The 132,812-nt window shown below is 43.9% G+C and overlaps 5 protein-coding genes, 1 long non-coding RNA gene and 1 other non-coding gene across 10 annotated transcripts; 4 read left to right on the plus strand and 3 right to left on the minus strand.

Annotated features, from left to right (window-relative positions):
- Positions 1-16,805: 16,805 nt before the first annotated feature.
- On the plus strand, positions 16,806-20,573 carry LOC139392062 (E3 ubiquitin-protein ligase PPP1R11-like). The gene is made up of 3 exons (XM_071139727.1): positions 16,806-17,100; positions 17,857-17,965; positions 18,097-20,573. The coding sequence occupies exons 1-3, from the start codon at positions 17,023-17,025 to the stop codon at positions 18,261-18,263; spliced, it is 354 nt and encodes a 117-aa protein (XP_070995828.1). The 5' UTR covers positions 16,806-17,022; the 3' UTR covers positions 18,264-20,573.
- Positions 20,574-21,594: 1,021 nt separating this feature from the next.
- On the minus strand, positions 21,595-27,281 carry LOC139392063 (uncharacterized protein C6orf47 homolog). 2 transcript variants are annotated; one of them, XM_071139728.1, is made up of 3 exons: positions 26,917-27,281; positions 25,166-26,729; positions 21,595-23,457 (listed from the first exon to the last, which is right to left on the minus strand). In XM_071139728.1, the coding sequence occupies exon 2, from the start codon at positions 26,129-26,131 to the stop codon at positions 25,208-25,210; it is 924 nt and encodes a 307-aa protein (XP_070995829.1). In that variant the 5' UTR covers positions 26,132-26,729; positions 26,917-27,281; the 3' UTR covers positions 21,595-23,457; positions 25,166-25,207. The 2 variants fall into 2 exon arrangements, with proteins under 2 accessions (XP_070995829.1, XP_070995831.1); XM_071139730.1 differs by lacking the exon at positions 21,595-23,457 and adding an exon at positions 24,916-24,939 and having other exon boundaries at positions 26,917-27,222.
- A 651-nt stretch (positions 27,282-27,932) lies between these two features.
- Positions 27,933-31,414, minus strand: LOC139392009 (uncharacterized). The gene is made up of 7 exons (XR_011629630.1): positions 31,246-31,414; positions 30,943-30,981; positions 29,677-29,768; positions 29,167-29,240; positions 28,844-28,887; positions 28,407-28,471; positions 27,933-28,230 (listed from the first exon to the last, which is right to left on the minus strand). It is a non-coding gene; the product is annotated as an uncharacterized lncRNA (long non-coding RNA).
- LOC139392480 (small nucleolar RNA Z195/SNORD33/SNORD32 family) lies at positions 29,316-29,398 on the minus strand. Its single transcript, XR_011629691.1, has one exon. It is a non-coding gene; the product is annotated as a small nucleolar RNA Z195/SNORD33/SNORD32 family (small nucleolar RNA).
- Positions 31,415-33,289: 1,875 nt separating the features above from the next.
- LOC139392091 (phosphatidylinositol-3-phosphatase SAC1-A-like) lies at positions 33,290-54,109 on the plus strand. Its single transcript, XM_071139810.1, has 20 exons — positions 33,290-33,829; positions 35,439-35,536; positions 36,342-36,416; positions 36,798-36,925; positions 40,549-40,698; positions 42,419-42,478; positions 42,749-42,782; positions 44,143-44,244; positions 44,457-44,542; positions 46,363-46,449; positions 46,606-46,674; positions 47,116-47,195; positions 47,341-47,439; positions 47,886-48,024; positions 48,337-48,406; positions 49,662-49,734; positions 50,095-50,188; positions 50,406-50,498; positions 50,667-50,724; positions 50,934-54,109. Exons 1-20 carry the CDS (start codon positions 33,801-33,803, stop codon positions 51,068-51,070), a joined length of 1,761 nt encoding a protein of 586 aa, XP_070995911.1. The 5' UTR covers positions 33,290-33,800; the 3' UTR covers positions 51,071-54,109.
- Positions 54,110-54,213: 104 nt separating this feature from the next.
- LOC139391692 (tRNA selenocysteine 1-associated protein 1-like) lies at positions 54,214-62,622 on the plus strand. 3 transcript variants are annotated; one of them, XM_071139161.1, is made up of 9 exons: positions 54,214-54,370; positions 54,681-54,778; positions 56,751-56,850; positions 57,136-57,188; positions 57,304-57,435; positions 57,699-57,815; positions 58,138-58,324; positions 61,933-61,966; positions 62,250-62,622. In XM_071139161.1, the coding sequence occupies exons 1-9, from the start codon at positions 54,347-54,349 to the stop codon at positions 62,408-62,410; spliced, it is 906 nt and encodes a 301-aa protein (XP_070995262.1). In that variant the 5' UTR covers positions 54,214-54,346; the 3' UTR covers positions 62,411-62,622. The 3 variants fall into 3 exon arrangements, 2 of the variants coding, with proteins under 2 accessions (XP_070995262.1, XP_070995261.1); XM_071139160.1 differs by having other exon boundaries at positions 54,231-54,370; positions 56,748-56,850; XR_011629599.1 differs by having other exon boundaries at positions 54,245-54,370; positions 56,748-56,850; positions 58,138-59,188; positions 61,143-61,966.
- Positions 62,623-63,590: 968 nt separating this feature from the next.
- Positions 63,591-76,686, plus strand: LOC139391693 (syntaxin 12). Its single transcript, XM_071139162.1, has 11 exons — positions 63,591-63,720; positions 67,303-67,480; positions 68,612-68,681; positions 69,678-69,777; positions 70,278-70,415; positions 70,525-70,568; positions 70,705-70,810; positions 71,135-71,207; positions 72,762-72,844; positions 74,436-74,941; positions 75,011-76,686. The coding sequence occupies exons 2-10, from the start codon at positions 67,381-67,383 to the stop codon at positions 74,526-74,528; spliced, it is 807 nt and encodes a 268-aa protein (XP_070995263.1). The 5' UTR covers positions 63,591-63,720; positions 67,303-67,380; the 3' UTR covers positions 74,529-74,941; positions 75,011-76,686.
- The last annotated feature ends 56,126 nt before the right edge of the window (positions 76,687-132,812 follow it).

Consider the following 132,812-nt stretch of genomic DNA (forward strand, 5'->3'; position numbering starts at 1 on the left):
CTATTATCGTTAATATCAGAAACTGTTGTCTTTAATATCAAAACCTGTTGTCGCTGGTGCAGTTAGTCTAGACTGGGTGTTATGGGGTATTACATACCTGCTGTCGCTGGTGCAGTTAGTCTAGACTGGGTGTTATGGGGTATTACATACCTTTTGTCGCTGGTGCAGTTAGTCTAGACTGGGTGTTATGGGGTATTACATACCTGTTGTCGCTGGTGCAGTTAGTCTAGACTGGATGTTATATCTATCTACCTGTTTGAAAGGCAGCTGCCTAGTCAGTTCTGTGCCAAGCATCATGACCCTGTTTCCACGATAATGTTGGGGGTATAAACTGCCTCTGTTGGGGCATATTTATAGGGTAGACAACTTGGCAAGGTAGCCTAGTGGTTAGAGCGTTGGGCCAGTAAGTGATTCAGACCTTGTTGTCTTTAATATCAGAACCTATTATCGTTAATATCAGAAACTGTTGTCTTTAATATCAAAACCTGTTGTCGCTGGTGCAGTTAGTCTAGACTGGGTGTTATGGGGTATTACATACCTGTTGTTGCTGGTGCAGTTAGTCTAGACTGGATGTTATATCTACCTGTTTGAAAGGCAGCTGCCTAGTCAGTTCTGTGCCAAGCATCATGACCCTGTTTCCACGATAATGTTGGGGGTATAAACTGCCTCTGTTGGGGCATATTTATAGGGTAGACAATTTGGCAAGGTAGCCTAGTGGTTAGAGCGTTGGGCCAGTAACCCGAAAGGTTGCTAAATCGAATCCCCGAGTTGACAAGGTCAAAATCTGTCGTTCTGCCCCTGAGCAAAGCAGTTAACCCACTGTTCCTAGGCCGTCATTGTAAATAACAGTTTGTTCTTGACTGACTTGCTTAGTTAAATTAATAACGGTAAAATACAAAGTAAGAGCGAGGAACTGTGGGCACTTTATGGGACATATTCTAGTGAGACAGGGAGAGAAAACAAACAGCAATGCTCTCACAACACAACAGGCATCAAGTGTGTATTCCTCTGAAAGACATATGAGCACCAGAAGGACTCTGAGTCATTGTTGTGTTGTAAACAATTCAATGGGTTTTGACTTATTAAGGTGAGTCCCCCTAGGTCAGTGTAATTGTGTCAGTCACCCTTTGTCAGTGTAATTGTGTCAGTCACCCTGAGTCAGTGTAATTGTGTCAGTCACCCTGAGTCAGTGTAATGTTGTCAACTGATGACACTCAGGGTCACTGCTGACACCATTACACTGACTCAGGCTGACTGTTGACATCATTACACTGACTCGGGGTAACTGATGACACCATTACACTGACTCATAGTGACGGACACCATCAGTATAATGGTGTCCATCACCCTGAGTCTTTGTAATGGTGTCATCAGTCGCCCTGAGTCTGTGTAATGTTGTCCATCACCCGGAGTCTTTGTAATGATGTCAACAGTCAGCCTGAGTCAGTGTAATGGTGTCAGCAGTCGCCCTGAGTCTGTGTAATGTTGTCCATCACCCGGAGTCTTTGTAATGATGTCAACAGTCAGCCTGAGTCAGTGTAAGGGTGTCAGTCTCTCTGAGTCAGTGTAATGGTGTCAGCAGTGACCCTGAGTCAGTGTAATGGTGTCAACAGTCAGCCTGAGTCAATGTAATGGTGTCAACAGTCACCCTGAGTCAGTGTAATGGTGTCAGTCACTATGGGTCATTGTAATGGTGTCAACAGTCAGCCTGAGTCAATGTAATGGTGTCAGCAGTCAACCTGGGTCAGTGTAACGGTGTCAGCAGTCACCCTGAGTCATTGTAATGGTGTCAGTCACTATGGGTCATTGTAATGGTGTCAGCAGTCACCCTGAGTCATTGTAATGGTGTCAGTCACCCTGAGTCTGTGTAATGTTGTCCATCACCCGGAGTCTTTGTAATGATGTCAACAGTCAGCCTGAGTCAGTGTAATGGTGTCAGCAGTCACCCTGAGTCAGTGTAAGGGTGTCAGTCTCTCTGAGTCAGTGTAATGGTGTCAGCAGTGACCCTGAGTCAGTGTAATGGTGTCAACAGTCAGCCTGAGTCAATGTAATGGTGTCAACAGTCACCCTGAGTCAGTGTAATGGTGTCAGTCACTATGGGTCATTGTAATGGTGTCAACAGTCAGCCTGAGTCAATGTAATGGTGTCAGCAGTCAACCTGGGTCAGTGTAACGGTGTCAGCAGTCACCCTGAGTCATTGTAATGGTGTCAGTCACTATGGGTCATTGTAATGGTGTCAGCAGTCACCCTGAGTCATTGTAATGGTGTCAGTCACCCTGAGTCATTGTAATGGTGTCAGTCACTATGGGTCATTGTAATGGTGTCAACAGTCAGCCTGAGTCAATGTAATGGTGTCAGCAGTCAACCTGGGTCAGTGTAATGGTGTCAGCAGTCACTCTGAGTCATTGTAATGGTGTCAGTCACTATGGGTCATTGTAATGATGTCAGCAGTCACCCTGGGTCATTGTAATGGTGTCAGTCACCCTGAGTCATTGTAATGGTGTCAGTCACTATGGGTCATTGTAATGGTGTCTGTCACCCTGAGTCATTGTAATGGTGTCTGTCACCTTGAGTCATTGTAATGGTGTCAGTCACCCTGAGTCATTGTAATGGTGTCAGTCACTATGGGTCATTGTAATGGTGTCTGTCACCCTGAGTCATTGTAATGGTGTCCGTCACCCTGAGTCATTGTAATGGCGTCATCAGTCTGTCTGAGTCCGTGTAATGGTGTCATCAGTCTCTCTGAGTCAGTGTAATGGTGTCAGCAGTCACCCTGAGTCAGTGTAATGGTGTCTGTAGTCACCCTAAGTCAGTGTAATGGTGTCAGCAGGGTCCCTTTGTCAGTGCAATGGTGTCAGCAGTCACCCTGGGTCAGTGTAATGGTGTCAGCAGTCACCCTGAGTCAGTGTAATAGTGTCAACAGTCACCCTGAATCAGTTTAATGGTGTAAGCAGGCACCCTGAGTCAGTGTAATAGTGTCAACAGTCACCCTGAGTCAGTGATATGGTGTCAGCAGGCACCTCGAATCAGTAAAATGGTGTCAGTCTCTCTGAGTCTGTGTAATTGTGTAATAAGTCACCCTGAGTCAGAGCAATGGTGTCAGCAGTCACCCCGAGTCAGTGTAATAGTGTCAGCATTCACCCCGAGTCAGTGTAATAGTGTCAGCAGTCACCCTGGGTCAGTGTAATGGTGTCAGCAGTCACCCTGAGTCAGTGTAATAGTGTCAACAGTCACCCTGAATCAGTTTAATGGTGTAAGCAGGCACCCTGAGTCAGTGTAATAGTGTCAACAGTCACCCTGAGTCAGAGCAATGGTGTCAGCAGTCACCCCGAGTCAGTGTAATAGTGTCAGCATTCACCCCGAGTCAGTGTAATAGTGTCAACTGTCAACCCGAGTTAGTGTAATAGTGTCAGCAGTCACCCTGAGTCAGAGCAATGGTGTCAGCATTCATCCCGAGTCAGTGTAATAGTGTCAACAGTCACCCTGAGTCAGAGCAATGGTGTCATCAGCATCTCTGAGTTTGTGTAATGGTGTAATCAGTCTCTCTGAGTCTGTGTAATGGTGTAATCGGTCTCTCTGAGTCTGTGTAATGTTGTCGGCAGTCACCCTGAGTCAGCGCAATGGTGTCATCAGCATCTCTGAGTTTGTGTAATGGTGTAATCAGTCTCTCTGAGTCTGTGTAATGGTGTAATCGGTCTCTCTGAGTCTGTGTAATGGTGTCAGTATTCACCCCGAGTCAGTGTAATGTTGTCAGCAGTCACCCTGAGTCAGTGTAATGGTGTCAGCAGTCACCCCGAGTCAGTATAATGGTGTCAACTGTCACCCCGAGTCAGTGTAATGGTGTCAGCAGTCACCCCGAGTCAGTGTAATGGTGTCAACTGTCACCCCAAGTCAGTATAATGGTGTCAACAGTCACCCTGAGTCAGTGCAATGGTGTCAGCAGTCACCCTGAGTCAGAGCAATGGTGTCATCAGCATCTCTGAGTTTGTGTAATGGTGTCAACTGTCACCCAGAGTCAGTATAATGGTGTCAGCAGTCACCCTGAGTCAGTGTAATGGTGTCAGCAGTCACCCCGAGTCAGTGTAATGGTGTCAGCAGTCACCCCGAGTTAGTGTAATGGTGTCAGCAGTCACCCCGAGTCAGTGCAATGGTGTCAGCAGTCACCCCGAGTCAGCGCAATGGTGTCAGTTGTCACCCCGAGTCAGCGTAATGGTGTCAGCAGTCACCCCGAGTCAGTGCAATGGTGTCAGCAGTCACCCTGAGTCAGCACAATGGTGTCATCAGCATCTCTGAGTCTGTGTAATGGTGTCAGCAGTCACCCGAGTCAGCGTAATGGTGTCAGCAGTAACCATTACACAGTCACTCAATGGGCTGGAATCTGATGACCTCACCAAAAATCTGCCTGGAAACGCACCGATCACTGACGTGAAGAACACAAACAGACAGCTTGTTGTTAAAACCACATAAGTCATAACAAGGACTTGTTTATGACATCAGTGTCATAGAGCCAGGGGACAGCGGGCAACAATAAAGATGTCAGGGCCTGGTGTAGCTTAGCACGGACAACGTCAGCCAGTCCAGCAGCAAAACAAACAGACCTGTTGTTGCTTCTATCACACGTCACACTATTGTTCACTGATCACAGTTCAGTTTGGAATGTACATTTAAAAAAAAAACAGGCTGACTGACGTCCTGAAATCCTAGTTGGAAGATTCCAGATGTTCTATTCCCGGGAATATTCCAACCAGGTTTTTTGGGGGAAAACAGGGAATTTTACAACCTGATACTAACCTGATAGAAAGGGGAGGAAGGGAAGCGCTACTAAGGTACACAATAGTACATTTTGGTAGACAGAAGATGCTCTTTGGTAAAAGGGATGAATTGGTCATCAAAAAGAAAGAAGGACCAAGGCACTCTTAATATAAAATTCATTAAAATGCCTTTATTTGTATGGCCTGTTCAATAGAAACAATGTTGAAAAAATCTGACCCGTTTCGGCTGCATGGCCTTCGTCAGGGAGTACAAAGAAATAATACAATGTCCTCTTTTGAACAGCTTTTCCAATTGGCCCTAATTGGAAGAAGGAGTGGTTACACAATTGATTGGACACACCTAGTAAACAATACTATACCAATTAAAAAGTGAAAATACTGTAACTATGTTATAATAAAAATGCAACTCCAAGCCAATAGTATTAGAACAGTTAGAAAGGTAGTTCTAACCTTAAATATGACTGAGAGAAGTGTCAAGAGTAAGAAAGCAATATATCCCATAGTACACACAGCAAAACATGAACAACAACAGTCTAAACATAGCTGAGGGCAATAGAGCAAAATGGCCACTGGATGACAACAAATGGACCTAAGACGACCCTACAGGAAAGGTGATAAATCCATATCTTCATTTAAACCAGGGTACTTAGTGGCCTGTAGTTTGTAAATCCAGGGTACTTAGTGGCCTGTAGTTTGTAAATCCAGGGTACTTAGTGGCCTGTAGTTTGTAAATCCATATCTTCATTTAAACCAGGGTACTTAGTGGCCTGTAGTTTGTAAATCCATATCTTTATTTAAACCAGGGTACTTAGTGGCCTGTAGTTTGTAAATCCATATCTTTATTTAAACCAGGGTACTTAGTGGCCTGTAGTTTGTAAATCCATATCTTCATTTAAACCAGGGTACTTAGTGGCCTGTAGTTTGTAAATCCAGGGTACTTAGTGGCCTGTAGTTTGTAAATCCATATCTTTATTTAAACCAGGGTACTTAGTGGCCTGTAGTTTGTAAATCCATATCTTTATTTAAACCAGGGTACTTAGTGGCCTGTAGTTTGTAAATCCAGGGTACTTAGTGGCCTGTAGTTTGTAAATCCATATCTTTATTTAAACCAGGGTACTTAGTGGCATGTAGTTTGTAAATCCAAAATCGTTCCCTTTGGTTTAACTGTTCAAGACGGTCCCCTTTTCTAATTGAGGCCAGAACATAATCAATACCCATAGCTTGTAGGTAGGCAGGGTTGCCATGGTGTAAGGACTTGTAGTGTCTTGCCATGCGGTAGTCTTCGTTGCCTACCCGTATGGCGTACTTGTGTTCCACTAAGCGGTCTTGAAGGTGTCTCTTTGTCCGTCCAATGTAGAACACCTTGCACTGTGGACATTCCAATGTAGAACACCTTGCACTGTGGACATTCCAATGTAGAACACCTTGCACTGTGGACATTCCAATGTAGAACACCTTGCACTGTGGACATTCCAATGTAGAACACCTTGCACTGTGGACATTCCAATGTAGAACACCTTGCACTGTGGACATTCCAATGTAGAACACCTTGCACTGTGGACATTCCAATGTAGAACACCTTGCACTGTGGACATTCCAATGTAGAACACCTTGCACTGTGGACATTCCAATGTAGAACACCTTGCACTGTGGACATTCCAATGTAGAACACCTTGCACTGTGGACATTCCAATGTAGAACACCTTGCACTGTGGACATTCCAATGTAGAACACCTTGCACTGTGGACATTTCAATGTAGAACACCTTGCACTGTGGACATTCCAATGTAGAACACCTTGCACTGTGGACATTTCAATGTAGAACACCTTGCACTGTGGACATTCCAATGTAGAACACCTTGCACTGTGGACATTCCAATGTAGAACACCTTGCACTGTGGACATTCCAATGTAGAACACCTTGCACTGTGGACATTCCAATGTAGAACACCTTGCACTGTGGACATTCCAATTTAGAACACCTTGCACTGTGGACATTTCAATGTAGAACACCTTGCACTGTGGACATTCCAATGTAGAACACCTTGCACTGTGGACATTCCAATGTAGAACACCTTGCACTGTGGACATTCCAATGTAGAACACCTTGCACTGTGGACATTCCAATCTGTAGATGACGAGTGGTTTTGCAGTTAATGAAATGCTTGACGTAATACTCCATTATAGAAGCTGTGTCAACAAAATACTTATTCTGCAATTGTTACATTTAAAAGAGCCCTTGGGTTTGTGGTCAAGCCACGTTTTTTGAGAGTCACCCAGAAGATAACTGTGGACTAATTTGTTATTTAGGGTCGGACATCTCTTAAAGCTTATGACTGGTGGCTCAGGAAAGACTTGGCGTAGAAGCGTATCACTTTGGATGATTCCCCAATTATTTTTAATTATTCTTTTAATGTTCTCTGCTTCAGTGCTGTATTTTGTAACAAAATACAATCTCTCTGATGTATCACGAGGCGCTCCCCTTCGCAACAAGTTCTCTCTGACAAGTAATCCAGCCCTTATACAGTACCTGCATCTTTCAGGACATGAACGCTGTAGCCCCGATTCAAGAAGCGATTCTCCAATTCAGCAGATTTGACACTGTAGTCTGTTTCCTGATCGCAAATTCTGCGGACTCTTTGGAATTGGCCATATGGGATATTCTCTTTTAGCCTTTTGGGGTGAAAGCTGTCTGCCCTCAGAATGGTATTCCCATCTGTAGGCTTCCTAAAGATTGATGTGTGCAAACAACCTTTGTCATTTTTAATGATGTCGAGGTCCAAAAAATGAACGTTATCCTTCCTGTACTCCATAGTTAGTTTGATGTTAGGGTTAATGAATGTTATCCTTGCTGTACTCCATAGTTAGTTAGGGTTAATGAATGGTATCCTTCCTGTACTCCATAGTTAGTTTGATGTTAGGGTTAATGAATGTTATCCTTGCTGTACTCCATAGTTAGTTAGGGTTAATGAATGTTATCCTTGCTGTACTCCATAGTTAGTTTGATGTTAGGGTTAATGAATGTTATCCTTGCTGTACTCCATAGTTAGTTTGATGTTAGGGTTAATGAATGTTATCCTTGCTGTACTCCATAGTTAGTTAGGGTTAATGAATGGTATCCTTGCTGTACTCCATAGTTAGTTTGATGTTAGGGTTAATGAATGTTATCCTTGCTGTACTCCATAGTTAGTTTGATGTTAGGGTTAATGAATGTTATCCTTGCTGTACTCCATAGTTAGTTAGGGTTAATGAATGTTGTCCTTGCTGTACTCCATAGTTAGTTTGATGTTAGGGTTAATGAATGTTTTCCTTGCTGTACTCCATAGTTAGTTAGGGTTAATGAATGTTATCCTTGCTGTACTCCATAGTTAGTTAGGGTTAATGAATGTTGTCCTTGCTGTACTCCATAGTTAGTTAGAGTTAATGAATGTTATCCTTGCTATACTCCATAGTTAGTTTGATGTTAGGGCTAATGAATGTTTTCCTTGCTGTACTCCATAGTTAGTTTGATGTTAGGGTTAATGAATGGTATCCTTGCTGTACTCCATAGTTAGTTTGATGTTAGGGTTAATGAATGTTATCCTTGCTGTACTCCATAGTTAGTTTGATGTTAGGGTTAATGAATGTTATCCTTGCTGTACTCCATAGTTAGTTTGATGTTAGGGTTAATGAATGTTTTCCTTGCTGTACTCCATAGTTAGTTAGGGTTAATGAATGTTATCCTTGCTGTACTCCATAGTTAGTTAGGGTTAATGAATGTTGTCCTTGCTGTACTCCATAGTTAGTTTGATGTTAGGGTTAATGAATGTTTTCCTTGCTGTACTCCATAGTTAGTTAGGGTTAATGAATGTTATCCTTGCTGTACTCCATAGTTAGTTTGATGTTAGGGTTAATGAATGTTATCCTTGCTGTACTCCATAGTTAGTTTGATGTTGGGGTTAATGAATGTTATCCTTGCTGTACTCCATAGTTAGTTAGGGTTAATGAATGTTATCCTTGCTGTACTCCATAGTTAGTTTGATGTTAGGGTTAATGAATGTTTTCCTTGCTGTACTCCATAGTTAGTTTGATGTTAGGGTTAATGAATGTTATCCTTGCTGTACTCCATAGTTAGTTAGGGTTAATGAATGGTATCCTTGCTGTACTCCATAGTTAGTTTGATGTTAGGGTTAATGAATGTTTTCCTTGCTGTACTCCATAGTTAGTTTGATGTTGGGGTTAATGAATGTTATCCTTGCTGTACTCCATAGTTAGTTTGATGTTGGGGTTAATGAATGTTATCCTTGCTGTACTCCATAGTTAGTTTGATGTTGGGGTTAATGAATGTTATCCTTGCTGTACTCCATAGTTAGTTTGATGTTGGGGTTAATGAATGTTATCCTTGCTGTACTCCATAGTTAGTTTGATGTTGGGGTTAATGAATGTTATCCTTTCTGTACTCCATAGTTAGTTTGATGTTGGGGTTAATGAATGTTTTCCTTGCTGTACTCCATAGTTAGTTTGATGTTGGGGTTAATGAATGTTATCCTTGCTGTACTCCATAGTTAGTTTGATGTTGGGGTTAATGCTGTTAAGGTATTGGAAGGAAATAAGTTCATCTTCTGAGCCGGACCAAAACAAGGCAAACATCATCAATATAGCATCCCCACCATATAATCTGGTCAAAGAAATGGTTATTAGAAGGATCCAAAATGAAGTCATTTTCCCATCTACCCAAGTACAAACCAGCGTAGGAAGGGCTGTAGCTCCCATGGCACACCCTTTGACCTGTTTAAAAATACGGTCCTGAAAGATAAAGATGTATTGATTAAGAGTCCATTCAGTCAGTGAGACAAAGAATTCTGCAGGAGGCATCTCAGTCTCAGTCCCGGGTACTCGAGAAATGGTGCATAGCTGCCAAACCTTGTTCATGCTCACTGGTGGTCTATAGAGACTCCACATCCATGGTGACTAAAAAGGAAGCTGTACCTATATTGTTCAATTCCTTCATTTTGTTCAACACGTCTGTGGTATCTTGAAGACGGGCAGGAAGTGACGTCACAAAAGGCTCAAGAAAGTAATCAATGTACTTAGAGATAGGTTCTGTCAGACTTTCATTACCACTAATGACTGGTCTGCCTGCTAACGACTGGTCTGCCTGCTAACGACTGGTCTGCCTGCTAACGACTGGTCTGCCTGCTAACGACTGGTCTGCCTGGGGGGTTTCAAGATTCTTGTGGACTTTTGGAAGAAGATTTTAAAAAAGCCATACGCAGGCTGCTATTGAAAATACATTTGAACTTATTGTCTGTGAAATGTAGCCCTTCTCCTTAGCTTCTGTGAGGATCCCTTTCAATTCAGTTTTTAGGTCCTCTGTAGGGTTAAAGGTAAGAGATTGGTAGAATTCATCATCGTCTAATTGACGGTAGGCTTCTGTCACATATTTGTCTTTACTCCACACTACTGTAGCGCCACCTTGGTCTGCTTTTTTTTAACCACAATCTGTTCATTTTTGGACAATGATTCAACTGCATCCCTCTTTGTCTTAGAAAGATTACGTCGTGTTTGGTTGGAGTCAATTTTACCCTTAAAAAAGATTCTCCACATCAAAATTCACCTTATTGGCAAATGTATTTAGTGTGGCATTCTGGACGATGGGACAAAAGGTGGACTTGGGCTTAAAACGTGTTTTTGAGGGAACAGAAACTGCCTGACCTGAGACACTGGTGTCTGTAGTTAGAGAGATGTTTTGTTTGTACCAGGCCATCAGATGTAGATTCCTGTAGAAACGAAATAGGTCAGTCTTTGTATTGAATTCATTAGTTGAGTATGAGGGGGCAAAGGACAGTCCTTTAGACAATACCCTTAAACTATCATCAGGAAAGGGCTTCTCCAGAAATGTTGATTACTGCCTTGTTCTGGTCCTGCTCCGTGTGGTTGGATAGTCTTGATTTCTTCCTCCCCCTCCGCGTTGGCCTCTTCCGCGTCCTCTCCCTCTCTTGTTGAGGAACCTGCGTGACTCCTCTTCCTGATCTAAAACATGTTGGAGAGCTACTTACTCTCGCTTCTCAATTCAATTCCCTCCCTCCCTCAACTCTCTCTCACCGCCTGAGAGAAAGAAGAGAGAGGAGAGGGAGGGACACAGAGAAGAGAGAGGATAGGGAGGAGAGGGAGGGAAACAGAGAAGAGAGAGGAGAGAGAGGAGAGGGAGGGAAACAGAGAAGAGAGAGGAGAGAGAGGAGAGGGAGGGACACAGAGAAGAGAGAGGAGAGAGAGGAGAGGGAGGGACACAGAGAAGAGAGAGGAGAGAGAGGAGAGGGAGGGACACAGAGAAGAGAGAGGAGAGAGAGGAGAGGGAGGGACACAGAGAAGAGAGAGGAGAGAGAGGAGAGGGAGGGACACAGAGAAGAGAGAGGAGAGAGAGGAGTGGAAGGGACACAGAGAAGAGAGAGGAGAGAGAGGAGAGGGAGGGACACAGAGAAGAGAGAGGAGAGAGAGGAGAGGGAGGGACACAGAGAAGAGAGAGGAGAGAGAGGAGAGGGAGGGACACAGAGAAGAGAGAGGAGAGAGAGGAGAGGGAGGGACACAGAGAAGAGAGAGGAGAGAGAGGAGAGGGAGGGACACAGAGAAGAGAGAGGAGAGAGAGGAGAGGGAGGGACACAGAGAAGAGAGAGGAGAGAGAGGAGAGGGAGGGACACAGAGAAGAGAGAGGAGAGAGAGGAGAGGGAGGGACACAGAGAAGAGAGAGGAGAGAGAGGAGAGGGAGGGACACAGAGAAGAGAGAGGAGAGAGAGGAGAGGGAGGGACACAGAGAAGAGAGAGGAGAGAGAGGAGAGGGAGGGACACAGAGAAGAGAGAGAGTCAGTGCCATGCTTTACATCCTTTTCCTTGACATGCTCAAATGATCGAAAGACCCTCTGACCTACATAGAGCTCTGGTCTAAAGTAGTGTACTATATAGGGAACAGGGCTCTGGTCTAAAGTAGTGCACTATGCTGAGAATAGGGCTCTGGTCTAAAGTAGTGCACTATGCTGAGAATAGGGCTCTGGTCTAAAGTAGTGTACTATATAGGGAACAGGGCTCTGGTCTAAAGTAGTGCACTATGCTGAGATTGGGCTCTGGTCTAAAGTAGTGCACTATGCTGAGAATAGGGCTCTGGTCTAAAGTAGTGCACTATGCTGAGAATAGGGCTCTGGTCTAAAGTAGTGCACTATGCTGAGAATAGGGCTCTGGTCTAAAGTAGTGCACTATGCTGAGAATAGGGGGCCATTTGAGATGCAGTCATAGCCAGTGATCAACATGTAAATACTACAACACAAAGAGAAAGTCAAATGCCCTGTGTGTCTCTCTGGGCCATCTCTTCACGATGCAAAAAAAACACTGCTTCTTCAACAAAGGTTCTGCAGAGCGGCTGAGAGACAGGAGGGGGGAAAGAGGGCAAGAGGAAGAGAGAAATATTTAGCATATAGAACAAGATAAGAGATTTACCATGGCAACTGGGTGTGGCCTTTACTGTATGGTGTCAAAAGAACATTATAAATGACTTAATGTAGTTCCATAATAATGTAGTGCCCTAATAATCTAGTGCCCTAATAATGTAGTGCCCTAATCATGTAGTGCCCTAATAATGTAGTGCCCTAATAATGTAGTGCCCTAATCATGTAGTGCCCTAATAATGTAGTGCCCTAATAATGTAGTGCCCTAATCATGTAGTGCCCTAATAATGAAGTGCCCTAATCATGTAGTGCCCTAATCATGTAGTGCCCTAATAATGTAGTGCCCTAATCATGTAGTGTCTTAATAATGTAGTGCCCTAATAATGTAGTGCCCTAATAATGTAGTGCCCTAATAATGTAGTGCCCTAATACTGTAGTGCCTTAATAACGTAGTGCCTCAATAACGTAGTGCCTTAATCGCGTAGTGCCTTAATAACGTAGTGCCTTAATAACGTAGTGCCTTAATGTAAAGATTCTGGGATAAGTCGAAAACATTATTATTTTTTGTACTGAAAGAAAATGTGTTTTCAAGTGAAATGCAGTAGTGATTAATTTTCTTCCCCGCAGTGGAAAGTGAAGGATTCTCCACTAAAGAAGATCCTGATATGATCTTTTTTTGCAGATTCAGTTCATATAGGTAACTGATCCAATTTCTATGTGACATTACAGGAGATGTGCCCTGTGGGCATTCTTGATGAATAGCAGGTAACCTACATCTCATGTGTACACATTCGATTATTGGCTTGACTAAATCAAACCAGGTTCTGGGATAACTGACAAATATGATTCCTTTTGGCCAGAAAATATGAACGTGGAGATTAATTCACTTTCCACTGTGCAAATCAAACATTTCTACCGTATTTCATTTGAAAACACATCTTCTTTCAGTACAAAAATAATAACGTTTTTGACTTATCCCAGAATCTGGGTATGTTTGTTTAGGGCAATGCATTATTAGGGCACTACATTATTAGGGCACTATATTATTAAAGTATTATATTATTAAAGTACCACATTATTAGGACACTACATTATTAAAGTATTACATTATTAGGGCACTACATTATTAAGGCTCTACATTATTAAGGCACTACATTATTAGGACACTACATTATTAAGGCTCTACATTATTAAGGTACTACGTTATTATGGCACTACATTATTAAGGCACTACATTATTAGGACACTACATTATTAAGGCTCTACATTATTAGAGCATTACCTTACATGATTCTTACACCCTTTCTATCTCAAGAGTGAGGGAACAGACACGTATAGTTGTAGAGATACAGTGACTGTGGCTCCCTCTACATACAGATACAGTGACTGTGGCTCCTTCTACAAACATATACAGTGACTGTGGCTCTCTCTACATACAGATACACTGACTGTGGCTCCCTCTACATACAGATACAGTGACTGTGGCTCTCTCTACATACATATACAGTGACTGTGGCTCCCTCTACATACAGATACAGTGACTGTGGCTCCCTCTACATACAGACACAGTGAATGTGGCTCCCTCTACATACAGACACAGTGAATGTGGCTCCCTCTACATACAGACACAGTGAATGTGGCTCCCTCTACATACAGATACAGTGACTGTGGCTCCCTCTACATACAGACACAGTGACTGTGGCTCCCTCTACATACAGACACAGTGACTGTGGCTCCCTCTACATACAGATACAGTGAATGTGGTTCCCTCTACATACAGATGGATCAATACATGACTTTATCCCTTTTTCCTCTGAACATTATCTCTATTAATGCACTTGTTCTCAGGCATCAAAACGTTTCACTCCGTGAGAAGAGGAGATAGACAGAAGAGAAAGATTAGATATGTCTAAGACATCTAAGCTATTAGATAACTGCCAGACAGACAACAACCACGTCTAGATGAGATTGTGTACCCAGCTCCATATCCACCATAGTGTCAGTGAAGGGGTTTCTGTTGAGAGAACTAGTAATCATACATATCACAGTGGTACTAAAGGGGTACAATAAATATAGATTTTCTATGTTTGAGTTTGACTACAACATCTATAGCCAAACGTGTATGGATAAGTCATTTTAATAGTATACTAGTTTGACTACAACTTGTAAAGCCAAACGTGTATGGATGAGTCATTTTAATAGTATACCAGTCGACACCTCCCCATCTAATAGAGAGAAAGAAAAGCATGATCAAATCAAAAGAGTGAATGAAACAACAGGAACTATGGAAGAAACAACAGGAACTATGGAAGAAACAACAGGAACTATGGAAGAAACAACAGGAACTATGGAAGAAACAACAGGAACTATGGAAGAAACAACAGGAACTATGGAAGAAACAACAGGAACTATGGATCCATACACTCTAACCACTAGGCTACCTGCCACCCCAATTTATTGATATGCCACACCTGTCAAGTGGATGGATTATCTTGGCAAGGGAGAAAAGATCACTAACAGGGATGTAAACAAATTTGTGCACAACATTTGAGAGAAATAAGCTTTGTGTGCGTATGGAACATTTCGGGGATCTTTTAATTCAGCTCATGAAACATGGGACCAACACTTTACATGTTGCGTTTATATTTTTGTTCAGTGTTGTTGTAAAACAAAGTAAAGCATGAAAGCAACTGTTCACCTTCAATCAATGAATCATTGTAACAATAAATGTAAAAAATCCAATCCATTTAATGTTACCCCTTTAAAACAAAACATAGTTCTAGGCATTTGCTGTTTTTATTCTGCCTTGATCGCGAAGAACATGAAAGCTGTGGGAGTAAATACAGACAATATCTGCACCTTTTCAAAGACCTTTTCGCTCTGTCACATAATTATGCAGAATAGTCATACATACAAAAAACCTATGGTGATTGAGTGCTACAAATTCCAGTGTAGACCCCCTTTCTGTGTTTACAAACATTACCGCACGAGGGCGATGCACGCAAGTGGTGGTGGTTAACTTTGATACTTAAAAAAAAAACGCTGTAATTTCAACCAGAAAAATGTCTCTTTGGCTAACGCTAGCTGTTGCTACAGCCTATTTTTTTCAATGAGCGTGCGTTAGCATTCTAGCTAACAACTGCTGCATCCAAAATAGTTATTCTGCACAGATCACAACCAAATAGAATCTTAGCGACTGTTCAATCAAGATTTAAAACATCATTGTACGTGTTTGAGAACCCCCAAAAAGTGATTTTGTTTCTAAGTAATAAAAACGTTAAACTAAGCTATGTTGAATGGGCGCAGATGACTTTCACCAAGAGTCGCGCGCATCTGTACTTAGTACGTGTGACCCTTCAACTACACCAATATCACATTGGGGGTACAAAATCACATTACACAAGGACCTTAACAAGGGACATAGAGACACTTACAATTCTAACAGCTTTTTTGTTAGTCGGGTATTTCATTGTCTTAAAATACATTTCAATTTATTTTTGTAAGGTAAGAAAAAGTGGTGTTTTTTGTTTGTAAATTTTATTTTGTGAATATGAAATTTGGCTAAAATAATAATGAAATTAATTACATAAAATTGTTTCAGCTTATTTCTATCGTAGGATAAGAATCCAAACAGTACATCTCTCCACAATAGTGTAAAATCTTCATAAATGTGTTCAATTATAAACCTACTGATGTCTTGCCACAGTTTTCTTACATGAAAAGAATGCCAAAAAAAGAGGCAACACTGTTTCTGGGTGGTCATTACAAAAGGAGCAATTTGAGTTGATGTTTTCCTTAAACTTCTTCATATAGTGGTTGGCAGGATAATATTTATGAATAATTTTTTCCTTCATGTTGGTTTGCAATTATAATGTTGACAAAGTTCCAGTGAAACTTTCTGCTTTTCATCGGCAGGTTTTCTTGTCATGGTCCTTAATTTATAAACATGTTTTTTTTCCCCACACAGATAATAATCGGGATATATTGTATAAAAATACTTATTTGTTTTTAGAATATTGGTTCCGAAATAATATCCTATTGGTGAGCCAACTGGTAAATGCAGAGGCTCTTTCACTTAATTATAAGGAATTCTTATCACGTTACAAGGTCCCTGTAACACCTAAAGATTTTGCAGTTATTTTAGATGCCATTCCCTCAGGTGTTACTTTATTTTTCAGGAACGTGTCAAGACCTGACCCTCAGAACCTACCTTCCATTAACCCTGTTGACTCATCAGTAGAAAATAATTGTTCCTCTTTTGGTCCATTCAACAACAGAGAGATACAAACCTTGTTTCAGCAGGATATTGTATACCTTTTTGGGCCTTATTGGGCCTGATTTATTGATAATATCTGTTGGAAAAAAGTTTGGATGTTGCCACTCACATACCTACTTGTTAACAAAATGAAGACATGGGATCAAAGTGTTCATTTTTTTTGGTATATTCTAATTATCTTCAGTTCATATTTGTTTGCTTTGTAAATACATTTGGATTAATAAGAGAATAAAAATAAACCGTTTTTAAACTGTTTTCCCGTGATAATTATGTTCGTGTCATTTAACTAGCTAGCTGCAGCAACCATACAACAATCAATGTTTCCGGCGAATACGTTTGCGTACGGAACTGCCGGAAGTGGTCCGTCTAGGAATTACTTCCTCCATATAGCCGATTCTTTTTTTTGTTTTTGTAATTCTGATACAGCTTATTGAAGAACATCTAACGACAACGAGTCTGTTTAGTGTTGCAGAAACAGGGTGGTTGTTGTTCCCAAAACAACGTTGACGTTTGTTGACGGCTGGCGCGACCTCAATACCGCAAAACTAACATCATCGGGATGGCGGAGGCGCCAGGGACTTCTAACGAGACGATAACGGAGACCATTCAAGTAGAAACACCGCCACCGCCCCAGCAGGTAAACTAGCTATAGAAACCCAAATCATTTGCCAAGTAGTAGATACAGGAAGATAACGAATAAACTGTTTGGAATCGAGTCCAATATGCATGCAGAGGCCGCAGTAGATCAGTTATCTAGTTACAATAGCTAAAGTAATCCATTATTACCTAAAGCCAGCAATTCCATGGTAACGCGGCATTTATGCAGAGGCACAGATTTTTCACTTTAAAACCTATGCCAAACAAAATTAATTGATTTCGAAGTTTAACAAGCCATACAAATGTTTGCACAATGACTACTTTGAACAATTTACTACACAGTAAATAAATAAAACATTTACTGGTAAAAAACTGTGCAAATGCAACGTTTGGTAATTTACAGAAGAAATACGTTCAAATCTTCGCTCTGTTTTTATTGTGTTGTCAAACTTCTGCACAGTTCTTCCTATAAATGCTTTTGTAAAAAATGCTGTGCAAATTGTTCACAATAGTAATTGGGCATAGAGATCTATGGTTTGTTCAACTTTGAAATAAAAAAAATCTGAGTCTTGGCGTAATTCCGTTACCATATAATTGCCCCTTACTAATTAGCTCATACAATCATGGTGAAACGATTTGATCCTAGCTGTCAAGTGTAGCACATTGCCAGTTGTACCAGCCCATCAACTAACTAGCAAATGTGATGTTGACTGACTACATGACCTTGTTGACAAGAGAAACACCAAATGCCTGTATGAAGGTGAAGCTTTAACAGTCTCCTGTTTGTGTCTCTCAGGAGGGGCGTAGCCTGACCATCAAGCTGAGGAAGAGAAAGACTGACAAGAAGGTGGGGTGGTCCAGTGACACAGTGGACAACGAGCATATGGGAAGGAGGTCCTCCAAGTGTGAGTATTTATTTCACACCTCCCTCTGTTTCTAGCTGTTTAGATGCACTTCTCTGTTATCTCGTGCTCTAAAATATATGCATGCAATTGTAGGCATTATTGATGACTGAGTATTTCTGACACCTTCACAGGTTGCTGCGTCTACGAGAAACCCAAACAGTTCGGAGAGTCCTCCTCTGAAAGCGAGGGAGATGACGAAGGCTGTGGAAGTGCACACTGCATTCTAGGACATGGGAAAGACATGCATGGACACAGTGGAGGGGGTGGCGGGAACTCTGGAGGATCACATGCCCATTAATGATTAAGAGTGGAGACTGGGGGTTACGACACATACTGCTACACACACAGTCTCATTTAATTCAGTCACTGCAGTACTGGGAGGAAAAGGGATAAAGATTAGAAGAGACGGAAAGAAAGGAAAGAAAACAACCTGTTTGATAAGAAAACGGGGTGCTGTTGAGAGTTCATTGTATATATTACAATCATTTTTCTTTTTTTGTAAAGAGTACTTTTCCTTATTTGTCTAAATACTTGATTTTACTTATGTTGCAGTATCTTAGCCTGTGTGCCAGACAGTCTGTTCCTGCTTGTCAAACAGGGATTTGGAAAGATGATGATGTAACATTGTAGAGAGCTGAAATAGTCTGGTACCCAGACTACTACTAGGGAGCGAGTTCCAAACAACAGCCTATCCAGGGCTCTCCAACCCTGTTCCTGGAGAGCTACCATCCTGTAGGTTTTTGTAGCTGGTCGATGAGCTGAATCAGGTTAGTTACAACTGTGGTTGGAATTAAAACCTACAGGAGGGTAGCTCTCCAGGAACAGGGTGGGAGAGCCCTGCCCTATTCCCTATATAGGGCCCTGGTCGAATGTATTGCACTTTAAAGGGAAGAGGCTGCCATTTGGGTCGTAACATCTTTTATCTCTACTTCAAAGTAATGAGTACTCCATGAATACTTAAGTAGCAAACAGTCTTATTTTATGGACACAATGTTGTACAGACAAACAGTTGTCTATCTGTCTACATTAAAGAAGTTTAGGGGAGTATTTAGGACACTATTTTAAGGAAAAGCGAGTCTTGTTTTTCTTATTTTCATGTAACATTGCTGACATTACCTTTTAGTTGAGTGCAGTGAAAATGTGTTGATGCACAATCCTCTCCCTGCCCTTTTACAATCCTCAGAAGTGTTGAGTAAATTAGTTTCAGCACTTCAAATAAGAATAGAATTCATGTCAGATTGCCTTAAATTCTGAGAAGATGTAAAGATATGTCCTTTTGTATTGATGAGGTGAGAGAATGTCAACATACCAATAATTAGAAAAATCTTAGAAACCATGCATATGCAACTAATTATATACAGATTATATACACTGAGCTACAAAAGTATTGGGACAGTGACATTTTTGTTGTTTTGGCTCTACTCCATGGCTCTACTCAAATGACACAATGACTATGAGGTGAAATTGCAGACTTCCAGCTTTAATTAGAAAGTGTTTTTATTCATATTGTAAACCGTTTAGAAATTACAACACTTTTTTGTACATAGTCCTGCCATTTTAGGGGATCAACCGTATTGGGATAGATTCACTTAAGTGTATTAAAGGAGTACAAAGTTAAGTATTTGGTCCCATATTCATAGCACGCAATGACTACATCAAGCTTGTGACTACAAATTTGTTGGATTCATTTTCTGTTTGGTTGTTTCAGATTATTTTGTGCCCAATAGAAATGAATGGTAAATAATGTAATTGTCATTTTGGAGTCAAATAATATATGTTTCTGAACACTTCTACATTAATGTGGATGCTACCATAATTCTGGATAATCCTGAATGAATCGTGAATAATAATACGTGAGAAAGTTAGACGAACATATCACATCCCCCGCTCCTCCTAAAAATGCTAACCTCCCTTATTGTAATAGTGAGAGGTTAGCATGTCTTGGGGGGTATGACATAAAATGCTAACCTCCCGTTATTGTAATAGTGAGAGGTTAGCATGTCTTGGGGGGTATGACATAAAATGCTAACCTCCCGTTATTGTGATAGATTAGCATGTCTTGGGGATATGACATTTGTGTGTCTAACCCTCAAGTTAAAGCTGACCGTCTGCACTTTAACCTCACAGTCTATGCATAATTTTACACCCCCAAGTGCTGGAGTACAGAGCCAAAACAACAGTTGTGTCACTGTCCCAATACTTTTGTAGTTCACTGTATATCCTTTCATTCATTATCCCCATCAGTGAGGTTATCCCCTCTGAGAATGAATGCACCAGGGCAACATTGGCAGTAGCTGCATGCTGGTTGGTTATGAAGGGAAAAAAAGTTGCCATTTTAAATCAGTCTTATATTTGCATCATACTTATTGCACTGTGATCTGCTGTGATCGGGCAGAGAAGATAACGTTTGTTTCAGTGAGAGGAGATAAATGCCATTTATTTAGTGCTGCTGTGTACTTTCCGTACTAGACTGAACATAAAGTGGGACAAAATGTAGTATTACCGCAGTCCAGATCATGCAGTTCAACTGAAGACATGGGAGAAAGAGAGTTTTTGAATGGATAGGGAGAAGGTGCATGATGAATTGAATGGATAGGGAGAAGGTGCATGATGAATTGAATGGATAGGGAGAAGGTGCATGATGAATTGAATGGATAGGGAGAAGGTGCATGATGAATTGAATGGATAGGGAGAAGGTGCATGATGCATTGAATGGATAGGGAGAAGGTGCATGATGAATTGAATGGATAGGGAGAAAGTGCATGATGAATTGAATGGATAGGGAGAAGGTGCATGATGAATTGAATGGATAGGGAGAAGGTGCATGATGAATTGAATGGATAGGGAGAAGGTGCATGATGAATTGAATGGATAGGGAGAAGGTGCATGATGAATTGAATGGATAGGGAGAAAGTGCATGATGAATTGAATGGATAGGGAGAAGGTGCATGATGAATTGAATGGATAGGGAGAAGGTGCATGATGAATTGCTGGCCCAAGCTGTGTTCACCAGTGTCTCAACTGACCAAATGTCACTGGCCATTTCCCCATTGTATACTCCTCGCATCCTCTCTCCTCGTCTCCTTCTCAAAACCCAGTCGAAGGAGACGGTTAGAGGGGTGGGACCTCTGGCTTTCTCATCCAATGGATTTTCAGGAGAGAGGACGTGAGGAGTATGCAATTGAGAAAAGGCCAGTGTCTCGGGCTTCATCCTCTGTGATTCCAAACACCGTATTACTACTTAAACTGTACTTGATCTGTGACAACATACACTATGTATATAGTGTATAGTATATATATGGACTACATCCAATTTCACCATACGTCACCATTTTCTATTACAGATACACAAATACAATGTTCCTGTACTGGTAAAGCACCTTTCTGTACATAAAATACATCATATGAGATCAGATTTAATGTGAATAAAAGAATTAAATCACTTTGTCCAAGTGTGTTACATGAGTTGAACTTGAGATGTATGTGTTTATCATAGCACAAATAAAGATTATTCAAGGAAATTAGAATATTGGTTTATTATTATATTAGTTCTGGACCTCCCATCTCCCAACAATCTCTCCTACAACACTGATAGTTCAGGCCAGGGGTGTATTCACTAGGAACCAAATGTAAGCAAACAGGCCAAAAGGGGGAAGACTACCAGAACTAATTTCCGTTGCACAATGTTTTTCTACGGTGTGCACTAATGAATAAACCCCTGGGTCTCCCATCAACCCCACCTACAAGACCGTTCAGGTTTCCAGGACTGTACCGTAGTTACCTCATCTCACTAAAGGTCAACACAGAGGGATACTGAATTAGTGGTTTGTGGCCATGGAGACAAGTAGAAATAAGTAAAATGACCAGGTCACATCCAGGGACCTCATCAGTGAGGTTATTCTGGTCTTTGTCCTGGCTGCCAAAAGTATGAATCCTATTGACGGAGAGCTCCCAATACCTGACACATGGCCTTGGATGCATCCCAAATGGCACCCTATTCCCCACATAGTGCACTACTTTTGACCAGGACCCATAGGGCTATATAGAAAATAGGGTGCCTTCTAGGGATAAACACACCATATGAGATATTATGTCACTCGTTTCATGGCATTTTTACATCTGCAACATTGATCAATGTTTGGCTACTGAACATGGTGGATTTTCATGTGATGGTTTTGCTACCTTATTATTTTTTGAGAATCAGATTCTCGAGTCATTTTGACAGTGATCCAGCACTTGTCTGGGGACATTGCACATTCTCGTTACAAAACAACATCTTTCTTTATAATCGACACATGGAGTAACAAGTCAAAAATGCAACAAAAACACACGAGATAAAAGGCAGAGAGGAATTGCAGATATGGTATCACTGTTCAAAGTTCTCATTATCAGTACGCAGCGAGGGTATCGTATAACGTTCTGCATCACTGTGAAGTTTTGATAGCTGTATCTGTTTTGCTACTATACAAAAAAAACTATCTGAAAAAGGCCATTGTAGAAACTAGAACATTCTTTCAAAGCTTTCATGATACAGGGGCACTGTGGGTAAAAAAACCCTCTTCCGCATGCAATACTGTAGATTGTGGCTCATGCTGAGGAAGAAGAAAACCTTGCAGGTAGAATTTAGTGTTCCTGAGCTTGACTGTTGGTTTCTATGGGATTGTGCAAAACTTGCTACTGGATAACTGCACAACCAAGTTTCATATAAACACATTTTCTTAAAAATAAAAAAAAAAGTCTTATCATTGAATGTTTCTGGTCTGTAAGTTACCTTTCAAATCAGGAACCATATGTGTGATAAGACAGATACATATATAAATGTGTTCAATTTGTAGTGTACTATTAAGAATATGATTATCATGGAGAAAGACAGGGATAATATACAAAGGCATACTTGTAAAGTTAAAACTACCTACACATGCAGTATTATGGCACAGGAAATAAACAGAAAAGGCTAATAATAATATGTCCAAAAAAACAAACATTAAGCTTTGAAAGAAAACTATGGAGAAAAAAAAGGTGCTGGTATCTGTCGAGTAGATATTCAAAAGTTAATCTGAACAAAACAAAAGAATCCCTCTTGCCATGTCTAATTAAACATAATTGTATGAATTTGAGTATCAAATAAAAGTACTTTAGGGGGAGGGAAACTCATACGAAAAGGCAGAAGAATAGAACTGAGAGATGACAACAGTGTTATCACTGGGGCCTATTTGACCAAGATTGTAGTGGATGTGCTTTGCCCTCAGCTCCAATGAATATCACAGTAGTGAGGTGAAATGTAGCTTCAAAGTCCTTCAGCCTCTCCCTCTCCTCATTGAACACAGTGTCAGCTGGGCTCAGCTCTTTTCACGTGACTGTCTTTGCATTGATAGGCTGTCGAAACGTAACTTCTCAGTCCCTCCACGTCAGGGTCTCGAAACAACCCCCCCCCCCCCCCCCCCCACAAACATCCCTCTTCCCTCCAACTTTCCTCCGTGTCAATGGATTTCCTGTGGGGAGAAAAAAATCTAATGATCAGTAAACAGTAAACAGTTAGTGGTTCAGATGCTTTAAAATAGCCTCAAGCTAACCATAACAAAATCACATGGGAAGGTCATTAGGATGACAACAGCAAGAGAAAATCAGGAGATGAAAACAACTTGAAAACTGTCAGCTCTAAAAGTCTGGGTTGTATCCACTAGGCAGAAAACGGAAGAAAACGTACTGAGGCAGGGACAACCTGACCTTGCCCAAAAATAAACGCTTTTTGTCATTTTCTGTAGCAAACGTGCACTTTGACCCTATTACATGAACAAAAACCCTCACTTTATTCCCGTGGGGCTGCTGTTTGTGGCTATTATAGCAGCACCCCTTCAGGCAAATAAAATCCCATCCTTCCTTCATACATAACCGCTCTCTATGTAAACTGTAATGACATGTCTTTCCCCAAAGCCATAGATATATCATTAGTTCAAGCTGGTTTCACACAACTTGGAGAATGTCACAGTTCCTTTTCTCTGGTTGCAAGATTAAAATAGCTGAAAGCAGAGCAGTTTGTGGCAGGCTGTAGATTAAAATAGCTGAAAGCAGAGCAGTTTGTGGCAGGCTGTAGATTAAAATAGCTGAAAGCAGAGCAGTTTGTGGCAGGCTGTAGATTAAAATAGCTGAAAGCAGAGCAGTTTGTGGCAGGCTGTAGATTAAAATAGCTGAAAGCAGAGCAGTTTGTGGCAGGCTGTAGATTAAAATAGCTCAAAGCAGAGCAGTTTGTGGCAGGCTGTAGATTAAAATAGCTGAAAGCAGAGCAGTTTGTGGCAGGCTGTAGATTAAAATAGCTGAAAGCAGAGCAGTTTGTGGCAGGCTGTAGATTAAAATAGCTGAAAGCAGAGCAGTTTGTGGCAGGCTGTAGATTAAAATAGCTGAAAGCAGAGCAGTTTGTGGCAGGCTGTAGATTAAAATAGCTGAAAGCAGAGCAGTTTGTGGCAGGCTGTAGATTAAAATAGCTGAAAGCAGAGCAGTTTGTGGCAGGCTGTAGATTAAAATAGCTGAAAGCAGAGCAGTTTGTGGCAGGCTGTAGATTAAAATAGCTGAAAGCAGAGCAGTTTGTGGCAGGCTGTAGATTAAAATAGATGAAAGCAGAGCAGTTTGTGGCAGGCTGTAGATTAAAATAGCTGAAAGCAGAGCAGTTTGTGGCAGGCTGTAGATTAAAATAGCTGAAAGCAGAGCAGTTTGTGGCAGGCTGTAGATTAAAATAGCTCAAAGCAGAGCAGTTTGTGGCAGGCTGTAGATTAAAATAGCTGAAAGCAGAGCAGTTTGTGGCAGGCTGTAGATTAAAATAGCTGAAAGCAGAGCAGTTTGTGGCGGGCTGTAACCTAGCGGTTAAAAGCTTTGGGCCAGTAACCGAAAGGTCGCTGGTTCGAATCCTCGAGCAGACTAGGTGATATGTGGCCTTGAGCAAGGCAAATAACCCTAATTGCTCTGGATAAGAGTGTCTGCTAAATGACCCCCCAAAAAAAACAAACAAACAAAAAAAATTGTAGAAGGTGCAAAGATTGCCAAACTAGACAAGAATAGTCTCCATAGTTTGAGTTTACACTAAGTTTGCACAATATTTTTTCTGCAATTCGTTAACATGAAAACTCACACTTTACATCCCAAGGCTGTAGTACAGTTTGAAAACACAGAAAATCAAACAGAGAGAAAGAGACAGAAACAACTTACCAAAACAAACTTTCTTTCAGGGATCATCTTTCCTTTGATGTATTATTTTGTAGTCAGGTACATTTCTGTAACTTCCCCATCGTCTCCCACTTCCTCCTCCTCCTCATCATCATCTTCCACCTCCTTTTCTCCTTTCTCTTCCTCCACCTCATCGCCCTCTCCTAAGATCACACACTGCCGGACGCTGACAGAGATGACTAGTGCTTGCACGATGCCGTACACCAGAGCAAAATGTGGAAGATACTCCTGGACCAACCAGAGCAGTCCTGCCATTCCAACAGTGGAGACAAAAAACATTGCCATTCCATGGAGCCACAACTTCAGTCCTCCTTGGACCCCTAGCATCTCCAGGACCAACTTGGTAGGGGGGGACACAGTCCACAGGAAGCCCACCACGAGCAGGTCAAACAGGTGGCGAAGGAGGTTGAAGCAGATCTCATAGTGTTCCGGAACTATCTCCCCATTCCAGGCACGTGCAAAGAACCGGAAGGCTGATGAGGAGCTAGGTGTGGGAGAAGGTGGAGGAGTTCCATAGTCAGAATACTCCCCATCGTTGTCAGAGTCCCATCCTCCAACGATACATTTCCTCTGCTTGAGCCCACCAGGTTCAGCTGCTCTTGGCCAGAAGAAGTCGCGGGACGGCAGAACCTTAGTCCACCATCTGGAGCCACCATGTTCTGCTTTCCCCTCAGCCACCTGCTTGCCCTCGCCCAGATCTTCAATTTCCAGGGACTGGATTTTCTCCTCACTTGCTTCCCAGTACTCGTCAATCAATGTTGTTTGGTCACTTGCTTGCCTTTTCTGTCCGGTTCCCCAAAACCATGTTGTTAACCCTCCCAAGCCCCAGCTGCCTCTTGTCTGCCTCTCGTCTTTTATGGTTTTGTCAGGTGCTACTTTGCTGCCCCAGGGCCGGTAGGAGACAGCTGGACGCACCCACCCCCAGACTCTTCCTACTACATCTGTCATGTCAGCTCCCTTAGTTTAGTTCCCTTAATTCTGTCTGGATTTTAGACTAAAGGACTTATGAAGAATGTACTAACGGGTTAAACTGTATGTCTATCAGCTCAAAGGTTTTGTTAGAGTATAGTACATTAGATGAATGAGTCAAATTAACAATTAGAGGGTGTGCACCTCAGGACATGAAAGACCTGTAGGTGTTCAATGTTATATCGAAACCAACAATACGGTCCCTACACAGCACAACACCTACACCCAAGGGAAAATTCCAATGTGAGGTACTAGCTACATGTCTTCCCCAAATAGACTTTCACCTTGCTTTAGCCAATTTTGCTTTTATAACAGTGAGTGCCATACAAACAAACCATACCAAAATACAACTTTGAGTAAATCAAATAGCCAGTTTTACGTCTACAGTGTAAAGATTAGGGATTAAATTGTAAGATATTTTAGTCTATACATATATGTACTTAGCTACAATATTTTCAGGTACTTTCTGAAGAACATGTCCAACTTTACAGGGTAAAGACGTTTAGTGGAGGAATGTAGCAGGCCAATCTTAAATCTCCGACAATGTGTTTCTCTCGAGTCTCTTCCACTTCTTGATCTGGGGGGGTTAAAATAGGAGTCAACTCATTGCTACATCATAACAAAAATAGTAACTAGTAAGATGGTTAACATTAGCCAGCTAAGCGCTAGATAATCTTACAAAAAAAAAGTTAGATATTGATAGCTAGATCAATTTAACGGTAGTCTAGTTAAAGTTAGTTGTCACTCGCTAAAGCAAAACTCACCTTGTCCCCTATAACAGTTCGCTAATCAAGATCCGAAAACGTCCACGTAGCTAGCTATCAACTTATTGGCAAAGTAGGTTAATTTTGAGTGCCAAACGTACTGAACTGTTATCTAAACGTCGTGGATGTATCCACTTAAACGACTGGCATCTTTTACAATTACGTCCATACGATATCAGCTAGACGTTTATTCCGAAAACTGCGAAACTCGCCGATTATCTGCAGTAATTGAAGCTGCTAACTAGTTAGCATACAATAGAACGCACCTGGAACCGGAAATAGCTGGCATACTTCCGAGCCGAGTGAAACGAGTTCTGTACCAAAGATTATATAACCCTAGATAGGCTACGGTCAGTCTTTCCACTGTAGAAATTAACCATAGCAGGCAGAGTCAAGCACAAGCTAGTGAGCTCCGATTGGTGCGTCCTAGCATTTATTTGCATATTACATTTTAGGAACGCCTGATCTGTGATGCGTGTGAGAAATAACTCAATTAGGCCATGCATGCCTTCAACGCATTTTATTATTTTTTAAACTTTTAAAGGTTAAGGTCTACAATTCCTCCAGTCCGATTAGATTCTAGTTTCGGAAAGAAACCCGTACGAGGAGTAAATGTCACCGATGAGAAAAGTAGCATAATGTTCGCCAAAAATCCACCTTCTCCCATCACCAAATTTGGTGGTGAGTGGAAACGCTAACCGGATGCTTCACATTAACACACCCGGTTATGCGCCATTGTTCTGCGTGTACCCGTGGATGACATGGCCATTGTTGGCTGCTATCGGTTATTATTTGTAGCGGCTTAGTCCGACTGCTGGATAGAATTGAGACACTAGCCAAACCTGACTAAATTAAACAGTAGAAAGTATTTACTAGTCATGTGAAACTTCTGCATTGAATGCTTGTGTTGGTTAGTAACCTCTTTCTTACAGGGGCAACCTTATAAGAGGTATGGGGTAGTGTTAGATCACAAACAATTTGCAAGCCCATACCCCCAGTCAAAAACAGTACACGGATGACTCCTCATTTTTTTTATTCAAACACTGCAAGCACAAATTGCATAAGTGGCAATTAACATCCAATTACATCAGCAGTTGTCAGAGTGTTAACCTTTAGTAGGAGGGTGTCAGATATCGCAAACGAAAATCCTTGATCGTCGTCTTGCCAACTTCAGGGAATCAAAGCCAAGATAAATTGTTCATACGCACAGTATACAGCAAAGTCCCCCAATCAACTAAATGCTTACGTTAAGCATTTCATTTCACAACTGAAGCTCTTGAAGAATCTCCCATCTATTTCAAGATCCTCCAAGTCCTAAAAAGACAAATGTGTCAGTTACAAACATAACATGATTAGGAAGTTAAAGGCAAACAAATTGCAGTGTCAGTGCATTGAAAGAGCTTAATGGTAATCAGACACCGTCAACTAGTATCTTCAAAGAGACAACATGGCACCAACACAGCAAGGAAACAACCACCTTCTGTACTGACCTGTCAACATATACAAGTAATCCTGGAGTCCGCGGTCTGGGCAGGGCAAAGGAGCAACACTCAACCTCAAGAAAGGAAAAAGCAGCAATTACTACCTCCATTACAAATGTACATATGAAAACATCTAACCCAAATCGGATTTCTCAGCTACTCAAGCTGAAACAATAAGGTCACATCACTTGCAAATCAAGTGACTAGGGAAACCAACCGATAGAATCTTATCAGTGCAAGTGATCATGTATTGAATGGCAGATTCAAGACTAATTCATTCACATGCTCTTGATATTTGGCATTTGTGTCTCAGTGCGCTGCGAGAAAGCATCAGTTTAATTCAGGAACCGAAATCGCAATCATCATAGACGCTACAGGCATTATCCCATAACACAAGTACACATAAAACACGAATGTCACAAAAATACAAAGTGTCAATTACTTACATTTGTTCCAAAGATGTTGACACCCTCAACAACCACCTTGTGGCCTGAATGCAGAGAAATCATGATTACATTTTGAAACATGGACAAGTACACAGGACCACTAGAATATCCACTGTCTCAGATGGTAATGTGAGTTATCATAGTAGTTACTCAAGCAATGTATGTTAAGCAGAATCATTGACAGCTGTAGTAAGTCATATATTAACATAGCTAGGTCATCATGGTGTAAGTACACATGTCAAGTGACATGAAATCCTCGGACTGGATAATGATTAGTCATTAGATGGTACTAATGGATCAAAATAACTGATTTCACAACTCACTCAGCAGAACTTATGTTGCCACAATGGCAACAAGTAGACAAATTAAAATGGCCCCTGCCATCGAGCAGCAGAACCTGGGAAAGTAACACAGCAAGACTTAAGCTTTTTTGCTACAACATGAGGTTCAAATGATTCAACAAGGTTGCTTTTATGTCTCAGATGGTAGTGCATGTAAAGTATTCTCATGGTCGTTAAACTCAAATACATTACTGTGGTAAACATCACTGACAAGCAAAAATATGTACTCTGAGCCACGAAGAGACCTCAATGAAAACTACTTTAATGCATAACAAATCTCACTAAGGGTAAGAGCCTTGCATGAAAGTATTCTCAATCGGTCTAGAAGGTAATGAAATACATTAGAATCCAAAGGTACTTGATGGCATGATACCCGGTATGCATTTCCAGAGCACAGTGACCTGACCTTCATGATGTACTCAGAGGCTAGTCTAGGAAATCATTAAGGCATACACTGATGGAGCCAACAGGGCTTCTGTGCATTAATCTCACCGATTGGCTGAACACTTGCAGGAGTTGGCATTCATTGTGATCCAGCTATTTCCTCACACAGAACAGAATACTGGAGACAAACGTCATGGAATCTGAGAATGCAGCGTTAGAGAAAGGAGAAAGAGTTAAAACACATGACATTATGTAACTAGTGTGAATATTGGTTAATCAGAACCAAAAGCATGTCAAATTTCAGCAGTTTGCAAAACCAATCAATGATTCATTATAGTTAACCAATAACTCAGTTGATAGTAAGCCATTCTGATGGCCACCTAGGATGTAAATTATATTTTTTATCTAGGCAAGTCAGTTAAGAACAAATTCTTATTTACAATGATAGCCTACCCCTGCCAAACCCTAACGATACTGGGCCAATTGTGCACCGCCCCATGGGACTCCCAATCACGACCGGTTAAACAGCCAAGGATCGAACCAGGATCTGTAGTGACTCCTCTAGGACTGAGATGCAGGGGTAGGTACAATTTGTTACGTTCCAAAAAACAACGCCAACAAAAGTAGCATTTGCAAATAACCTAGCTAACGAAAAGGTATCAACTCACAACGTAACTTATTCCTAATATGACAGACATTTTTGGGAATAAACATGGCGTGTGAAAAACGTTACATAATTGCCCACTCCCTGCCCGGTATCTTATTCTGCCACGATACGTCGTATGCGTTCGTTGCCAACCTTGTTATTTACGACGTTTTTGGAACGTTCACCAAATTATACCGACCCAGATGCAGTGCCGTAAAAAGCTGCACCACTCAGGAGTCAGTCATCAGTACTGTCCCGACAAAATGACAAGGTTAACTAAAGGTTTGTTGGGCAAGCTTGGAACATCGTGCTGCACATAAAAACTTCAGGCCCCAAGACGAGAACAGACTAGGGGAGGCGCACAGTACTACAACGATCTCTATTCCACATCAAGTAACTGATGCAAGCAGTAAAATTTAACTTATACAACACAGGCACATATGTAATGCACATGGATTTTGTATTGTAGATCTGGTAGTGGCTTGAGGGCACACTTGTGAAATCTGAACCTAGATTACTGTTTTATTAAATTGTAATAACTGGCGTAATTTTGCTGGACAGGAAGGGGATCCATAATACAAAAAAACACGTGTTTTAGCACGCAAAATGTAGAGTTCGAAATTAATTGCAGAATAAAATATACAACATTTACGGGCGGAAAGCAAACAATGGATCTTACTTCAATAACTTGAATTATTTGTCAACCTCCAGGTGCCCCAGAAACTCACCATCAAATGATACACTGCTTGAGACGCCCGTCCACTTCCCTGAGACAACCAAACATGTTGCATTAATTAAATTATTTCAACTATATAGGTGACGTTAGTGAATGATACATAATTGAGGGAAGTGTCTCAGTGCACTGTGAAAGAACATCACTGTAAATCAGAGACTCTAGTCTAGTAAATCATCATAAACACTCCAAACGCAAGACAAATTTCATTATTAGGGTCAGCGGTGCACGTCTTTCGTGCATGCGCACATGGTGTTACTGGCTAGCTAAAGTAGGTATATAAACTAGTTAGATTTACCTTGCAAACTTCTGGTGACTTGGGCAACCTCTCAGCCACACTCGCCGTCTTTATAACAAGCATTACCAACCCATTTGGGATGCATTTTTCCCGACATAAATGTAACGCGTGTGTTCATCTTTTTCTCATCTGCCTACACCACTCATTCAAGCGTCTTGACTGGAGAGAGGCCTAATGAACGGGGGTGCGTTCTATTTATACGGCTGGGTCCTTACAGCTATACGGCTAGCACATATACTGCCTGTTTTTATATTGTCATTCATACATATCCCATAATGATGTTTAGATACAATATTGTAACATCTATATTTCCACGTTTGTTTTCAGGTAAATATTTACAAGGTAATAAACTGGAAAATATCGACAATTTCTGAGATTTCGAAACCTTCGACAAATACTTATTATGCGCAATAGGTGGCGTATTTCACACTAAATATCCATGACAGCCCTACAAACCACACCCTCTGGCACGCCCACTTTTATAGATATCCTGACAAAATACACTTCTCTCCGCCATGACAATTTTTTATTTTATTTCACCTTTATTTAACCAGCTAGGCTAGGCTGGTTAAAGTTCCCATTTGCAACTGCGAACTGGCCGAGATAAAGCAAAGCAGGTAGACACATACAACAACACAGAATTACACATGGAATAAACAAACATGCAATCAATAATACAATAAAAAAATCTATAAATCTATAAATAAATAGGCCATGGTGGTGAAATAATTACAATATAGCAATTAAACACTGGAATGGTAGATGTGCAGCAGGTGAATGTGCAAGTAGAGATACTGGGGTGCAAAGGAGCAAGATAAATAAATACATTATGGTATCTACCTACCTCATCCCCATGCAGTATTTATTTATTTATCTTTATTTAAAGGTGAAATATATATACATATATATATATATTAAAAGGTAGATTGGATGGGATATTTACAGATGAGCTATGTACAGGTGCAGTGATCTGTGAGCTGCTCTGACAGCTGGTGCTTAAAGCTGAGGAAGGTAAGAGTCTCCAGCTTTAGTGATTTTTGCAGTTCGTTCCAGTCATTGGCAGCAGAGAACTGGAAGGAAAGGCAGCCAAAGGAAGAATTTGCTTTGGGTGTGACCAGAGACATACCTGCTGGAGCGTGTGCTACAGGTAGGTGCTGCTATGGTGACCAGTGAGCTGAGATAAGGCGGAGCTTTACCTAGCAGAGACTTGTCGATGACCTGGAGCCAGTGGGTTTGGCGACGAGTATGAAGTGAGGGCCAACCAACGAGGGCGTACAGGTCGCAGTGGTGGGTGGCGTATGGGGCTTTGATGACAAAACGGATGGCACTGTGATAGACTGCATCCAATGGAAGTCTTTGTCCACAAAGCGGCACTCATCATGGAATCATGATGTCATCAGTGATCTTCAGATAGTAGCTCTAGAAAGAGGCGGCAGGTAGCCTAGTGGTTAGAGTGTTGGGCCAGTAACCGAAAGGCTCGAATCCCCAAGGTATAAATCTGTCGTTCTGTCCCTGAACAAGGCAGTTAACCCACTGTTCCTAGGCCGTCATTGTGAATAAGAATTGTCTTAAAACTCTCTGGGATAGGCGTCCTACTAGAGGGACAAATTCAAATAAATAATCATAAAAATGATGGATATTAAACATTTAGGTACATACAAGTGTCTTATATTGGTTAAAAACTTAAATTCTTGTTAATCTAACTGCACTGTCCGATATACAGTAGCTATTACAGCTGGGGCCCACATCAAAATATTTTTCCACCGGCACAGGTTTCATTGAGCTAGGCTGAAACACCTGCATTTTGGAGCTGCCTTACTCAAGAAAACAAAAAAGAGACCATGTTTGTATGTGGCTTTATTAACTCAATGATATATATATATATATATACATCGTTTTCAAACTGATATGTGACACCTATTAATGCCAAAATGACATGCAAAACAGGAAAGCCTCCATTTTATTAAAAAAAAAAATGTGGTTCTCAAAACAGGCCCTGCCCCGAATGACGGGTCGCCACTGCATTATTGTAATCCTTTTCTGAATATTCGATGAGGGTTATTGACGTCAATCGCCTGTATTCAACTAGCCTCATGTCATGAATATGCATAAATATCTCGAGACAACTTTGATATGAACTGTTTTTTTCTCAAATTTTCCGGGATGTCACGTGTCCTACTTACATCGTACCAACTTAAGCCTTACGAAACTTATATTCGATCAAATAAACCTCAAGTAGCAAATAAGTCATTTTTTTTGTTTACCAAATTCGACACTCATTGACCGACAAAACAAAAACTCCTATGCTTGGAGGGCTTAACAACGAAAAACCGCCACCCGCTGGAGGGAGACTGATTTTCCTCGGAGTTGGGCTTCTCTCTTCCTCTTCCTCTCTAATACCTCAGTGCACTGAGTTAAAAACACTTTTTTTTAACGTTTTTTAGTCATTTCCCGCAACCAGTAGTGGGTGGCAATACACCATTTCCGGTGTTGTCCGCCGTAAAACACCACCACCGAAGAAGATTATTAAGGTCAGATTGATACAAGAAGTGAAGATGCCGACTGCCTACGAGAGGTTCAATTTGTAAGTATTGTGCTTCACTTTTAAATGTAGTTAAACGACACCGATCAAGTATACTCAATATCAGGTTCACGGTTTCACCCAAAGAGACGTACAGTGGACATGTGTCAATATCTTGTCATGAATTTCAAAATTCGGGTTGACATCAGCTAGTTAGCTTGATTGCCTGCTGTGTGCTAGCTAAGCTAACAATCAATGGCAATCCCGTCTAGAACTCGCTTAAATACCTAGTTAACAAGCTAACTATCTATTTGTCTAGATTAATGGAAACGACGAAATGCCATTAATGTTGTATAAGCAGTTGCCTGTCATTTCAGGTCAGCTTATTAGCTTGTGTAGTTGCAAAAAATATAAAGAATAATAACATAATTGTCTTATTGTTTGCTAGTAGATGTGGATAAGCAGCAGGGGATAACACTGACCAGAGATCTGACCTTTCAGCTATATGATATACAATACATGGAGTAGCCTACAGGGTGGGCAATCAGACCAATCGTATATCAGTCCAAGTTTTGCATAATTTGTTTATTTTTATGTGCCGTCTTTGTAGTGGGTGTGACAGTTTGCAGGACATATTGGGCAACATTGGGGTGGGGTGCTGAATAGCTGACTGAGTGGCTCAAAACGACAAGTAAATGGGCCAAGTCAGTAGTAGATGTATTACCACAACAATGGTGCTCATGAAGTATTGATGCTGTATCAGAGTTGGCACCGTTAGCTCGTTGAGTATAGGTATCTGCCCATACAATGGCCATGAACAGGTTCTAGCCTACTTTTTCATGTTAAGTCATGCGAGCAGCTAATTGAAATATGGAGTGGTTGTTATGCCAGCAGTATATCTGGTTGTCCCAGGCTTTCCTGTGGCATGAGAATGTGTTGAAAAACCCCTAACAATAAGGCTTTTGTCTGGCAGCCACTTCTCCTCAGTCCTCACTTATAGCTCAGGGTAGTGCATGATGGCACTCCATTCTACAGACTTTATTGTCGCCCAGAAATGAGGTCACATGTTTCTGGTGCTTGATTTTCAAGCTCTTAAAAAACCTGCAAGCAGGTTAAGTTGTACCGCCTGTTTATGCTGCTATAGGAAATCACTCATAGCCAGAGAGAGAGAGAGAGAGAGAGAAACACCTTTGTTACACGGTACATTGTTCTTTGCTGTTCCTTTTAGGCCAAAATGTTCTTTGTTTGCACAGGCGTGGATGAGCTGTTGTAGGCTAGGCTTACTTGGCTTTGTGTCATACAAGGCCTCGGCTAAGACAAGTGTTGTGCAATCTTTCTTTCAGTCTCTCGCTGAATGCACCATTTTAAGCCTAATCATTGAAGAGATTCATGCACTACAATACTCACTGACAGGCAGTGGTGTAGAAGAGAGTTGCCTTTAATGCAGACAGACAGTTGCAATGCTCAGTCCTCTTGAGCGAACCTGTTTAAATGATCTGACGATGCAGATCTGTTGTGATGTTAAGCTCACATCATTACATGCCATGCTCTCTTGACCCAACATGTCACTGGATGTTCTCTGTAAACCTTCTCCGGGGTGAAGTATTCCCTAGGTACTTCAGCCTAGTCCGCAACATACTTGAACCTCATTATTCCCCCTCCCTTCCCACAGGCACACCAGCCCAGAGAAGTTCTACATTGAGGCCTGTGATGACGGGGTGGATGCAGTTCTGGCCATCGACAGGGTGTCCAATGAGATGACCCTGACTGGTAAGACATAGTGCCCACTGTAGCAAAACGCTTTGCAACAGAAAACAAAAATAAGCTTTTCTTATTGGTTGAAATCAGTTTGGTTCCTCCCAGTTTCGGCTTCCATTTGGATTCTAGTGAATACGACGCTGGTGGCTTCAATGGGAAGATTGTCAACACAAAACAGAACTACGTTGCCATTGATTGGCGTGAGTCAACAGAGTTCAGGGTCAATACCATTAGAATTCCTGTCAGTTGATATGGACATGAAGATGCTCTGAGTTGCTATGTAAATAGTGGGCCCCTGCTCATGGTTCTAACCATGCCTTGACCCTTTAATGGCTCTGTACAAGTGCCTTGCCTCATTGCCGAGAGGGTTTTTCTAGGTATCCAATGGAGTTCCTGAAGTGAGGAAGTTATGAATAGTGACCAACGGTGCTGTTTCTGACCGACGTTTTATAGACCGTCCTCTGGGCCACAGAGACATTTAGCTGTTTTTAAAGCTAGTTTTCTGCAGTTCTGCGCGTGTGTCCGTGGCTTACGCTGTGTTCTTATGCTATCTGAGTGACTCAAACATTTATTTCAAAATCAATTCCATTACCTTTTTGGGATATGTTGATTCTCCCGGTCTGTCTGTTTTTTTTTATTTTGGTGATTTGTTAGTTCTCAAAGATTATATTTCAAGATGTATAGATCCATTATCTTTTCTTCGTATGTTACGGTATGTCTGGTTTGAGTTGTTTCATGTTTTTATACTGAAAGGTTTTACCATCTCGAAAACTAAATGATTAAAGGTGAACCACTGATTTTAGTCTCGTTTCTTTAGGGAAGAAGGATGTTCCGTCGTCAGCCAACACCAGGCCCATCTGTGGCATCATGGGAACTGTCCGCCTGGTGGCAGGTAGGTCCACAGCCTGACAACACTGGGCTGGTCCTGTATATGTTGTCACACAAGATGTAGGACTACCACTTGGTGCGCCCCAACAATATCTCCTTCATTCTGAAGTGTGTACTCGTTCACTACTTGCCACAAATCTAAAAACATTGGATTGGTGGAGGCGTGGCCTAGCCACTAGCGAGTGTTTCCACCATATTCCTTAGAGCAGTAATTTACTTTCAAATGAGTTGGAAGTGAACCAAGTGCACACTTTGGAAGAACGGCGAGATCATTTGTACGTAACTTCCATCTTGTCCCACAAGATGTACCCCTGTAACACTGCTACTGTTTAGATATGGGGCTGACCAGGCTGCCAGGTTAACCCATGGATTTCCCCTCTCACAGGGATGTACCTGATTGTCATCACCAAGAAGAGGAATGTGGGCAGCCTCTTGGGTCACGCTGTGTGGAAGGCAGTGGATTTTGACATAATTTCCTACAAAAAGACTGTGCTTCACCTCACTGAAAACCAGGTGACAAACACGCTCTGGCACATTTTTGGGGATATTATTTTTTTGTTATTTAAATTTGTTTAATTTTAGACTATATTTAGAAACAAAGGGGGAGACAGGCAAGTGAGAGAACAGGAAGAGTGGTCGTGTTTATTCAACACCAGTCTCTGGTGGTAAATAATGTATATGTGACTAGCCAGGGTTGTTACCAATTCCAATATGCACCACTGTCAGCTGATTCTGTTTCAGCCTCTTTCTAGATACTGTATGTGTGTGTATTCATTGATAGTTGGTGCATGTTATCACTCAATCAGTACACAGGGAGAATTTGGTTAGAATTGATGCTAGTGTTTGCCAAGCAGTAGGGAAAGCACATTCTCATGGAAACAGTCCACAGCCCTGAGGAAATGGCCTATATACCGTGTCTTTGAACTAGAGGGGACCTAGCTACAGTAGCGTTAGCATGGCTAACAGGCAGTAGCTTTTGAACTAGAGGGTACCTAGCTAGAGTAGCGTTAGGACGCCTAACAGACAGTAGCTTTTGAACTAGAGGGCACCTAGCTACAGTAGCGTTAGGACGGCTAACAGACAGTAGCTTTTGAACTAGAGGGGACCGAGCTAGAGTAGCGTTAGGACGGCTAATAGACAGTAGCTTTTGAACTAGAGGGGACCTAGCTACAGTAGCGTTAGGACGGCTAACAGACAGTAGCTTTTGAACTAGAGGGGACCTAGCTACAGTAGCGTTAGGACGGCTAACAGACAGTAGCTTTTGAACTAGAGGGGACCTAGCTACAGTAGCGTTAGGACGGCTAACAGACAGTAGCTTTTGAACTAGAGGGGACCGAGCTACAGTAGCGTTAGGACGGCTAACAGACAGTAGCTTTTGAACTAGAGGGGACCTAGCTACAGTAGCGTTAGCACGGCTAATAGACAGTAGCTTTTGAACTAGAGGGGACCGAGCTACAGTAGCGTTAGGACGGCTAACAGACAGTAGCTTTTGAACTAGAGGGGACCTCCTGTTTCAACAACAAGCTCATTTGCCTTTATTCCCTACTGTTGGAATCACACAATGACAAAGTTAGTATGTCATTTCAGTGACGCAGGCCATGTACATTATTCATCAAGGCTGGCTATTCCTGTACTGCTAATTGAAAGAGCAGCCTTGGCTTGAGACTGTAAGGTTACATCCCAAATGGTATCCTTATCCCTATACTACTTTTGTAGTGCACTAGAGTCCCATCAAAGGGACTAGGGTGCCGTTTGGGACAACTTAAGTCACTGTAACTGCCACTGGGGATGTTTATAGACGCACCACAGCACAGTCAAAACAACGCTGGCTAACGGCACGGCTGACTAAGTTTACACTGTATTGCCTTTATTATGGAAAATGGAAGTTGTGTCACTGTTTAAAATATATATCTATATATTTATATACACGTTTTTGGCCCATACACCACAGCCCTTCAGAGGACAGAAATAAATAAAATACAATTTACACTTTTTTTTTTCTTTTGTTGTTACACGTAAACTACACGGATTTGATATGCACTACATGTATGTGGACACCTCCTCGTCGAACATCTCATTCCAAAATCATGGACATTAATATTGTGTTGGCCCCCCCCCCCCCCCACTTTGCTGCTACAACAACCTCCACTCTTCTGGGAAGGCGTTCCACTAGATGTTGGAACATTGATGCAGGGACTTGCTTCCATTCAGCCACAAGAGCATTAGTGAGGTCAGACTCTGATGTTGAGCGATTAGGCCTGGCTCGCAGTCGGCGTTCCAATTCATACCAAAGGTGTTAGATGGGGTTGAGGTCAGGGCTCTGTGCATGCCAGTCAAGTTCTTCCATACCGCTCTGTAGCCATTTTATGTATGGACCTCGCTTTGTGCACGGGGGCATTGTCATGCTGAAACAGGAATGGGCCTTCCCCAAACTGTTGCCACAAAGTTGAAAGTCAAATAATCATCTAGAATGTCCTTGTATGCTGTAGGTTTCCCTTCACTGGAACTAAGGGGCCCGAACCATTATTCCTCATCCACCAAACTTTACAGTTGGCACTGTGCTTTGGCATTGCGCATGGTGATTTTAGGCTTGTAATCCGGCTGCTCGGCCTTGGAAAACCATTTTAATGAAGCTCCAGAAGAACAGTTATTGTGCTGATGTTGCTTCCAGAGGCAGTTTGGAACTCGGTCGTGAGTGTTGCGACAGAGGATATACGTGTTTTTTTTACGCGCTTCAGCGGTCCCGTTCTGTGAGCTTGTGTGGCCTACCACTTTGTGGCTGAGCCGTTGTTTCTCCTAGACGTTTCCACTTTACAATAATAGCACTTACAGTTGACCGGGGGCAGCTCTAGCAGGGTAGAAATTTGACGAACTGACTTGTTGGAAAGGTGGCATCCTATGATGGTGCCACGTTGAAATTCACTGAGCTCTTCAATACGGGCCCAGCCTACTGCCAATGTTTGTCTTGTTCTATTTTTATACACCTGTCAGCAACGGGTGTGTCCACATACTACTAGTACATGGTTGTCACACTGTTTACTTGCCATGTAAAGAAAGACCTATATCTTATTAGAAAGGTCAGTGAAAGTTAAGTTTGGACCTAAAATGCTTCAAGCGTTTTAATACTTTTCATATTTCCATGAGTGCCGTAGTGGAAACTGGGGCTGGAGATTAGTTTGGAGGTGTTAAGAAACATGTATGATTCCAAATGTCACCCTATTTCCCCATGCAGTGCCCTACATTTGACCAGAGCACCCGGGGCGCGGGGAGAGGAGACAGACTGCACTCACTGGCAAAAACAGGATATTAAAGTGTTGACATATAATGCAGGGAAGCAGCCTTGTAGTGGGTGAGGAGGTAATAGGACGATTCTCGTTTGTATTTCCTTGCATCCTCTCTCCTTGCCGCTTCTCTTCAGACCGCATTGGAGAAGACCTGAGGAGGAACCTCTTCTCCAATACTGTTGAGAAGGACACAAGCAGATGGGATGTGAGGGATCGCGTAAAGACACTTGGGGAGAAATCCTTGTGGGCGTAGTCGTAGAGTCATTCATGTCCGTCTTCTCTCCCTGGGCTAACTGGCTTAGCATTCAGAATACAGATCCTATTAGACATGTGGAGGGAGGGGCCTTAATGCCTGGGGTTGCTCGGTAGCTGAAGTAAGACACCTGCACCATATAGGGAATAGGCTGCTGTCATTTGGGATGCAGAGATCATTAGCGGTTATGCATCCTAACCTCCACGTGCAGTAAAGCCCTGGGAGGGAGGTGAAGTGGACAAGGTTTAGATGGAAATCTATCAACGGAGGGGCTATTGTAATATGTCAATGATGTCATCATCCATGCAATAAGGCCCCTTTTTTTTTTTTTACCCACTGGAGTCAATTGAGGCTGTGATACTGCTAATATTGTCAATCTGATTCAAATGTATTTAAAAAAAAAATTGGTCACCAAGTAAGATTTTATTTCCATGTTTCTAAAGCATGCTGTTTCATTTCATTAATGAAAACATCCCTAGCTTAACAGCCTCTCTTCTCACACGTCACACTCCTACAAACTGCACTGTCATGAGTTGTGCCCAGCCAGCTAATCTATTTTCTCCCCTCCTCTCTTCCTCTCTCTCTCTCTCTCTCTCCAGACGCAAGACAACAAGACATTCCTGTCCATGATTAACAACGCGCTGACTACAGATGGATTCTACTTCTGCACTGACTATGACCTGACCCACACCCTCCAGAGACTGGCTGACGTCAGCCACGACTTCCAGGAGATGAGCCTGCTGGAGAGGGTAGGAGAGGAGGGGAGACCTTATATAATCTTCGAGGCTCTTTTGTAGACCTGGAAAGATTGGATATTAGCAATATGGCAAACTATCTACCTCTATCAGAGGGCAGACATTTTTTTTTTTTTTGTGTGTGACATTGCGTCCAGCTATTTTTACTCAACACAAGATAGTTAAATGGAAATGCATCCTAGCAGGAAATTGTGTCATCTATTTAATATGCAAAAAAATGTTTTATAAATCACAGGACAAACTAACAGAACACAGCTAGAGGCTGCAGTCTTCTCTATATATAGTGCCTTACTTTGAAACATGGTCCATAGGGTGACAGTATGGGGGCAGACGGGGTACGGTATGGGGGCAGACGGGGTACGGTATGGGGGCAGACGGGGTACGGTATGGGGGCAGACGGGGTACGGTATGGGGGCAGACGGGGTACGGTATGGGGGCAGACGGGGTACGGTATGGGGGCGGAGGGGGATAGATAGTGACTCCTGTTCCATGTCTAAACTAGGGGCACACGTTCTACTCGCCATCAAACCAGTTGAACAAGGTTTCATTGGAGAAGAAAGTGAAAATCCTGTACACAATGTACACATTCTGCACATGAGAGTAATGCCTCAGCTGAGACTGAGGGGGGGGGTTGAAAAAGTCAATCTGTGTGTACACATGAGGGCAAGGTGACTAGTGTGGTTTACATGCATGGCAGGAGCCCAAACACCGCAGTTTGCAGTGGCAGTGACACTCCTCCAATATGGATGAGCCATGGATATCATCTAATGGGACAATACCACAGATAAATGACAGACCACATCCTGTGAAATATCTATTTTAGACAAACATCTTTTGATGATACACTCTGACCTCAGCCTTCGTGATTGACTAGCTTTGTACGCAGTAGGAGAACTCTGGCCGTGCCCCTCCCCCCCCCCCAAAAAAAATACTCTTATGCTCCTAAAATAAGCACTTAATCTAGATTTGAAAGAATAGGTTAGTTATAAGCAATAGGGTGGTAGCTTCACCTCGCCCTCGTCTAATCAAAGTAGTGGTTGAAGCTCTTAGGAGAATTGTGCACTAATACATTGGAGAAAGCCTGTATTCCCTTCCCACATGTCTCAGGATAATAGCCTGCGAAAGTTAGCATGTATAGAATGCAATAATTAACTAATATTTGCCATATTTTAACAATTCTCTTGTGCCAGCGTATCGCCACAGCAAACTTTAATAATTGGATGGTGAAACTTGTCAGCCAATTAGAAAAGCGAAGCAATTCAGGCATAATTGAAAGTCAATAAAAAAATAAAAAATTATATAGTTAAAAAAAATGATTTTAGCGAGCAGTGGGCATTTAGAATTAGATGTGGAGTTTTGTAGTTACGGAGAAATCACGTGCCCTGAATTATTTGTCAATCAGAATTTTTTTTTTGGGGGGGGGGGGGGGGGGAACAGTTTCCATCATTTGTCGTCATAAGGAAAGCTCGACAAAATGTAAAAATCCACCCGTCAAACAGATGTTGTACGATCTTCAGAAAAGGTTTCCTATATCTGCCTTTTCCATTAGACGTCGCAGTGATTTATTTATTTTCTTTAATAAATGGAACTCTCAGTCAATGGAAACCTGGCCGTTGTCTGCTAAAACTCAGCGAGTGGAAATAATTTACTGCAGATTGGACAGATTGAAGGAATTGATTGACTCTGACTGACTGATTGGTTCTCGTGTTTCTAGGCAGATCAGAGGTTTGTGTGGAATGGAAGCCTCCTGAGAGAGTTCCTTACCCAGCCGGAGGTGAGTGATATGAAGAGGACATCACAACACCTCCACCTGTTCGCATTATAATACATTACACATGTCCACAGTCTTCATTCGGTTGTTTTCTTATTCTGACGTACCAGAGGTAATAGTATTAGAATATGGACAAGATAACATCAACCTTACCCCTCTGAAATGGTATGTTTTAACAAGAACACACTATAGATGACCAGTATTTTATTCTTTGTTCTAATGTATCTAGTGACAAAGTTAAAAAATATATATTATCTTTGTTTCCCTTTTCAGCTGCACAAGTTTGCGATCCCTGTTGTCCATGGCTGTATCCTTTTCACAGTCTTGCTTTGCTCCCACTGATCTTTCTTGTAGTAATAATCAGTGGAACCACATCCGAACATAAGACTTTGAATGGGTCTCTTGAGTGTTTTCAAGAACCAATTTCAACTCAGTGGAACTTAAATCATTCCCATCGGGAACTTTAGAAATCCATTGCAAGGTCACAAATAATAGCGTCCTCCACTTAGCGTACCAAGTACAATGGCGTCCTCCACTTAGCGTACCAAGTACAATGGCGTCCTCCACTTAGCGTACCAAGTACAATGGCGTCCTCCACTTAGCGTACCCAGTACCATGGCGTCCTCCACTTAGCGTACCCAGTACCATGGCGTCCTCCACTTAGCGTACCCAGTACCATGGCGTCCTCCACTTAGCGTACCCAGTACCATGGCGTCCTCCACTTAGCGTACCCAGTACCATGGCGTCCTCCACTTAGCGTACCCAGTACCATGGCGTCCTCCACTTAGCGTACCCAGTACCATGGCGTCCTCCACTTAGCGTACCCAGTACCATGGCGTCCTCCACTTAGCGTACCCAGTACCATGGCGTCCTCCACTTAGCGTACCCAGTACCATGGCGTCCTCCACTTAGCGTACCCAGTACCATGGCGTCCTCCACTTAGCGTACCCAGTACCATGGCGTCCTCCACTTAGCGTACCCAGTACCATGGCGTCCTCCACTTAGCGTACCCAGTACCATGGCGTCCTCCACTTAGCGTACCCAGTACCATGGCGTCCTCCACTTAGCGTACCCAGTACCATGGCGTCCTCCACTTGGCGTACCCAGTACCATGGCGGCCTCCACTTGGCGTACCCAGTACCATGGCGGCCTCCACTTGGCGTACCAAGTACAATAGCATCCCCCACTTAGCTTACCAAGTACAATAGCATCCCCCACTTAGCTTACCAAGTACAATAGCATCCCCCACTTAGCGTACCAAGTACAATGGCATCCTCCACTTAGCGTACCAAGTACCATGGCGTCCTCCACTTAGCGTACCCAGTACCATGGCGTCCTCCACTTAGCGTACCAAGTACCATGGCGTCCTCCACTTAGCGTACCAAGTACAATACCATCCCCCACTTAGCTTACCAAGTACCATGGCATCCTCCACTTAGCGTACCAAGTACCATGGCATCCTCCACTTAGCGTACCAAGTACAATGGCGTCCTCCACTTGGGATAAGTCTCAAATGGCACCCTATTCCCTATATAGGGCACTTCTTTTGCCCTGATCAGTAGTGGTGCACTATATAGGGAATAGTGTGCCATTTTGGACGTGATCTTGGTACAATTTGGCCTGATGATGTAGCAGTGTGTTCTGTGAGGTCCTTGACCCTGATCCAGTCATCGTGATGAAACCGTGTCGTGTCAACGGGAAGATCTTTGAATGGATCCTCATCTCCAGGAGGAGCTGCTTCAGGGCTGGGGTCAGGTACTACGTCAGAGGTAAGACACGGGGTCACGTCCCGATTGGCACCTTGTTCCCTATGTAGCGCACTACTTTTGACCAGGGTTCATTGGGCTCTGGTCAAAAGTAGTGCACTATATAGGGAATAGGGTGCCAATTGGGATGGAACCATGGTACTGAGCAGCACTACTGGCATGTTGAATAGGTAATAATCATTATCTCATTATTTTTATTTTTTTTCCCCCCGCAGGTATCGATTCTGAGGGCCACGCTGCTAACTTTGTGGAGACTGAGCAAATAGTCCTGTACAATGGAGGAAGGGCTTCATTCGTACAGGTGAGTAGTTGTGGTGCTCGCAGCAATGGTAGTGTTAGCAGTAGCAGCGCCGGCAGTAGCAGCGCCGGCAGTAGCAGCGCCGGCAGTAGCAGCGCCGGCAGTAGCAGGGGAAGAGGTGGTAGTGTTAGATGGCGGTTTAGGAATAGTCTGGGAGAGAACGTATAGCCCTAGGCGATGCTGTTGGTTCATTGATTGTGCAGGGCGGCAGGGTAGCCTAGTGGTTAGAGCGTTGGACTAGTAACCGGAAGGTTGCAAGTTCAAATCCCTGAGCTGACAAGGTGCAAATCTGTCGTTCTGCCCCTGAACAGGCAGTTAACCCACTGTTCCTAGGCTGTCATTGAAAATAAGAATTTGTTCTTAACTGACTTGCCTAGTTAAATAAAGATAAAATAAAAAACACTAAGCCTACAATTATAGTGAATTTGTATTTTATTTTGAAAAGCCTACTTACTATAGGGAATTTTTTTACATTTTAATAATTAATTGGGTGACCCATTACCTTTCAGCTATATAGAATATCTCACCATGTGTTCCCATCTCCTCCTCTCTCCTTTATTCATTTCTGCAGTATGCAGTGGGGCTATCAACAGTTTAATGAAATATGTTTTGTTGTGAAAACAACATGTTACTCTCAATGTTCCCGAACAGATTTCACTTGGTTTCCCAAAATGTAAGCACTGGGTAGCTGGTTGGAGAGCATGGTTGGAGAGATCATGGCACACAGAATATCACCTGTCACGCAGCGAGAGCATGAACCTCAAACAGTGGTTTACACACAGAGTGAACGAAGTGGCGTTAGATTTATTTCTCAACTGCTCATATTCCGTACAGCTCCGCTATAAAACCGAGGTAGCCTACCCGGCGTCATGGTAAACAGATACGCGGGAAAACGTGCTACCTCATTCGGCTATTGGAGTGTATTCAGATAACATGTATTTCATCTCTTGTTCCTGTTCCTGTTCGTTGCTGCCCACTTAATAACGGGGCATTCTAAATCAAAACCAGTTGTATGTATTAGTAAAGACTAGATTAAATTGAGAATAGTCTGATGGGTGACAATATGATCATCTGTGCAGCCTGAGGCAAAGAGAAGATCACAAGCTTTTGTAACTTTCTCAAATCATCAACAGCCTATAGTAGCATCATGCAGCCCATAAATATGTTTTGATATGTAAGACGTGAAGGTTTATTATTTACAGGACCTGTTTTCAAATGATCACTTTTACGCTCATCGTAGCCACTTTGTGTACTGGTCCCGGAATGGGGGAAAAATAGCCATTATATTTTATTCAGTTCAAATCTATTCTTCTTGCTATAAAATAATGGTGCTGGACTTATAAGGATATCTAGTCTGCTAAATGAACCAGCCTACAGCCTATGGCCATATAACATACAGCAGACCAATTCATGTTCTGTTTTAAGTAAATACTTTTTTTTTTTTTTTGTGCTGCTTTTTATGCTTCTTTAGACCGGACTAAAGTAAATAATGGATTTATTTTGATGGTGTATATTAAATGGATCTATTAGACTTTCTTTTTTTATGTATATTTTCCAAAAGTGTGCATCAGCTGCTTGTATTCATTCAGCTTATATGCATGGAGGCCTTAAATGCATGGAGGCCTTAAATGCATGGAGGCCTTAAATGCATGGAGGCCTGGAGATGCTCAACGTGTTTATGTTAATTACTGTGAGACCGGCAGTCTTTTGCATGACAGTAACCGGCTGGCAAAATTGAAAGACCTCCACAACCCTACTCTGAACCAATACAGAGAAATAAGAGTTTTTTTTATTTTATTTTTTAATATGTTTTCTGTCCACAGACACGAGGCTCCATGCCCTTCTTCTGGTCTCAGAGACCCAACCTGAAATACAAGCCCAAACCACTGATCAGCAAGAACACCAATCACGTAAGGGCTTTCATATGTTCTGGCAGCTTTCCCCTCTTATCTATTGCACTATTTGTCTTGTCAGTATAACAGGTCAAAGGTTAGGTAAACCCACTCTGTGGATCTCCTGTCGACCAAATCCTCAATTAACTAATTCTCCCCCAACTGTCTTCCTAGATGGATGGTTTCCAGAGGCATTTTGACTCCCAGGTCCTCATCTATGGAAAGCAAACCATTCTGAACCTGGTAGGACCCTCTTTTTATTTTTTTTAAGCCTCACGATGGCTAAAACAAATCCCTGTCAAAGCATTGTGAAAGAGAAGCATTAGAAAGATTTATATACACTAAACAAAAGTATAAACCCAACATGCAACAAGGTGCATTACAGGTGCACCTGTAATGATCATGCTGTTTAATCAGCATCTTGATATGCCACACCTGTCAGGTGGATGGGGTTATCTTGGCAAAGGAGAAATGTTCACTGACAGGGATGTATAAACCATTTTGGTAACATTTGAGAGAAATAAGCTTTTTGTGCAGTATGGAACAGTTCTGGGATCATTTATTTCAGCTCATGAAACATGGGACAAACAATTAACATGTTGCTTTTTTAAAATATATATATATATTTTTTTTTACCATTTTTGTTCAGAGAAAGAAGGTGTTTTTTCCCCCTCCTTCCTCCAGATCAACCAGAAGGGTTCAGAGAAGCCACTGGAGCAAGCCTTTGCCAAGATGGTGTCTGGCATGGAGAACGGCATGATTAAGTAAGACCCAAACACCGCACTCCTGAACACCCTCTCACCCATCGTCTTATCATTTCTATGATTTTTTTATACAATTTTTTTTAGGTGAATGGGTTCATTGATGGACGGATCTAACACATCCACTCGTTGTTTCTTATGACTGCAGGTACGTAGCATTTGACTTCCACAAGGAGTGCAGTGGGATGAGATGGGATCGTCTGAATATCCTGGTGGACAATGTGGCTGAGACACAAGATGAATACAGGTATTACTCTCCTATATTGACAATAAGCTGCTAGTCTACACCCACAACCATACAAGACTCGGGTTAATGTTCTTTAGCAAGACGATGGGCATATGAACACAGACGAGGCTAATTGTCTTCTCCTCTGCCCTTTATCTCTGGTCTGTCTTCAGGGAACAATGCCAGTGATTACATTAGTCAGTGACTTCTGAAATTCCTCTGGGCATATGAGTTTTCCCAGGCTGCATCCCAAGTGGCAGCCTATTCCCTTCCATTGGGGCTCAAGTAGATGGTTCACTATATAGGGAATAGGGTGCCATTTGGGACTCCTCTAGCCTTCTGTAGCCCGTCTGTTGTCTCCCTGCAGAGGGAGCGGTAGGTGTTCCAACTTTACAGTGCTGTCACTGGCTCCGTGGATTTGTGTTCTCCTAGCCTTGTCTCCTGACTCCTCTGTTGTCTGTCTGCAGCTACTTCATGGTCGACGCGGCGGGGAAGGTGTTGTCCCAGCAGAAGGGGACGTTCCGCAGTAACTGCATGGACTGTCTGGACCGTACCAATGTCATCCAGAGCATGCTGGCCCGCCGTTCCATACAGTCCCAGCTTCAGGTAGGAAGTCCTCCCGAGCCGGCCTTCCATACAGTCCCAGCTTCAGGTAGGAGCTAGGAGGGTTGCACTCGTTATTACTTGAAACCCCCTTTGTTTCACACACTGGGGCGTGATCCTTCTGACCGTTAGATGAGAGAGTTAGAGATGAGAGGCAAAGGTTTGAACAAAGACAACCAGTGGCTACTGTTTCCCACAGTATCATTGCCAGTTTATTTTCGAGAACAAGCTGAATTTACTGAGACCTGTCCCCAGTTCCCAAACCTATCACCTTCTAAATGGACTTATGTATGCTTGTTTGGTGGTTGTCCACAGAGGATGGGTGTCCTGCATGTGGCCCAGCGGATTGAGGAACAGGCCGATTTTGAGAAGATCTACAAGAATGGTAAGTGGGCCCCGCCCCTCTACAACCTATGAATGGCAGCTTCTTTAGGCCTTTTCACACTGCATTCTCTTAGCCCAGGACTTCTCCTAACCCTTCGTTAAAATCAGCCCTGGGCTAAGGAGAGGCTGTCAGCCCTGGGCTAAGGAGAGGCTGTCAGCCCTGGGCTAAGGAGAGGCTGTCAGCCCTGGGCTAAGGAGAGGCTGTCAGCCCTGGGCTAAGGAGAGGCTGTCAGCCCTGGGCTAAGGAGAGGCTGTCAGCCCTGGGCTAAGGAGAGGCTGTCAGCCCTGGGCTAAGGAGAGGCTGTCAGCCCTGGGCTAAGGAGAGGCTGTCAGCCCTGGGATAAGTGGTGTGTGTGAACGCAGCTTTTGAGTGTCATGAGGCAGCAGGTAGCCTAGTGGTTTGAGCGTTGGTTAGTCACCGAACGGTTGCAAGATCGAATCCCTGAGCTGACAAGGTAAAAATCTGTCGTTCGTTAACCCACTGTTCCTAGGCCGTCATTGTAAATAAGAATTTGTTCTTGACTGACTTGCCGAGTTAAATAAAATATGAAGTTGATCTGTGTGGTCCCTCACACTATTCTCAGGTGACCACATGTCCCGAATTGTGTGGGACAGTCCTGCATTTTGTCCTGTAACCAAACAATAATGTCCAGAATAACTACAAAAAGTGTGCTTCTGAGGAAGAGCTTCATATATCTGGTAATTTCCTCAAACGTATGTTCTCCATGTTCATTAGTTTCTCATTCAACAGATTTTCTGCTACTTCACTGCTGTTTTTTAAAAGCCTCCCTAACTGTTTTCCATTCCCAGAGAAAAACCAGAAATGTTTCCTTGGCCAAATATTCCCAGCTCCACGTGGTCTCGTTTCTGCATCGCCACATTTTGCGCGAGGCAAAAAGAGTAGGCTACACGCGCAACAATTAGCTCGTTACGAATTATACCCAACTTGGTGTTTGAGTTGGTTAAATGTACACTTTTCTTGATACAATGTGTGTGTGGGCATAGGCAGACGTTGCAAATGGAGGATGCATTTGATGTGTATTCTGTAATGATATTTAATGGGACTACTCTGTCGGTACAAACTTTGAGGAAATGATGACGTCATTTACAGGGGGATGGGGGTGCTGCCAACACTTTGTATTCGTGCAGGCTACACAGTCCCGCAAAAGCATTCTCTTGTCCCGCATGTTTGGGTATTTCTCTGCTCACTAATAATGTCTGTCCGTGTTGTTTATATTCTTGTTTCTCTGCGCTAGCTTGGGCTGACAATGCCAACGCATGCGCCAAGCAGTACGCCGGTACGGGAGCCCTGAAGACTGACTTCACAAGGTACTGAACGTCCGTGTGCTGCTGACCTACATGTCTTCAGACACTATGCTTGCGACTGTTGAAGGTCAACTGTTTCGTTGCGCGGCTTCAATTTGAGGTCCCTTGTGCTTTAATTTATATGTGGACTTTCTAGGTACTAGCTAGTTGGCGTGTACAAGTAGTACAAGTTGACCATGAGATGTAGTGTGTTGATGGTTGTTATTTCTCCAACACCAGATTGATGCCATTCAATTAGTATTGCTATGTGGACAAAATGGCAGACTATCTCTGTCTTTCTGGTTATTTGTGACGTGTGTCACTCGTCCTTGTTGTGGAGAGTTTGATATGTGTTGACGGTGTCTGTTTCTTGTCCTTCATCAGGACAGGGAAGAGGACCCAGATGGGTCTGGTGATGGACGGCGTGAACTCTGCCATCCGTTACTACAAGAATAACTTCTCTGACGGTTTCAGACAAGTACGTCTGGTTTTTAAGGTCTAGAAAAAGGACATTAAATAATTTAGTGAACTACTACTACATAAGGTAGTCGGTAATAAATTATTATATCAGATATCTACTGTATAGTTGAGAAGTCTTTCCATAGACCAATATTGCTTTCTTCGTTTCTGTTTTTGCTTTGTTAGTTGTCGGCTCGTTTGTTGCTCAAAAGGGTACGTGTGTTTCTTGTCTCCAGGATTCCATTGATTTGTTCCTTGGAAACTATGCTGTTGACGAAACGGACGGCCCCACTCCACTCCGTATCCAGAAGGACTGGAAGTTCCTCACGGTCAGTTGCATCCCCATTACGGCTGAGAGATGGAGACCGGTATCATCATAGGAGTCAGGAGATGCCCAGACTGATCAGTCGTGTAAAGTGAATGACAAAACATAACTACATCTCTGGTCCTCTCCTCCCATTCTAATATGGAGTTCTGTATTTTATCTTTGCTTGCAGCTGCCCATCATCATGGTGGTCGCGTTCTCCATGTGTATCATCTGTCTCCTCATGGCTGGTAAGAAAACCACTGTTCATCTGACAAGTCAATTTTAGCCTTTTAACGCTAGCTCTACTAACCTCAGGACGCTAGGGCATGCTAGCTTGTTCTGGTTATGTCTATATCCATCAAATGTGTTCATATCTGGTCACAAAAAAATCACTGTTTCTTTCTGTATATCTTTTGTGTACTTTATTGGTTGTTCTCATGTCCCCCCTCTTTCCCAGGTGACACGTGGACTGAGACCCTGGCCTATGTGTTGTTCTGGGGCGCTGCTGCCGCCGTCACCGCTGCTGTCATCGTCTTCAACGGCCGCGACTTTGTGGACGCCCCCAAACTGGTGCAGAAAGAGAAGATGGACTGAACCTGTGTGTATGTGGAAAGCAGCTCGGCTCATCAGACTCCTATACCTCTTCATTCAACTCTTCTTCCTCTTCCTCCCGGCTGCTCGAGGCTCGGACTCTGCACATAACTGCTCTCTACGCTGTCGTCCTAGGGGGCGGCATCCCAAATGGCACCCTATTCCCTATATAGTGCACTTTAATGGGGTGCCATTTGGGAGGTAGCCTTATAGTTTCTATTGGGGCTTCTATTCTAACCCTGAACTCCTGTTTATCAGGCAGCAAACCCGTTGAGCTGAACTGTAGTCTCCTATCAGATTCTCTCACCTCCTTCACTTTCCAGGCGATCATCCTATTCCACATTCCTTAGATCATGGAGTTTAATTTATTTTGTTGTCTGGTGTTGGAGAGGGTTGGTGTAGTCGGCCAACCGTGGTGACGGTTTAACCAACTTAAGGCACACAGGGTTATTAGAGTTCTCTGAAAACACGTCATAACTTCAGTGAATTGCAGGAGAATTCTTCATTTTCCACGAAGGCAACTTAAAAACAAGAATATTCATGTAATACATTAATGAATGGTTTCTTTGGTTTAACTTTTGTTTACTGTAATTTAATAAAATGCAATTATGTATTTTAAACTAGAAATCCACAGAGAAACGGTTGGCATTTTCACAGGCACTAGAATGACTGGGGTACATTGTTCAGAAAGATAACATGTTTTGGTTGTCCTATTGAACGTGATAAGCCTTACTAAACTCATTTTAAAAAGCGCTATACAACTAAACTAGCTAGTTATCCTAGAGAAGAATGACTACTATGAACATAATCATGTATAGTATTTATGATTCTATTTATAACTAAGGGTTTTGTGCTTGTCTTACCATCTTATTTTTACACTTTGGGTTAACATAGTATTTGATCTGAGAGGTGTGAAATCTTTCAATGTTCATTCATTGTTGGTTGTAGTGGTCATTATACCAGTGTTCTCCAACCCTGTTCCCGGAGAGCTACAGTCCTGTAAGTTCATTCCGACCCTTACCTAACTCACCTGATTCTAATAATTAGCTGGCTGATCAGCTGAATCAGGTTCGTTACAACTGGGGTTGGCGCAAAAACCTGCAGGAGGGTAGCTCTCCGGGAACAGGGTTGGAGAGCCCAGCGCTAATACCGTAGTTGTCATGTGGTGGCCATTTTCCAGCTGTTTATAATAACCTTGTCTTGTCCGTGTGTTCTAGTTGACGTCTCGCACGTTTTTGAAGTGTTATGGTCTTGCTGAGGGTTTCCCCTAGCACTACTAAAACCCTCAGTGGATTGAGTTTCACACTCCTGCTCTAGATCGGTGTTTTCCAAACCTGGTCCTCCAGTACCCCCAACAGTAAACACTATTGAAACCCTTTACAAGCACACTTGATTCAACTAATCGTCAAGCCCATCAATGAGTTGAACGAGGTGTGTTTGTAGCCCTTGACAAACTGTACTGTTGGTGGACCAGGGTTGGAAAACACTGATTTAGATACTGCCTTAACAAGCTCGCCCCACAATGGATGACGGGGTGGACTTCAGAGAATCGTTCCTTGTTCTCATGAATATGATTGCGTATGATTAATGGTTTTCAGGGTGTTTCCAGATATACTGTATTCATTAGAGATTGTATTGTAGACTGTTTATGTTGCTATGCCTTTCTGTGCCTGCTTTCCAGCTTGGATTTCGATCTTGCATTCATAATACAGAAGTAGTTGTCATGGTGTAAATATTCTAGAACAGAATTGCAATTCCATTGCTCATTTAGAATGTGTTTGTAGTAAATCACTGGCAGATTACAATAAGCAGTTTTAGATCTTTAGCTAAGTTAGAATCATGTTTATATGCTAGAACTGTTTTATTCAAGCTGGGCAGTGGTAACACCAGAGGGGAGGACCAACTGAAGCTTGTCTACTGTGCTACCGTTATGTGTTTCCATGAACATATCCTTGTAATTATATATACTGTATATTTTACATTAAGATTGTATGCTGAGCACTTAGTTGCAGATACTAAATGTAAAGATCAAGCAGTGATTCTTTGTTTTTCTTCTTTCTGGATGAGTCTTTAGAAGAAGTGTTTCGTGTGAGTCAACAAGAGCATTTATTTGAAGGTGTATGATTTTGCCTGGTGAATATTTCTGTTTTTATATGGGGATTGGAAACTATCTTGGGCTTATGTTTTGAATGTCTTTATTTTGGAATATGGTTGTTGTATTCATGATGTGGTAGTGGATAATATATATTTTTTAAATTATCCTCTTTCCTCATCACCATTCCTTGGTTGTTTATTCAAAACCCTGAACATTCATTTCCTATGACCATAATACATTTTAACTGGACTGTGATGTAGCCTGGTCCCAGATCTGTTTTTGCCATAATGCCAGTCCTTGTCATGACAATGGGTGACCATGGAATTTGCATGATAGCACAAACAGACTGGAACCCAGGCTAGCTTTGAAGATTCTGGCTAGTAAATCAATTGAGGTCAGTTGTACACATACCTAAATATGGTCAATTCTCATTATTTTTTTTATTTTTTTTATTTTTCATTTTGCAAATGTAAGTGGCAGGCTGTTACTATGAAACTAGTGATTTATCGTCACGTGCTGTGACATTGGTTTGCTAGAAAGACCATATTCCCAGTTGGTGCCGTGTAACGTCAGAATGTAAAAAGAAAATGACATCCTTCAAAAATTGTTACTGAGTGGTTCAGCGATATGACAGGATCAGTAGCTTACTACAGTTTAAAAAACTTAACATCACATGGTTATACTTTTGCAATCTGATTGGCTATAACCTAAACAAAGTTAGATATTTAACTCGCAATGTAATTTAGAGGGTAGTCGTAGATGTCCTATTTTCATAATGAATGGTCAAATACCTGAAGATAGGATAGCCTATCCTCTTGTCCGAGAACTAGGCGATGACCTTGCTGTGAATGCAATTATGTAAACTGTCAATTGACACATTATTCCCCACTTTGTAATTCCATGTGAGGTTTGTGGATGATTTATCAATAAACGACTATTTAAAAAAACGTTTCGTGTTCAATTTATATATTTTTAAAAAACATTTTGGGCGTGAGTGGTATGATGGCACAAACAGATCTGGGACCAGGCTAGAGAGCAGTCAGTTGGACTTGTTTTCAAGGCGCCTGCGCAGAAACGTCCCTGTTGCCTCTTCCGACACGACACTTACAAGGGGCTGCATGTGTTATTTCGGGGATTAACAACTGTAAATGTAAAAACAATTAAATAACTACAGGTCTTAAAACATGAGCACGCTATGGATGGGAAACGTGAGTATCTCAAACCAGTTCAGTCGATATTTTTAACGCTTCAGGTTGCAGGTAAATTAGCTAGTTGAAGCTAAGTAGCTAGCTTCAACTTAAGTTGTTTGCTAGCATGCTAGCTAGTAGTAACATAACTAGCCACGTTAACTTAGTGTAGTGCTAAATCGGATAACTTGCTGCAGATGGAACATTTTGACACATTACTAGCTAAACGTAGCATTCTATAATATTTGCAAGGGACATGTGGTAGCTAACTCTTAGCTAAATTAACGTTAGCTAACCTTACCATGTTATGATAATGAAGTCTGTTTGTTAGTTGGAGCCCTACATGGACGAAAACTTCATAACCCGAGCCTTCGGCACTATGGGGGAGTTGGTGGTGAGTGTACGGATTATACGCAACAAGATGACCGGGTGAGTATTTTATCCATGATGTTTGACCCGAGTTAACTACACTAGCTCTCTATCCTCTTTCTCCATTAGGGGTTTTCGGCGATTATATTCGCCCACATTTGGCTCCATATGAACTACAAGTCCAACGTTGTTATAAACATTTGGGAAAGTTAACCATAGCTTTCAAACCGGTTTGCGAAACATTATGATATAACCTGTATCTTTCACATCAGAAATAACTATTTCAAATAAAGATACTTACTGTAGCAGTTTTGCACATATCCACAAGCTGTGTGTGCCTCCAGTTGACAACCACACTTACTCCCCACTTACACACAGGTGGTCGGAGCATGCTAGATAGCTAATTAGCACAGGTAGCTAGCTACCTATGTCTTCTGTCTGGCATCCGTAAACAAGCAATGAGATATGGCCTTCGGGGAACCCTAATCCTATAAAAGTGTGTACTGTGTAGTAATTAGCGTTCTTATTTTTGGGAAATGTATTTGGGAGCATGGTCTGTAGACCTTTTATAATAGGCATTTTGACTGTTGTATTAGTGAATTCCACTCTGTATGTAGGCTTGTTATAGCCATTTGCGTTGTACAACTTCATCACACAGAGGTTATATCCATATTGATAAATGAGACAAAACAAAACATGTCTTAGGTGAAATCGTTACGGGGTCACAAATGTTCAAGACTACCTAAACAAATTTTTATTGGCAGATATGTTTTCCCTATCAGCCACTGCATGTGCTGCTGCAACAATTGTTTCTAATTTATTTAGAGTGTGATCAAGGGTCTCTTTTTTGGGGGGGGGTCTGCGGGTAGCCTTCTGGTTAGAGCAGGGGTGGGGAACTCCAGTTCTCGAGGGTCTGATTGGTGTCACACTCTTTCTCCAATCCCTAGCAAACACACCTGATTAATCAAATTTAGGTGATTATTGGAGTCAGATGTGTTGGCTGGGGAAAAACTGTGACACCAATCAGGCCCTAGAGGACTGGAATTGCCCAGACCTGGGTTAGAGCATTGGGCCAGTAACCGTAAGGTTCCTAGATTGAATCCCTGAGCTGACAAGGTAAAAATCTGTCATTCTGCCCTTGAACAAGGCAGTTAACCCACTGTTCCAAGGCTGTCACAATGAGGTAATGAGGGTGGAAGAGAGGACAGGAGGGTGGAATGAGGGTGAGGGTGGAAGTGAGGAGAGGAGCAGGATGGTGGAGAGGAGGAGGATGGTGAGGGTAGAGGAGAGGAGGAGGAGGATGGTGAGGGAGGAGGATGGTGAGGGAGGAGGATGGTGAGGGTAGAGGAGAGGAGGAGTATGGTGGAGAGGAGGATGGTGATGCGGGTGGAAGAGAGGAGGAGGGTGGTGAGGGTAGAGGAAATGAGACTGACTTGCCTAGTTAAATAAAGGTTAAGTAAAAAAAATTAAGGGGAGCCTTATAATAAAATCAGTTATAAAATTATTCTGCAAGACACCAGTGCCCAAAGTGATTGCCTACAAGTTGAAGTCCTAGGGTGCTCGGCCCTCAGTTTCCTTTAGTCCACGATCAGCACCTTTTCTCTTGCTGACCTGGAGGGAGAGGTTGTTGTCCTGGCACCACCACCATTTCCTCCCTATAGGCTGTCACGTCGTCGGTGTTCAGGCCTACCACTGCTGTGTTGTCGGCAAACTTAATAATGAATAATGATGTTTGAGTAAACGCCCCGGGGGACTTAGCTCACACCCCTGTGGGGCCCCATGTTGAAGGTCTGTGTGGCGTACGTGTTGTTGCCTACCCTCACCACCTGGGGGCGACCCGGTTGCAGAGAGAGTCCTGAGCTTAGTGAGCTTTTGTGCCTTTGACATGACAAGGAGTGGCACGAGGGCACAAACAGGCTGGTACCCAGGCTAGCACCATTGTATTATAGCTACACACCATACACAGTTTAAAAATCCATCCTTTGAATGCAACATTGGACTGATATCCCTTCTCTGTGTTGCTCTTCAGTAGGGGTGCAGCAGGCTACTGCTTCGTGGAGCTGACGGATGAAGCCACAGCTGAGAGGTGTCTTCGTAAAGTCAATGGAAAAGCACTGCCAGGAGCCACACCGGTAAATATACCGTTTTAACAAGGCTGCTTGGATGTTATGGATTCCATTTTGCATCCCAAATGGCACCCTATTTATCCCCATAATATAGTACACTACTTTTGACCCGGGCCCCAGTGGAAATGCAGACCTAGATTGTATCAGTTTATACATAATGCTTTTTGGTAGCCTGAGACAAAACAAGATATTTATGCGATTTTCCTCATTAGCGCTTGTTGTATAAATGAATGCATATTGTCATGAAATTGTAAATTAGCATTTCTAAGGAAGCCTTTTTGTACTTCACAGCCCAGAAGATTTAAATTAAACCGGGCCACTTTTGGGAAGCAAGGAGAAAGCAGGTATATCAACCAGCTTGATTGTAAAGTCAAACTAAATGTCATGAGATGCCATATAGAAACATTGGAAATGAACACACAACTCCCCCCCCCCCCCCCCCCCTTCTCTTTGCTACAGTCCACTCTATTCTCTGTTTGTTGGGGATCTCACACCTGAAGTGGATGACGGGATGCTGTACGAGTTCTTCTACAACCGCTATCCATCCTGTCGTGGGGGGAAGGTGGTGCTGGATGGCACGGGGAACTCCAAGTGAGTCCAGTAGGATGTTATAATCCCTAATAGAAGGGTTTCAATATATCAAGGTTGATGTGATCTAATAGGATGTGAATACAATTTATACGGCCATTTCCAAAACATCAACTGTTACTCTTCCACGACTATTTATAAGAGTCACTACTTCTACACTAACAATTTTAAATGTCTTAACTTCTTCCACTACCCCAAAAAAAATATTCACAGACGAAGCTAGTTATTTACTTGTATACTTGTCTGAACGTTTCTCTTGTTTCCAGGGGTTGTGGGTTTGTCCAGTTCCCAGACCAGAGGCTTCAAAAGCTGGCCCTGGAGGAGTGTCAGGGAGCGGTGGGGCTTGGGAGCAAGCCCCTACGACTGAGCCTAGCTGCTAACAAGTCAGTTTTACTTCAGTTCTTACTGTTACTGTGTTATAAGCCATCTCCAGACATGGTGTGTATATGCCATTCGAAAAACCAGGGTTGTAGCATAACCCATTCAGTTTCCAAACCACCTTTTTTATAGCCTTTAAAACTGTAGCTATATTTCCAACATAATATTTGACTATTCCCCTTGTTAGTCAGATTTTGCAACGCGCTCTTGAAGACCTGAGCAGAGAGTATCTTTCCCCAAAATAATAGTTTTCAACTCATGAAGATATGGGTTTTTAATAATCACTGTCAGATGCCTCGGTTACCAATAATTCTCTCTCACTCACAGAACTAGGCATAATCAATCAGACAACAGGGGGTGGGGGTCACATGGAGGAGGCTACAGACACAACCAGCAACAATACAATCAACAGTCATATGGTGGTGGATGGGGCTCTTGGGGCTACGACCAGAATGGAGGCAACTATGGCGGCTACAACTACAACCAGTATGATTACACACAGAATTTTGCACAGGTAAGATTGCTGCCCTGCTTTCCCTTCACTGGTGATATGTTTACATAGCTCAACGTCACCTTTACTGGTGATATGTTTACGTAGCTCAACGTCACCTTTACTGGTGATATGTTTACGTAGCTCAACGTCACCTTTACTGGTGATATGTTTACGTAGCTCAACTTCACCTTTACTGGTGATGGCAAGATTACTCTGACAGACATGGCAGCTCTGCTTCTAGCTCCTTAGCAACTTTGCAGTATTTTGTTTTTTGGTGTGTCATTTCTTACATTATTAGCCCAGAAAGTTTTTTGTGTTAGTACATACAGCTGGAAATACTTTTTGATATCAGAGCGGGGGTAACTCACCAGCATTACGGCCTGGAATACGACATTACGGAATTGAATCCTTTGTTCGTAACCCCCGGGGCTATTGAACTTATTACAGAGGCTGCTCCAAAACATACCTGGCGAAGAAGCGGTATTCGGAGTGGACTTCTGCACACCATCCACCGCTAATGTTCACTCTCTGGACAAGTTGATGAGCTCAGGGCGAGGATATCCTTTCAGAGAGACATCAGGGTCTGTAACAAATTTTACGGAATCATGGCTCTCTGGATATACTGTCCCTGTCCATACAGCCAGCTGGGTTCTCGGTACATTGCGCAGAAAGGAATAAAGAACTCTCCGGGATGAAGGAGGGCAGGGGTGTATGTTTCATGATTAACTACTCAAATGCCGACTGTATTACCTCCCAAGATAATTATCTTTGGTTATAGTCACAGTCGTGTATATTCCCCCTTGTGCCGATTCCATGGCGGCCCTCATGGAACTACACTGGACTTTGTGCAAACTGGAAACCACATATCCTGAGGCCACATTTATTGTAGCTGGGGATTTTAGCAAAGCACATTAGAAGAAAACACAACCAAAGATTTATCAACACATTGACTGTAGTACTCGCGCTGCTAAAACACTTGACCACTGCTACTCCAACTTCCGGGATGCCTACAAGGCCCTCCCCTGCTCTCCCTTCGGCAAATCAGATCATGACTCGATTTTGCTCATCCCTTCCTATAGGCAGAAACTCAAACAGGAAGTACCTGTGCTAAGGTCTGTTCAACGCTGGTCTGGCCAATCGGAATCCATGCTTCACGATTGTTTTGATCACGCGGACTGGGATATGTTCCTGGGAGCCTCTGAGAAGAACATTGACATATACACTGACTGGGTTCACCCAAATCAGAAACCGTGGATAGATGGAGGCATTCGCGTGAACCACTGCATTTAACCATGGCAAGGTGACTGGGAATATGTTTGAATACAAGCAGTGTAGTTATTCCCTCCGTAAGGCAATCAAACAAGCAAAACGTCAGTATAGAAACAAAGTGGAGTCGCAATTCAACGGCTCAGACACGAGACGTATATGGGTCTACAGACGATCACGGATTACAAAGGGAAACCCGGCCACGTCGCGGACACTGGCGTCTTGCTTCCGGACTAGCTAAACACCTTCTCTCGCTTTGAGGATAACACAGTGCCACCGACGTGGCGTGCTCCAGAGGACTGTGGGCTCTCGTTCTCTGTGGCCGAAGTGAGTAAGATATTTAAACATGTTAACCCTTGCAAGGCTCCCGGCCCAGACAACATCCCTAGCCACGTCCTAAGAGCATGCACAGACCAGACCACTATAGTTTTGGCAAGTCAGTTAGGACATCTACTTTGTGCATGACACAAGTAATATTTCCAACAATTGTTTACAGACAAGATTATTTCACTTATAATTCACTGTATCCCAATTCCAGTGGGTCAGAAGTTTACATACACTATGTTGACTGTCTGTAAACAGCTTGGAAAATTACAGAAAATGATGTCATGGCTTTAGACTCAAATGACGTCAATTAGCCTATTGGAGGTTTACCTGTGGATGTATTTCAAGGCCTACCTTCAAACTCAGTGCCTCTTTGCCTGATATCATGGGAAAATCAAAAGAAATCAGCCAAGACCTCAGAAAAAAGACTGTAGACCTCCACAAGTCTGGTTCATCCTTGGGAGCAATTTCCAAACACCTGAAGGTACTACGTTCATCTTTACAAACAATAGTACGCAAGTATAAACACCATGGGACCACACAGCCGTCATACCGCTCAGGAAGGAGACGCGTTCTGTGTCCTAGAGATGAATGTACTTTGGTGTGAAAAGTGCATATCAATCCCAGAATAACAGTGAAGGACCTTATGAAGATGCTGGAGGAAACGGGTACAAAAGTATCTATATCCACAGTAAAACGAGTCCTTTATCGACATAACCTGAAAGACCGCTCAGCAACGAAGAAACCACTGCTCCAAAACCGCCATTTTTAAAAAGCCAGACTACAGTTTGCAACTACACATGGGGACAAAGATTGTACTTTTTGGAGAAATGTCCTCTGGTCTGATGAAACAAAAATAAAATTGTTTGGCAATAATGACCATCGTTGTGTTTGGAGGAAAAAGGGGGGGGCTTGCAAGCTGAAGAACACCATTCCAACTGTGAAGCACAGGGGTGGCAGCATCATGTTGTGGGGATGCTTTGCTGCAGGTAGGACTGGTGCACTTCACAAAATAGATAGCATCATGTGGTTGGAAAATTACGTGGAGACATTGAAGCAACATCTCAAGACATCAGTCAGGAAGATAAAGCTTGGACGCAAATGGGCCTTCCAAATGGACAATGACCCCAAGCATACTTCTGAAGTTGTGGCAAAATGGCTTAAGGACAATAAAGTCAAGGTACTGGAGTGGCCATCACAAAGCCCTGACCTCAATCCCATACAAAATGTGTGGGCAGAACTGAAAAAGCGTGTGTGGGCAAGGAGGCCGACAAACCTGACTCGGTTACACAAGCTCTGTCAGGAGGAATGGCCCAAAATTCCCCCAACTTATTGTGGGAAGCTTGTGGAAGGCTACCCTAAACGTTTGACCCAAGTTAAACAATTTTAAAGGCAATGCTACCAAATACTAATTGAGTGTATGTAAACTTCTGACCCACTGGGAGTGTGATGAAAGAAATAAAAGCTGAAATAAATCATTTTCTCCTATTATTCTGACATTTCACATTTTAAGTTAAGTGGTGATTCTAACTGACCTAAGACAAGGAATTTCTACTAGGATTGATTGTCAGAAATTGTGAAACTGAGTTTAAATGTATTTGGCTACTGTGTATGTAATCTTCCGACTTCAACTGTACGTACACATGGAATCACTGTTCACTTTAATAATGAAACACTAGTCACTTTAATGTTTACATACTGCTTTACTCATTTCATATGTAGTCTACTGTATTTTAGTCAATGTCACTCCGACATTGCTCGTTCTTATATATATATTAATTTTCCATTATTTTACTTTAGATTTGTGTATTGTTGTGAATTTTTAGATATTACTGCACTGTTGGAGCACAAGCGTTTTGCTACACCCGCAATAACATCTGCAAAATATGTGTATGTGACCAATACAATTTGATTTGGTTTGTTACGTAGCTCAACGTCACTACAACTTCTTAGACAATATTGACACCTGAATGCATTGTCATTTCCTTCGTGTTTTCAATATACTCTATTTTATTAACCAATTCATTTAACATTTTCAGGAAAATGAAGCTGTTGAAGAGGATGGTCTGGAAGGTAGGTGTTATTTTTTTGTTGTTCCTACTTGTTTTTCTCCAGACTTTTGTGGCCTATTATCTAAAAGTCTCTTGATGACATTGACTTGCTGACATTGAGGTGTTTCATAATGAACATAATATCCTGCATGTTCCGAGGGTTTACCAGTGTATATGGAATGTAGCGGAGTCAGACTTGTGCTCCTCTTGGTCTAATGGTTAAGGCGTTCGTTTCACGAGCAGGAGACTGGGGTTGTTGACATCAGTCAACAAATAATCACAGCCAGCCTTTTCCTCCATTGTAGATCCTAACCCAGAGCTGGATGTGTTGGAAGCCAACAGGAAGTTTATGGAACACAGTGAGGAACTGTATGATGCCCTTATCCAGTGCCACTGGCAACCCTTGGAATCCTCGGAACAAGCATTTGGAACCACAAGTAGCCTTCCAGAACCTGTCTACTGTTGAGGCGTACAATGGAATGGCAATATCCTCTTTTGCCATGTTCTTTGGTCTTTCATATTATATTCTGTAAATGTTTGATCATGGAAAGGTTAAAGACATATCCCCAGTCCTTGGCCATAACTGCCATTTGCTTTACAATACTTTTTTTTTTTTTTTTTAATTGACAAGTGTTTTATTTTGTGTATCTTTATTAAAAGTCATGCTGTGCCTAAGAATAAGCTTCCTGTTTCCATTTGTTATGCTTCGCTAAACTGCACAGAAGAATGTATTCCAAATTCTATTTAGTGCAGCACTACTTTTAGCTAGGGCCTAAAAGTGCTTAGGTCAAAAGTATTGCACTATATAAGGAATAGAGTGCCATTTGGGACATCATTTTTCTCAATTGAGTGATTGTGTAATCTGCTATGTTAAACTGCCTTCTGTCTGTTTCCATATGCGTTTGTAAAGATGGAGTAAACGTGTATGTATCATGTTGCCAGGTAGAGATGTCTTATAAAATGACCCAACCAAAATTACAGGAGGAGTAGCCGCTAGGCTACCCTGGGGCAGCAGTAACCGAAAGGTTTCATGTTCAAATCCCCGAGCTGACAAGGTACAAATCTGTCGTTTTGCCCCTGAACTGGCAGTTAACCCACTGTTCCAAGGCCGTCATTGAAAATAAGAATTTGTTCTTAACTGACTTGCCTAGTTAAATAAAGGTCAAATAAATTAAACATTTAAAGTCTCATAGACTGGGGAGAGTTTAGCCAGGTACAACGTTATGGAACGCTGCGGATAGAAATGGCATGAATAGAGTGGACATGATTCCTTATTCTACATGTCAGGCATGGTTGTTTTATTTTTCTATCTGCGTGTTCTCTAACGTTGTGTACTGCTAAATGTGCCCCAGTCTCTGTTGAGCAAAGTGAGAGCGCTGATCAGCAGAAAACCACGAGTCACAAGGTTTCCCAGTGACTGAAAGGGAGGGACGGGATGCCCATTGAATGAATCCCACGCTGGACAGGATTTGAGATCATATAATGCATGACTAAGCCTACTCTGAGTTTGTTTAGTTTCTGAATACCATTTTGTAGGGAATCGTCTTCTGCCCCCGATTGAAAGTTGTAAAACGCGTCAATTGTTTTTAACAATATGTACGTTAATGTTTTTATTTTATTTCAATTACTCTTATTTATTACTGTTGGCGCCACCCAAAGGTTGTTTTTTTAATGTACGCAATGACGTCATTTGACAGTTTTGGGAGGCTAGCTTCTTGACGGAGGAACAAAGTGAAAGCATAGCGGATGTTTTATGTGCAACAGCCTACTAAACAAGTAAGATTGGGTTATTTTTTTCAGTTTAAACCTGCGTTAATGTTTAACTCGCTGTTTGAAATAAAAAAAAGTCACATTTTGTTGACCAGCGTCTACAATTTGCTGGGAGCCGAGTAACGCATCTGACGTCTTTGTGCTAACGATTAGCATTGAAGCTAGCTAGCTAGCGCGGCTATTTTCAACGTCATCAGAGCAGGCCTGTGTAAGCAATACAACTCCCAATTAAATTATACAATTTGGAAACATTCATTAACTTTGTATTAAACAGCCGTTTTGTGGAAAGCCAGTTAGCTTGCAAGCAAGCTACATAACTTTAGCTGTAAATCATCTAGCAAGCCAACTAGCTAGCAGCCATAACATAACTAGTTAAATTCGGAAGAAAAACCCGACTGCAACAAGGGCTAAATCTCGCTTGTGGTCTATTTAATAGCTTACCTACTCAATATCTGGCTAGGTAGTTATGTGGCAGTCTGATGTTTTGCGAGTGAGAAACTGCTATTTCAAAATAGTGTGTCACTCAATACACTGTCTGATTTGCTACTGTGTGACCACTTTGTTCCCTGGAACTCTCCTGTCAAAGCTTGTGGAAGAGAAAATCGATTGTCCTAAATGGCTAGATAGTGTTTGCTACTATGTGTATTTGAGCTGCTCCGGATGGATCGTGAAATAAGTGTGTGGAGTCATTACCTTTTAAATCATACTTAACACTAAAATAAAATATATTTATAAAGCCCCTTTTACATACATTTGTGACAGCACTTCTCTCCAGTTATGACTAGGCATTTAGCTGTTAATATGTAACTTGTGACACTTTGTAATAGGCCTATCTTAGGACAAACCTGACTGATACGTTTGATAATAGTTCTTACACTACTTGGACAAAAGTGTGTGGACACCTGCTTGTCGAACATCTCATTTAAAAAACATGGGCATTAATATGGAGTTGGTCTCCTCTTTGCTGCTATAACAGACTCCACTTTTCAGGGAAGGCTTTCCACTGGATGTTGGAACATTGCTGCAGGGACTTGCTTCCATTCAGCCACGAGCATTAGAGAGGTCGGGTACTGATGGGCGATTAGACCTGGCTCGCAGTTGGCGTTCCAATATGTCCTGATGGTCTTGAGGTCAGGGCTCTGTGCAGTCCAGTAAAATTCTTCCATACCGATCTGTAACAATTTCTATGCAAGGGGGCACTGTCATGCTAAAACATGAAAGGGACTTCCCCAAACTGTTGCCACAAAGTTGGAAGCCCAGAATCATCTAGAATGTCATTGTTTGCTGTAGATTTCCTTTCACATGAACTAAGGAGCCTAGCCCGAACCATGAAAAACAGCTCCAGACCATTATCCCTCCACCAAACTTTACAGTTGGTACTATGCATTGGTGCAGGTAGCGTTCTCCTGGCATCCGCCAAACCCAGATTTGTCCTTCGGACTGCCAGATAGTGAAGCGTGATTCATCACTCCAGAGAACGCCTTTCCACTGCTCCAGAGTCCAATGGCGGCGAGCTTTACACCACTCCAGCCGATGCTTGGTGAACTTTGGTCTGTGTGCAGATGCTCGGCTATTGAAACTAATTTCATGAAGCTCCCTATGTGGGCTGACTCTGCTTCCAGAGTCAGTTTGGAACTCGGTAGTAAGTGTTGCAACCGAAGACAGACGGTTTGTACATGCTTCAGCACTCAGCGGTCCTGTTGTGTGAGCTTGAGTGGCCTACCACTTCGCAGCTAAGCTGTTGTTGCTCCAACTTACAGTTGACCGGGGCAGCTATAGCAGGGCAGAAATTTGACGAACTGACTTGTTGGACGGTGCCATGTTGAAAATCACTGAGCTCTACAGTAAGGCCATTCTACAGCCAATGTTTGTTTATGGAGATTGCATGGCGGTGTGCTCGATTTTATACATCTGTCAGCAAAGGGTGTTGCTGAAATAGCCAAATCCACTAATTTGAAGGGGTGTCCATATACCTTTGTGTATATATAGTGCATTTGGAAAGTATTCCTTTTTCCACATTTTGATAATGACAAAGCAAAAATTGTTTAAAAAAAATGTTTTGCTAATTTTGTAAAAAAAAAAAAAACTATCACATTGACATAAGTATTAAAACACTTTACTCAGTACTTTGTTGAAGCACCTTTGGCAGTGATTACAGCCTCGAGTCGTCTTGGGTATGACGCTACCAGTTTGTCACACCTGTATTTGTGGGGGTTTTCTCTGAAGATCCTCTCAAGCTCTGGCTGGTTGGATGGGGAGCGTCACTACATGGCTTTTTCAGGTCTCTTCAAATATGTTCGATTAGGTTCAAGTCTGACTTCTGGCTGGGCCACTCAAGGACATTCAGAGACTCTCCTGCGTTGTCTTGGCTGTGTGCTTAGGGTCATTGTCCTGTTGGAAGGTGAACCTTCGCCCCAGTCTGAGGCCCTGGGGGCTAAGCAGCAGGTTTTCATCAAGGATTTCATTGTACATTGCTCCGTTCATCTTTCCGTCAATTCCTGACACAACAAAACTTCTTCACCGTAGGGATGGTGCCAGGTTTCCTCCAGATGTGACGCTTGTCATTCAGGACAAAGAGTTCAATCTTGGTTTCATCAGACCAGAGAATCTTGTTTCTCATTGTCAGAGTCCTTTAGGTGCCTTTTGGCAAACTCCAAGCGCGCTCTCATGTGCCTTTTACTGAGGAGTGGCTTCTGTCTGGACACTCTACCATAAAGGCCTGATTGGTGGAGTGCTGCAGAGATGGTTGTCCTTCTGGAAGGTTCTCCCATCTCCACAGAGGAACTCTGGGGCTCTGTCAGAGTGACCATCGAGTTATTGGTCAACTCCCTGACCAAGGCCCTTCTCCCCCGACTGCTCAGTTTAGCCGGGCGGCCAGCACTAGGAAGAGTCTTGGTGGTTCCAAACTTCTTCCATTTAAGTATGATGGAGGCCACTGTGTTCTTGGAGAACTTCAATGCTGCAGAAATGTTTTGGCACCCTTCCACAGATCTGTGCCTCGACACAATCCTGTTACGGAGCTCAACCGACAATTCCTTCGACCTCATGTCTTGGTTTTTGTTCTGACATGCACTGTCAACTGTGGGACCTTTTATATAGACAGGTTGTGTGCCTTTCCAAATCATGTCCAATCAATTGAATTTACCACAGTTGGACTCCGATCAAGTTGTAGAAACATCTCAAGGATTATCAATGGAAACAGGATGCACCTGAGCTCAATTTCGAGTCTCATATGAAAGGGTCTGAATACTTGTGTAAATGCATTTCTTTTCTTTTTTATATATATATATATGTAAAACTAAAAATAAATTTAAAAAATGACGTTTTTTTTGCTTTGTCATTATGGGGTATTGTGTGTAAATTGATGAGGAAAATAAGTTATTTCATCCATTTTAGAATAAGGCTGTAAAGTAACAAAGTTGGGGAAGGGGTCTGAATACTTTCCGAATACACTATATAGTGGACATCATGCTCTATTCTCCATTATTAACAGCTGGATAGGATTTTTTTGGGTCGTGTCCCAAATTGCACCCTCTGTATATCTCTGTCTTGATAACAAAACTTTTAAACGACTTTCTCCTCTCCCAGAGTTTTCCCAATACACCTGCCACGCAACCACCCAACAGTCTTCACCGTGAGACCTAAGAGGACGCCACACTGGCAGCAATGTCTTACAGTAAAGCAGACAGCTATCGCACCCAGCCACGGGACTCCAATAGCCTCATCCAGACATGCAGCTCAAACATCCAGAAGATCACACAGAACAGTAAGTAATTGCTGCAGAAAGAGAAGAGTTGATGAAGATAATTCAGTCAGTACTTTAATGATCTATACATGATGTATCCTATAGCCTACATCAGGGCTGCCCGACCCTCTTCCTGGAGATCTACTGTCCCTGTAGGTTTTCAGTCTTAACCCTCTTCCTGGAGATCTACTGTCCCTGTAGGTTTTCAGTCTAACCCTCTTCCTGGAGATCTACTGTCCTGTAGGTTTTCAGTCCAACCCTCTTCCTGGAGATCTACTGTCCTGTAGGTTTTCAGTCCAACAATCTTCCTGGAGATCTACTGTCCTGTAGGTTTTCAGTCCAACCCTCTTCCTGGAGATCTACTGTCCTGTAGGTTCAGTCCAACCCTCTTCCTGGAGATCTACTGTCCTGTAGGTTCAGTCCAACCCTCTTCCTGGAGATCTACTGTCCTGTAGGTTCAGTCCAACCCTCTTCCTGGAGATCTACTGTCCTGTAGGTTCAGTCCAACCCTCTTCCTGGAGATCTACTGTCCTGTAGGTTCAGTCCAACCCTCTTCCTGGAGATCTACTGTCCTGTAGATTTTCAGTCCAACCCTTTTCCTGGAGATCTACTGTCCTGTAGGTTTTCAGTCCAACCCTCTTCCTGGAGATCTACTGTCCTGTAGGTTTTCAGTCTAACCCTCTTCCTGGACATCTACTGTCCTGTAGGTTCAGTCCAACCCTCTTCCTGGAGATCTACTGTCCTGTAGGTTTTCAGTCCAACCCTAATTTAGCATATCTGATTCAGCTAGTTAAGGTCTTGTTGAGCAGGTAATTAGTAGAATCAGGTGTGTTAAATTATGGTTGGACTGAAAACCCACAAGACTATAGATCACCAGGAAGAGGGTTGGACTGAAAACCCACAAGACGATAGAACACCAGGAAGAGGGTTGGACTGAAAACCCACAAGACTATAGATCACCAGGAAGAGGGTTGGACTGAAAACCTACAAGACTATAGATCACCAGGAAGAGGGTTGGACTGAAAACCTACAAGACTATAGATCACCAGGAAGAGGGTTGGACTGAAAACCCACAAGACTATAGATCACCAGGAAGAGGGTTAGGCAGCCCTGGCCTACAGTTTAGAGAATGTACGTCTTCTCTCTTCCCAGCTGCTCAGATAAAGAGCATGGTGACTCAGCTGGGGACGAGGCAAGACACAAGCGAACTGCAGGACCGTCTGTAAGTATTCTCAAAATGTTTTGCTTGTACATACGCTGATAAACGTATTAATGTACATACAGTACTAGTCAAGTTTGGACACACCTACTCATTCCAGGTTTTTTTCTTTATTTTTACTATTTTCTACATTGTAGAATAATAGTGAAGACATCAAAACTATGAAATAGCACATATGGAATCATGTAGTAACCAAAAAAGTGTTAAACAAATCAAAATATGTTACGTTTGAGATGATTAAAAGTAGCCACCCTTTTGCCTTGATGACAGCTTTGCAGTTGCAAAAATCATCAAGGGCTATGATGAAACTGGCTCTCATGAGGACCGCCACAGGAAAGGAAGACCCAGAGTTACCTCTACTGCAGAGGATACCAGAGGAGTTACCAGCCTCAGAACTTGTAGCCCAAATAAATTCAAAGACAATCTGCAGGACAATAACCCCAAACACACCTCCAGGCTGTGTAAGGGCTATTTGACCAAGAATGAGAATGATGGAGTGCTGCATCAGTTGACCTGGCGTCCACAATCACCTGGCCTCAACCCAATTGAGATGGTTTGGGATGAGTTGGACCACAGAGTGAAGGAAAAGCAGCCAACAAGTGCTCAGCATATGTGGGAGCTCCTTCACGACTGTTGAACAAAAAAAAGCATTCCAGGTGATGCTGGTTGAGAGAATGCCAAGTGTGTGCAAAGCTGTCATCAAGGCAAAGGGTGGCTACTTTGAAGAATCTAAAATATATTTTGATTTGTTTCTTTTTTTTGGTTACTACATAATTCCATATGTGTTATTTCGTATTTGTTGTCTTCACTATAATAGTAAAATAAAGAAAAACCCTTGACTGAGTAGGTGAGTGCAAACTTTTGACTGGTAATTTACTTACAGTACATACACTGACTAACTTGTTGTGTGCTGTATACAGAACAGTGTGTGTGTGTGTGTGTGTTCTATGTTTCTCCCTGAGAGTTTAGTATCTCCCTTTACTGTTCATGTTCTCTCAGGCAGCACATACAGCACTTTACAAACCAGCTGGCCAAGGAGACCAACAAGCACCTGAAAGACCTGGGCTCCGTCTCACTATCTTCAGCACCTTCAGAGCAGGTTTGTGTGTGGGACGGACATCCCAACAATGACAATGGGAGTTCCTTGAGTAACCTTTTGTGTGTTTGAATGGCTCCAGGTTGAAGTTTCCCATAGGTACAGATCTAGCATCCCCTCTTCCCCGGTCCTAACCTTAACCGTTAGTGAAGGAAATGCAAAACTGACCCAAGATCTAGGGGGGAACTCTGTGCCTAGGGTGGGAACTCTGTGCCTAGGGGAGGGAACTCGGTGCCTGGGGGGAGGGGGGAACTCAGTACCTGGGGGGAGGGGGGAACTCAGTACCTGGGGGGAGGGGGGAACTCTGTGCCTGGGGGGAGGGGGCGAACTCGGTGCCTGGGGGGAGGGGGCGAACTCGGTGCCTGGGGGGAGGGGGCGAACTCGGTGCCTGGGGGGAGGGGGCGAACTCGGTGCCTGGGGGGGGGGGGCTCGGTGACAGTGACAACCGCTTGACAGGGACAATGTGTTTGAATGACCCATTTCTTCTTCTTCTCAACCCACAGAGGCAACAGAAGATCCAGAAGGACCGGCTGATGAATGATTTCTCCGCTGCCCTCAACAACTTCCAGGCCGTACAGCGCCAGGCAGCACAGAAGGAGAAGGAGTCTGTGGCCAGAGCCAGAGCTGGTTCCCGTCTCTCTGTAAGGCTTTGAAAATACAGATAGAACAATGGCTGGAATGCTGAGTATCATACCATTGGCAGGTTTTCTATGATCAAACTTCAAGTAATGTCTGGTTCCTCTCTGTCAGGCTGAAGATGGTGCCTCTGAGGAACAGCTCGTGTCTTTTGATAAGTAGGTTCAAGCTTCTCTCTCTGAGGAGGATGTTTTGATACTTCTCTACTCCAGGATATGGTGCCTGGTTTCTTAAATATTGTTTGTATCTCCTTCTCTCCATACAAGTGTTTCTTCGCTCTTTCTTTTTTTGTAGCCAAGAAGATTGGGGTCAGACAACCACACAGACAACAGAGGAGGCCATAACAGAAGAGGACTTGGAGCTTATCAAGGAGAGAGAGACCAACATCAGACAGCTGGAGGTCAGTCTGTTTCTCTCTGCTCATCATATTTATTTTTTATTTAACTAGGCAAGTCAGTTAAGAACAAATTCTTATTTTACAATGACTGCCTCCCCGGCCAAACCCTAACACGGGCGACGTTGGGCCAATTGTGCGCCGCCCTATGGCGCTCCCAAACACGTCCGGTTGTAATACAGCCTGGATTCGAACCAGGGTGTCTGTAGTGACGCCTCTAGCACTGAGATGCAGTGCCTTAGACCGCTGCGCCACTCGGGAGCACAAGGAATTGAGTTATGTGTTATTTCAGCGTTGCCTTTTTTATTGAGTTATATTGTGTCATTTCAGTCGGACATCTTGGATGTGAACCAGATCTTCAAGGATCTAGCAGTGATGATCCATGATCAGGGAGAGATGATTGGTGAGTCCCATCACTGTTGTAGTACTGGAGTACAGTGCCCAATCAGTTACTTCATTCATAAAAACCACGCCTCTGAAACATGATTTGAACTCTCTAAAAAAAATAATAACTGACCCCAAAACATCTGTATTATAATATTCATACCCCTTGACTTATTCCACATTTTGTTGTTGCGGCCTGAATTCAAAATTATTAAATATAAATATTTTCTCACCCATCTACACACAATACCCCATAATGGCAAAATTAAAACATGTTTTTAGAAATGGTAGAAAATGTATTAAAAATGAAATACAGAAATATCTAATTTACATAAGTATCTAATTTACATTAATACATAAGTATTATTTTGTTTTTCTGGGTAAAACATTTGCCCATTATTCTTTAAAAATAAAGAATTATTCAACCTGCTGCTGAAAGGTGAATTCATCTCCCAGTGTCTGGTGGAAAGCAGACTGAACCAGGCTTTCCTCTAGGATTTTGTCTGTGCTTAGCTCCGCTCTGTTTTTTTTTTTTTTTATCCTGATAAATTCCTCAGTCCTTAACGATGACAAGCATTCCCATAACATGATGCAGCCACCACTGTGCTTGAAAATATGAAGAGTGGTACTCAGTAATGTGTTGTGTTGGATTTGTCCCAAACATAACACTTTGTATTTTGGACAAAACGTGAATTGGTTTGCCACATTCTTTGCGATATTACTTTAGTGCCTTGTTGCAAACAGGATGTGTGTTTTGGAATATTTGTGTTCTGTACAGGCTTCCTTCTTTTCACTCTTGTCAATTAGGTTAGTATTGTGGAGTAACTACAGTATTGTTGATCCATCCAGAGTTTTCGCCTATCACAGCCATTAAACTGTTTTAAAGTCACCATTGGCCTCATGGTGAATTCGCTGAGTGGTTTCCTTCCTCTCCGGCAACTGAGTTATGAAGGACGCCTATATGTCTGTAGTGACTGGGTGTATCGATACACCATCTAAAGTCTAATTAATAACTTCACCATGTTCAAAGGGATATCCAATGTCTACTTTTTAATTTATTTGTACCCATCTACCAATAGGTGCCCTTCTTGGCGTGGCATTGGCAAGCCTCCCTGGTGTTTGTGGTTGAATCTGTGTTTGAAATTTACTTCTCGACTGAGGGACCTTACAGAGATGATGTAGTCATTCATAAATCATGTTAAGCACTATTATTGCACACAGAGTGAGTCCATGCAACTTGTGTGACTTGTTAAGCAATTTTTTACTCCTGAACTTATTTAGGCTTGCCATAACAAAGGAGTTGAATACTTGTTGACTGAAGACATTTGTAAAAAATGTCAAAAAACATAATACCACTTTCACATGATGAGGTATTGTGTGTAGGTCCGTGACACACAATCTCAATTAAATCCATTTTAAATTCAGGCTCTAACACAACAAAATGTGGAAAAAGTCAAGGAGTGTGACTACGTTCTGAAGGCACGATACATATGTGTAAAAAAATAAATATGCCGTACCTTAAGGAGGTAACAAGCTGAGCCAGTATGTCTGACCCTCTGTGTTTACACCACAGACAGCATAGAGGCCAACGTGGAGAGTGCGGAGGTCCACGTAGACCGGGGGACAGAACAGCTCCAGAGAGCCTCCTACTACCAGGTAAGGCTGAATATCACTGCGGCAGAGTAAGTGTGTGTCCGCTGCTAGCTAGCTAGCGATGACTGCCAACAAAATGAGGGAACCCATTACATTTCAATAGAAGGAAAGCGTCTCACGGCGAACTGAGTTTGAACAAAGTGTGAACAGAACATTAAGTTGATAAAAGCTGAACATTATGCAAATTACAGGCGATATCACAGCACGATATATAATGGTGCAACTGACCAATCGAGGATCGTTATAGCTTCCAGCCCGTGCTTGATTGGCTGTTGATGCCATGGAGAAGTGGCTATACTCTAATTTTCAAAATGGCCTTCCCGGTGTAGGAAAGGGGCGTAAAAAATTCGGAGAAATGGTGGCGTGTGCTCTGAATGACCTAAATCATGGCAATGACCATGATATCTAGAATGAAACAATAGCCTTATGGCTGATACGTTAGGCTAAGGGACCCGATAAGCACAGAGTTCAGAATAGGACAAGCTTACCGACAGAGCCTGGGCTCGAATCCAGAGTCTCTGGTGGCACAGCGTTACATGAGAACGGGATAGTTCCTGCACTTCACCTCAGCTAAAGGCTTGGATGCTACTCGCTGCTGAGATCAGCAACAAGCGCTTTGCTGGAGGAGAGTTATGGGTAACAAAACAAGGCCTAGGCTACATTTCTATGCTAATATTACTGTTCTTGTATAACCTTTCTTCTTTATTTTTTCAACAACAAAAAAAGACCCCCTTTTTCTCCTCCAATTTTGTGGTATCCAATTGTTAGTAGTTACTGTCTTGTCTCATCGCTACAACTCCCGTACAGGCTCGGGAGAGACGAAGGTCGAGAGCCATGCGTCCTCCGAAACACAACCCAACCAAGCCGCACCAATGTGTCGGAGGAAACACTGTGCACCTGGCGACCTGGTTAGCGTGCACTGCGCCCGGCCTGCCACAGGAGTCGCTAGTGCGCGATGAGACAAATCAAATTTGATTTATATAGCCCTTCGTATATCAGCTGATATCTCAAAGTGCTGTACAGAAACCCAGCCTATTTAATCTACAGTGGGAATGGTGGCTACCTGTTCAAGTCGGGGCCTAAACCTCATAACCTGTCCCTTAAACTCTTCCGGTCGGTTGCTGAAACCTTTGAGCCGACTTTCGCCGGGTTCAACAAGCGCCGGGCCACATTATCTACCCTGGGTGCAGAATAATATAGATTTCTTCTATGTTTTCACACTCGCACTTTTCACACCCATATATATATATTGCCAAATATTTGACTGACTTGCATTTGTGTAGGCTACGTTGTTCATGATTGTTTCGCCACTACTTTGATACACGTCAGTGGGGATTGAGGAGTGAGTGTACACAAAGCCCACTGAAAATATACAACGTAATACCCTCCGCTACACCACTGAGCACGACCTAGCATGCTGTCGGTTTGCTGCTTTGGAAAAAAAAAAAGATCGGCCCGCATAGCGTTGAGCCGTCGAATCGAGCGTTTCGTCACCAGTAAGTAACAGGTACCATGAAATGAATCGGTGCCATGATGTTTTCTGCACATCGACTGTCACCAACCTACCATCCCTTTGCTCTGTTTCTCCCCTTAGCAAAAGTCCCGTAAGAAGATGTGCATTCTGGCTATGGTCATGTCCATAGTACTGACCATACTAGGCATCATCATCTGGCAAGCCACCAAATGAGAAGAGAGACAGACAACCCTCCTCTCTTTCACATCTTTATTTATTTCATTCCCCCACCCAACCTGAAACATCAGCCCGGGATGGATCCCCTCCAACCTGAAACACCAGCCCGGGATGGATCCCCTCCAACCTGAAACATCAGCCCGGGATGGATCCCCTCCAACCTGAAACACCAGCCCGGGATGGATCCCCTCCAACCTGAAACACTAGCCCGGGATGGATCCCCTCCAACCTGAAACACCAGCCCGGGATGGATCCCCTCCAACCTGAAACATCAGCCCGGGATGGATCCCCTCCAACCTGACACACCAGCCCGGGATGGATCCCCTCCAACATGAAACACCAGCCCGGGATGGATCCCCTCCAACATGAAACACTAGCCTGGGATGGATCCCCTCCAACCTGAAACACTAGCCTGGGATGGATCCCCTCCAACCTGAAACACCAGCCCGGGATGGATCCCCTCCAACCTGACACACCAGCCCGGGATGGATCCCCTCCAACCTGACACACCAGCCCGGGATGGATCCCCTCCAACCTGAAACACTAGCCTGGGATGGATCCCCTCCAACCTGAAACACCAGCCCGGGATGGATCCCCTCCAACCTGAAACACCAGCCCGGGATGGATCCCCTCCAACCTGAAACACCAGCCCGGGATGGATCCCCTCCAACCTGAAACACCAGCCCGGGATTTATCCCCTCCAACCTGAAACACCAGCCCGGGATGGATCCCCTCCAACCTGACACACCAGCCCGGGATGGATCCCCTCCAACCTGACACACCAGCCCGGGATGGATCCCCTCCAACCTGAAACACCAGCCCGGGATGGATCCCCTCCAACCTGAAACACCAGCCCGGGATGGATCCCCTCCAACCTGAAACACCAGCCCGGGATGGATCCCCTCCAACCTGAAACACCAGCCCGGGATGGATCCCCTCCAACCTGAAACACCAGCCCGGGATGGATCCCCTCCAACCTGAAACACCAGCCCGGGATGGATCCCCTCCAACCTGAAACACCAGCCCGGGATGGATGCCCAGCTAGCTCACTGTTGCCAGGGTCAGGGGAGTGGCATCAGGGCAAAGGGATGGGTCTGGGATATGTAACCTGACACTCCCTACCTGAGCTCAAGGCCTCCAGCTAACCTCCTGTCTCATTTACCCTGAGACAAGGAGGTAGTATTTCTATTCAAATGAAGGTGAGTATTGGAGTAAAATGGGGCTGGAGAGTGTAGTTTAATATAAAGATATTCTGTTTAATTCTACTTGTGATATTTACTACACTAACATTCATTGTATTTCCAAACACATAATACATAATTGTTGTTATATCATTGTTGATGAACTATTATATATCAAATGGTGGACGGACACCGATATGGGAAAAAAATAAAACTGTTGTTTTTGTAAATTCATCTCTGGGTTTTGTATGGAGATAAATGATTTTGGTAACCTGTACATTTCCTGCACCTTTCTGGTATGTAAAACAGTTTAGAGTGCCACACTCCATTCAAGTTATAGGAGAGGTTTCCTGAACACAGATTGAGCCTCGATGGCGATTCTGCATTGAGCTTGCATTTTAGTCCAGGACTAGTCTTAATCTGTGTCCAGGAAAACCACCCCATGGTCCTTATATTGCTCAGGTGAGATCAGGTTCTGATAGTGAACCTTTTTTTAAAAACTTTTTTTTAAATCCAACTGTCTACATGATAATAACAAACTCTCTGGTCGTAATAAACACATTTATTAACACTGTTGAAGAGAAAACCAGTTTCCAAAACACAGATTAAGCTTCAAATGATTTGTAATTACGTTTCCGGCACCTTGACCATCCATCCGCTCAATAATAATTATTTTTTAAATCATTCCGCGGTTCAAATCTAGTTTATAATCCCTGTCGTAGATGGTGTTGACTGGATATGATGATCATAGTTGTTTATGTGCTGTAAAACTTCATTTATGACTGATGTTCTCGTTATGATGCAATTTTTTTGTAATATATTACAATCTTGGACTACAAACCCATTATAATGACAATATTATATCTGTTAATTGCAACCATAGTTTTAAAAACAAAACAAAAGTAATTGTCAACCTGTTTTATTGATATCTATGGCTTCTATCAATATGCTTAAATAAAAACTCTTAAATACAAGTTCCTTTTTGTGAGACTTTTTTGTCATAACTTTTCCTTCCAAATAGACAATAGTGTAAATATAATCACTGTTTTACCTTGTAAAGCTGTTTTATATTTTTTGTATATCTTTTTATTATCCAATTTATAATTTTTATAATTTGTTTCATATTTTAGGGGGTGGATCAGCTTGAATATTGTAGATTCCATCCAATGTAGTTATCTGCAAAATTTCTAATCCCCCATATATTTTTTTCGTAAATATTTTATTTATTTAACTAGGTAAGTCAGTTAAGAACAAATTCTTATTTTCAATGACGGCCGAGGAACAGTGGGTTAACTGCCTGTTCAAGGGCAGAACGACAGATTTGTACCTTGTCAGCTCGGGGATTCGATCTTGCAACCTTCTGGTTACTAGTCCAACGCTCTAACCACTAGGCTACCCTGCCGTAAACATATAAAATATATAGTTTCCTTTTATTATTTTCCCCTACCCTTAGGTTTGTACTTCCAGCTTATACATACTATATATATTTTACGAGCACAGTATATTTTACTTTAGTTAACTTGTTATTTTTTGTCCCAACCTGCTCCATTCAATCCCTCCCATCTCTCTCTGAACACAATCCAGGTTTGACTTCTATTTGCCAAATATTTTTCAACTGTGATGTTTCACAAAGTTCTGAACCTTTCTATTCTCATAGGTTCCACCAATTGTAAATTAAAGATAAACATTTTAAATCACCCAGCAGTGCTATTTGCACATATTGAGAGGCACTAGCTCCAGGTAAATGTTGTAATTCTTCAGCCATTCCCGAACCTGCCACCAAAAACAAGTTACATATGGAGACCGTACCAAAACAAATGATCTAATGATTTTTTAATTTTTTTTATTTATTTATTTATTTTTAATTTTACCCCTTTTTCGCCCCAATTTCGTAGTATCCAATTGCTGTAGTAGCTACTATCTTGTCTCATCGCTACAACTCCCGTACGGGCTCGGGAGAAACGAAGGTTGAAAGTCTTGCGTCCTCCGATACACAACCAACCAAGCCGCTGCTTCTTTAACACAGCGCACATCCAACCCGGAAGCCAGCCGCACCAATGCGCCGGAGGAAACACCGTGCACCTGGCCACCTTGGCTAGCGTACACTGCGCCCAGCCCGCCACAGGAGTCGCTGGTGCGCGATGAGACAAGGACACCCCTACCGACCAAGCCCTCCCTAACCCGGGCGATGCTAGGCCAATTGTGCGTCGCCCCACGGACCTCCCGGTCGCGGCCGGTTACGACAGAGCCTGGGCGCGAACCCAGGACTCTGATGGCACAGCTGGCGCTGCAGTACAGCGCCCTTAACCACTGCGCCACCCGGGAGGCTGATGATCTAATGATTCTGTCTCTTCGCAGAAAAAGCTGCAGAGCTGGGATGGTTCTATCCCCCATATACAGTGCTAGTCAAAAGTTTAGACACATCTAATCATTCAAGGATTTTCATTTATTTTACTGTTTTTTTTTTACATTGTAGAATAATAGTGAAGACATCAAAACTATGAAATAACACACATGGAATCATGTAGTAACCCAAGAAGTGTTAAACACATCAAAATATATTTTAGATTCTTCAAAGTAGCCACCTTTTGCCTTGATGGCAGCTTTGCACACTCTTGGTATTCTCTCAACCAGCTTCATGAGGTAGTCACCTGGATTGCATTTCAATTAACAAGTGTGCAAAGCTGCCATCAACGACCTTGTACCTAGCCGGTGGGGATTCCGGTAGGGTGCCCCCACCCAGGCAGTGGCAGTGCTGGCAACACTAGCTGCAGTAACCCATGGGGAGGGGGTCACACTCAGACATTCAGAGAGGGGGTATATTGTGACCCTGGTGGCACAAAATCAAAAGTCTGACTGCATGGAGATGCTTGGGAATATGGTCAATACGGGGGACCGTGTTGTGGGTGTTTCAGGGAAAAGGTGTACATTTGACCTCCATCATCTAGGACGTGACAATGTTAAATACATTTCTGCCCATTTTTTTGCGCAGTCTTGCAGCTGCAACAGTAAGTGCATTTGTAAATCAGGACCTTTCTTGAGTTGGGCTCTGGGATGGTGCAACTGTTGAGAATGTGAGTTTATGGTTGTGTGGGGGTAAAGGATTTAGTGTGTGTGGGTGTATGTGTGGGTGTATCCCACAACTGTTGCGAAGGAGTAAAAGATGTTAGGGTCAATAGAGGATACATGAGGATACAGCTATATATAATATAAATCGAGGTGAGGGTGATGGAAAGGCATTTGGCAGTTGATCTACTTCAATTTGGTAAATGGCACTGTGTGCTCGTTTCGAAGGATGGATCTTAAGTTACGAACAAATTCTTATTTTCAATGACAGCCTAGGTACAGTGGGTTAGCTGCCTGTTCAAGGGTAGAACGACAGATTTGTACCTTGTCAGCTCGGGGATACGAACTTGCATCCTTTCGGTTACTAGTCCAATGCTCTAACCACTAGGCTACCCTGCCGCCCCAATGATTTGGAAAGGTACACACCTGTCTATATAAAGGTCCCACAGTTGACAGTGCATGTCAGAGCAAAAACCAAGCCAGGAGGTCGAAGGTATTGTCGGTAGAGCTCTGAGACAGGATTGTGTTTAGGCACAGATCTGGGGAAGGGTACCAAAAAATGTGTGCAGCATTGAAGGTCCCCAAGAACACAGTGGCCTCCATCATTCTTAAATTGAAGAAGTGTGGAACTACCAAGACTCTTCCTAGAGCTGGCCGCCTGGCTAAACTGAGCAAGCTGGGGAGAAGTGCCTTGGTCAGGGAGGTGACCAAGCATGTTATGGTCACTCTAACAGAGCTCCAGAGTTCCTCTGTGGAGATGGGAGAACCTTCCAGAAGGACAACCATCTCTGCAGCACTTCAAAAATCAGGCCTTTATGGTAGAGTGGCCAGACGGAAGCCACTACTCAGTAAAAGGCACATGACAGCACCTAAAGGACTCTCAGAACATGAGAAACAAGATTCTCTGGTCTGATTAAACCAAGATTGAACTCTTTGGCCTGAATGCCAAGCGTCACGTCTGGAGGAAACAGTGAAGCATGGTGGTGGCAGCATCATGCTGTGGGGTTGTTTTTCACCGGCAGGGACTGGGAGACTAATCAGGATCGAGGGAAAGATGAACGGAGCAAAGTACAGAGAGATCCTTGATGAAAACCTGCTCCAGAGCGCTTCACCTTCCAACAGGACAACAACCCTAATCACACAGCCAAGACAACACAGGAGTGACTTCAGGCCAAGTCTCTGAATGTTGAGTGACCCAGTCAGAGCCCGGACTTGTGTGTATTGTATTTTTTAGTGATCCAATACGTAATATAGTACACATCATAATTTGGTTGTAATCCATAGAGGTTGGAACAAGTATCTATTTCATCTATGAGGTCGTGGAGGGGTCAACATTGTGGATTTTATATTGTTGTTGGATCTGATTTTAATAGTTAACATTTTGATGGCCATAATAAATAGATATGCCGATAGTGGACAACCATGTTTTACTCCTCTTGACAGTTTGAAACTTTATGAGATGTAGCCATTGTTTACTATTTTACACCTAGGGTTACTATACATAATATTGTATAAGAGATCCTCCTAAAATTGAAAATATTCCAGGCATTTATATATAAACTCCAGTCATACTTTATCAAAAGCCTTTTCAACGTCAGCTATGAATACCAGGCCTGGTTTCCCAGATATTTCATAGTGTTATATTGTTTCCAGTACTTGTCTTATATTATCTCTAATGTATTGTCCATGTAAAAAATAAAAAACCTGTCTGATTAGGATGAATGATATCCGACAATACCTTTTGAATTCTATGTGAATTGCATTTTGCTCAATTTTTTTTGCTTCACCATGTTGAAGTGTAAGGGGCCTCCAATTTGTCAATGTACTGGATCGTTATAATGGTGTTATAATGGAGTTATAATGGAGTTATAATGGCGTTATAATGGAGTGGTTAAGACATGCTAGTAACGGTCCACTGAGTACATAAAAAAAAGGTTTGGTATACCATTCTTATCCATCTTCTCACAACTGAAATGAAAGTTAAAGCCGTTCTCTGTTATATAAGGTGAAATGCAAAACATACAATCTTATATGTGAAGTAGAAGTTATGACCTCAGCCAGCAGGGGTCAGTGGAGCTCTGACTACAGGCTGAGGAAAACAGTTGTGACCTCAACCAGCAGGGGTCAGTGGAGCTCTGACTACAGGCTGAGGAAAACAGTTGTGACCTCAACCAGCAGGGGTCAGTGGAGCTCTGACTACAGGCTGAGGAAAACAGTTGTGACCTCAGCCAGCAGGGGTCAGTGGAGCTCTGACTACAGGCTGAGGAAAACAGTTATGACCTCAGCCAGCAGGGGTCAGTGGAGCTCTGACTACAGTCTGAGGAAAACTGTTATGACCTCAACCAGCAGGGGTCAGTGGAGCTCTGACTACAGGCTGAGGAAAACAGTTATGACCTCAGCCAGCAGGGGTCAGTGGAGCTCTGACTACAGGCTGAGGAAAACAGTTATGACCTCAACCAGCAGGGGTCAGTGGAGCTCTGACTACAGGCTGAGGAAAACAGTTGTGACCTCAGCCAGCAGGGGTCAGTGGAGCTCTGACTACAGGCTGAGGAAAACAGTTATGACCTCAGCCAGCAGGGGTCAGTGGAGCTCTGACTACAGGCTGAGGAAAACAGTTATGACCTCAGCCAGCAGGGGTCAGTGGAGCTCTGACTACAGGCTGAGGAAAACAGTTATGACCTCAGTCAGCAGGGGTCAGTGGAGCTCTGACTACAGGCTGAGGAAAACAGTTGTGACCTCAGCCAGCAGGGGTCAGTGGAGCTCTGACTACAGACTGAGTAAAACAGTTGTGACCTCAGCCAGCAGGGGTCAGTGGAGCTCTGACTACAGGCTGGGGAGAACATGTAAGTGTCTACAGAACTTTAGTTCTAAAAGAGGAGCTGCAAACTACTAACCATCTGTTGAGACATACTCTAGAGTGCCTTCAGAAAGTATTCATACCCCTTGACTTATTCCACATTTTGTTGTCACAGCCTGAATTGAAAAGGGATGAAATATATGTTCTAACCCATCTACACACAATACCCTATAATGACAAAGGGAAAGCATGTTTTAATTTTTTTTGCAATTGTATTGGAAATACAGAAATTAACAATATATGCCAAAGTATGTGGACACTCCTTCAAATTAGTGGATTCGGCAATTTCAGCCACAGGTGTGTAAAATCGAGCCCACCGCCTTGCAATCTCCATAGACAAACATTGGATGTAGAACGGCCTTTCTGAAGTGATCAGTGACTTTCAATGTGGCACCTTCATAGGATGCCTCCTTTCCAACAAGTCAGCTCATCAAATTTCTGCCCTGTTAGAGCTGCCCCGGTCAACTGTAAGTGCTGTTATTGTGAAGCGGAAATGTATTGGAGCAACAACAGCTCAGCCGTGAAGTGGTAGGCCACGCAAGCTCACAGAACGGGACCGTTCGTCTGTCCTCTGTTGCAACACTCACTACCGAGTTCCAAACTGCTTCTGGAAGCAGCGTCAGCACAATAACTGTTCTTCAAGAGCTTTGTGAAATGGATTTATCTGGCCGAGCAGCCGCACGCACACAAACCTAATGTGTATAGTGCCAGCTGGAGGGGTGTAAAAGCATTGGACTCTGGAGCAGTGGAAATGTGCTCACTGGAGTGATGAATCACGCTTCACCATCTGGCAGTCCGACTGACAAATCTGGGTTTGGCGGATGCCAGGAGAACGCTATCTGCCCGAATGCATAGTGCTAACTATAAAGTTTAGTGTAGGAGGAATAATGGTCTGGGGCCTGTTTTTCATAGTTCGGGCCAGGCCCCAGATCCAGTGAAGGTAAATCTTAACACTATGACATTCTAGACCATTCTGAGCTTCCAACTTTGTGGCCCTTTCCTGTTTCAGCATGACAATGCCCCCGTGCACAAAGCAAGGTCCATACAGAAGGTTTGTCGAGATCGGTGTGGAAGAACTTGACTGGCCTGCATAGAGCTCTGATCTCAACCCCATCGTTCAACTTTGGGATGAATTGGAATGCCGACTGTGAGCCAAGCCTAATCGGCTAATATCAGTGCCCGACCTCACTAATACTCTTGTGGCTGAATGGAAGCAAGTCCCCGCATCAACGTTCAAACATCTAGTGGAAAGCCTTCCCAGAAGAGTGGAGGCTGTTATAGCAGCAACGTTCCAACATCTAGTGGAAAGCCTTTCCTGAAGAGTGGAGGCTGTTATAGCAGCAACGTTCCAACATCTAGTGGAAAGCCTTCCCAGAAGATTGGAGGCTGTTATAGCAGCAATGTTCCAACATCTAGTGGAAAGCCTTCCCAGAAGACTGGAGGCTGTTATAGCAGCAAAGAGGGGACCAAATCCATATCAATGCCCATGTTTTTGGAATGAGATGTTCGACCTGCAGGTGTCCACATACTTTTGTTCATGTAGTGTTCACAATACATGTTAGAATTACATTTGGCATCGATGACTCTTCCTAGATACCTCTCTAAGAGCTTCGCACACCTGGATTGTACAATATTTGCACATTATTCAAGTTTTTTGTTCATCATCACTTGACCGCCATTTTCATGTCTTGATTTTCAAGCCGATTTAAGTCAAACCTGTAACTAAGCCACTCAGGAACATTCAAGGTAATCTTGATAGGCAACTCCAGTGTATATTTTGGCCTTGTGTTTTCAGTTATTGTCCTTCTAAAAGGTGAATTTATCTCCCAGTGTCTGTTGGAAAGCTGACTGAACTAGGTTTTCCTCTGGGATTTTGTCTGTGTGTTTAGCTCTATTTTGTTTATTTTTATATTTAAAAAAAAACTCCCAGTCCTTGCCGATGACAAGCATACCCATAACAGGATGTAGCCATTACCATGCTTGAAAATATGAGGAGTGGTTCTCAGTGATGTGTTTTGTTGGTTTTGCCCCAAACATAACGCTTTGTATTCAGGCCATAAAGTAAATTTCTATGCCACAATTTGTTTTTACTTTGGTGCCTTATTGCAAACAGGCTGCATTTAAAAATATATTTTTGTTCTGTACAGGCTTAGTTATTTTCCCACTGTCATTTAGATTAGGGATAGATAAAAATGTACAGAATGGTTACCTGAAAGACAATGGGGAGGGTCATGCTTTTTCAATATCAGTCAAGTTGAGGGTTTAGTGTTTTTGAAATCTAGTCCAGTGGAGCGTCATGTAATTTGTAGTTGATGAAATTTCAATATTTCTCCTTTTAATGAGTTGCTTAGCTTATTAGGCTTTATATATTGATGTTTGCCCAATGCTGCCCCTTTTCCCTGATTCTCCGCTAGGCGAGCAATATCAATTGCACCTATAGGCTATTTAGTGTGGTCTCCATCCTATGGGCTATTTAGTGTGGTCTCAATCCTATAGGCTACTAAATGTCTGCTTGGAGAAAGACGTTTTATTCCTAAAATAGCGGCTGGGGATGGTGTAATTAAAACTAGGCTGCATTACATACTACAGTGGATATTCCAACCCTGAGCCCCGGCCTGCTCTGCTCTTGCTGATCAAAAACGTTCTTGTGTCCTGCATAACCAGGGGCTGTGCTGTGTAGGGCTTCGGTGGCAGTTCAGGCAGAGAGTCAAAGCTTTCTTTTTTTGTTTTGTTTAGGCCTAGTCCAGAAATATTCACCGTCTTGCTCACGGACTAGCCTATGTTCTGTTCAGTTTGAGGAGAGCCGGAGTTCATCTTGCTACTACTATAATACATTTTTTATTAAAAACGATGTTTCTTTGCCCATGATGTACTTATCAGACTTATTGACCTCAATATAAGCCAGATTTGAATAACTTACATCATGGTCCTGAAACTTGAAGCAGCAGCCTCGGCACAATCAATCAGAAATGGACAGCTCAAGGTGCTGAAAGGAGACAATTTGAGTAAGAATAATTCCTTTCAACCGTCTTCATTTTAATTAGACTCTACTAACAACGAGGGCTTTGTGTTGGAGCCTATATCTTCCTATTTAAGAAATAACAGGTAGGCCTACTATAGGCTGCTATAGCCATAGATTTGTAGGTCAATTCCTCCCCAACCATGCACTCTTTAAATAGTTTACCTCTTTGACAGTAAAAGTCTGTCAAGTTAAAACTCAAATATGAGCGGGTATGCCTTAGGCCTACCTTTTATTAAAGAACGTGGCATTCCTGGTTCACAGGAACCTTTCCTCTGTGCCAACGAGAGGCCCGCTACCGCAACCATCCCATGCCCAGCAACGTGAGCGAACACCGTTTGGTTTCTATCACATTACGCCCTCTATTTCTGCGGGTGGGGGGTGTAAGCCTGTTTCCCCTGTTCCTTCTTTTTTTTACCCCTTTTTCTCCCCAATTTCAGGGTTTCCAATTGTTAGTAATTACTATCTTGTCTCATCGCTACAACACCCGTACGGGCTCGGGAGAGACGAAGGTCGAAAGCCATGCGTCCTCCGAAACACAACCCAAGCCGCACTGCTTCTTAACACAGCGCGCCTCCAACCCAGAAGCCAGCCGCACCAATGTGTCGGAGGAAACACCGTGCACCTGGCTACCTTGGTTAGCGCGCACTGCGCCCGGCCCGGCCCGCCACAGATATCCCTACCAGCCAAACCCTCCCTAACCCGGACGACGCTAGGCCAATTGTGCGTCGGCCCCACGAACCTCCCGGTCGCGGCCAGCTGCGACAGAGCCTGGGCGTGAACCCAGAGTCTCTGGTGGCACAGCTAGCGATGCAGTGCCCTAGACTAATGCGCCAACCGTGAGGCCCTTGGAGCCCTAGTGAACTACATAGGGAATAGGGTGGCATTTGAGACACTTTTGGCTAAGGGGAAACAGCCGGGGCGTTGCCACGGCGCTCAATGGTACTAAGGCATTATGTCACATCCTGGACTGTGTCCCAAATGGCATAATATTTCCTATGTAGTGTGTTACTGTTGAACAGGCCAATGTCAAAAGTAGTGCACTATAAAGGGAATACGGGGCTATTTGGGACGCTACCATGGTCTAGTAACCATTCAGCCTGTGTGTGGAGGTGTCTCACGTCATGTTTCTTTACACCCAGCCAACCCCGTTTCCTCTGGAGGTGTCACTCTGACACGTCATGTTTCTTTACACCCAGCCAACCCCGTTTCCTCTGGAGGTGTCACTCTGACACGTCATGTTTCTTTACACCCAGCCAACCCCGTTTCCTCTGGAGGTGTCACTCTGACACGTCATGTTTCTTTACACCCAGCCAACCCCGTTTCCTCTGGCGGTGTCACTCTGACACGTCATGTTTCTTTACACCCAGCCAACCCCGTTTCCTTCAGAGGTGTCACTCTGACACGTCATGTTTCTCTACACCCAGCGAACCCCGTTTCCTCTGGAGGTGTCACTCTGACACGTCATCTTTCTTTACACCCAGCCAACCCCGTTTCCTTCAGAGGTGTCACTCTGACACGTCATGTTTCTTTACACCCAGCCAACCCCGTTTCCTCTGGCGGTGTCTCACATCATGTTTCTCTACACCCAGCCCACCCCGTTTCCTCTGGAGGTGTCTCACATCATGTTTCTCTACACCCAGCCCACCCCGTTTCCTCTGGAGGTGTCTCACATCATGTTTCTCTACACCCAGCCCACCCCTTTTCCTCTGGAGGTGTCTCACATCATGTTTCTCTACACCCAGCCAACCCCGTTTCCTCTGGAGGTGTCTCACATCATGTTTCTTTACACCCAGCCAACCCCGTTTCCTCTGGCGGTGTCTCACATCATGTTTCTCTACACCCAGCCCACCCCGTTTCCTCTGGAGGTGTCTCACATCATGTTTCTCTACACCCAGCCAACCCCGTTTCCTCTGGAGGTGTCTCACATCATGTTTCTTTACACCCAGCCAACCCCGTTTCCTCTGGCGGTGTCTCACATCATGTTTCTCTACACCCAGCCCACCCCGTTTCCTCTGGAGGTGTCTCACATCATGTTTCTTTACACCCAGCCAACCCCGTTTCCTCTGGCGGTGTCTCACATCATGTTTCTCTACACCCAGCCCACCCCGTTTCCTCTGGAGGTGTCTCACATCATGTTTCTCTACACCCAGCGAACCCCGTTTCCTCTGGAGGTGTCACTCTGACACGTCATGTTTCTTTACACCCAGCCAACCCCGTTTCCTCTGGAGGTGTCACTCTGACACGTCATGTTTCTCAACACCCAGCGAACCCCGTTTCCTCTGGAGGTGTCACTCTGACACGTCATGTTTCTCTACACCCAGCGAACCCCGTTTCCTCTGGAGGTGTCACTCTGACACGTCATGTTTCTTTACACCCAGACAACCCCGTTTCCTCTGGAGGTGTCACTCTGACACGTCATGTTTCTCTACACCCAGCCAACCCCGTTTCCTCTGGAGGTGTCACTCTGACACGTCATCTTTCTTTACACCCAGCCAACCCCGTTTCCTCTGGAGGTGTCACTCTGACACGTCATGTTTCTTTACACCCAGCCAACCCCGTTTCCTTCAGAGGTGTCACACGTCATGTTTCTTTACACCCAGGCCAACCCCGTTTCCTTCGGCTGGCTTCATTCCCAGTCTCAACAACAGAACCAGCTGGCTTCATTCTCAGTCTCAACAACAGAACAAGCTGGCTTCATTCCCAGTCTCAACAACAGAACAAGCTGCCTTCATTCCCAGTCTCAACAACAGAACAAGCTGGCTTCATTCCCAGTCTCAACAACAGAACCAGCTGGCTTCATTCCCAGTCTCAACAACAGAACAAGCTGGCTTCATTCCCAGTCTCAAGAACAGAACCAGCTGGCTTCATTCCCAGTCTCAACAACAGAACAAGCTGGGTTCATTCCCAGTCTCAACAACAGAACCAGCTGGCTTCATTCCCAGTCTCAACAACAGGACAAGCTGGCTTCATTCCCAGTCTCAACAACAGAACCAGCTGGCTTCATTCCCAGTCTCAACAACAGAACAAGCTGCCTTCATTCCCAGTCTCAACAACAGAACCAGCTGACTTCATTCTCAGTCTCAACAACAGAACAAGCTGGCTTCATTCCCAGTCTCAACAACAGAACAAGCTGCCTTCATTCCCAGTCTCAACAGCAGGACAAGCTGCCTTCATTCCCAGTCTCAACAACAGAACCAGCTGACTTCATTCCCAGTCTCAACAGCAGGACAAGCTGCCTTCATTCCCAGTCTCAACAACAGAACCAGCTGGCTTCATTCCCAGTCTCAACAACAAAACCAGCTGACTTCATTCCCAGTCTCAACAGCAGGACAAGCTGTCTTCATTCCCAGTCTCAACAACAGAACCAGCTGGCTTCATTCTCAGTCTCAACAACAGAACAAGCTGCCTTCATTCCCAGTCTCAACAACAGAACAAGCTGGCTTCATTCCCAGTCTCAACAACAGAACAAGCTGCCTTCATTCCCAGTCTCAGCAACAGAACCAGCTGGCTTCATTCCCAGTCTCAACAACAAAACCAGCTGACTTCATTCCCAGTCTCAACAGCAGGACAAGCTGCCTTCATTCCCAGTCTCAACAACAGAACCAGCTGGCTTAATTTCCAGTCTCAACAACATTGCAACAATGTCAACAGTAGCCCGTACACACGTGCTCTGTTTTCACAGTCAACAGTAGACCGTACACACGTGCTCTGTTTTCACAGTCAACAGTAAGTAGACCGTACACACGCGCTCTGTTTTCACAGTCAACAGTAGACCGTACACACGAGCTCTGTTTTCCTACAAGCTCACCACCAGTTATATAAGAGCTGAGCCCAATGGATTTATCTGATGTTTAATTTCTTATTTTCAAGTCTGACTTCCCTCTTCTTGGCTAACTCACAGGACAGCCAATGGCAGCCTCTTATTGCTGCCAGCTTTAATCATCCATTTCTTTTTCCTGCACCAACAGGATGCATGAGAAAGAAGATGAAAGAGGCAGAGTGGAAATAAAGAAACCCTCCAGTCCTTCATTACTTGGAGGGAGCTCACATGTCTTGGCTGTGACTCAGTGTCCTGCACATGTTATATTTTGGTGCCTACGTTGTCAGTAGATGTCTTGTTAATTTACCAGGCTAGCGAGTGGATTCAGAACAGAGTGGAAACTGGATAAAGACAGCTAGGTTTCCCCCAATGTGGTGGAACACAATAGGCTATGTCCCAATTAGTTCCCTATTGGCTCTGGTTTAAAGTAGTGCACTAAATAGGGAATATGGTGCCATTTGGGATGCTATCTAAAGCCCCCCTCTCTCTCTTCAAACATCCAGGCTTGAATTAGATCCAGCTGCAGCACCACTCCCTCCTCACCCGTCAAAACTCTGGAACTAAAAGATTATATACACAGAAATGTAAAACATAAGGCACAAGCTGTCATTCCTGCTGTCAGGAGCCAGGGATTCTTTCTGTGTTTTCATTTTGCTCTGCTGTCAGGAGCCAGGGATTATTTCTGTGTTTTCATTTTGCCCTGTTGTCAGGAGCCAGGGATTCTTTCTGTGTTTTCATTTTGCCCTGCTGTCAGGAGCCAGGGATTCTTTCTGTGTTTTCATTTTGCTCTGCTGTCAGGAGCCAGGGATTCTTTCTGTGTTTTCATTTTGACCTGCTGTCAGGAGCCAGGGATTCTTTCTGTGTTTTCATTTTGCTCTGCTGTCAGGAGCCAGGGATTCCTTCTGTGTTTTCATTTTGCCCTGCTGTCAGGAGCCAGGGATTCCTTCTGTGTTTTCATTTTGACCTGCTGTCAGGAGCCAGGGATTCTTTCTGTGTTTTAGTTTTGCCCTGTTGTCAGGAGCCTGGGGTTCTTTATGTGTTTTAGTTTTGCCCTGTTGTCAGGAGCCAGGGATTCTTTCTGTGTTTTAGTTTTGCCCTGTTGTCAGGAGCCAGGGATTCCTTCTGTGTTTTAGTTTTGCCCTGTTGTCAGGAGCCTGGGGTTCTTTATGTGTTTTAGTTTTGCCCTGTTGTCAGGAGCCAGGGGTTCTTTATGTGTTTTAGTTTTGCCCTGTTGTCAGGAGCCTGGGGTTCTTTATGTGTTTTAGTTTTGCCCTGTTGTCAGGAGCCAGGGGTTCTTTATGTGTTTTAGTTTTGCCCTGTTGTCAGGAGCCAGGGATTCCATTAACTTAGTTTGACTAATTAAAACTGGTCCAAAATGGTAATGTAAATGATCCTTATTCAGTTTAATGCAAACCAAGATGAGTGGAAACCCAAGCCTCAATTCAATTAAAACCGCTTCTCAGAAGCATCAAGACAAAGACACATTTGTCTTGCACTACCAAGCAAGCCTTTTTGTAAATAAATGTACAAGTTGCTACCTGGTTGGACTTCTGCTCTTACACAGGCCTCTACCTGGTTGGGCTACTGCTCTTACACACATCAGACCTACACCATGATCATGGGAAGCCCTTACTAGGAGTTGTTCACCTTCTGTACTCCAGTCTTTAACCAGTCTCTGTGCACATGTTGTGTTTGGTGTGCCTGGCATGTGTAACAGAGGCCCACCACTGTACTGTACACTCTCCTCCCTGTCTGTCTGAACGCATGAGCAGGTTTTATCACAGGCCTGGGTATACAGGCAGGCTCTGATGACGGCTTCAACATCCCTGTTGACTCACCATAATTGTTTCAGCATTTAGAATTGTTGTGCCGTGCACATTCCTCTAGAATGGCTTGTTTTGGATGTTGGGAAGATTCTGGCAGTGATTTGGAAATCAGTATCTTTTTTGGCGATGGGAAGGCACATAGCCAACATAACCAGGCATGCTTCCAAATGGCACCCCATTCCTCTTAATAGTGCACAACTTCAGACAAGGCCATAGGGAATAGGGTGCTATTTGACAAGGGAATAGGGTGCCATTTGGGACACAAGTCAGTACTGCAGCCTTGATCTAATGTTCTATTGTGACCATGTGTTGTGTTTGCCTTATTCTTTCATAGTCAGTGTACCATGAACAATCAGCCACAAGTCAGAGTGGAAAATGCTTCTTATGTGTCTTTTGCATTGGCAAGCCATTGCCTGCCGGTACAAGCATCACAAGGGCAGCCGTGGCGGAAGGTGGCCTAGTGGTTAGAGCGATGGGCCAGTAACCGAAAGGTTGCTGGATCGAATCCCCGAGCTGACAAGGTAAAAATCTGTCGTTCTGCCCCTGACCAAGGCAGTTAACCCACTGTTCCCCGGGCGCTGTGGATGTCGATTAAGGCAGCCCCCCGTACATCTCTGATTCAGAGGAGTTGGGTTAAATGCAGAAGACACAAAATTCCCCTTTCCGCAACCACACACACACACACACCAAAACACGACACTTGAAAAATCACAACAACAAAAAGTCATGTTTAATAACAAAGAGACATGCAAACTGAAAAGAAACTGCCCTATCAAAGTGTCTTTATAGGGCATTGGTCCAATCACGAACCAGACTAGCTTCAATGCACCTTGGTATAGATTCTACACAGTGGTGGAAAAAGTACCCAATTGTCATACTTGAGTAAAAGTAAAGATACCTGACTCAAGTAAAAGTCATCCGCTAAAATAGTACTAAAAGTATTTGGTTTTGAATACAAAACAAAAGAGAACATCAATGGGTGTTTTCAACGGGTTGTTTACATTCCAATGGCTTGTGTCGCATTTTCCATGGGGTTCACCGGAGGATAATTAAAGGGGTGCAATGATTTGCAGATGTCGGTCACGGTGTGTGATGGTGGAGCGGAGAAGGCTAAGAGTCTGGCTCAGTCTCTGGGTGCCCCATGTCAGGGCTAAGAGTCTGGCTCAGTCTCTGGGTGCCCCATGTCAGGGCTAAGAGTCTGGCTCAGTCTCTGAGTGCCCCATGTCAGGGCTAAGAGTCTGGCTCAGTCTCTGGGTGCCCCATGTCAGGGCTAAGAGTATGGCTCAGTCTCTGGGTTCCCCATGTCAGGGCTAAGAGTCTGGCTCAGTCTCTGGGTGCCCCATGTCAGGGCTAAAAGTCTGGCTCAGTCTCTGAGTGCCCCATGTCAGGGCTAAGAGCCTGGCTCAGTCTCTGGGTGCCCCATGTCAGGGCTAAGAGTCTGGCTCAGTCTCTGTGTGCCCCATGTCAGGGCTAAGAGTCTGGCTCAGTCTCTGAGTGCCCCATGTCAGGGCTAAGAGTCTGGCTCAGTCTCTGAGTGCCCCATGTCAGGGCTAAGAGTCTGGCTCAGTCTCTGGGTGCCCCATGTCAGGGCTAAGAGTCTGGCTCAGTCTCTGAGTGTCAGGGCTAAGAGTCTGGCTCAGCCTCTGTGTAACCCATGTCAGGGCTAAGAGCCTGGCTCAGTCTCTGAGTGCCCCATGTCAGGGCTAAGAGCCTGGCTCAGTCTCTGAGTGCCCCATGTCAGGGCTAAGAGTCTGGCTCAGTCTCTGAGTGTCAGGGCTAAGAGTCTGGCTCAGCCTCTGTGTAACCCATGTCAGGGCTAAGAGCCTGGCTCAGTCTCTGAGAGCCCCATGTCAGGGCTAAGAGCCTGGCTCAGTCTCTGAGTGCCCCATGTCAGGGCTAAGAGTCTGGCTCAGTCTCTGAGTGCCCCATGTCAGGGCTAAGAGTCTGGCTCAGTCTCTGGGTGCCCCATGTCAGGGCTAAGAGTCTGGCTCAGTCTCTGGGTGCCCCATGTCAGGGCTAAGAGTCTGGCTCAGTCTCTGGGTGCCCCATGTCAGGGCTAAGAGTCTGGCTCAGTCTCTGGGTGCCCCATGTCAGGGCTAAGAGTCTGGCTCAGTCTCTGGGTGCCCCATGTCAGGGCTAAGAGTCTGGCTCAGTCTCTGGGTGCCCCATGTCAGGGCTAAGAGTCTGGCTCAGTCTCTGAGTGCCCCGTGTCAGGGCTAAGAGTCTGGCTCAGTCTCTGGGTGCCCCATGTCAGGGCTAAGAGTCTGGCTCAGTCTCTGGGTGCCCCATGTCAGGGCTAAGAGTCTGGCTCAGTCTCTGGGTGCCCCATGTCAGGGCTAAGAGTCTGGCTCAGTCTCTGAGTAACCCATGTCAGGGCTAAGAGTCTGGCTCAGTCTCTGAGTGCCCCATGTCAGGGCTAAGAGTCTGGCTCAGTCTCTGAGTGCCCCATGTCAGGGCCAAGAGTCTGGCTCAGTCTCTGGGTGCCCCATGTCAGGGCTAAGAGTCTGGCTCAGCCTCTGAGTGCCCCATGTCAGGGCTAAGAGTCTGGCTCAGTCTCTGAGTGCCCCATGTCAGGGCTAAGAGTCTGGCTCAGTCTCTGAGTGCCCCATGTCAGGGCTAAGAGTCTGGCTCAGTCTCTGAGTGCCCCATGTCAGGGCTAAGAGTCTGGCTCAGCCTCTGAGTGCCCCATGTCAGGGCTAAGAGTCTGGCTCAGTCTCTGAGTGCCCCATGTCAGGGCTAAGAGTCTGGCTCAGTCTCTGAGTGCCCCATGTCAGGGCTAAGAGTCTGGCTCAGCCTCTGGTTGCCCCATGTCAGGGCTAAGAGTCTGGCTCAGTCTCTGAGTGCCCCATGTCAGGGCTAAGAGTCTGGCTCAGTCTCTGAGTAACCCATGTCAGGGCTAAGAGCCTGGCTCAGTCTCTGAGTGCCCCATGTCAGGGCTAAGAGTCTGGCTCAGTCTCTGTGTAACCCATGTCAGGGCTAAGAGTCTGGCTCAGTCTCTGAGTGCCCCATGTCAGGGCTAAGAGTCTGGCTCAGTCTCTGAGTGCCCCATGTCAGGGCTAAGAGTCTGGCTCAGTCTCTGGGTGCCCCATGTCAGGGCTAAGAGCCTGGCTCAGTCTCTGAGTGCCCCATGTCAGGGCTAAGAGCCTGGCTCAGTCTCTGAGTGCCCCATGTCAGGGCTAAGAGTCTGGCTCAGTCTCTGAGTGCCCCATGTCAGGGCTAAGAGTCTGGCTCAGTCTCTGAGTGCCCCATGTCAGGGCTAAGAGTCTGGCTCAGCCTCTGGTTGCCCCATGTCAGGGCTAAGAGTCTGGCTCAGTCTCTGAGTGCCCCATGTCAGGGCTAAGAGTCTGGCTCAGTCTCTGAGTAACCCATGTCAGGGCTAAAAGCCTGGCTCAGTCTCTGAGTGCCCCATGTCAGGGCTAAGAGTCTGGCTCAGTCTCTGAGTGCCCCATGTCAGGGCTAAGAGTCTGGCTCAGTCTCTGTGTGCCCCATGTCAGGGCTAAGAGCCTGGCTCAGTCTCTGTGTAACCCATGTCAGGGCTAAGAGTCTGGCTCAGTCTCTGGGTGCCCCATGTCAGGGCTAAGAGTCTGGCTCAGTCTCTGGGTGCCCCATGTCAGGGCTAAGAGTCTGGCTCAGTCTCTGTGTGCCCCATGTCAGGGCTAAGAGTCTGGCTCAGTCTCTGTGTGCCCCATGTCAGGGCTAAGAGTCTGGCTCAGTCTCTGGGTGCCCCATGTCAGGGCTAAGAGTCTGGCTCAGTCTCTGAGTGCCCCATGTCAGGGCTAAGAGTCTGGCTCAGTCTCTGAGTAACCCATGTCAGGGCTAAGAGCCTGGCTCAGTCTCTGTGTGCCCCATGTCAGGGCTAAGAGCCTGGCTCAGTCTCTGTGTGCCCCATGTCAGGGCTAAGAGCCTGGCTCAGTCTCTGTGTAACCCATGTCAGGGCTAAGAGCCTGGCTCAGTCTCTGTGTAACCCATGTCAGCGCTAAGAGGCCAGCTTAGTTTCTTTACAGGCATGGCTTCAAACCACTTAACAAGCTTAGCCCTGGTCAAAACTGGTACACTACGTGGGGAATTGAGTGCCATTTGGGACATTGTTGTGGAAATTCTAACCAGAAAGCAAGAGACTGTAGATTCTTCAAACAGCAACTTTTTATTATAAGATTTGCAAATCTGGAGCTGGTCAACAATTCACTCAACAACAGTGTAGAGGTAAGAGCTCAACAAACAAGAGTTGGGTCTCAGCCTTTATAGGAAAATACACCCTCTGTCTACGTAGCAGTTTAGCAGGTGTGTGAGATCATGGTGGGAACATAGCATACAAACAAGTGGGCTTCCAGTTTTGTTACTCCTTTCTGCTGATAGAATTGTTGCTGCTGCTCACGCTAGCCTCTATTCTCGTCATATCTACACACAGCTGTGCCCTTGAAATATACGAAAAGAACAGGATGGACCCGAAAACTGTGGTCACTCTCAGAGGCTCTTTGTCTTGGGCCGCTTGACCAAGTTACATAAAGACAAGTGAGGAAAAATACTACCTTCTTCATGACAGAAACAGACAGTGGAAATGTACAGGTTGAAGGCTCATACAGCGTGTATAACAGAATTTGTAATATTGCCACCGTATTCCTCCCTTTTAAGACTCATCTCAACCTAATACAAAATTACAAGTAAGCAATAATTCATAATATAAGACAATTATGTCATAATCTAAGCAAAACTTCAACCAATGAAAATATGAAACATTGTAGCAGAGGGCTTTCTTACACTAGTACATTGTCTTTGTAAATGGCTTCTGTTGTGTCACTGAGTATTTTACCTTCACATGGTGCTAAACATTCTTAAGGGAATAATTTAAACAATTAAACAGTTACACGGAAGTACACTCTTCATCTGTACAAAAAAAAGAACAGGATGGACTCAAAGAGACTCTTTGTCTTTTGCCGCGTGACCAAGTTACATAAAGACAAGAGAGGAAAAATACTAGCTTCTTCATGACAGAAAACATACAGTAGAAATGTACGGGTTTAAGGCTCATACAGCGCATGTGCATAAGAGGTTTCAATTTTGCCACCAAAACATACAGCAGGGCTGGGCAAAGGCCGGCCCGGGGGGCCGTATGCTGCCCACGATCTGATTCAATACGGCCCCGTGGAACATTGCTCAGATCACAAAGAATTTGCAATAGTAAAGTTTTGAAAAACGTTTTTGTTATTTGAATTAAAAGCCCAATGAATACTTTCTGTAAGGATTTAACTCCCACCTCTTGAGGGACATTTATTTTTGTTAGCATGCGGCAAATAGCACTGCTGGGTGATGCAAATAGCACTGCTGGGTGATTTAAAATGTTTATCTTTAATTTACAATTGGTAGAACCTATGAGAATAGAAAGGTTCAGAACTTTGTGAAACATCACAGTTGAAAAATATTTGGCAAATAGAAGTCAAACCTGGATTGTGTTCAGAGAGAGATGGGAGGGATTGAATGGAGCAGGATGGGACAAAAAATAACAAGTTAACTAAAGTAAAATATACTGTGCTCGTAAAATATATATAGTATGTATAAGCTGGAAGTACAAACCTAAGTGTAGGGGAAAATAATAAAAGGAAACTATATATTTTATATGTTTACGGCAGGTAGCCTAGTGGTTAGAGCGTTGGACTAGTAACCGGAAGGTTGCAAGATCAAATCCCCGAGCCGACAAGGTAAAAATCTGTCATTCTGCTCCTGAACATGCAGTTAACCCACTGTTCCTAGGCCGTCATTGAAAATAAGATTTTTTTCTTAAACTGACGTGCCTAGTTAAATAAAGGTGAAAATAAAATTAATAACAACTGCACGAGGACAGACAGTGACTGGCACACTGACACACACGTCACAGTTACAAATAGTAGCTAGCTAGAAATTGCACAAAAAAAATAGTTTTCCAAAAGCTTTTTAAGAAAAGGAAAGTCGAACAATGAATGTAGGGTGTTCCAGCAAGAGTGGACATGTAAATATTTCTTTATTGAGGTATCAGGGAAGGCTGTGTGCTTAGTGTGCAAAGAGAGCTGTCTTGAAAGACTGCAACTTGTCCCAACACTTCCAGACGACCCATGCAGAGAAATATAGGAATATGTCTTCTGAGCATCAAAAGTTTCTTTCTCAGTTGCAAGGACTTTTCACAAACGGCGGAATTGCGAGAGCTAGCTATGTACTGTCCCACAAAATTGCTAAACATAGCAAGCCATTCGCTGAGGGCGAATTCATTAATTAATGTTTAATTGACTCTGCAGCAATACTTTGCCCCGACAAGAAAGAGCTGTTTCAAAATGTTTCCCTCTCAAAACGAACAGTGACACGGCGTATTGAGGACATCGCAGAGAATATGGAACAACCGTTGAAAGACAATAGAAAGGATTTCACCTATTTCTCCTTGGACCTGGATGAGAGCAGTGATGCACGTGACACGGCACAGTAGTTGATATTCCTACGAGGTCATAACCCCAGACGTTGAAATTACAGAAGAGCTTGCTTCAGTGCAGTCAATGAAGAGCACAACCACAGGGAAATATTTATTGGAGGAGGTTAATAAGTGTGTGGCAAAGCTGAGACTCAGTTTTGAGAAGTTATCCAGTGTGACCACTGATGGCTGCCCAAACTTGACAGGAAATAACATTGGCCTTTTGAAAAGGATACAAGATGAAGTAGCTGAGCTGAACCCAGATCAGAAAATTATTTTCCTGCATTGCATTATTCATCAGGAGGTGCTCTATAAATGTGTTCTGAAAATCAGCCATGTTGTGGATACAGACACTAAAGTGGTAAACTTCATAAGAGCAAAATCTTTAAACCACAGGCAGTTTGTCTCACTGTTGGAAGAGACAGAGTCATGTCATGCTGATCTCCCCTACCACACAAACGTGAGAAGGCTGAATTTGGGGAAGGTGCTTAAAAGGGTGTGGGACCTGAAGTTGGAGATTAAGTTTTTGCAAATGAAAGGAAAATATGTGGATTTTCCTCAACTGCAGATGTTTGAATGGTTGGCTGATTTTGCCTTCACCGTGGACATCATGGCCCTCATGAATGAACTGAATTCCAAACTACAAGGGAAACTACAATCAGATGAACAGCCTTGTCAAAGCATTCAAGGGAAAATGACTCCTCCTGACCCGTCAAGTAGAAGCCAACAATTTCACCCACCTTCCGACACTACTAGTCTGTACCCTATCAGATGACAACAATCTCACCCACCTTCTGACACTACTAGTCTGTACCCTATCAGATGACAACAATCTCACCCACCTTCCGACACTACTAGTCTGTACCCTATCAGATGACAACAATCTCACCCACCTTCCGACACTACTAGTCTGTACCCTATCAGATGACAACAATCTCACCCACCTTCCGACACTACTAGTCTGTTCCCTATCAGATGACACTACTAGTCTGTTCCCTATCAGATGACCTTCCGACACTACTAGTCTGTACCCTATCAGATGACAACAATCTCACCCACCTTCCGACACTACTAGTCTGTTCCCTATCAGATGACACTACTAGTCTGTTCCCTATCAGATGACCTTCCGACACTACTAGTCTGTTCCCTATCAGATGACCTTCTGACACTACTAGTCTGTTCCCTATCAGATGACACTACTAGTCTGTTCCCTATCAGATGACACTACTAGTCTGTTCCCTATCAGATGACACTACTAGTCTGTTCCCTATCAGATGACACTACTAGTCTGTTCCCTATCAGATGACACTACTAGTCTGTTCCCTATCAGATGACACTACTAGTCTGTTCCCTATCAGATGACACTACTAGTCTGTTCCCTATCAGATGACCTTCTGACACTACTAGTCTGTTCCCTATCAGATGACACTACTAGTCTGTTCCCTATCAGATGACACTACTAGTCTGTTTCCTATCAGATGACACTACTAGTCTGTCCCCTATCAGATGACACTACTAGTCTGTTCCCTATCAGATGATCTTCTGACACTACTAGTCTGTTTCCTATCAGATGACACTACTAGTCTGTTCCATATCAGATGACACTACTAGTCTGTTCCCTATCAGATGACACTACTAGTCTGTTCCCTATCAGATGACACTACTAGTCTGTTCCCTATCAGATGACCTTCTGACACTACTAGTCTGTTCCCTATGTGATGACACTACTAGTCTGTTCCCTATCAGATGACCTTCTGGCACTACTAGTCTGTTCCCTATCAGATGACCTTCTGACACTACTAGTCTGTTCCCTATCAGATGACCTTCTGACACTACTAGTCTGTTCCCTATCAGATGACACTACTAGTCTGTTCCCTATCAGATGACACTACTAGTCTGTTCCCTATCAGATGACCTTCTGACACTACTAGTCTGTTCCCTATCAGATGACACTACTAGTCTGTTCCCTATCAGATGACACTACTAGTCTGTTCCCTATCAGATGACCTTCTGACACTACTAGTCTGTTCCCTATCAGATGACACTACCAGTCTGTTCCCTATCAGATGACACTACTAGTCTGTTCCCTATCAGATGACCTTCTGACACTACTAGTCTGTTCCCTATCAGATGACACTACTAGTCTGTTCCCTATCAGATGACACTACTAGTCTGTTCCCTATCAGATGACCTTCTGACACTACTAGTCTGTTCCCTATCAGCTGACCTTCTGACACTACTAGTCTGTTCCCTATCAGATGACACTACTAGTCTGTTCCCTATCAGATGACACTACTAGTCTGTTTCCTATCAGATTACCTTCTGACACTACTAGTCTGTTCCCTATCAGATTACCTTCTGACACTACTAGTCTGTTCCCTATCAGATGACACTACTAGTCTGTTCCCTATCAGATGACACTACTAGTCTGTTTCCTATCAGATTACCTTCTGACACTACTAGTCTGTTCCCTATCAGATTACCTTCTGACAATACTAGTCTGTTCCCTATCAGACGACCTTCTGACACTACTAGTCTGTTCCCTATCAGATGACACTACTAGTCTGTTCCCTATCAGATGACACTACTAGTCTGTTCCCTATCAGATGACACTACTAGTCTGTTCCCTATCAGATGACCTTCTGACACTACTAGTCTGTTCCCTATCAGATGACACTACTAGTCTGTTCCCTATCAGATGACACTACTAGTCTGTTCCCTATCAGATGACCTTCTGACACTACTAGTCTGTTCCCTATCAGCTGACCTTCTGACACTACTAGTCTGTTCCCTATCAGATGACACTACTAGTCTGTTCCCTATCAGATGACACTACTAGTCTGTTTCCTATCAGATTACCTTCTGACACTACTAGTCTGTTCCCTATCAGATTACCTTCTGACACTACTAGTCTGTTCCCTATCAGATGACACTACTAGTCTGTTCCCTATAAGATGACACTACTAGTCTGTTTCCTATCAGATTACCTTCTGACACTACTAGTCTGTTCCCTATCAGATTACCTTCTGACAATACTAGTCTGTTCCCTATCAGACGACCTTCTGACACTACTAGTCTGTTCCCTATCAGATGACACTACTAGTCTGTTCCCTATCAGATGACACTACTAGTCTGTTCCCTATCAGATGACACTACTAGTCTGTTCCCTATCAGATGACCTTCTGACACTACTAGTCTGTTCCCTATCAGATGACACTACTAGTCTGTTCCCTATCAGATGACACTACTAGTCTTTTCCCTATCAGATGACACTACTAGTCTGTTCCCTATCAGATGACCTTCTGACATCACTAGTCTGTTCCCTATCAGATGACCTTCTGACACTACTAGTCTGTTCCCTATCAGATGACACTACCAGTCTGTTCCCTATCAGATGACACTACTAGTCTGTTCCCTATCAGATGACCTTCTGACACTACTAGTCTGTTCCCTATCAGATGACACTACTAGTCTGTTCCCTATCAGATGACACTACTAGTCTGTTCCCTATCAGATGACATTCTGACACTACTAGTCTGTTCCCTATCAGATGACCTTCTGACACTACTAGTCTGTTCCCTATCAGATGACACTACTAGTCTGTTCCCTATCAGATGACCTTCTGACACTACTAGTCTGTTCCCTATCAGATGACACTACTAGTCTGTTCCCTATCAGATGACACTACTAGTCTGTTCCCTATCAGATTACCTTCTGACACTACTAGTCTGTTCCCTATCAGATGACACTACTAGTCTGTTCCCTATCAGATGACATTACTAGTCTGTTCCCTATAAGATGGCCTTCTGACACTACTAGTCTGTTTCCTATCAGATGACACTACTAGTCTGTTCCCTATCAGATGACACTACTAGTCTGTTTCCTATCAGATGACACTACTAGTCTGTTCCCTATCAGATGACCTTCTGACACTACTAGTCTGTTTCCTATCAGATGACCTTCTGACACTACTAGTCTGTTCCCTATCAGATGACACTACCAGTCTGTTCCCTATCAGATGACACTACTAGTCTGTTCCCTATCAGATGACCTTCTGACACTACTAGTCTGTTCCCTATCAGATGACACTACTAGTCTGTTCCCTATCAGATGACACTACTAGTCTGTTCCCTATCAGATGACATTCTGACACTACTAGTCTGTTCCCTATCAGATGACCTTCTGACACTACTAGTCTGTTCCCTATCAGATGACACTACTAGTCTGTTCCCTATCAGATGACCTTCTGACACTACTAGTCTGTTCCCTATCAGATGACACTACTAGTCTGTTCCCTATCAGATGACACTACTAGTCTGTTCCCTATCAGATTACCTTCTGACACTACTAGTCTGTTCCCTATCAGATGACACTACTAGTCTGTTCCCTATCAGATGACATTACTAGTCTGTTCCCTATAAGATGGCCTTCTGACACTACTAGTCTGTTTCCTATCAGATGACACTACTAGTCTGTTCCCTATCAGATGACACTACTAGTCTGTTTCCTATCAGATGACACTACTAGTCTGTTCCCTATCAGATGACACTACTAGTCTGTTCCCTATCAGATGACACTACTAGCCTGTTCCCTATCAGATGACACTACTAGTCTGTTTCCTTTTAGATTACCTTCTGACACTACTAGTCTGTTCCCTATCAGATTACCTTCTGACAATACTAGTCTGTTCCCTATCAGACGACCTTCTGACACTACTAGTCTGTTCCCTATCAGATGACACTACTAGTCTGTTCCCTATCAGATGACCTTCTGACACTACTAGTCTGTTCCCTATCAGATGACACTACTAGTCTGTTCCCTATCAGATGACACTACTAGTCTGTTCCCTATCAGATTACCTTCTGACACTACTAGTCTGTTCCCTATCAGATGACACTACTAGTCTGTTCCCTATCAGATGACATTACTAGTCTGTTCCCTATAAGATGGCCTTCTGACACTACTAGATATCAGATGATATCAGATGACCTTCTGACACTACTAGTCTGTTCCCTATCAGATGACACTACCAGTCTGTTCCCTATCAGATGACACTACTAGTCTGTTCCCTATCAGATGACCTTCTGACACTACTAGTCTGTTCCCTATCAGATGACACTACTAGTCTGTTCCCTATCAGATGACACTACTAGTCTGTTCCCTATCAGATGACATTCTGACACTACTAGTCTGTTCCCTATCAGATGACCTTCTGACACTACTAGTCTGTTCCCTATCAGATGACACTACTAGTCTGTTCCCTATCAGATGACATTACTAGTCTGTTCCCTATAAGATGGCCTTCTGACACTACTAGTCTGTTTCCTATCAGATGACACTACTAGTCTGTTCCCTATCAGATGACACTACTAGTCTGTTTCCTATCAGATGACACTACTAGTCTGTTCCCTATCAGATGACCTTCTGACACTACTAGTCTGTTTCCTATCAGATGACCTTCTGACACTACTAGTCTGTTCCCTACCAGATGACACTTCTAGTCTGTTCCCTATCAGATGACACTACTAGTCTGTTCCCTATCAGATGACACTACTAGTCTGTTCCCTATCAGATGACCTTCTGACACTACTAGTCTGTTCCCTATCAGATGACACTACTAGTCTGTTCCCTATCAGATGACCTTCTGACATCACTAGTCTGTTCCCTATCAGATGACCTTCTGACACTACTAGTCTGTTCCCTATCAGATGACACTACCAGTCTGTTCCCTATCAGATGACACTACTACTCTGTTCCCTATCAGATGACCTTCTGACACTACTAGTCTGTTCCCTATCAGATGACACTACTAGTCTGTTCCCTATCAGATGACACTACTAGTCTGTTCCCTATCAGATGACCTTCTGACACTACTAGTCTGTTCCCTATCAGATGACCTTCTGACACTACTAGTCTGTTCCCTATCAGATGACACTACTAGTCTGTTCCCTATCAGATGACCTTCTGACACTACTAGTCTGTTCCCTATCAGATGACACTACTAGTCTGTTCCCTATCAGATGACACTACTAGTCTGTTCCCTATCAGATGACCTTCTGACACTACTAGTCTGTTCCCTATCAGATGACACTACTAGTCTGTTCCCTATCAGATGACATTACTAGTCTGTTCCCTATCAGATGACCTTCTGACACTACTAGTCTGTTTCCTATCAGATGACACTACTAGTCTGTTCCCTATCAGATGACACTACTAGTCTGTTTCCTATCAGATGACACTACTAGTCTGTTCCCTATCAGATGACCTTCTGACACTACTAGTCTGTTTCCTATCAGATGACCTTCTGACACTACTAGTCTGTTCCCTACCAGATGACACTTCTAGTCTGTTCCCTATCAGATGACACTACTAGTCTGTTCCCTATCAGATGACACTACTAGTCTGTTCCCTCCAGATGACACTACTAGTCTGTTCCCTATCAGTTGACACTACTAGTCTGTTCCCTATCAGATGACACTACTAGTCTGTTCCCTATCAGATGACACTACTAGTCTGTTCCCTACCAGATGACACTACTAGTCTGTTTCCTATCAGATGAGCTTCTGACACTACTAGTCTGTTTCCTATCAGATGACACTACTAGTCTGTTCCCTATCAGATGACCTTCTGACACTACTAGTCTGTTCCCTATCAGATGACACTACTAGTCTGTTCCCTATCAGATGACATTACTAGTCTGTTCCCTATCAGATGACCTTCTGACACTACTAGTCTGTTTCCTATCAGATGACACTACTAGTCTGTTCCCTATCAGATGACACTACTAGTCTGTTCCCTATCAGATGACACTACTAGTCTGTTCCCTATCAGATGACACTACTAGTCTGTTCCCTATCAGATGACACTACTAGTCTGTTCCCTATCAGATGACACTACTAGTCTGTTCCCTATCAGATGACACTACTAGTCTGTTCCCTATCAGATGACACTACTAGTCTGTTTCCTATCAGATGACACTACTAGTCTGTTCCCTATCAGATGACACTACTAGTCTGTTCCCTATCAGATGACCTTCTGACACTACTAGTCTGTTTCCTATCAGATGACCTTCTGACACTACTAGTCTGTTCCCTACCAGATGACACTTCTAGTCTGTTCCCTATCAGATGACACTACTAGTCTGTTCCCTATCAGATGACACTACTAGTCTGTTCCCTACCAGATGACACTACTAGTCTGTTCCCTATCAGTTGACACTACAAGTCTGTTCCCTATCAGATGACACTACTAGTCTGTTCCCTATCAGATGACACTACTAGTCTGTTCCCTACCAGATGACACTACTAGTCTGTTTCCTATCAGATGACCTTCTGACACTACTAGTCTGTTTCCTATCAGATGACACTACTAGTCTGTTCCCTATCAGATGACCTTCTGACACTACTAGTCTGTTCCCTATCAGATGACACTACTAGTCTGTTCCCTATCAGATGACCTTCTGACACTACTAGTCTGTTCCCTATCAGATGACACTACTAGTCTGTTCCCTATCAGATGACCTTCTGACACTACTAGTCTGTTCCCTATCAGATGACACTACTAGTATGTTCCCTATCAGATGACACTACTAGTCTGTTCCCTATCAGATGACCTTCTGACACTACTAGTCTGTTCCCTATCAGATGACACTACTAGTCTGTTCCCTATCAGATGACATTACTAGTCTGTTCCCTATCAGATGACCTTCTGACACTACTAGTCTGTTTCCTATCAGATGACACTACTAGTCTGTTCCCTATCAGATGACACTACTATTCTGTTTCCTATCAGATGACACTACTAGTCTGTTCCCTATCAGATGACCTTCTGACACTACTAGTCTGTTTCCTATCAGATGACCTTCTGACACTACTAGTCTGTTCCCTATCAGATGACACTACCAGTCTGTTCCCTATCAGATGACACTACTAGTCTGTTTCCTATCAGATGACCTTCTGACACTACTAGTCTGTTCCCTATCAGATGACACTACCAGTCTGTTCCCTATCAGATGACACTACTAGTCTGTTCCCTATCAGATGACCTTCTGACACTACTAGTCTGTTCCCTATCAGATGACCTTCTGACACTACTAGTCTGTTCCCTATCAGATGACACTTCTAGTCTGTTCCCTATCAGATGACACTACTAGTCTGTTCCCTATCAGATGACACTACTAGTCTGTTCCCTACCAGATGACACTACTAGTCTGTTCCCTATCAGTTGACACTACTAGTCTGTTCCCTATCAGTTGACACTACTAGTCTGTTCCCTATCAGATGACACTACTAGTCTGTTCCCTATCAGATGACACTACTAGTCTGTTCCCTACCAGATGACACTACTAGTCTGTTTCCTATCAGATGACCTTCTGACACTACTAGTCTGTTTCCTATCAGATGACACTACTAGTCTGTTCCCTATCAGATGACCTTCTGACACTACTAGTCTGTTCCCTATCAGATGACACTACTAGTCTGTTCCCTATCAGATGACCTTCTGACACTACTAGTCTGTTCCCTATCAGATGACACTACTAGTCTGTTCCCTATCAGATGACCTTCTGACACTACTAGTCTGTTCCCTATCAGATGACACTACTAGTCTGTTCCCTATCAGATGACACTACTTGTCTGTTCCTTATCAGATGACACTACTAGTCTGTTCCCTATCAGATGACACTACTAGTCTGTTCCCTATCAGATGACCTTCTGACACTACTAGTCTGTTCCCTATCAGATGACACTACTAGTCTGTTCCCTATCAGATGACCTTCTGACACTACTAGTCTGTTCCCTATCAGATGACCTTCTGACACTACTAGTCTGTTCCCTATCAGATGACACTACTAGTCTGTTCCCTATCAGATGACCTTCTGACACTACTAGTCTGTTCCCTATCAGATGACACTACTAGTCTGTTCCCTATCAGATGACCTTCCAACACTACTAGTCTGTTCCCTATCAGATTACCTTCTGACACTACTAGTCTGTTCCCTATCAGATGACACTACTAGTCTGTTCCCTATCAGACGACCTTCTGACACTACTAGTCTGTTCCCTATCAGATGACCTTCTGACACTACTAGTCTGTTCCCTATCAGATGACACTACTAGTCTGTTCCCTATCAGACGACCTTCTGACACTACTAGTCTGTTCCCTATCAGATTACCTTCTGACACTACTAGTCTGTTCCCTATCAGATGACACTACTAGTCTGTTCCCTATCAGATGACCTTCTGACACTACTAGTCTGTTCCCTATCAGATGACCTTCTGACACTACTAGTCTGTTTCCTATCAGATGACACTACTAGTCTGTTCCCTATCAGATGACACTACTAGTCTGTTCCCTATCAGATGACACTACTAGTCTGTTCCCTATCAGATGACACTACTAGTCTGTTCCCTATCAGATGACCTTCTGACACTACTAGTCTGTTCCCTATCAGATGACACTACTAGTCTGTTCCCTATCAGATGACCTTCTGACACTACTAGTCTGTTCCCTATCAGATGACCTTCTGACACTACTAGTCTGTTCCCTATCAGATGACACTACTAGTCTGTTCCCTATCAGATGACCTTCTGACACTACTAGTCTGTTCCCTATCAGATGACCTTCTGACACTACTAGTCTGTTCCCTATCAGATGACACTACTAGTCTGTTCCCTATCAGATGACCTTCTGACACTACTAGTCTGTTCCCTATCAGATGACCTTCTGACACTACTAGTCTGTTCCCTATCAGATGACACTACTAGTCTGTTCCCTATCAGATGACCTTCTGACACTACTAGTCTGTTCCCTATCAGATGACCTTCTGACACTACTAGTCTGTTCCCTATCAGATGACACTACTAGTCTGTTCCCTATCAGATGACCTTCTGACACTACTAGTCTGTTCCCTATCAGATGACACTACTAGTCTGTTCCCTATCAGATGACCTTCTGACACTACTAGTCTGTTCCCTATCAGATGACCTTCTGACACTACTAGTCTGTTCCCTATCAGATGACACTACTAGTCTGTTCCCTATCAGATGACACTACTAGTCTGTTTCCTATCAGATTACCTTCTGACACTACTAGTCTGTTCCCTATCAGATTACCTTCTGACACTACTAGTCTGTTCCCTATCAGATGACACTACTAGTCTGTTCCCTATCAGATGACACTACTAGTCTGTTCCCTATCAGATGACACTACTAGTCTGTTTCCTATCAGATTACCTTCTGACACTACTAGTCTGTTCCCTATCAGATTACCTTCTGACACTACTAGTCTGTTCCCTATCAGACGACCTTCTGACACTACTAGTCTGTTCCCTATCAGATGACACTACTAGTCTGTTCCCTATCAGATGACACTACTAGTCTGTTCCCTATCAGATGACACTACTAGTCTGTTCCCTATCAGATGACCTTCTGACACTACTAGTCTGTTCCCTGTCAGATGACACTACTAGTCTGTTCCCTATCAGATTACCTTCTGACATCACTAGTCTGTTCCCTATCAGATGACCTTCTGACACTACTAGTCTGTTCCCTATCAGATGACACTACTAGTCTGTTCCCTATCAGATGACCTTCTGACACTACTAGTCTGTTCCCTATCAGATGACACTACTAGTCTGTTCCCTATCAGATGACACTACTAGTCTGTTCCCTATCAGATGACCTTCTGACACTACTAGTCTGTTCCCTATCAGATGACCTTCTGACACTACTAGTCTGTTCCCTATCAGATGACACTACTAGTCTGTTCCCTATCAGATGACCTTCTGACACTACTAGTCTGTTCCCTATCAGATGACACTACTAGTCTGTTCCCTATCAGATGACACTACTAGTCTGTTCCCTATCAGATTACCTTCTGACACTACTAGTCTGTTCCCTATCAGATGACACTACTAGTCTGTTCCCTATCAGATGACACTACTAGTCTGTTTCCTATCAGATGACACTACTAGTCTGTTCCCTATCAGATGACCTTCTGACACTACTAGTCTGTTTCCTATCAGATGACCTTCTGACACTACTAGTCTGTTCCCTACCAGATGACACTACTAGTCTGTTCCCTATCAGATGACACTACTAGTCTGTTCCCTATCAGATGACACTACTAGTCTGTTCCCTATCAGATGACCTTCTGACACTACTAGTCTGTTCCCTATCAGATGACCTTCTGACACTACTAGTCTGTTCCCTATCAGATGACACTACTAGTCTGTTCCCTATCAGATGACACTACTAGTCTGTTCCCTATCAGATGACCTTCTGACACTACTAGTCTGTTCCCTATCAGATGACACTACTAGTCTGTTCCCTATCAGATGACATTACTAGTCTGTTCCCTATCAGATGACCTTCTGACACTACTAGTCTGTTTCCTATCAGATGACACTACTAGTCTGTTCCCTATCAGATGACACTACTATTCTGTTTCCTATCAGATGACACTACTAGTCTGTTCCCTATCAGATGACCTTCTGACACTACTAGTCTGTTTCCTATCAGATGACCTTCTGACACTACTAGTCTGTTCCCTATCAGATGACACTACCAGTCTGTTCCCTATCAGATGACACTACTAGTCTGTTCCCTATCAGATGACCTTCTGACACTACTAGTCTGTTCCCTATCAGATGACACTACCAGTCTGTTCCCTATCAGATGACACTACTAGTCTGTTTCCTATCAGATGACACTACTAGTCTGTTCCCTATCAGATGACCTTCTGACACTACTAGTCTGTTTCCTATCAGATGACCTTCTGACACTACTAGTCTGTTCCCTATCAGATGACACTTCTAGTCTGTTCCCTATCAGATGACACTACTAGTCTGTTCCCTATCAGATGACACTACTAGTCTGTTCCCTACCAGATGACACTACTAGTCTGTTCCCTATCAGTTGACACTACTAGTCTGTTCCCTATCAGATGACACTACTAGTCTGTTCCCTATCAGATGACACTACTAGTCTGTTCCCTACCAGATGACACTACTAGTCTGTTTCCTATCAGATGACCTTCTGACACTACTAGTCTGTTTCCTATCAGATGACACTACTAGTCTGTTCCCTATCAGATGACCTTCTGACACTACTAGTCTGTTCCCTATCAGATGACACTACTAGTCTGTTCCCTATCAGATGACCTTCTGACACTACTAGTCTGTTCCCTATCAGATGACACTACTAGTCTGTTCCCTATCAGATGACACTACTAGTCTGTTCCCTATCAGATGACCTTCTGACACTACTAGTCTGTTCCCTATCAGATGACACTACTAGTCTGTTCCCTATCAGATGACACTACTTGTCTGTTCCTTATCAGATGACACTACTAGTCTGTTCCCTATCAGATGACACTACTAGTCTGTTCCCTATCAGATGACCTTCTGACACTACTAGTCTGTTCCCTATCAGATGACACTACTAGTCTGTTCCCTATCAGATGACCTTCTGACACTACTAGTCTGTTCCCTATCAGATGACCTTCTGACACTACTAGTCTGTTCCCTATCAGATGACACTACTAGTCTGTTCCCTATCAGATGACCTTCTGACACTACTAGTCTGTTCCCTATCAGATGACACTACTAGTCTGTTCCCTATCAGATGACCTTCCAACACTACTAGTCTGTTCCCTATCAGATTACCTTCTGACACTACCAGTCTGTTCCCTATCAGATGACACTACTAGTCTGTTCCCTATCAGATGACACTACTAGTCTGTTCCCTATCAGACGACCTTCTGACACTACTAGTCTGTTCCCTATCAGATGACCTTCTGACACTACTAGTCTGTTCCCTATCAGATGACACTACTAGTCTGTTCCCTATCAGACGACCTTCTGACACTACTAGTCTGTTCCCTATCAGATTACCTTCTGACACTACTAGTCTGTTCCCTATCAGATGACACTACTAGTCTGTTCCCTATCAGATGACCTTCTGACACTACTAGTCTGTTCCCTATCAGATGACCTTCTGACACTACTAGTCTGTTTCCTATCAGATGACACTACTAGTCTGTTCCCTATCAGATGACCTTCTGACACTACTAGTCTGTTCCCTATCAGATGACACTACTAGTCTGTTCCCTATCAGATGACCTTCTGACACTACTAGTCTGTTCCCTATCAGATGACACTACTAGTCTGTTCCCTATCAGATGACACTACTAGTCTGTTCCCTATCAGATGACACTACTAGTCTGTTCCCTATCAGATGACCTTCTGACACTACTAGTCTGTTCCCTATCAGATGACACTACTAGTCTGTTCCCTATCAGATGACCTTCTGACACTACTAGTCTGTTCCCTATCAGATGACCTTCTGACACTACTAGTCTGTTCCCTATCAGATGACACTACTAGTCTGTTCCCTATCAGATGACCTTCTGACACTACTAGTCTGTTCCCTATCAGATTACCTTCTGACACTACTAGTCTGTTCCCTATCAGATGACACTACTAGTCTGTTCCCTATCAGATGACACTACTAGTCTGTTCCCTATCAGATGACCTTCTGACACTACTAGTCTGTTCCCTATCAGATGACACTACTAGTCTGTTCCCTATCAGATGACCAGAGGGAGAAGTATACATCGCTGCTGCGTGCTTTGAGCTGTGTTTTTTCTCTTCGTTTAGAGGATTTCAAAGTGTTGGGAAATGACATGCTGTTGGTTTCCTCTCCCTTCACCTTCAATGTGGATAACGCTCCCACTGACCTGCAACTTGAGTTTATCGATCTTCAGTCTGATGCTGTGATTGGAGAACTATTAAAATGTCACCGACGAGGTTCTATGCATCTCCCGATGAACAAAACTTTCCAAAGATTAGGAGTCATGCTCAGAAGATGTTTGTACTGTTTGGGTCCACCTATGTATGTGAACGGACATTTTCAGAGATTAAATATATGAAATATAACAAGTCAAGGCACAGATCATCTCTTACTGACTCACCTCTCAATAATCATGCGCATAGCGACATCAGAAACTATACCTGACTTCACTGCTCTAGTCAATGCCCATCAGAGACTTCAATCCTCACTCTGATTGAGTAGTTTAAATGTAATGTTGAGCTCTCTCTCTTTCTTGTGTTTTTATGCATACCCATTAACAAGAGTTCTGTCCGTGGTGCTGAATGCACAGTGTACTTTTCCCTCCGTGTAGTTCATTGCATGTTTAACCCTTGTGTAGTCTTAACATTCTGTATACTCCCCTTGTCCTAAGGGTAAAAAATTATCCACCTTGACTAAACCCCCTAAAATAAAGCTAGCTTAATTGAATTTTAAACCCCAAATCTATTTTGCATGAAGAAACAACCTGTCATTCATCACAACGTTTGTGAATATCTGGGTTTTCCCTCTTCACAATGCAGAAAGACTGCATTTAATCAGTGGACACCACTCATTTTTATTACAACACACCTGTTATAATTGTTTTCTTTACTAAAGTAGAGATTTATTATTATTATTATTATTATTATTATTACTAAAGGTACTGTATAGGTGTAAACATGAATTTTGATGCAATAAATAGCACTTGTATAGCCTAAGAAAGTAGCAGAAATGTGCAGAAAGTAGTTTTGAATGCATTTCATTGAAGGGAAACAATAACAGTCTTAAACTTTTTTTGGCAACATAGTGATATATTCTTATATATTGTAGAATGACGAATTCAACTACAAAATACTAGTCTTCTCCCATTTGTTGAACCATTGCCCCCAACCACAAGGTGTATAAACAACAACAATAAATACAAATAAAATAAGATAATAGATTCATAAAAATGTGAAGAACATAAATCAATCAACTCTAATTAGCACATGTAGGACAGTATGCAGGACAGTATGCAGGACAGTATGCAGGACAGTATGCAGGACAGTATGCAGGACAGTATGTAGGACAGTATGCAGGACAGTATGTAGGACAGTATGCAGGACAGTATGCAGGACAGTATGCAGGACAGTATGCAGGACAGTATGTAGGACAGTATGCAGGACAGTATGCAGGACAGTATGCAGGACAGTATGCAGGACAGTATGCAGGACAGTATGTAGGACAGTATGCAGGACAGTATGCAGGACAGTATGCAGGACAGTATGCAGGACAGTATGTAGGACAGTATGCAGGACAGTATGCAGGACAGTATGCAGGACAGTATGCAGGACAGTATGCAGGACAGTATGTAGGACAGTATGCAGGACAGTATGCAGGACAGTATGCAGGACAGTATGCAGGACAGTATGCAGGACAGTATGCAGGACAGTATGTAGGACAGTATGCAGGACAGTATGCAGGACAGTATGCAGGACAGTATGCAGTTCTCACATGTGCAGCAGATAGTATTACAGTCCTTCTTTGTGGGGCAGAATTGGCATCTCCACTTGTCTGCCTCAGGTGGATCAGGACAAGATTCAGCCCCTTGACCAGCTTTCACAAGCGCTGCTGTGCGGGTGAGGCGCTCCCTTCATTGAATGTGTGGGGTTACAAGTGCCTTTCCCAGGAACACCCTCCTCTTGTTCCGCTTATCAGGCATTCAGGCTGGGGTAGATCTTGTTCCATATCACGAAGGCATTGTATGAGGACACATCAATGATGTTATGGAAGATGACCAGGGGCCAGTGGACAGTCATCCACCTGCAGCTGTAAGTTCCAATCACCTTGTCGAGGTTGTCCACGCCTCCTTTGCTGTGGTTGTAGTCCAGGATGATGGCTGGCTTCCTGTCCTCACGATCACTGATCTCAGCCGTTTTGTGCAGTGTGCTCAGGAGAACCACATTCTTGTTCCTCTTTGGGAGGTAAGAAACTAGAGTGGTGGTGGGGTTGAAGGCAAACTTTGATGAGAAGGTCTCTCTCCCCCTTGTGAGGAGTGCAGGGGGGAGCTCAGGCTTGTTCTTTCTAACTGTGCCAACCATGGTGATCTTTCTCTTCAGGAGCTGCTGGCTGAGTTCATAAGAGGTGAAGAAAATGTCACACGTGACATTATACCTCCTCAGTTCATCTGTCACCTCAAGCAAAACCCGCATCCCCTGGTTCTTGTCCGGGCCTCCACTGGTCGGCTTCCCTGTGTAGACTTGCATCTTTCAAGCGTAGTGGATTGTGCATCACAGACCACCCATTTCTTGATGCCATACTTTGCTGGCCTGCTGGGCATATGCTGCCGGAAAGGACAGTGACCTCTTGACAAAAGAGATTACTATCAGTAATTAGTATCAGTGTCACAGAAATAATCACATAAATCAATGATATTACAGCAATACATAATAAAATGAACTGTGAAAATCACTTAAATTACAGATATGAAAATACAAATTTACCTCTGAATGAAATGTGGTGTGTAAATGATGTTATAACTGCCGGGTTAAAAAGGTCCTTAAGACAATCTTTGTACCCTGATGGGGTGTACAGCTTTCATGGAAATATGAACAAACTTTTTCTAATGTTGGTGTCACTCTAGGAAAAGTCATCAAATTTCAAGTTGAAAAAAGATCATTTTGGGGGTTTTCTCTGCTGTTAAACATAGTGGCTGGTCATTTTTTACCCTAAGACAACACAGGGGTTATTTTTTAACCTTTATTTAACTGGGCAAGTCAGTGGCTGGTCAAAGTGTTTCCTTTCAAATGGTATCAAGAATATGCATGTCCTTGCTTCAGGTCCTGAGCAAAGGCAGTTAGAATTGGGTATGTAATTTTAGGCAAAAATTTTAAAAGGGTCCAATCCATGAATGTAGAAGTGTTTAGAAACATATTCTATTCTTATTTACAATAAAAGTGACTCCAAAATGACACACTACATTATTTACCATTAATTTCTATTGGACACAAAATAATTTTAAAACACAACCAAAACAAACAGCAAATGAATACAAGTTTGCACGAGTTTGTACGCTTAATATAGTCATTGCGAGTTAGGAATATGGGACCAAAAACGAAACTTTTGACTACTTTAATACACGGCAAGCGGTCCCAGAGCGCCAAGTCTAGGTCCAAAATGCTCAACAGCTTCTACCCCCCAAGCCATAAGACTGCTGAACAATGAATAAAATAGTCACCTGGACTATTTGCATTGACACCCCTCCTTTCTTTTTACACTGCTGCTACAATCTGTTTATTATCTATGCACTTTACCTCTACCTACATGTACTAATGACCTCGACTAACTTGTACCCCTGCACATTGGTACCGGTAACCCTGTATATAGCCTTGCTATTGTTACTTTATTGTTCCTCTTTTATTTTGGACTTTAGTTTATTTTGTAAATATTTTTCCTATACTGTATTTTCGTCAAAGTGCGTTTTTGGTTAAAGGGCATGTAAGTAAGCATTTGATTTGCCCCAATACTTTTGGTCCCCTAAAATAGGGGGACTATGTCCAAAAAGTGGTGTAATTTCTAAACAGTTCACCCCGGTATGGATGAAAATACCCTCAAATTAAAGCTGACAGTCTGCACTTTAATCTCATTTCAGTACAGAGCAAAAACAACTAAAACATCTGGAACTGTCCCAATACTTTTGGAGCTCACCGTAGCCCTGGTAACTAGGACAACGCCCTGGTAACTAGGACAACGCCCTGGCTCCGCCAATTAACTGCGATCTGGCTCTGCACTCTCTCGGTCACGGGATGCCCGAAACCTCAGATCGAGGCTACTTCCCAAATGGCACCCTATGTACTACACATCCCAAATGGCACCCTATGTACTACACATCCCAAATGGCACCCTGTGTACTACACATCCCAAATGGCACCCTGTGTACTACACACCCCAAATGGCACCCTATGTACTACACAACCCAAATGGCACCCTGTGTACTACACAACCCAAATGGCACCCTGTGTACTACACATCCCAAATGGCACCCTGTGTACTACACACCCCAAATGGCACCCTGTGTACCAGACATGAAATAACGTTCCATTCGGAACTCAAAGCCTTGTGGAAGAAGAAAACCATCTTAACTCAACATTCCCCCCTAAACTGAACTGAACGCACTTTACTTCATTGCTTACACATAGACTCAAGCCCTTCCCTAGGGAGGGTTTTATAGGTCTCCAGTCTCTCTGGCTACTTTCTAGATGACAGTCAGTATGCATTTATTTTTAGTCAGGGGGGAATAAGGGAGAAATGTTTGAATCAAGTTCTGTCAGTTCCACTCAGGGCCTCAAGAGCAATTTAACAGAGCGGGATGAATGTCAGCCTCCCGAGTGCATCCCAAATGGCACCCTATTCCCTATATAGTACACTACTATAGACCAGAGCCCTATTCCCTATATAGTACACTACTTTAGACCAGAGCCCTATTCCCTATATACTTAGAGGACGCATCCCAAAAGGAGCCCTATTCCCTATATAGTCTACTACTATAGACCAGAACCCTATTCCCTATATAGTCCACTACTATAGACCAGAGCCCTATTCCCTATATAGTGCACTACTTTAGACCAGAGCCCTATTCCCTATATAGTCCATTACTATAGACCAGAGCCCTATTCCCTATATAGTGCACTACTTCAGACCAGAGCACTATTCCCTATATAGTGCACTACTTTAGACCAGAACCCTATTCCCTATATAGTACACTACTTTAGACCAGAGCCCTATTCCCTATATAGTGCACTACTTCAGACCAGAGCCCTATTCCCTATATAGTACACTACTTTAGACCAGAGCCCTATTCCCTATATAGTCCACTACTATAAACCAGAACCCTATTCCCTATATAGTCCACTACTATAGACCAGAGCCCTATTCCCTATATAGTACACTACTTTAGACCAGAGCACTATTCCCTGTATAGTGCACTACTTTAGACCAGAGCACTATTCCCTATAAAGTGCACTACTTTAGTCCAGAGCCCTATTCCCTATATAGTGCACTACTTTAGACCAGAACCCTATTCCCTATATACACTACTATAGACCAGAGCCCTATTCCCTATATAGTGCACTACTTCAGACCAGAGCACTATTCCCTATATAGTATACTACTTTAGACCAGAGCACTATTCCCTGTATAGTGCACTACTTTAGACCAGAGCACTATTCCCTATAAAGTGCACTACTTTAGTCCAGAGCCCTATTCCCTATATAGTGCACTACTTTAGACCAGAACCCTATTCCCTATATACACTACTATAGACCAGAGCCCTATTCCCTATATAGTGCACTACTTCAGACCAGAGCACTATTCCCTATATAGTATACTACTTTAGACCAGAGCCCTATTCCCTATATAGTCCACTACTATAGACCAGAGCCCTATTCCCTATATAGTGTACTACTTTAGACCAGAGCCCTATTCCCTATATAGTGCACTACTTTAGACCAGAGCACTATTCCCTATATAGTGCACTACTTTAGACCAGAGCCCTATTCCCTATATAGTGCACTACTTTAGACCAGAGCCTTATAGGGCTCTAGTGTGTCATTGAGGACGCTCACCAGAGAGGTTGATATAAATGCAGGTCCATTTGTTTCCCTCAACTCCCTTTACTGTCCTAATACTTAACACTTTATCACACTCGACACAGCTTTTTTTAGCATTCTCCATTTGTTGGAACATAGACTGTCATTGCGTATTTTCAGCTGAGATATTAGCAAATCCATAAATCTTCTACAATACACTGCCACTCCGCCATCCCTGCCTAACCCCTCCACCTCTTCACCCTCCTTGGTGTCCCAACCTGGACCCTGGTCCATCAACCTGGACCCTGGTCCATCAACCTGGACCCTGGTCCACCAACCTGGACCCTGGTCCATCAACCTGGACCCTGGTCCACCAACCTGGACCCTGGTCCATCAACCTGGACCCTGGTCCATCAACCTAGACCCTGGTCCACCAACCTGGACCCTGGTCCATCAACCTGGGCCCTGGTCCATCAACCTGGACCCTTGTCCACCAACCTGGACCCTGGTCCATCAACCTGGACCCTGGTCCACCAACCTGGACCCTGGTCCATCAGCTTGCGTTGCAGTCAAACAGTTGGCCTGTTTTTTTTTCAGCCTCGTTCTCCACACAGATTCCCTCTTAACGTCATCCAGATGCCAGGATTCCCTCTTAACGTCATCCAGATGGCAGGATTCCCTCTTAATGTCATCCAGATGCCAGGATTCCCTCTTAACGTCATCCAGATGCCAGGATTCCCTCTTAACGTCCTCCAGATGCCAGGATTCCCTCTTAACGTCATCCAGATGCCAGGATTCCCTCTTAACGTCATCCAGATGCCAGGATTCCCTCTTGAGGAAGCAGATCTTTGAGTCCTGGATCTTTGAGCTCTGTCAGGTTGGATGGGGAGCTTCGTTGCACAGCTATTTTCAGGTCTCTCCAGAGATGTTCCATCGGGTTCAAGTCCGGCCTCTGGCTGGGCCACGCAAGGTCATTCAGAGACTTGTCCCGAAGCCACTCCTGCGTTGTCTTGGCAGTGTGTTTATGGTCGTTGTCCTGTTGGAAGGTGAACCTTTTCCCCAGTCTGAGGTCCTGAGTGCTCTCTCTGTACTTTGCTCCGTTCATCTTTCTCTCGATCCTGACTAGTGTCCCAGTCAATGCCGCTGAAAAACATCCCTACAGCATGATGCTGCCACCACCATGCTTCACCGTAGGGATGGTGCCTGGTTTCCTCCAGACGTGGCGCTTGGCATTCAGGCCAAAGTGTTCAAGTTTGATTTCATCAGACCAGAGAATCTAGTTTCTCATGGACTGAGAGTCCTTTAGGTGCCTTTTGGCAAACTCCATGCGGGCTGTCATGTGCCTTTTACTGAGGAGTGGCTTATGTCTGGCTACTCTACCATAAATGCCTGATTGGTTGGGTGCTGCAGAGATGGTTGTCCTTTTTTGAAGTTTCTCCCATCTCCACAGAGGAACTCTGGAGCTCTGTCAGAGTGACCATCGGGTTCTTGGTCACCTCCCTGATCAAGGCCCTTCTCCCATGATTGCTAAGTTTGGCCAGGCAGCCAATTCTAAGAAGAGTCTTGGTGGTTCCAAACTTCTTCCATTTATGAATGATGGAGGCCACTGTGTTTTTTAGGACCTTCAATGTTGTATACATGTTTTTGTACCCTTCCCCAGATCTGTGCTTCGACACAATCCTATCTCAGAGCTCTACAGACAATTCCTTTGACCTCATGGCTTGGTTTCCGCTCTGGCATGCACTGTCAACTGTGGGACCTTATATAGACAGGTGTGTGCCTTTCCAAATCATGTCCAATCAATTTAATTTACCACAGGGGGACTCCAATCAAGTTGCCGAAACATCTCAAAGATTATCAATGGAAACAGGATGCACCTGAGCTCAATTTCGAGTCTCATAGCAAAGGGTCTGAATATTTGTAAATATGGTATTTCTGATCTCCCTCTGGTCTTCTTCACCTCTAGTCTCCCTCTACTCTGGTCTCCCTTTGGTCTTCCTCCCATCTGGTCTCCCTCCCTTCTGGTCTCCCTCTGATCTCCCTCCCGTCTGGCATTCTCCATTTGTTTGAACATAAATTATCATTGCATCTTTCAGCTGAGATATTAGAAAGTCCAAAATCTTATACAATACACTATCAATACATATTCCTCCAACTATGAAGTATGACGTTCTAGCCGTAAACATTGTGTATTAACTAGGGGGACTGCCTGTTCCCTTGTTTTTATGAACTTCAGTGAACTTATGAACTTAATTTATGTATTTATGAACATAATGAATGGAAACACTGTTGACAAAGCTTCTGTTGTTGGCTATGAAATAGTTGACCAAAACATTGAGGTTAATAAATGTTGCTGACTGTCATCATCTCCCACTATCAGGCGCTCTCGTGTTCCTGGGAGCTAGCCGGCGCCGGCGAGGAGCTTCGCCAACATCGTCAGTGTTTCCAGTGACACCGGGGAGAGATCAACTGTACCCGGATTAGGCCCAATCCTCCCTATCTTCCCCCTCACTGGGTGGTAGTGATGCTGCTGGTACAGTTGTTTTGATCACCGGGAAAGCTCTGCATGACCCCGTTCCTCTTGGCTCCGCTCCCTCCTCTCACCCCCTCTCGCCCCTGTGCTTTCTCACACCAGCCTGGAAACAATGTCCAGCTTTTTATGAACACTTGGCAGAAGAGACGGAGAAGAGCCGGATTCCCCCGACCCGGTCACCCCCCCCCCCCCCCCCCCTAATCCACCACCCCCTCACCCCCTTGGCGTCCCAACCTGGACCCTGGTCAGTCAGTTGGCCTGTTTTTCAGCCTCGTTCTCCACGCAGGATCAACACAGAGTTCCTCTAACGTGATCCAGATGCCAGGATTCCCCCTTGAGGAAGCAGATCTTTGAGTCACCGTGGAATAATATTAATTTCTCTCTCTCTCTCTCTCTCTCTCTCTCTCTCTCTCTCTCTCTCTCTCTCTCTCTCTCTCTCTGTCTCCCTCATCCTCCTCCTCCTCCTCCTCTCCTCTAGCCTATATCAATGTTGCCCAGCTGCATTATGTAATCTCTTACAACATCTCTGTGTGACCTCTGACCCCACCTACCTGTCTTTTTTTGTGTGTCTTTTTGGCATTTTCCAATTAAGAACATTCAAAACAAAAGTAAAAAGATATTAGACAACCTGTCTTTATCTGTCCCTCACTCTCTCACCTGTTCCCCAGCCCCCTTCTGTTATTATACTGTACTGGTTTGCTGTGAAAACACACACGAGGGCTTTGGGATCCCGTAACGCCATCCCTCACTCTCTCACCTGTTCCCCAGCCCCCTTCTGTTGTTATACTGTACTGGTTTGCTGTGAAAACACACACGAGGGCTTTGGGATCCCGTAACGCCATCCCTCACTCTCTCACCTGTTCCCCAGCCCCCTCCCCCTTCTGTTATTATACTGTACTGGTTTGCTGTGAAAACACACACAAGGGCTTTGGGATCCCGTAACGCCATCCCTCACTCTCTCACCTGTTCCCCAGCCCCCTCCCCCTTCTGTTATTATACTGTACTGGTTTGCTGTGAAAACACACACGAGGGCTTTGGGATCCCGTAACGCCAGAGTGTTTCCTCTAAGTTTCGAGACAGGATTGTGTCGAGGCACAGATCTGGGGAAGGGTACCCAAAAAATGTGTGCAGCATTGAAGGTCCACACGAACACGGTGTCCTCCATCATTCTTAAATGGAAGAAGTTTGGAACCACCAAGACTATTCCTAGAGCTGGCCGCCCGGCCGCACTGAGCAATCGGGGACGAAGGGCCTTGGTCAGGGAGACCAAGAACCCGATGGTCACTCTAACAGAGCTCTGGAGTTCCTCTGTGGAGATGGGAGAACCTTCCAGGAGGGCAACCTTCTCTGCAGCACTCCACCAGACGGAAGCCACTCCTCAGTAAAAGGCACATGACAGCGCCTAAAGGACTCTCAGAACATGAGAAACAAGATTCTCTGGTCTGATGAAACCAAGATTGAACTCTTTGGCCTTAATGCCAAGCGCCACGTCTGGAGGAAACAGTGAAGCATGGTGGTGGCAGCATCATGATGTGGGGTTGTTTTTCAGCGGCAGGGACTGGGAGACTAATCAGGATCGAAGGAAAGATGAACGGAGCAAAGTACAGAGAGATCCTTGATGAAAACCTGCTCCAGAGCGCTCAGGACCTCAGACTGGGGCGAAGGTTCCCCTTCCAACAGGAAAATGACCCTAAGCACACAGCCAAGACAACATAGGAGTGGCTTCGGGACAAGTCTCTGAATGCCCTTAAGTGGCACAGCCAGAGCCCGGACTTGAACCCGAAGAATGGGAGAAACTCCCCAAATACAGGTGTGCCAAACTTGTAGCGTCATACCCAAGAAGACTCAAGGATGTAATCGTTGCCAAAAGTGCTTCAAGAAAGTACTGAGTAAAGGGTTTCTACATTTCTAAAAATCTGTTTTTGCTTTATCATTGTGGGGTATTGTGTGTACAGTGGCAAGAAAAAGTATGTGAACGCCTTGGAAATACCTGGATTTCTGCATGAATTGGTCATAAAATTTGATCTGATCTTCGTCTAAGTCACAACAATAGATAAACATGGTGTGCTTCAACTAATAACACACAAATTATTGTATTTTCTTCTCTATATTGAATACATCACTTAAACTTTCCCAGTGTAGGTAGAAAAAAGTATGTGAACCCCTAGGCTAATGACCTCCTAAAGCTAATTGGAGTCAGGAGTCAGCTAACCCGGAGTCCAATCAATGAGACGAGATTATAGATGTTGGTTAGAGCTGCCCTGCCCTATATAAACCACTCAAACATTTGAGTTTGCTATTCACAAGAAGCATTGCCTGATATGAACCATGCCTCCAACAAAAGAGATCTCAGAAGACCTAAGATTAAGAATTGTTGACTTGCATAAATCTGGAAAGGGTTATAAAAGTATCTCTAAAAGCCTTGATGTTCATCAGTCCACAGTAAAGACAAATTGTCTTTAAATGGAGAAAGTTCAGCACTGTTGCTACTCTCCCTAGGAGAGGCCATCCTGCAAAGATGACTGCAAAAGAGCACAGCGCAGAAGGCTCAATGAGGTTTAAGAAGAATCCTAGAGTGTCAGACTTACAGAAATCTCTGGAACATGCTAGCATCTCTGTTGATGAGTCTATGATTCGTAAAACACTAAACAAGAATGGTGCTCATGGGAGGACACCACGGAATAAGCCACTGCTGTCCAAAAGAAACATTGTTGCACGTCTGAAGTTTGAAAAAGAGCACTTGGATGTTCCACAGCGCTACTGACAAAATATTCTGTGGACAGATGAAACTAAAGTTGAGTTGTTTGGGAGGAACACACAACACTATGTGTGTGTAAAAAAAGGCACAGCAAACCAACATCAAAACATCATCCCAACTGTAAAGTATGGTGGAGGGAACATCATGGTTTGGGGCTGCTTTGCTGCCTCAGGGCCTGGACAGCTTGTTATCATGGACGGAAAAATGAATTCTCAAGTTTATCAAGACGTTTTGCAGGAGAATGTAAGGCTATCTGTCCGGCAATCGAAGCTCAACAGAAGTTGGGTGATGCAACAGGACAACGACCCAAAACACAGAAGTAAATCAACAACAGAAGGGCTTCAACAGAAGAAGTGGCTCAGTTAGAGTCCTGACCTCAACCCGATTAAGATGTTGTGGCATGACCTCAAGAGAGCGGTTCACACCAGACATCCCAAGAATATTGCTGAACTGAAACAGTATTGTAAAGAGGAATGGTCCAAAATTCCTCCTGACCGTTGTGCAGGTTTGATCCGCAACTACAGAAAACGGTTGGTTGACGTTATTGCTGCAAAATGGAGGGTCAACCAGTTATTAAATCCAAGGGTTCACATACTTTTCCCACCCTGCACTGTGAATGTTTACACAGTGTTTTCAATAAAGACATGAAAACGTATCATTGTTTGTGTGTTATTAGTTTAAGCAGACTGTGTTTGTCTATTGTTGGGGGGGGGGGGGGGGGGGGGGGGATCTGAATACTTTTCTGAATGCACTGGGTCTTGTACTCAAGTATGACAGTTGTTTTTCTACCACTGCTGATATTTAATAGTATATCCAGCAGGACTTAACAGGATGTACTGTACACACACTATGGTAGTGGCGTTAATTCCCCGTAATACTGAGATGCTATGCTAACGAAAAGGGCCGCGTTCCAAATAGTGTACCCTATTCCCTATATAGTACCCTATTCCCTACTACTTTTCATCAAGGCCCCTATGAATAGGATGATTTTTGGGACGCAAACAAGCTCTTTGGCAGAGTTTTAACTACGGTCATTCTCCTCTATCTCTCCCTGAGTGTGCTCTTCATCTAGAATGCTGTTCTCAGCAGTAACATCCATCCTATCTGTCTTTTTCCTGCGTTCCAAATGGCAACCTAGTCCATGTATAGTGCACTACTTTTGACCAGGGCCCTGTGGGGCGGTCAGAAGTAGTGCCCTTTAAAGGGAATAGGGTTCTGTTTAGGATCGCAGCCTATGTGTAAATATTGCAGCTCAGTCATCCACTCTGTGGATTCTAAGGCCTTGTCACAGGTTTCCTTATTTCCACCTCAGCCATGTGAGTCCTCAGGCCCTTACCCTTATATTATGGGGCTGAGAAAGCACTGTGCTGGCTCATTTTCAAACAACAGTAGTGTTCACTTATCATACGTTCGGTAACGCGGCTCATGTCAGTAAGCCGTCATCCTTACTCACACACCACCCCAGACCCTCTCCAGCTCACCTCACAGCTGGTGTCAACTATTGTGGTGGCCTCGCCCAGATATTAGTGCCACAGGATGACAGGGCAGTCCTTCTCAAAGCCTCCAGTTCTCCTGGTCCCTGCCAAGAAGTACAAGAACACCACAAATAAAAAGAGATGATAAATGGTGGAGGAAAAAGAGAAGAAAGAGAGAGAGAGAGAGAGAGAGAGTGGAGGGAGGGACAGGAGAGAAAGAACTGGAGAGAGAGAGAAAGAGAGAGAGAGAGAGAGAGAGAGGAGGGAGGGGCAGGAGAGAAAGAACTGGAGAGAGAGAGAAAGAGAGAGAGAGAGAGAGAGAGGAGGGAGGGGCAGGAGAGAAAGAACTGGAGAGAGAGAGAAAGAGGGGGAGTGTGAGAGAGCAGGAGAGAGAGAGAGAGATGGGGAGAGAGAGAGAGAGAGTGTTAGAGAGAGCCAGAGAGAGAAAGAGAGGGGGAGTGCAAGAGAGAGAGCAGGAGAGAGAAAGAGAGGGGGGTAGTAGTGAGAGAGAGCAGGCGAGATAGAGAGAGGAGGCGAGAGAGAGAGAGAGCCGGATAGAGAGGGGTTAGTGAGAGAGAGAGCAGGCGAGATAGAGAGAGAGAGAGGGGGTGTGAGAGAGAGGGGGGAGCGTGAGAGGGAGTGTGAGAGAAAGAGAGAGTGGGGGAGTGTGAGAGAGAGAGAAAATACCTTGCTTAAAGGCATACATAAAAATGTTGTTGATCCTATCTGGCAGTGTGTCTGATTGATCCTGGGCCAGTTGGCCTCTCTCTCTCTCTCTCTCTCTGATATTCTTACTCTACCAGCCCTAGAGACTGAGCAAGACTTACCGTAATGGAGCTGCAGTCACAGCCACTGGCTCTCAGGCCTGTATCCCAAATAGCACCCTATTCCCTATATAGTGCACTACTTTTGACCAGGGCCCCCCATAGGTAACAGGGGTGCCATTTTGGGACACACCTGACCAATCATCAGACCCATGCAGACTGAGGATGTCTGAGTAAAGGGTCTAATCAGGGACCGGCTAGAGGAAGGAACCTTGAGGTTGTACTGGACAACATGTCCAGTACAACATGTCCAATATCGATGTATTCTTTCTGCGTGAAGATGAGAAAGTGGAAATGGCATGATGTTTCAGGGGGGACATGGCAGGGAGGAGAGTGAACAGAGAACGGTGGCGCTAGGCAGGGAGAGAAAGGGACAGAACTCTGGATGCGATGGTGCAGTATTTTGGGTGTGTCTCCCTGACTCTGGGAAATTGGTCCGACCACCTCATACCCCCCCCCCCCCCCCCCCTCCTCTTAATTCCTTCCAGACGGGCCAAATGTTGAAGCTGGAAGGCCTTCAAGGGTCTCTCCTGTCTTGGATCTCATCCCAAAATGGCACCCTATTCCCTAAATCGTGCACTAGGAACCCATAGGGCTCTGGTCTAATGTAGTGCACTATATAGGGAATAGGGCTCTGGTCTAATGTAGTGCACTATATAGGGAATAGGGGCTCTGGTCTAATGTAGTGCACTATATAGGGAATAGGGTTCTATAGGGCTCTGGTCTAATGTAGTGCACTATATAGGGAATAGGGTTCTATAGGGCTCTGGTCTAATGTAGTGCACTATATAGGGAATAGGGTGCCATTTGGGACGTGGCCAGGGTGTGTGAACGTGCTCGGAGGAAACTATGAGATGGCTTAGAGACGAGGACGAGGGGGGGGGGCTCGCACCTGTGGGATTTGGTCTGAAAAATCCCCCTCCTTCACCCTTGAAGGCTGTCAGCTCACAGGCAGCAAACGCTGTGCGACGCCACCCCAGCCCTCCCGCCACCCCAGCTCTCCCGCCACTCCAGCCCCCTCACACCCCGAGGAGCTCAATGGAGGCCCACTCCCGAGCCATGCCCAGCCTGTCCTCTCTCCTTGCCAGTGGTATTTCCTCCCAGATTCTCTCCAGTTAAAATCCCAAGGGGTCAAGGCGACCTCTGCCAGAACTAAGCAGTCAAAACAGCTCTCTGCTCCAGGCAAGTCACCATGTACCAGGACAACTGAGACTCTCTGGCAGACAGGTCAAACCAATGCAGTTGGGATGTTTTGTCTTGACCAGCTGAAACTACCATTTTGAATGCTCTGATGATAAATAACAGAGAGATTGTTATTTATTGTGTAAGCTAATATTTATTGTATTCCATGAAATGTACATACAATGTGATATAATAGTGTTGTCACACAATAGTAAAACAGAATAAACTAAACAAGCCTAATTTAAGCCAAAATATGTACAAAAGACCAGCAACTAACTACACATTGTTTCTCCTGTCCGCATTTCCTACAGAGCTGAGCATCATGTTTATCAGAGCATCTGTGTGTTGTGTAACTCTACATAGCTGTGTGTGTGTGTGTGTGTGTGATTGTGTGTGTGTGTAACTAAGCTGTGTGAGAATGACTGTAATTAGTTCCTCAGCAGGGGGCTTCTTCCTACACTACCAGTCAAACGCTTCAGAACACCTACTCATTTCAATAGTTTTTCTTTATTTTTACTATTTTCTACATTGTAGAATAATAGTGAAGACATCAACACTATGAAATAACACATATGGAATGATGTAGTAACCAAAAAAGTGTTTAACAAATCAAAATATTTTTTTATATTTGAGATTTCTTCAAATAGCCACCCTTTGCCTTGATGACAGCTTTGCACACTCTTGGCATTCTCTCAACCAGCTTCATGAGATAGTCACCTGGAATGCATTTCAATTAACAGGTGTGCCTGAAGATAGCCCTATTTGGTAAAAGACCAAGTCCATACTATGGCAAGAACAGCTCAAATAAGCAAAGAGAAATGACAGTCCATCATTACTTTAAGACATGAATACGGAACATTTCAAGAACATTGAAAGTTTCTTCAAGTGCAGTCGCAAAAACCATTAAGCGCTATGATGAAACTGGCTCTCATGAGGACCGCCACAGGAAAGGAAGACCCAGAGTTACCTCTGCTGCAGAGGATACGTTCATTAGAGTTACCAGCCTCAGAAAATGCAGCCCAAATAAATGCTTCACAGAGTTCAAGTAACAGACACATCTCAACATCAACTGTTCAGAGGAGACTGTGTGAATCAGCCTTCATGGTTGAATTGCTACAAAGAAACCACCAATAAAGGAAACCAATAATAATAAGAAGAGACTTGCTTGGGAATTAGACCTGTGGAAATTTGTCCTTTGGTCTGGAGTCCAAATTGGAAATGTTTGGTTCCAACTGCCATGTCTTTGTGAAATGTGGTGTGGGTGAACGGATGATCTCTGCATGTGCATTTCCCACCGTTAAGCATGGAGGAGGAGGTGTTATGGTGTGGAGGTGCTTTGCTGGTGACACTGTCAGTGATTTATTTAGAATTCAAGACACACTTAACCAGCATGGCTACTATAGCATTCTGCAGCGATACACCATCCCATCTGGTTTGGGCTTAGTGGGACTATCATTTGTTTTTCAACAGGACAATGACCCAAAACACACTTCCAGGCTATGTAAGGGCTATTTTACCAAGAAGGAGAGTGATGGAGTGCTGTATCAGATGACCTGGCCTCCACAATCCCCCAACCTCAACCCAATTGAGATGGTTAGGGATGAGTCGGACCGCAGAGTGAAGGAAAAGCAGCCAACAAGTGCTCAGCATATGTGGTAACTCCTTCAAGACTGTTGGAAAAGCATTCTATGTAAAGCTAGTTGAGAGAATGCCAAGAGTGTGCAAAGCTGTCATCAAGGCAAAGGGTGGCTATTTGAAGAATCTCAAATTTCAAATATATTGAGTTGTTTAACACTTTTTTGGTTACTACATGATTCCATATGTGTCATTTCATAGTGTTGATGTCTTTGCTATTATTCTACAATGTAGAAAATAGTAAAAATAAAGAAAAACCCTTGAATGAGTAGGTGTTCTAAAATGTTTTACTGGTAGTGTAGTTGCACTACTGTCTGGATTTATGGACTGCTTCCTTTCTGGATATATGGACTGCTTCCTGTCTGGATATATGGACTGCTTCCTGTCTGGATGTATGGACTGCTTCCTGTCTGGATATATGGACTGCTTCCTGTCTGGATAAATGGATATATTCCCCGCTGCTAGGGGGTGTTATATTATTAACAGAGGGCTCTGACTCGCTCACACAGAGGGCTCTGACTCGCTCACACAGAGGGCTCTGACTCGCTCACACAGAGGGCTCTGACTCGTTCACACAGAGGGCTCTGACTCGCTCACACAGAGGGCTCTGACTCGCTCACACAGAGGGCTCTGACTCGCTCACACAGAGGGCTCTGACTCGCTCACACAGAGGGCTCTAACTCGTTCTCACAGAGGGCTCTGACTCGCTCACACAGAGGGCTCTGACTCGCTCACACAGAGGGCTCTGACTCGTTCACACAGAGGGCTCTGACTCGCTCACACAGAGGGCTCTGACTCGCTCACACAGAGGGCTCTAACTCGTTCTCACAGAGGGCTCTGACTCGCTCACACAGAGGGCTCTGACTCGCTCACACAGAGGGCTCTGACTCGCTCACACAGAGGGCTCTGACTCGTTCACACAGAGGTGTCTGACTCGTTCACACAGTTAACAGTTATTCAGAGCTAAAATTGACTGCAGTTGAGATCTAAGATTTCTTCCATTAAGGTGTAACATAATATTAGACATTTTGGGAAGGGAACTATGTCCTGGCTGTTGTTGAAGTAATGACCTTCATCAGTGGGTTCCATCTCTGGGTAGTGATAGTCACCACTCAGCATGTATTAATATCATAGGAGATGACTTAGGCCATAACACCCAGATATTATGTTCTCAGACATAGACATGCTAGACCCATTCATGATACAGTATATCTGCACTCCATAGGAAAGCCCTATTCATGATGTATCTGGCACTCCATAGGAAAGCCCTATTCATGATGTATCTGGCACTCCATAGGGAAGCCCTATTCATGATGTATCTGCACTCCATAGGAAAGCCCTATTCATGATGTATCTGCACTCCATAGGAAAGCCCTATTCATGATGTATCTGCACTCCATAGGAAAGCCCCATTGAGTCTGTGTGAGTGCCTGTAGGTGTGGTGATGTCATCAGTCTGTCATCAGGTGTAGTAAAGGGGTCAGCTTATGTTCTTGTCAATGTTTGATTATTTTTTTTGCCCTGCTATGATTTTCTCACATCACATTTGTCTGTCTGTGTCTCTCTCTCGCTTTATCCTCTGTTTCTCTTTCTTTCTTTCTCACACACACTCCCTCCCTCCCTTTCTATTTCTCCCTCCCTTTCTATTTCTCCCTCCCTCCCTTTCTATTTCTCCCTCCCTCCCTTTCTATCCCTCCCTCCCTCCCTTTCTATTTCTCCCTCCCTCCCTTTCTATCCCTCCCTTTCTATTTCTCCCTCCCTCCCTTTCTATTTCTCCCTCCCTCCCTTTCTATTTCTCCCTCCCTCCCTCCCTCCCTCCCTCCCTCCCTCCCTCCCTCCCTCCCTCCCTCCCTCCCTCCCTCCCTCCCTCCCTTTCTATTTCTCCCTCCCTCCCTTTCTATCCCTCCCTCCCTCCCTTTCTATTTCTCCCTCCCTCCCTTTCTATCCCTCCCTTTCTATTTCTCCCTCCCTCCCTTTCTATTTCTCCCTCCCTCCCTTTCTATTTCTCCCTCCCTCCCTCCCTCCCTCCCTCCCTCCCTCCCTCCCTCCCTCCCTTCCCTCCCTCCCTTTCTCCCTCCCTCCCTTTCTATTTCTCCCTCCCTCCCTCCCTCCCTCCCTTTCTCCCTCCCTCCCTCCCTCCCTCCCTCCCTCCCTCCCTCCCTCCCTCCCTCCCTCCCTCCCTCCCTCCCTCCCTCCCTCCCTCCCTCCCTCCCTCCCTCCCTCCCTCCCTCCCTCCCTTTCTATCCCTCCCTCCCTCCCTTTCTATTTCTCCCTCCCTCCCTCCCTCCCTCCCTCCCTCCCTCCCTCCCTCCCTCCCTCCCTCCCTCCCTCCCTCCCTCCCTCCCTCCCTCCCTCCCTCCCTTTCTATTTCTCCCTCCCTCCCTTTCTATTTCTCCCTGCCTCCCTTTCTATTTCTCCCTCCCTCCCTCCCTCCCTCCCTCCCTCCCTCCCTCCCTCCCTCCCTCCCTCCCTCCCTCCCTCCCTCCCTCCCTCCCTCCCTCCCTCCCTCCCTCCCTTTCTATTTCTCCCTCCCTCCCTTTCTATCCCTCCCTCCCTCCCTCCCTCCCTCCCTCCCTCCCTCCCTCCCTCCCTCCCTCCCTCCCTCCCTCCCTCCCTCCCTCCCTCCCTCCCTCCCTCCCTCCCTCCCTCCCTTTCTATTTCTCCCTCCCTCCCTTTCTATTCCTCCCTCCCTTTCTATTCCTCCCTCCCTCCCTCCCTCCCTCCCTCCCTCCCTCCCTCCCTCCCTCCCTCCCTCCCTCCCTCCCTCCCTCCCTCCCTCCCTCTGTTTCTCCTGTGGAAAGCCATGTCTGCTGTAGTGCTTGGCATTTTTTGCGGTTTGACTGGCACTTCCTGTCCTGAACGAGAAGCACGGCTGCAGTAAAGAACATTCCTACAGTCTTCTAGATGTTTCTGTTATTTTCCTTCTTTTTATTAGTTCAGTTTGTTGAATGAAAAAAAGATCCGGTTCTTAAGTAAGTCTCTAATGTATTTATCGCGAGTCTTTAAATGAGCGTTGTTTGCATAATAACAGCAGGCTTATACCTAATTGTAGACTTCAGGCGTGTTTTGTATGAGATGATTCACATAGAGAATGAAATGGGACTGTAGGTACTAGTAGACGAACCACAAGCCAATTTCAACGCTAGCTAATACTTGCAGTACAACCACAAGGTTACACTGTCTCATTCGACGTCCCCACACAGTACACGCATGTGCACTCACACAAACATATGCTGAACAAACACACTGAACCCCCCCACCCCCCCCCCCCACACACACACATGTCCGCATCACCTTCCGTGCTTATGTGCACCTGTGGAATGTAACAACCGTACATTGACTATAGCTCAGCCTTCAACTCAATAGTAATCATTAAGCTCCGGGCCCTGGGTCTGGACCCCACCCTGTGCCACTGGGTCCTGGACTTCCTGACGGGCCGACCCCCAGGGGGTCAAGGGTAAGAAACAACACCTCTACTTAGCTAATCCTCAATATGTGCCCCACAAGGATGTGTGCTCAGCCCCTCCTGTGCTCCCTCTTCACCCATGACTGCGTGGCCACGCACGCCTCCAACTCAATCATCAAGTTTGCAGACGACACAACAGTAGTAGGCCTGATTACCAACCACGACCAGACAGCCTACAGGGAGGAGGTGAGGGCCCTGGCAGAGTGGTGTCAGGGAAATAACCTCTCCCTCAACATCAACAAAATGAAGGAGCTGATCGTGGACTTCAGGAAACAGCAGAGTGAGCACTCCCTTATCCACATCGACGGGACCGCAGTGGAGAAGGTAGAAAATGTTAAGTTCCTCGGCGTACACATCACTGACAATCTGAAATGGTCCACCCACACAGACAGTGTGGTGAAGAAGGAGTAGCAGTGCCTCTTCAACCTCAGGAAGCTGAAAAAATGCCATAATTTTACTTTTAAATTTGTGTATTGTTGTAAATTGTTAGATACTACTGCACTGTTGGAGCTAGGAAAACAAGCATTTCGCTACACCCGCAATAACATCTGCTAAATATGTGCATGTGACCAATAAAATGTGATTTGATTTGATTTGACAGACATAAAAATACTGTTAACCAAGGTCTCTCACAGTGGGGCCACTGACTGACTGACTGACTGACCACAGACTGAATCAAGGTTGAATCATTGACAACAAAGCTCTTGATAGTGTCAGGCTGAATAAAGGTAGAATCATTGACAACAAAGCTCTTTACAGTGTCAGGCTGAAGAAATGTAGAATCATTGACAACAAAGCTCTTGATAGTGTCAGGAACAGGAAGCCACTAACAATGGGGCTGATTGCTCTCTTTTTCCGTTTTCTGTTTTTCATGCACCTGCCTGTAAACCCTGCTTTGTTCCTGACTTACTGGTTGCCCTTTTCCCTCTGCGAACACACACACACACACACACACACACACACACACACACACACACACACACACACACACACACACACACACACACACACACACACACACCGACTCTGTAATCCAATTATACAGCTGCAGATTTTCAGAGCGAGGGAGGGGTGGGCACAACAGCTGTGTATTACTCCTGGATTCTGCTTGGAGACAGACGGACAGTCATTGCACTGACCCGGCTCTGGTGTGTGTGTGTGTGTGTGTGTTATTCACGAAGGAGCCGGCTCGATGACAGCTAAATTTAGGAAGACCTGGTCTTCTCTAATAAAATGCAAACCATCAATAGCAATGAAAGTTCAACCGCAAATAGATTTAAGCCAGTTGCCATAACTTTGAATTCAGGTTTAAACTTCTTCTCATTCGGCTGCAGCTAAGCAGTAGCCTATTCTTAATGGTTACCACCTGTGCTACAGTGAAAGTCTGTAATTGGACAATGTGTTCACTTGGCCAGAGAGTGTATAGAGTTTCAGAGTCACCTACTGTCCTCTTTCAACATGGAGATTTAAAGGGGAAATCTGCAGTTCAAAATTAATGGATATACATATTATATTTAAAATTCAAAATGTTTATGTAGCAATCGCAGATTTGACCTTTCACTTAACCACCCCGGGAAATGATGGCCTGTCTGTCTTCTCAACAGTCAAGCCTGGATATAAACAGAGTAATAAATTAATCAACCATGCCAAATGATGGGGACTGCTGTTTGGGCTCGTTACCTTTTTCCATACATCACTAAGGTACATAACTAGGGCCAGGAGATTTTCCGGGTCAGGTTATTTTGTCAGGAAAAACTCAGGGCTTTACTCATACACACTCCTACACTCTCCTACACACTCATACACACTCCGACACACTCCTACACTCTCCTACACACTCATACACACTCCTACACTCTCCTACAATCTCCTACACACTCATGCACACTCATACACTCTCCTACACACTCATACACTCTTCTACACACTCATACACTCTCCTACACACTCATATAAACTGTACTGTATGTGTGTTTATAGTTTTGTTTAATTGTTGTGTTAGTGTATGTAAGTTGTTCTGTCTGAAACTTTGTTCCCCCTGTCCCCCTGCTGCTATTGGACCAGGTCTCTCTTGGGAAAGAGATGTTATCTCAATGAGAAAAACCTGTATAAATAAAGTTTTTTTAAAAAATTTATAAATAAAAAACACTCATACACACTCATGCACACTCAAAACTGCATTCCAGCCGGTGTCTATTCCACAAGTTGCCACCGGCTAAATCTATGACGTTAAAATGCCTATTTACTCTGTTTAATCTGACTGCTGCAATCCACTGTCTCATCAGCCCAGCCAGGCAATTTATGAACTTGATGTCAGTCTTTGGTTGAGTCCCTCTCAGTCTGGTTGCCATTAGAATCAGTCTCAGGTCGAGTCCCTCCCAGTCTGATTGCCATTAGAGACAGTCTTAGGTCGAGTCCCTCCCAATCTGGTTGCCATTAGAGCCAAGTCAGTCTCAGGTCGAGTCCCTCCCAATCTGATTTCCATTAGAGTCAGTCTCAGGTCTAGTCCCTTCCCGTCTGATTGCCATTAGAGTCAGTCTCAGGTCGAGTCCCTCCCAGTCTGGTTGGTATTAGAATCAGTCTCAGGTCGAGTCCCTCCCAGTCTGGTTGGTATTAGAATCAGTCTCAGGTCGAGTCCCTCCCAGTCTGATTGCCATTAGAATCAGTCTCAGGTCGAGTCCCTCCCAGTCTGGTTGCCATTAGAGTCAGTCTTAGGTCGAGTCCCTCTCAGTCTGGTTGCCATTAGAATCAGTCTCAGGTCGAGTCCCTCCCAGTCTGATTGCCATCAGA

Source organism: Oncorhynchus clarkii, chromosome 32, assembly GCF_045791955.1.
Source record: "Oncorhynchus clarkii lewisi isolate Uvic-CL-2024 chromosome 32, UVic_Ocla_1.0, whole genome shotgun sequence".
NCBI lineage: Eukaryota > Metazoa > Chordata > Actinopteri > Salmoniformes > Salmonidae > Oncorhynchus > Oncorhynchus clarkii.

Excerpts from the sequence above, each read along its gene's own strand:
- LOC139392091 (XM_071139810.1), top strand. The coding sequence starts at position 33,801 with ATGCCGACTGCCTACGAGAGGTTCAATTT. Across the intron at positions 46,675-47,115 it reads AGCAAACCATTCTGAACCTG|ATCAACCAGAAGGGTTCAGA; the intron begins GTAGGACCCTCT and ends TCCTTCCTCCAG. Across the intron at positions 48,025-48,336 it reads CCATACAGTCCCAGCTTCAG|AGGATGGGTGTCCTGCATGT; the intron begins GTAGGAAGTCCT and ends GGTTGTCCACAG.
- LOC139391692 (XM_071139160.1), top strand. The coding sequence starts at position 54,347 with ATGAGCACGCTATGGATGGGAAAC. Across the intron at positions 57,436-57,698 it reads GATGGCACGGGGAACTCCAA|GGGTTGTGGGTTTGTCCAGT; the intron begins GTGAGTCCAGTA and ends TCTTGTTTCCAG. Across the intron at positions 61,967-62,249 it reads TGAAGAGGATGGTCTGGAAG|ATCCTAACCCAGAGCTGGAT; the intron begins GTAGGTGTTATT and ends CCTCCATTGTAG.
- LOC139392063 (XM_071139728.1), bottom strand. The coding sequence starts at position 26,131 with ATGACAGATGTAGTAGGAAGAGTCTGGGGGTGGGTGCGTCCAGCTGTC.
- LOC139391693 (XM_071139162.1), top strand. The coding sequence starts at position 67,381 with ATGTCTTACAGTAAAGCAGACAGCTATCGCACCCAGCCACGGGACTCC. Across the intron at positions 69,778-70,277 it reads CTTCAGCACCTTCAGAGCAG|AGGCAACAGAAGATCCAGAA; the intron begins GTTTGTGTGTGG and ends CTCAACCCACAG. Across the intron at positions 72,845-74,435 it reads AGAGAGCCTCCTACTACCAG|CAAAAGTCCCGTAAGAAGAT; the intron begins GTAAGGCTGAAT and ends TTCTCCCCTTAG.
- LOC139392062 (XM_071139727.1), top strand. The coding sequence starts at position 17,023 with ATGGCGGAGGCGCCAGGGACTTCTAACGAGACGATAACGGAGACCATT. Across the intron at positions 17,101-17,856 it reads CACCGCCACCGCCCCAGCAG|GAGGGGCGTAGCCTGACCAT; the intron begins GTAAACTAGCTA and ends TGTGTCTCTCAG. Across the intron at positions 17,966-18,096 it reads GGGAAGGAGGTCCTCCAAGT|GTTGCTGCGTCTACGAGAAA; the intron begins GTGAGTATTTAT and ends ACACCTTCACAG.